At 42.1% G+C, this 116628-nt stretch overlaps 4 protein-coding genes across 7 annotated transcripts; all 4 read right to left on the reverse strand.

Annotated features, from left to right (window-relative positions):
* Positions 1 to 19259: 19259 nt before the first annotated feature.
* Positions 19260 to 28680, reverse strand: LOC142034042 (OX-2 membrane glycoprotein-like). 2 transcript variants are annotated; one of them, XM_075034743.1, is made up of 5 exons: positions 28590 to 28680; positions 26610 to 26945; positions 21183 to 21494; positions 20504 to 20649; positions 19260 to 19602 (listed from the first exon to the last, which is right to left on the reverse strand). In XM_075034743.1, exons 1-5 carry the CDS (start codon positions 28678 to 28680, stop codon positions 19498 to 19500), a joined length of 990 nt encoding a protein of 329 aa, XP_074890844.1. In that variant the 3' UTR covers positions 19260 to 19497. The 2 variants fall into 2 exon arrangements, with proteins under 2 accessions (XP_074890844.1, XP_074890845.1); XM_075034744.1 differs by lacking the exon at positions 20504 to 20649 and having other exon boundaries at positions 28590 to 28662.
* An 18226-nt stretch (positions 28681 to 46906) lies between these two features.
* On the reverse strand, positions 46907 to 57845 carry C8H3orf52 (chromosome 8 C3orf52 homolog). 3 transcript variants are annotated; one of them, XM_075034088.1, is made up of 7 exons: positions 57497 to 57845; positions 56009 to 56227; positions 52978 to 53101; positions 52266 to 52399; positions 51321 to 51391; positions 49214 to 49413; positions 46907 to 48193 (listed from the first exon to the last, which is right to left on the reverse strand). In XM_075034088.1, coding segments are annotated over exons 2-7 (699 nt in total). In that variant the 5' UTR covers positions 56177 to 56227; positions 57497 to 57845; the 3' UTR covers positions 46907 to 48191. The 3 variants fall into 3 exon arrangements, with proteins under 3 accessions (XP_074890189.1, XP_074890188.1, XP_074890190.1); XM_075034087.1 differs by lacking the exon at positions 57497 to 57845 and adding an exon at positions 57078 to 57213; XM_075034089.1 differs by lacking the exon at positions 57497 to 57845 and adding an exon at positions 57026 to 57048.
* A 1815-nt stretch (positions 57846 to 59660) lies between these two features.
* On the reverse strand, positions 59661 to 82270 carry LOC142033765 (suppressor of tumorigenicity 14 protein-like). The gene is made up of 17 exons (XM_075034090.1): positions 82190 to 82270; positions 81679 to 81847; positions 80875 to 80999; positions 79902 to 79969; positions 78770 to 78951; positions 78637 to 78675; positions 77665 to 77881; positions 74699 to 74838; positions 73535 to 73632; positions 72404 to 72516; positions 71358 to 71491; positions 67409 to 67516; positions 66194 to 66313; positions 65389 to 65572; positions 64396 to 64667; positions 62668 to 62804; positions 59661 to 59998 (listed from the first exon to the last, which is right to left on the reverse strand). Exons 1-17 carry the CDS (start codon positions 82268 to 82270, stop codon positions 59840 to 59842), a joined length of 2346 nt encoding a protein of 781 aa, XP_074890191.1. The 3' UTR covers positions 59661 to 59839.
* Positions 82271 to 84053: 1783 nt separating this feature from the next.
* TMPRSS7 (transmembrane serine protease 7) lies at positions 84054 to 114897 on the reverse strand. The gene is made up of 18 exons (XM_075034091.1): positions 114802 to 114897; positions 110327 to 110525; positions 109432 to 109562; positions 106959 to 107026; positions 105946 to 106139; positions 104986 to 105024; positions 102474 to 102702; positions 100965 to 101095; positions 99035 to 99147; positions 97272 to 97378; positions 93066 to 93202; positions 91813 to 91920; positions 91062 to 91172; positions 89808 to 89924; positions 88138 to 88315; positions 87690 to 87958; positions 86533 to 86669; positions 84054 to 84255 (listed from the first exon to the last, which is right to left on the reverse strand). Exons 1-18 carry the CDS (start codon positions 114850 to 114852, stop codon positions 84085 to 84087), a joined length of 2490 nt encoding a protein of 829 aa, XP_074890192.1. The 5' UTR covers positions 114853 to 114897; the 3' UTR covers positions 84054 to 84084.
* Between the last annotated feature and the right edge of the window lie 1731 nt (positions 114898 to 116628).

Consider the following 116628-nt stretch of genomic DNA (forward strand, 5'->3'; position numbering starts at 1 on the left):
GCAGAGGCGCCCGGGGGGGAAGGCTGGGGCGGGACGGACGGTTACCGCGGCCGAGTACCTGAAGAGAGGGAGAAAAGGCGCCCGACGGCCTCGGTCGCGGAAGGAACATAATGTAATAATAATAATAATAATAAATCAATTTACAATAATGGCCAAGAGCTGTGACATTCACTGTCCAGATGCTGAAATGCAAATACTTAGTGTTCCAGAAATATTTTGGGTTTTTTTCAGACCAGGTCAATTTCTTGAACTTATTTATTGTAAGGTGTCACTGAGCGTTGCAGAACAAATGTACCAAGGTTTTGCTAAACTCAGTAATTGTTTTTTTCTTAATTGCCACTAACCACAATAATTAACTGCGGGTCACTAGCCTGGCAATAGTCAGCAATAAAATTTTGAGTATTAGACCAAGGCTTGGCCTCTTTTCTGGATCCTCAGCCCAGATAAACAAACACCACCTTTTTTTCTGATGTTAGGCTGTAGGAAATTAGCATTAAAAAATTCAGTGAAAGATCTTATGGAAAGGAAAGGTCATTTTATGGTACAAAATCTCCAGGCAGGTTGATTTTATGCCCAGTTTCATACTCACAAGCTGCAGGCATTCAAGCGGTCTAGCCAGGATCTTCTGGGTTCCTCTTCATTCTGAGAAGAAAAAGATTTTGAGATACCTCTCTTATATCACTAGGAGTGGTCTTTTGTTTTCACTGCTACCTTCCTGTTATGCTGAGAGGAAAAGGGGCACCACGAGTGATACAGGGCAATCTCGCTGCCATCTGCCAACTTCCACCGACAAGTTATCTTTATTGTATTTTTATCAGGCTTGTCCCAGGCTTGATAGAAACAACCTATTTCTCAATTTGCTTAATTAGAAACAGCATCCTTTGTAGTTAATACAGGACATTCGGTGTTTGCTCTTTCTTTAGCTGCTTTTGCACACGCACATGAATGTGTTCGTACATCGTTCACACCAGTTGTAATATTTCTCTTTCAAGGCTCTAGAAGGTCTCCTGTTTTAAAACTCCATTGCTCACAGGGAAAAATATCAGATTTGACATAATTTCAAGCCCCTGCCAAAATTAATTGACAAAGATGCTGACATAGTGGCCAAGAGCCCACATAAAACCGGAAACCCTTTCTTATTTAAGACACAGATGTGTGAGAATGTTTGGAGCACTGCTATTAAACTGTCTTAAGGAATGGGGTGGACCTTTCCTGAGTCATCCCAGGCTCACTCCTGTGTTAACTGTGCCTGTTCTACTGGTCTCAATATCCCAGTGCACAAAGCAGTGCCTTTTGATCTACGAAAAAAGAAAGCACACACCCACCCCCACCCCCCACCCCCTGCCGCCCCCGCCAGATCAGGTCTGACCTGTTTCTGGAGGCTGGGGGTCAGGGCAGTGGATCTTCCAGCTGGATACAGCTGTCCTTGGACACATCTTAGAATCATAGAATCATTTAGGTTGGAAAAGACCTTCAAGATCATCAAGTCCAACCATCATCGATACCCACTAAACCATGTTCTGGAGTACCTTGTCTACATGCTTTTTGAATACCTCCAGGGATGGTGACTCAACCACTTCCCTGGGCAGCCTATTCCAATGTATGGCAACCCTCTCAGAAAAGAATTTTTTTCCTAATATCCAACCTAAATCTCCCTTGCCGCAACTTGAGGCCATTTCCTCTCGTCCTGTCACTAGTTATTTGATAGAAGAGACCAGCACCCCCCTTGCTACAACCCCCCTTCAGGTAGTTGTAGAGAGCCATAAGGTCTCCCCTCAGCCTCCTCTTCTCCAGACTAAACAGCCCCAGCTCCCTCAGCCGCTCCTCACAAGACTTGTGCTCCAGGCCCCTCACCAACTTGGTTGCCCTTCTCTGAACACGCTCCAGCACCTCCATGTCTTTCCTGTAGTGAGGGGCCCAAAACTGAACACAGGACTCGAGGGGCGGCCTCACCAGTGCCCAGTACAGGGGAACAACCACCTCCCTGCTCCTGCTGGCCACACTATTTCTGATGCCGGCCAGGATGCCGTTGGCCTTCTTGGCCACCTGGGCACACCGCTGGCTCATATTCAGCCGGCTGTTGACCAGCACCCCCAGGTCTTTTTCTGCTGGGCAGCTTTCCAGCCACTCTTCCCCAAGCCTGTAGCGCTGCAGGGGGTTGCTGTGACTGAAGTGCAGGACCCGGCACTCAGCCTTGTTGAACTTCGTACGATTGGCCTCAGCCCATCGATCCAGCCTGTCCAGATCTCTCTGTAGAGCCTCCCTACCCTCAAGCAGATCGACCCTGCCTCCCAACTTGGTGTCGTCTGCAAACTTGCTGAGGGTGCACTCAATCCCCTCATCCAAATCATCCATAAAGATATTAAACAGAACGGGGCCCAACACCGAGCCCTGGGGAACACCACTTGTGACCCGCCGCCAACTGGATTTAACCCCATTCACCACAACCCTCTGGGCTCGTCCGTCCAGCCAGTTTTTCACCCAGTGAAGAGTACACTTGTCCAAGCCATGAGACACCAGCTTCTCAAGGAGTATGCCATGAGAGACAATGTCAAAGGCCTTGCTGAAGTCAAGGAAGATAACATCCACAGCCTTTCCCTCATCCAGTAAGCGGGTCACTTGGTCATAGGAGATCAGGTTGGTCAAGCAGGACCTGCCTTTCGTAAACCCATGCTGACTGGGCCTGATCCCCTGCTTGTCCTGGACTTGCCATGGGAGTGCTCTCAAGACAAACCGTTCCATAATCTTCCCTGGTACCGAGGTCAGGCTGACAGGCCCGTAGTTCCCTGGATCCTCCCTCCGACCCTTCTTGTAAATGGGAATCACATTGGCAAGCCTCCAGTTCTCTGGGACCTCCCCTGTTGACCAGGAACGCTGATAGATGATGGAGAGTGGCTTGGCAAGCACCTCCGCCAGTTCCCTCAGTACTCTTGGATGGATCCCATCAGGTCCCATAGATTTGTGAGTGTCCAGATGGCGTAGTAGGTCACTAACTACTTCCTCCTGGATTAAGGGGGGTATATTCTGCTCTTCACACTCGCCTTCCAGCTCAGGGCGTGGAGTACCCTGAGGATAGCTGGTCTCTCTATTAAAGACTGAGGCAAAGAAGGCATTAAGTACCTCAGCCTTTTCCTCATCTCTGGTGGCTACGTTCCTTTCTGTATCCATTAAAGGCTAGATATTCTCCTTCAGATTCTTTTTACTGTTAACATATTTGTAAAAACATTTTTTGTTGTCCCTTACAATAGTGGCCAGATTTAGTTCTAGCTGAGCTTTTGCCTTTCTAATTTTCTCTCTGTATGATCTAACAAGATCCCTGTACTCCTCCCAAGTTGCCTGCCCTTTCTTCCAGAGATGATAAACTCTCCTTTTTTTCTTGACTCCTAGCAAAAGCTCTCTGTTCAGCCAGGCCAGTCGTTTTCCTCAGCAGTTTGACTTGCAGCACATGGGAATAGCCTGGTCCTGAGCCATTAAGATCTCCTTCTCAAAGAATGTCCATCCCTCCTGGACCCCTTTGCCCTTCAGGACTGTTTCCCAGGGGACTCTCTCAACCAGTGCCTTGAAGAGGCCAAAAATCTTCTCCATCACCAAGCTCGATTTAGTGGAGCCCTTGCCAACTAAGAAACCAAAGCCCAAGCTCCACCACTACCTTTTTTTTCAACATTTTCTTCTGTCTCCTAGGACTGATAAGTAGATCTCAAGCCACTTACATTTCCCTCTGCCAGGCTTCCCCTTTTTATTCTGACTAGAGAATGGGTTCCCTCTAAAGAAGGTCAGGTCTCCAGCAACTAATCTACTACTTGTTGTTTGAGGCTGATGTACCCACACCCTTCACACATGTTTTTCTTTTTATGATAAAAAATGTGTTAGCGAGTCTCCTGTGCTCACCTGCCTTCACTATAGTTGAGGGGATTTCAGAGGGAACTCCAGAGAAATGCAGACTACACAGCTTAAAATAAATTTATCCAGAAGTGCCCTGTGCCATCAAAGTGACAAAAGCACGGAAGTCCCAGGGACATCTTCCTGCCCTTATTTCATGAAAATAAAGGGGACTTGAGTGATATTTTATATTAGCTCACCCCGTAACTCACATCTACTGAGGTGGAAAAGTTCTATATTTAGAACTTTTACTAAATTTCACTCCTCCTTCAATGGGTTGGGGAAACTTAGAGAAGAAAGAAGAAAATGATGAAAGGATCTGGAAAGTAAGAGGGCTGCTTCTTTGGAAGAGAGGGAGGAAATTAGAGCTGAGCAAGGAAAGGATAGTTCTGAAGTAGTAGATGAAGACCAGAGGTAAGCTCAGGGCAGACAGAGGCAAATGGAAAGTACTCCAGGCAGACCAGCAATGGCAGAAAATTCAAAATCTTTTTTACATTCATAGAAAAACAAGACACAAAAATCCCTTTCTGCCCTATTCTGTGTTCTCATATCAACCGTTTCTTTTTACAAGGACCTGGCTCAGCTCAGCAATCTCTGTCAAGTTTTGCAAGGTTCTTTGTACATCACCTTCTCTGGAACTGGTGGTGGCCAAACTGACTCCAACTCTCTAGTGTGACAAAGCCTTTGAAGTTAGTGAGAAAGAGAGTAATTGGAGACCTCTTGTCCTAAAATCCAGAGAGTTCTTTGTTCCTCTCCTTTTATTTCTTCATCTGCAATATGCCCTCCGTGCTGGTGGAAGAGGCAATCTGAAATCCCTTCTGTCACAAATGAGGTCTATTCTTTATTCTTCCCTCTGCCTTCTGGGTGGACACACTCTGCTGTTAACGTATTTCTTGGTTCTTCCCTTGGTTTCTGGACTAATGACCTCTTTTAAGCAGAAAAATTTGAGCCAATAACCAGTGAAACTTGTATGGGTTTAAGGAAAAGTATATGATACAGCTAATGCAAGTTGCCATTATTTAACAGGGAAAGAAAAAAGAAGCCTTAGAGGGTGACTGGAGTCAGTGACACAGATTCCAGTGAAACTAAACCCAGTAAGTTTTACAGAGCATATTACCTGCTGGAAGTTTACAACAGGACTGTTAGGCTCTGCTGATTCAACTCCCTTCTGGCTCTGGTCATATAAATTGGCATATCACCCTTAATCATCATATTCAAGCAATGCTTCCTCAAGTAATGAATGCTCAAATAGGTCTACTAAGAGGTCCAGCCTGGTCCAGAGGAACTGCCACCAGCTGTCATTTTGCTAGTGATTCAACCATGTGACCACGTCTTTTCTCTCTCTCAAAATTGTGTAAAACAAGCAAATGCTAAGTTTGAGATCCTGCTGATTTCTCCAGTACAAACTGCACCGTGATTCCCAGCAGATAAAGTTAACCATGTGGGTGGGAATAAAACCACAGAAAAGTTCTGGGGTCCCTTTTTATGTGGCAAGAAAATGCTGGATATGTTCTACATTTTGCTTTGCTTTCCAGCTCTAGAATAGCTGTGTAAAATGGAAGACACCTGAATTTAAACTTTGCTATACAAGGAAGTTTGTTATTAGATGGACTTAACAGGAGTGGGGGTTGTCAGGCATCACACAGCCATGCGTCTTTGGTACCTCGAAGATACCCATGCCTAAGCTCACATTGTCTTCCCTTCTCTCATTTTCCAGTGAAAACTGTTGGGGTTTTGTGTTGATGACTGTTCATGTCTCTCTCACTGATCTTCATTTATGTGCCTTTTCTCTGCATGACGCCTGAGCATCCTGGCAGCCAGGGGCTGTGGATATCACTGGTTGTGTGCTGACTTATAGTAACAGCTGCCTTTGGGACAGCTTTGGTCTCAGCTTTTTGTTTTGTTTTGCTTCTAAAACTGGTAATGTTTTTCTTCTGAAAGGGAAAACCCACAGTTACTAGGACCAAAAGAAACAATTAATTCCATTTCATCAGGAAGAATCAAAGAACATTTTGAAACACCTACCTGAAGAATAGTGAAAAACAGGTCATCTGCCCTGTAGAAATCCAGTACTGGACTATTTTTAAAAAGCCCTCAAGCGAGACATTCTGGAAAAATTGACACTTTTTCTGCCTATTTCCATTTCCTGGCAAAAAGTTATCTTTGAAAAGCAGTGGTTAAACTTACTTGCCTCTTCTTTTGTTGTTGTGTTTATACACATATATTGATGGCTTCCAGTCATAGTCACAACTGAAGATCATATATATGTCCACTACAGTCATGGAAAAAACCACAGATAATTTCTCTGCAAAACCAAAAAAAAATTTAATGAGCACTTAATCTCAGAAAACTCTCATTTGAGTATTGTGGTTTAACTCCAGCCAGCAACTAAGCACCACGCAGCCGCTCACTCACTCCCCCCCATCCAGTGGGATGGGGGAGAAAATCAGGAAAAAGAAGTAAAACTCGTGGGTTGAGATAAGAATGGTTTAATAGAACAGAAAAGGAGAAACTAATAATGATAATGATAATGATAATAAAATGACAACAGCAGTAATAAAAGGATTGGAATGTACAAATGATGTGCAGGGCAATTGCTCACCACCCGCCGACCAACACCCAGCTAGTCCGTGAGCGGTGATTCCCTGCCCCCACTTCCCAGTTCCTATACTAGATGGGACGTCCCATGGTATGGAATACACCGTTGGCCAGTTTGGGTCAGCTGCTCTGGCTGTGTCCTGTGCCAACTTCTTGTGCCCTTCCAGTTTTCTCGCTGGCTGGGCCTGAGAAGCTGAAAAATCCTTGACTTTAGTCTAAACACTACTTAGCAACAACTGAAAACATCAGTGTTATCAACATTCTTCACACACTGAACTCAAAACATAGCACCGTACCAGCTACTGGGAAGACAGTTAACTCTATCCCAGCTGAAACTAGGACATTGAGGAATGCCAAGTTGAAGCCCCCCCTGTTGTAACCTACATGCATGTGGCATGACAAACTTCAAAGCAAGCTGTATCAGCACATGATTTTCAGAATGCAGGGCACAGTTGCCCTTTAAATGCTGAGCAACTCTTGGTTAAAACATCGCTCGAGTGACTTCTAAAGGCCACTTGGCCAAGAAGCCTGAGATTGTTTTCCAATCCAACTTCTTTGGTCCACTGACCAAGAAGCCTAGCTGCAGAAAATCCAGCTCTCTCAGGGAGCAACCCTGGGCAGAACTTGCCAGAGGGATTTGGGCAGCCTAGATGTGTTCCCAGGTACTGCCAAATGCCTGCCATTCCCACTTGTCCTCTAGCACACCTTCTTTTATCTGTCACAAGCCAGCCTGGCAGCTTGGAGAGCAGACTTGGGAACATTTCCTCATTCCCTTCCCTGGTCCTTTGCAAGAGCACTTTCTCCAGGAGAGCAAGGCAGGCCTGAAGCCGACTGCCCAGTTCCTTCTGTCAGTCCCTTTCAATACCTTCTTTTCCAACAACCACAGTGTCTGCTGCTGGACAACCCTCATAAAGTCATTTTGTCGTGTTGTTCCTGAATGTCTTTTGATACAGGGGTTGTAATTTCTTGGTACCTGGGACAGGGTTGCTGGATACCAAAAGGCTATTTGAAAGTCTAAAGAGAAAAAAAATAGCACTTGTGAGTTACTAATTTAATGGAAGAGTCACTGGAGACGTTTTCACTTCCATTCATGATCTCGCCCACTAGAGGGTACTCTGCTATTATAAAAGAAAGTGCTCTGTGCCAAGGCTGCACAGTGACACAAGGTATTAGAAGAGCCTTTGCAAATACATTGGAAGGACATTTCTAAAACACACCTCGTGTAATGATACAGAGAGCTGGAGGGGAAGCATTCCAGCTCAAGCCCTTAAAAACATAACTTTTTTTGAAATACCGGTCTTGGTACAGTTCCGCGGGTCTTGCTGCCTCTGCAACAGAGATCCTGCCACCTGATTACTTGTGAAACATCAAAGGACGTCCCGGGACACGTCACCTACGCACCGGCTTGTCTGGCTTGATCCTTGCTGGTGCTCACATGCTCACCCGCACTTGCTCCAGGTGCTGCCCCAGGGACACCAGGCTGTGACTGGTCCGTGCTGGTGGCTGGCACTTGGTTTCCCTCACTCAGGGCTCCCCAGTCGCTGGCACCCTGGCACATGCACCCGCTGGCCCCTGGTCCTGGCCCAGCTGCTGGCACCAGGCCCCCATACACATGTGCACACTGGCTAGGCAGTCCCTCACCCAGGAAAAGCATTAGAAATGGAGTTTAGTGAGAAGATAGGACAGATCGTGGTGACCAGAGGCTGAACATGGCCAGACAGGCATACTGACCAGTCTCCTGCATACGTGCAACCAGGCCCTTTTATCCCTCCATTTCCCCAGGCTTTTTCATCCCCAAATCCCCTTGATTCCTCCCTTTCTCACCTTCGGTTCCTCCCCTAAGCATGCCATAATAAGTACTGTACGATCCCCAAATCCTCTTCCCTCGCATCTCACCGTGTGTCCACCCTCCTTTAGGCAGTGACCCCCCTCAGTCAAGAGGTTCTCCACTGATGACTCATTCGGATGGGTTCGCACCTAGATCCTGGGGCTGAGGATCTCCTGGCACAGCCCTGGGAGGGGCCTGGACAAGGTGCCCCTTCCTCTGAGTCCTTAGTTTGGGCTCCCCGCCTGCCCTTGTGCCCCTGAGCTCCTCCAGGCTTGTGGAGGTGGGACTTTGGTGGGCCTCTGGTGGCTCTCCTTCCTGCGCTGGGCTGGGGAGCAGCTGGGATGGGGTGTTATTGGGACTCCCCCGGCTGCCGTTGCCTCTCTGTCCTCCTTCACGGGTGTGCAGCCAAGCTCCTTGATGCATAACCCAACAGATCCCCTCACAAACATGCTGTAGACGTTGCTGTTCAGGTTCTCTGCTTCCTCGGAAAACAAGTGCCTGCAATTCCTTTTCTCTCTCAGGTTTCTCTTCAGACCCAGTAGCCTTTTGTGAAGAGAGGATCCTGGTGTCTGCTCCTGTAACAGACCCATCACAGTGGTGTGGTAACCACGACAAAGCTCTACATTATCTGGCGGGGAGAGGTGTGGCAGGACAAGAGGGCTCCCGTTCACAGCACGGGACTAGCAAGAGCTTACAGGGAAAACAGGGAACCTGTGGGAGGTCAGAGGAAAGTGGTTAGTGGGGGCGGCTCCCAGCTGTGGTCACTTACTGGTTTTGTCTGTGGATGTCACCAGCCCTCCAGAGCACTTTCAGGCCTGCGTGGCTGGCAGGGCAGGGCAGAATTTTCCAGGGAAACTTCTGCATGAGGCTGCTGGTTACAGCAGCTGAGCTCTGCGGTGCTCCCTCGCCTTTGTCCAGAAGGCACATCCCATCTGCCCTCTTGGGAATTTCCCATACCTCTTCCATGCCTTTCCACCTAACAGTTGTCTAACTTTTCTCCTTCATGCTCCAGGCCTTCCCCAGCATTGCTGGAGGTTAGGTGGGACACATACGGTGTCATCTACCCAGTGTGGCTGTCCCATGCGGCAAAGATGTGGCAGCAGGAGCAGGTCCCAACTCTCAGTGGAAGGGTTTTGTCACATTCCTGGTAAGTGTTGCCAAGTCTTTTGAAGAATGTGAATAATTACTGGAAGCCTTGGGCATTTGCATTACCTCCTTTTGATAACATGCTGGTCCTTCAGCATGTGCAGGCTCATGGCTTTCTTGCTGAGGTCTTGGTGTAAGCCTTTCTCCTTTGCAGGTGTCCTGGGTGCACTATGTCTCTTCAGTCTGAAAAAAAACCCCATTAACTAGTCACATAGTGCTTAGAAGCCTTGTGGCATTTAGAGTGAATCTTGCTATTTTAAAGATGCTGTTACCACTTGGATAAATTTCCAGGGCAGGTATATAAAAACACCAACAGGAAACAGAAAGGCAAATCACAAGGTGAACACAGGTAAGCCACATCATTTGCAAGAAAATGGAAATTATTCTTACTCTTTCCTTTTTCTGTTGATTAGTCTCATGATGCAATGCTTCAAGCCCATTAAGAACACCCCACAGCTATTAAGATAGCCATGATGATTATGCTTTTCTGAACACCTACAAAAAGCAAACCAGTAAGTTCACACAGAACACAGAGGGATGTCAATGTGTTTCTCACGTCCTCTTCCAGAGGTTGGGACTGAAGTGAAACATTCACCAGTTTGTGCTCATTTATTCTTTGAAGAAGAGAAAGGAACAGTGTAACAATGTAACACTGTGGTAGGTGAGGAATTGTTTTATTTTTTAAATAAATACCATTAATGTCTCATATTTCCCTAGTATAGAGGGAACCAAAACCCAGCATTTTTACTCCTGATCTATTTGTGTTTCTCCTTCCGTATGAAGAAGTTTTATCATGAGGAAAGTCTCCCATCCTCCCTGAGACATACCCTCCTGCAATGTCTTCCATGTAAAATGTTGTTCCCCAGCATTCAATAGCCAGGGGCTATGTCAGACCTGTGCCGAGTGCCAGAAAGTGAGAAGGTGTTGGTGGAAAACTTACTTTGGATGTTGAGGCACTGATCCTGGGCTCCTTGGGGAGGTCACTTTTCTGCCCCACACCTGGCACAGAGGAGTCACAAGTGAAAAGAGGAGATGGTTCTCCACCAAGAGTGCAGTGTGGAAACACCTGCAGATGCCAATGCTTTGCCCCAACTGGCAAGCAAACCAAAGCCACAAACTGGATTCTGAAAGGAGTCGCTGCAGAAGGCAGGTTTGGCTGAAGTGTCCCTGCCCCAAATATGTTTGCATCTGTTGTGGGTTTAACACCAGCCAGCACCTAGGCACCATGCAGCTGCTCACTCACTCCCTGCCCCACAGTGGGATAGGGGAGAAAATCGCAGAAAAAAACCTCATGGGTTGAGATAAGAACAGCTTAATAGAACAGAAAGGAAGAAACTAATAATGATAATAATAACAATAACTAAATGACAATAATAATAATCAAAGGATTGGAATATACAAGTGATGCACAATGCAATTGCTCACCACCCGCCAGCCGACACCCAGTTAATTCCCAAGTAGCGATCCCCCCAGCCCCACTCCCCCCAGTTTATATACTAGACGTGACATCACATGGTCTGGAATACCCCTTTGGCCAGTTTGGGTCAGCTGTCCTGGCTGTGTCCCCTCCCAACTTCTTGTGCCCCTCCAGCTTTCTTGCTGGCTGGGCTTGAGAAGCTGAAAAATTCTTGACTTTAGACTAAACATTACTTAGCAACAACTGAAAACATCAGTGTGTTATCAACATTCTTCTCATACTGAACTCAAAACATAGCACTGTACCAGCTACTAGGAAGACAATTAACTCTATCCCAGCTGAAACCAGGACAGCATCTCATGTGATTCCAGAAAGGAAAAGCCAGCGGTGCGACAGTGCTCCTGGGCTCAGCGGTGCGACAGTGCTCCTGGGCTCAGGGGTGAGGTCTTGTGCCCAAGGGTTTTGCTGTAACACCACACAGCACAGCTCCTGGCTACATGGTAATCCAGTGGTAAGATTAAGCACCATGTGAAGTTTCTAGTTGTATTTACAGAAGGATACCCACGATACCCTATATGATTTTTCTGGGGTTTTCTGTAAGAAGGGAGAAGGCTGTCTTACAGTAAAATATGAGAAGCAAATACAATACATGTTCTGCCTGCGTTCATCTCTGCTATTTATGAATTTGACTCTTCCCTCCATCAAAAGGGGCAGCATAATGTTTTAGATTTCTTTCAGGTTCCCATGGGTTTACAGTCCCCACCCCCACCCCCGCCAAACCTTGTAGATTAATTCATAAAAATGTGCGATGGACTCCATAACATCCCTCCTGGCACCTCTGTTAGGGGAAGGGTCTCTGTCCAGACTCTCATTGGGCCACACAGCACCAGCTTGCACTACAGGCAAAGAGCAGGGAAGTGAAACCAGCGCGCACCACCGTGTCAGAACCTTTCCACGGGGTCACTCGGGGATTTTCAGCTTCTCTTCCCTTCCCTGGCAATATCATCTCTCTTCTCTGATGCCAGCTCCCATCTCAGTCTCCTCTTTCCCAGACTTCTGCTCTGGGCAGAAGGGACTATCTTACCCCAGGGGAGCAGCCAGGCGAGAGCATTTGGGATGAGTGGTGCTCCACAGCAAACCCTATGGCACGTAGTAGAGAAAGCCATGGCAACTCACTTATGTCGCCTTTCCCAGGGTCAGAATTGCCAACTGAATTCAGGCGCTTTACTGACAAACTAAAAAAACTCAACAAAATCAAGCATCGGAGATTCTTGCAGAAGCAACTCGCGACAAGAAAGGGAGAGCAAGGACAAGAGAGGATGCAGCTAATGCTGCGGAGGTCACACGGGGACTTTCCTGGGTTAGGAGGGCCAAAGAGCAAGTGGAAGTGAATACGCTCGATGCACACGGGCGGTTGCATGGGGATGCGAGCTTGCTGCCCCAAGCAAACACCCAGCCCTACCTAATGCTAAGCAGCCAACACAGGTATCACTGCAACGTGGATCTTGCACCCGAGGTACAGTAGACAGAGCAGAGCAGATCTGCTCCTCTCTCATCGGTCCCCAGAGCCTGGTTGGAGATGGGAAAGCAGACCCACGTGCAGGCAACAGTAGAGGGTCACACACATAAAGAGCTTTGTGGAGGTATATCTTCAGTTTCTTTCCTATGTGAGAGGGGAGGTTCATGAAATCATCTTAAATTGTGCCCAATTCTCCCCTCCTAGAAACTCTTCATTATCCAGGCAGCAAAATGGGCTTTTGTATTTTTATTACAGCAACAACCTTTACCTTCTGAATCTCACTGCTTTTTTATCCAGGCAAGGGTCCTGCTGGCCAACGGCGTGCTGTGGGACAAAACATGCTCCCACCTGCTCACATACAAAAAAAGAGCAGAAAAAATAGCACTTGTACCTTTAAAAGGTCCTAGTAACAAGTCAGATTATCAAAACAGAATCTGTTCAACTTCTTACATTGTTTCCCACATCCCTCCTCCCTAACTTTTACTTTATTTTATGTGGTCTCTGAACTTTGCACACTGAAAGAAACTGGCTGGTTTTCTTTATTCAGGCATTTTATCAAAGGCCCTGGAAGATGCAGTTGTTTGTTTAAAAAGAACTATCCCAGAGGACTGCCTGTCCAAGACAGACCTCAATGCTTTCAACTTTTCAGATAAAGCACCATGTTTGGACTGTAAGTACTGGAGAGTCTGACTTTAATTAATTAATTCTTATTTTCTGAAGAAAAAACCCACCATAAAGTCTGCAGAATTGCCCTAGGATTAAATTGAAAAGGCAACTTTCTGGGAGCCACTCTCTTTTTCAGGCTTTAGTTTTGCTATTTCCACCGATGCCAAAGAGGAGAATTACTAATGAAAAGAAAGACAGTTTGTCAGCAGTTTTATAGCACTGTATTTTCTCCCCCTTTCTGTTGGTTCATGTTTCTTGTTCTCAGTTCTGCTGGAGACCAAGGGGCACCCTGCTCCTGTAGATGAAAGGGTGAGGAGGGAGGGAAATGTTGGCTCACTCCTGGCTGCAAGCCCAGACACACTGGCTGCTGAGCTGAGAGGGGCAGACATAAGCCCGGCAAATGCCGTGCAGACACTCTGAGAGCAGGTTATCACTGAAAGGGTTCACCCCCCTTGTCTCCTGTTGGTAGCATGTTCACTTGAGTTAGGAAGTTCTGGAGATTTTATACTTTTGATCAGAAACCAAGTGGGGACCGTGGAGTGTAATACCCAGTGCCACCTCCCTTCCACAGCATCAGCTCCCTGCTGTGCCCAGCCCTCTCCTTCCCTGGCTGCATTAGCCGTAGCCGGTCTCAAGTCATACACCAGCCAGCACCAATCCAGGGGCAAAAAGAGACCAGCCATCGCTAATTAACTGTGCCGACTTTGCAAAACAGGACACTTGCTCATGCACTTAAGTGGTACGCTTTCCAAGCGCTCCTCAAATTCCTTTTCCCAGGCTCTTGGCACATGTTCTCTGTGGCTTGGTTGTCAAACTGACCAAACTTCTCAGGCCAATTAGTCTGCTAATGCTCTGCAGAACTAAGAGGCCACAGAGCGGTATAAATCCCAGAAAACATTCTCATTGCAAAGATAATCTTGTGAGAAGTTTTTCTCCTGGAAGCAGCCAAGTCCTAAGGACTTGTTTTCTAACAAATTGCCAACCTGAAAGATTTCCTGGGGAAATCATTCCCCCATTTGGCTCCGCTTAGAGCCCCTTCCACTGCCCTCAGGCTCTGCGTATTCTCTTTTGCCCTGGTGCCTTCTCCTTCACTCCTTCCTCCCAAACTCCCACTTCCCAGCTCAGCCCCATGACAACCCTGGACGGGGAAGGGCAAGAGTGCCCAGCAGAGGAGGGGTGATCTGGGCAAAAGGACAGCATCTTCAAAGGTGTGATGAGATGGAATAACATCGGGGAGAGGAAACAACCTCAGATCAGGCGAGGCAAACTACATGGCTGGGTCAAGTAACAGCAAAGCAAAGGACAAACTTTCTGTTGTTTGCAGCAGAGGTGTTGCGCTGGTTGATAGTACAATATCGGGTCTGGATCCTACAGACAAGAAAAAGAGCCAAGGAAGAAGAAATGTGCTAAGGAAATGAAGGAAGCTGTAGAGAATCAAGTAGAGGGTCCACAGACCTTCTTGCTCACCTTTCAGGAAAAGCATCTGTCCCGCTAGTGATGACTGGTTCTGTTTCTTGGTGGCTTCTAGCTTCAGTTTTTCCAAGTTGGCCTCCAAATCCATGTCTGCCAGTTCCACAGCTGAATGATAGAGAGTCACATACCTGAGACTAGATGAGTTGAAATTGCATAGTGACCACAAGTTCCTTCTGCTGGGCCAGAGCCCACTGGAGAGTCTGGTGCATTACCCCGCTTCAGGCTGTGATGTTATTACCTGACCCAGGATTCAGCCCCCCTTCTTTTGCACCCTAGTCAGAAGGTTTCCACCCCAGAGGAGCCTGCAGGGAGCTCAGCACTTTGTTGGTGACACAGCGAGGTCTTGGTTTCCCTGTGCAGCCTGAGCTAGGCTCTGAGGAATGCTTTCTGATTGTCTTGACGTGGTCAGAAATCTTTACAGTAAAGATTTTCAGAAGGAAATATTGACCTTATATAAATAAATACAGAAGCATTGAGTAGAGAACTGACACCTTGCTTCTGTTAATAAATCCTTTCTAGAAAGGAGACAGCCTACATTTAATACCCTTAAAATTAAACTGTTCTGAAATAGATATGCAAAGATCTTCAGAAAACTATACTAGGACATTCCTCCTTTTCTCCTCTTCGTGTATAGGCTCTGGTATTTTGAGAAAAACCTGTAGCAAGGATATTTCTTTTTACTCAGCTGAAGGGCAGCTAAAAAACCACCACGATCTCACTTATGAAAATAGCTACATTCCTGTAGACAAGGCAAGCTCAAGACAAATTGGTTTCTTTAAGCCTAAAATATAACCCTCAGTGTTTATGATGAGATGCTGGATGTTCTGTAATTTATTTGAAGGATAGTATAAAATAAAATATTCTGACTTAAAAAAACCTCTAATTTTTAGTCTGAAAGTGTAGGGGGTTTTTTCTACAAGGTTTTCATTGCATCTTAGTCTTTTGTGTACAATTTCAAGTGCTCTTTTACTAGACAAGCTGCCTTTTCTTCGTTTTTCCTTAGGATGATTAAGGACTGCAGCTTCTGACAAGTTAGGGAAGTCAAAACTGTGTTTGTATTGTGTGTGGGTCTCAGAGCGAGGATTCCCTCAGGCTTCCCAGAAATTTCAGGTGGCCTTTTTCAAAGCTGAGCAGACTACAACAGAGTCCATCCACAAACAGCTTGGACAAGAATTCAGTGCTTCTTTCACACACAGCTTTATATGAGCAAAGATGAAAGCAGCAGATATATGAGAGGGCCCTTTGTATGGCTTCCAGAATATGAGTAATTTCTGGTATACTAAAAGTGAAAACAAGAATATGCTTGATTTTTATCTGCCTGGTTTGATAGTCTCATTTATGAAAGAGAAAAATGCACTCAATTAGTGCAATTCTCTTATTTCAGCTGATTTGCAGGGGCTCAGTGCTGAAAACTGAATGAAAAACAATAGTTTATATTTTCTTCCACGTCTGAGTTCATAACAAAATTTACTGGTGTGGTATTTAGTAGATGACTCATTCCCCCAGGGTCACACAAGGGAGAATGACAAGTGATGCTTTCAATCTTCTATCACCAAAACAAAGTTCCTTTTCACTGTGTGAATTTAGTCCTATGCCTCTGCCAACAGTGGTTTCAGAAAAAGAATATTCTTCCTATCTCAGTCAGTGACTTGTAAAACATCTAAGGGCAGCATTTCAGCTACATTTCAAAGTCACATCTTCAGCCAGAGCTGTCGGGTTGATTCCTTTACACCTTACTGCTCTCTTAGAACCGGGAACCCAGTACCCAGGCAGAGAAAAATACCAACACAGTACATCTCTGAAACAGCCTGGCGTGCCAAAACAGGACCCTGGACATTTTATATGGACTGAGGACCCTTTATTATATACCAATATATATAAATATAAAACACACCGTCTGAAAGGACACTGTCTTAAGGTCCTACATGAGTTAAACACTTAACCGTAGCTGGCTAATGTCAACATCAAAGGATTCCAGAGCCAAGAGGTGCAGGCTAAATAGTCCCATTTGCTTTGCAGAGGGAAACACATTATCCAGAGCCAGTTTTACCCAAGTAAGAGGCAAGCAGGAGGGTGGCATTCCTGGCTTGCCCTCTTTCTGTCTATTAGGAAAAAACGATGCCCTGCATTGACACCACTGTTGCCCTGGGCTGGACAAGTTGCAGGGACAGGAGGTGGCCAAAGGCAGGGTTGGGTCAGACCAACAACTGCCCAGCCACAAGACAGGCAAAAACCTAGGCTTTTTGTGGTTTTCTTTTTCTTTTTTTTTTGGTGGTAGCAATAGCAGCTCAGAACATTCCTGTAGAGTAAACTTTGAAAATGTGTTCTGCTTCCATTTACTTACAAAGTTAACCTGCTTCATAACACTCATATCAGAGCAGCAAAATAAAGAAGTCCATTCCACTTTAATTTCTTACCAGTTTTAATTTTTAGGTCTCAAGACCTATTCAAAATTTGCCACTTTTCATAGCCTAGATACTGTTTATTAAAATAAATACTAATTATCTGTTTAAACCCATCTGAAATATAACCTCCAAAGAATTACTGCCAAACTGTTAACAGAGATAACTGGACAGACAAGCACAAGATAATCACAAAGAAACCTCAGAACAGCAGTTAGGATGTTATTCACCCACAGTAAAAACTTCTGATCCCCTCAGTCATGCATTTCTTTGCTCCCTGAAAGGTGGTTTATATCTATTTCGTGCTCTTTTTTTTCCAGATAACAGCCAGTTAGTTGTAGATAGTCTGTCTGCTAACATTCATTTCATTGCTATATGAAGCCAAACTCCACAGCACTAGCATATAGCATTTTATGACATTGCAATTCAGTAGCTGGCTTTGTATAGCATGAAGGCAAATACATGTATGGGTTTTAAGCATTCTGCCTTTGGATGTCATTTGCTATTCTCATTCCAGTACTGCAAAAGACAAATAAATAGGTAACATCTTCCTTTCTTTTACAGCATTTTGCTTGTAAGCTACCACATCCTCCTCCTCTCACTCTGTCTCTAGTCCTAGCCCTATCGTGCTCATAAGCAGAAACCTACAAAAGCTTTTCACAATTCAACATTCAGCTAAATAGTAAAACAAATTACAGTCCCCCACATAAACAGATACTTTCATGACTCCAAACTCTGCTTTCCCCTACTCCAGGTGATCAGCTTGTAGAAAATACCAATAGGTAATTTCTGTATGCTTCCTGGGTTTATAAAGGTTTCTTGCCAGCTTTGTGCTTTTCTCTCTTCCCTCTGAAAATCCTTCTCATTACCTGTGTCCAGACTCCCTGTTTCTGCAAGAGACTCATTTCTCTTTTTTAAAAAAAAGACCCGTTACTTTAAACATTAGTGGAAACCTTCTTTTAAAACTCAAAAAAATCCTCTCCAAAACCCCCTGAAGCGCAAGTGTGGACCTTGCAGAGTGGCGAGGGTGACACTGCACAGCCTGTTCAGGAGGAGGGCCAGGGGCTGAGCCTTGCCCGCATCCTGCCCCCACCAACCACCGATCCCAGGGGAAAACCTGCTTCCCCCCCAGCCCCTTCCCTCACAGGGGAGGAGGAAATTATGCTGCAATGGCGGGAAAGCTTCCGCCTTTGACAATTATAGGGCACAGGAGAAAAATTCCTGATTGTCACAGTTGCAGCCAGTTGCCCTTTCTCCACTTTCACCAGCTGTGCTATTACTAAGCATTAAGGAGCCTAAAAAAAAGCATTTTATGGCAAAGACTGGGTTTATTAATTCTCAACTCATCCACTCACTTTCATTTTAGGTTACTTGGCTTTTTAACTACAGCTCAGCCTAATCCATCTGGGATGCACATTTGAAATAGATGGGCAAGGAAAAAAACCAGATGACATGCACTTGGTCTGGGAAGCCAGGAGGAGAGGAAACAGCCGGCACTGGCTGTCTTCATGCTGCCCACAAGACCACACTAGCCAGTAGGTTTACTTCTCCTTCCCTGCGTCTACAGTGAAAGATTTCATGGGCTTAGGTGGTTTTCAGAGAATTACAGGAGAACTGCTCCGATCTGACCTACAGATTATAAGCAATGAATTTTAGCAATAGGTAACCCTTGTTGCCCTGCACTGGCATATATCTGCCCACATGCAACACCCACCTCCTTGCTCCTACCAGCATCCCTCTTCTCACTGCACTGCACTGCCACTACACCATGACATACACAGAATTCACCAGACAGCCTACTGCCCCTCCAACTGCCCTTTTATTTCCCTACTGCCTCCAGCAGGCAGGTGGGAAACCTGGAAGCACAAGGCAGCTGTGGTGGATTAGGGAAATTAAGAAGGGACCGGTGGAAACCACAGAAGAAGAGAGGAGAAAGAAACGGCTATGTGCCTGTTGCTTTTTTTATTACTTTCTAGGAAAGGTTGGTGAAAGTTGGACTTGGTAACTTCCTCATGCCTGATGACTCCTGGCTTGAAGCATGTCGCTCTTGGCTCCTGGGTTACAAGTTCAGGCTGGCTGCACTCTTGGCCTGATCTCTCGTGCCCTTTGGGGAACAGGTTCGACACCCAAAGCTCACAGCAGCGTGCTAGGCTGCCCCATGGGTTGTCTGCACCCCAGCTCCTGGCCAGGGTCTCCTTTGGCCCATCAGCAACACCACACAGGCCAGCAACCCTACAAAATGCTGCCCTCTTTTAGACAATCCCCCACACAGTTTTAAGCTTGCAACATTAAAATATCAGAAAGAAATAAACATAACATTCAAACCCCCAGAAAATACAAAACATCAGTTTCATTATGCAGATCCACACAGTCAGCCTGAGTCTCAAATAAATACTTTACAGCTTTTTTTCTACAAAACGGAATATCATAGTGTAACAAATAGATAAGCATCTATTATAAATAGTCCTTTTTTGTATTTCTCTTGGAGTGAGTCACAGCAGGTTTGCTTGGAAGCCCAAGGTACCGTTGTAAGACATTTCTCTCTTGCATGTGTAGGGCAGGCAGCTGCTCAGGTGTTCAGCAGCAGGCCGGGGCTGGGGGGCATTGCGGGAGCCTGCCTGCCCACAGCACCATACTGCCCACACTTCTTGGTCTTCGTACAGGCAGGAAGGACCTAACAAAAGAGAGGTTGTTGGATTTTTTGTCTTCTTCAAAAAATATGGATGTTTTAAGTGTGGGGGTAAAGATACGGGCTATTTGTGTTACTAAATGGGTCCTTGCATCTCTCTGTGTGAGGGGAGACTAAAGTTTTCCCCTTGCAATCCCCCAGCAGGCTCCAGCTTGGACCTAGAGGCATGGCACCCACAGGAGACATGTATCGCATTTCCTTCCACTGCTTCTTTTTCTCCAAAACACTCAATCAGAAGTCAGGGTGCATGCTCTAGGCATATCCCGCAAGGAGGCTGCGGAGCCTTCAGCACAAAACTGGGCTGTGATTTTCTGAGACGATGGTACCTCGCTCGGTTTACCCCTGCCTCGAGCTTGACAGCCCCAGTGGACAACCAGCAGCGGCTCAGCCCCTGCTGCCGCGTGGCACCCCGGGCTTTCCTCCCAGAGGCACGCTCTTCCTCTAACACCCCATTTTGTGTGAGACACATCCTCAAAGCCGCTTCCTCCACAAGCTGCATTGGCTGTGCTGGAGCGAGGTTATTTTAGGAGATGCAGAAGAATGGCGCAAGGGTACGGCCACTGCTTGCACAACTATTTTGTGGATAAATATAGTAACAGAGCGACGCTTCCTCTGCAGCATGCCTTGTCATTGGGAATGTTTTCTGTCATCACTGCCGGGCAATTATAGGCCTGGCTAAGCGTGTTCAGGTTTCCCCTTCCCAGTGTGCTGCTACCCAGCCGTCTGGTTGGGGGTTAACGTCTTTGTCCCTCTCCAACCCGGGTGCAGCTGGGGCTGGGCAGCACGCAGCCAGCCCTGGGGTGGCCGGGCAGAGCCGGGTCCCAGCATTGAGCCCTGTGACCGGTGGGGGCGAGCCCTGCAGCACCCCGGGGAAAGGCAGACCTACCCAGCATGGCCGGGCTGGGTTTCTCTCTGGGTCACGTAGGTGCCTGAGGTAGCAACGGAGGAGGCAGGCGAGAAGGAGGAGGGAAGTGAGGGTGACCAGCACCCCCACTGCAATGGCAATGGCCGGTGCCACGCTGCTGTCTGGACCTGTGGGGAAAGCGGCGGGTACTCAGTTTGTGCATGAAGAGATAAAACAACCCCTAACCCGTTTCAGACATCCCTTGGCCAGTCCCCGAGGTGAGACGGGGTGAACAGGGACACTGGGAGCACAGGCCAGCACGCACACCAGCGGCACTGCCAGCAGACCTGTGCGTGGGGTCTGATGCCGCGGTTGGGTGTGCGACACCCAGTCCCTCCTAGCTACCCAAAGTCGACACGTCTTGTTGGCGTGCCAGGCTATGTGACAGAGAAACCCTGCGAGTCCTTGGCAGAGGCAGGGAAGCTGGGGCACGTCATGGCGTGAAGGGGACATGATGAGCTGTAAGACATTGTATGCCATTGCCTGGGGGGTCTGGATGCTCCCTGGCACCTCCTCCACACTTCCCAAGCCCAGCCCCGGCTGCTTTTCCAGGTGCCTTCCCCACCTGCCCCCAGCCCTCTGAGGATTTTCCTGATCTACCCCAGGAGGTGTTTCACCATCTCCTCCCCACTCCAGGACAGAAGCATGATTTCATACTGACCCTGCTCCAGGCTGTCCGTCGGCAGGACCAGGGTCACGTTTAGAGAGGGGTGTTGGATCACGCAGGCAATGGGGTGCTCCTGGAGGATTTTGGGGTTGGCATGGGTGAAATTACTGATGACAGTCACAGTCTCGTTGCTAAGCTTGATGTGGTACTCCCTTGGTTTCTGCTGCAGGATGCTGGGAAGGTGCCAGGTGATTTTTGGAGCTGGCTTCCCTGTTGCTGAGCAGCTCATCCCCACCACTTTCTCAGAGTCCTCAGCTTTGTCTGGACTGGGTATGAGCTTAGCCTCCACTTTGGGGTCTGAGATGGCTGTAAAACACAAAGTGACAAAACCTGTTACTTTCTGCTCACGTTTGAGCAAAAAGCATGTGTATTTAACCTTCTGTTGGAGAACAACCTTGATATCTAATCTTGCCTCCCCCTCCCCAAAGCCCCGGCAGTGACAAATAAACATGGAAGTGATCAGGCAGCAGTCTGGAAATGAAGAGCTTGGCAAAAACAAAGGACAAGAACGTAGAAGCATCCGTGTTTTAATTCTGTTATTAACAGCAGCGCTGCAGCATCCCAACTGAGAAGTGATTGTGAACGAGTAAAAAGCAACAGGGAGTCAAACCATGAAACCACATGTCCTCCTTCCTCTGAAAGGGCTGAACGGCTTCAGTGAGTCAAAATTCTTGTTCTTTTCCCTCACACATATCCACAGGATTAGCTTTACTGCTGTTTGAGATGTGTAGGCTTGTGGACCAAAGGACTAAATGCATCTATTTATGCAAGACAGTAAGAGTGAATTTGTATGTGGTTACACCGCAGGATTTCACCTGTGGAGGTTTTGGGCTTGTACAACTTTCTTCCCTCTACTGTTGGGTTTTGGGGGTTTCACAATATCCCTCAAAACCTTCATTAAAGATAATTTCTTCTGAACTCCTTCTCACCCTAGATTTGTGGATGCTATCACATTTAGCCTTAGTCAGCAAGAAGGATGAATTACGGGCTTCATTCATGCTTACTCACTCGCATGAAGCCTGCTTGTTGATTCCTAGTTATACAAACAGTATTTGCAAAGAATAAAGAAAGGGCAGGAGTGCAGGAAGCTGTTTTCAACCTGGGTAGAACTCCAGGGGAGATCTGAACACATAAGGACACGTTTATCCCCTGTGGAAAATCACTTATTTATTCCTCAGCCATAAAACCATACCATAATTCAGGTCAGAAAGGACCTCTGGAGGTCATCTAGTCCAAACCCCTGCTCAAAGCCAGTCTAATTAGTTCAGTTTGCTCAGGCCAAGAGTGCGATCCACAGGTTTCTGTATAGCAGCTCACCAGCTGCCTTCTACTTCAGTACATGTGCTGATGGTATAGGGGTCCAAACCACACTCTACTTCTAGGTCCCTGTTTCTGAGAATATTACTTTTTAAAAACCATTTAAGTGCAGTAGCAATTCTAGTTTCATGCAAGTCTGAGTTAATATGAATGCCCTCTGATTAAAAAAGTATCTATTACTATATTTAGCAGTACTCCATGTGTATATTACTATTTATATAGCAAAAATAACAATGGTCGGCACAATATTGATGCTGAAATTAATTATTGTCCCAACAATAGCAAACATATCACTATCATTTACTGATCCTACTTTTAAACAACAAAAAAAATCTGTTTATTCTTCTTAGGAAAAAATGATTCTTTTTCCTTTTGGGACGTAAACGAATATTTGGACGCAGATGTGGTATAGCAGACACCGAATGATCCTGTGAAAGGGGGAAGAGACTTGTGCCAGATGCATCATAATGCCTATAACCTCCTGGTACAATTCCAGATGCATTTCACGAGGTTGTCCGGATCTTCCAAGCCATAACTGCCAGAGGGTGGAAGCAAGAAATTGTATACCATCAGTTTTGCTTTTTCTTTTCTTTTTTTTTTCCTATGGTTGTGCCTGCCTACAAGAAAAAAAAAAAAAGTGGGTATTTCTCATTTTTTGTGTCACCCATGGACAGAAACTCAAACCCCACAGAGTTGACGAAACCTGCTAGTGTTGCTTTAAGAGCAACAAGAAAAGCATGTAGGGGGATTTCAGCTGGAACTTCTCAAAATCTCCCATATATGAAAAGACAAGTGTCACAAGCAGTTTATGTTTTGATTAATAAATTATCTCTGAACTTCTTCTTTCACTCACGGGATGCATAAAAATAACATATCCACCCCCAGCATTAACTTCAAATATTAGGTTGCAACATCCAAAAGCAGTAAAGGAAAGCTGTCACAGATGTTTCCAGAGGGGATGAGAAAAATTGCTTAGTATCTTGGCAGAAAAACACACACTCTCCACATCTGCTCTTCTTCTGACTAAGCAGTCCTCTCTTCTCACATTGGACCCCAAGGAATGAGTATCATGTGAAAAAAACCCTGTGGGGTTGAGCTTCCCCTCTGCAAGTGTCTGTAATAGATGCAGTCAAAACCTCTAAGTGCTTGCTTTTGCAGTAAAGTCCTGCTACACTGTTAGCATGTGCCCACTGTTGATGTTTGATGCATACATTTAAATTAACTGCTGCTTTTGCCTTTCATCAAAATATTTGTTTCCAGTGAAAAAGTCTCTACAAGGGATGTTGTGCGCGAGTACTTGCTTTAGTAGCTCTTGCAGAGCGGTAATGCAAATGTTCCCGAATTCAAGGTGTGGCAGTGTTCCCAGGTATTTGAAAATGGGACTTTCTAGTGAAGTACATCAGCTTTGATTATCTGTAATGACCTTCTGTAATTAAAGGGGGACTGTCAGGTCATGATGTGCTTTTTATATTTAAAGGCTTGACAGTGGTCTCAGAGAAACTGATAAAAAATGTTAGGAATTACAGTATGCCTTGTGGTGACGGAAAGCCTTTTCCAACCATAGGGGTGTTCACTAGCAACACTGTGCCTCGGTTTCCCTGTCTAAGAAATAGTGATGGCATTTTTCCTCTGTGCTCAAGACTTCCAGGTGAATGGTGCCATCCACAATGAAGGCAGAAAGTCTCTGAAGACGGCCCAGCAAATGCCCAGGGAATTTTGTGACCCAGCAAGTCTTGCCCATTCTCGTGTAGCACATCCCCTTTCTCCGTATCTGCTCAGTCAATCCCCTTCCCGGGTGTCATTCTCATCATCTTTGGTGCTGAAGGTCGGCAAAACATTTCCAAAGCAAAATGGAGGGGGAAGGGGAGCAAGCTGTTCAAAAGAGACCTGCCGAGCACACTTGAAACTCTTCTGTTCCAAAATGGGGTTTGCTACAGGGTAGGAAATTTCTGCTGCTTCTTGGGTTTGGTGTTTTCAGCCAGGCAGGTCTGAGTTTCCTCCAGTCATACCTGTTTCTTTTTTCACAGTGTTGTATCCAGTTCTTACGCCGTTTCACTTCCCCTCATTACGCAGCAAGGGTGCCTGTCCTGGAACAGCCCCTCTTGCGAATGCTGTTGTCATCGGGCAATTACCAGCCTGTAAACTCCCTGGCAGTCCCCTCTTGAGGGCAAAGACATGGCAGCATTTCATTTTCAGCTGGTGACTCTGACTTGCTCACCTTGCCCTGAATCCCTGAGCCTTGGGAGATTCCTGCTGGCTTCACACTCCATCCCAGGAGTCCTCTGGGCTTGTTCAGACAAGTTGTTCCCATCATTATGAGTTGGGGAATAAGGGAGTAAGACTGTGGCTTTTAAGTAGCATTGCATAAATTAGCTTCGATGAAGTACACCACATGTTAACTGAGATCTTCTGTCACAGTGCCGAACACTTAGTTTATTCACGGTGACTCTCCAGGACATGTTTGATAAAGCATATTTCAGGGAAGCCACCACGACCACGATGAGCCAGCCCCAGGCAGTGGCCTACAAGCCCACGCTGGGGCAGCAGGCTCGTGCCTACCTGAGAGAAGTGAAACCCTTCTCGGCTGATGCATTTTTCATCTGAGGTGCAGGAAGAGATGCTAATGGGAATGTGTGTAACAGCAGAAAAACATTTGTTTTTTAAAGTACTGCTCTGCTAAAGGATGAATCATAGCCACAAGGTTGGTGATTTTGGGAAATATTTCCCCCACTTGAATAAAAAACAAACCAAACCAAACAATAAAACAAATCTAACGCCGTGTTCAGATTTTCATGATAAACAAGAATGGGATCCCTCTACAAGGCACTTCCATATTTTTCTGTAATGTATAATCAGTATTTACCCTCTGAATGGCTGGCTGGCTGAAGGATTACCTTCCTCTTCATATCTGAAATACTGAGTGAATTTATCCTAATTTCTCTTTTCTGCTCTGGGAGCTTTCCCAAGAAAGAGGAGAAAGAGCTTTTGTTCCAGGCTTGGTTTTCCCTTGTATTTCCTGCCCTCCGTCTCCCCTCCTTCCCCTATTGCTTAAGTCGTCTTTCCCCTATAAGCCAGGGACATTTTGTTTTCCATGCAGAGGACTCTTGGCATGTGGGTATGTGTGTGGGCATATGCGTCTGTGTCTTTGTCAGCAGAAGGTACTAAGGATAAACAAAATACTCTGCAGGGATCATATCACCAGCAGCAGGTCCCAGACACTGATATTTTCCACGTGGGACATGATCTTTGGCCAACATCCCCACAGCAGTCACTGATGAGAAGGTCAGGAGCCAACAGGGTGTCCTTAGGGCATGTTTAATGTCTCAGCTTTCTCACTGGCAGAAAACCAAGAACCGCTCTCAGAAGATAAACAGCTTTTCACTCTTGCTCCTTTTGAGTTCATCTATTTGTCTATATTTCAGCTTCTACTTGCTAGCTGATGATTTTGTATGGAGGTGTCAAATATTGCTACCTCAACTCACGATTTGTTTTAACTCTCTTCTTGAAGCTAATTGATGCTGGCCTGCACAAAATATTCATGCGGCAAAGCCCACGAGCTGCGCTATATTTCAGCCTTTTTTTTTTTTTTTTTTTGCAACCCTTTCCTGAGCCCAGGCTAGCTATTGTCATTTTTACTATAGCTTCAAAATCACCTTCCAGATACTCTGGTCATGCATATGCCTCTCTGCCTTTTGAATACCTTGAATTTTCCTAAGACCAAAGGCAGAGTAAGAAAAAAGTGCCTGATTTCTAGGCTTGGGAGGCAAAAGCAGCAGCGAAAGGAAGCAGAGGAGCATGGCGTTCATGGTTGCGGCAGGCCAGCTGTCAGCTCAGCACATGGCCAGGGAAACTTGGAGGAAGTCATGGGTTACACATCAGCTTTTGGATCTTGCTGTTGTTGATTTAAAGAGGAAGAAAATTAAAGAACTGTTGAAAGCTGGTTTCCCATCAGAGATAAAACCAGAGAGGGAGGGAGAGCTAGAGAGGAAGCTGAGCTACCTTTCCTGCAGCGATTTAGCAATGACCAGTGGTCAGGGAAGGTTTTTCCCAGGGAAAATGACTTGGTCCTCAGATGACAGCCCGTACGCAATTACGATGCCTTACCGTAAACCTTGAGACACATCCTGCCGGAGACAGCCCCCAAGGGGAATGTGTTGAAGATGCACTTGTAGCATCCTTCGTCTTGGAGGGTGACAGCATGAAGGGAGATGGCTGAGACTTGTAACTCAGTGTGGGCAAAGCTCACATGGCCGACATAGCCCTTTGCTATCTTTTGGCCGTTCATCGTACTATAAGTCGCTATGTTGTCTTCAGCCCCGTCTGTCTCCTTCTGCCAGGTCACCTGTAGCACATCTTCTTTTGTGACCAACCGGCATGAAAAAGTAACGTTTCCTCCTGCCTGGACCGACTGGACTGTTGTGTGCATCACCTGCACAGAGCCTGGGGGAGAAGCAGGTGCCACACTCAGCATTTCTCACCACCCTCCTGCAACCCACCCCCCTCAGAAGCCCCCCAGCCCTTTGCCCTCACTCCTGAGCAAAGCAGCTCTGGAGGGTCTCTCTGCCCCTCCATCCAGGGAAAAAGTGAAAACACAGCTCCAAAGAACTGCCCTGACATTTTTGCTGGACCTGACACCTCTCACACAGAGCACCTTGCATGCCTCGTATCTGTGCTGCAGAGAGCAGCACCAAGAAAGGCAGCAGTGATGCCAAGAGAAATTGATTTCTGTCTGCTAAGACTGTTATCCCATAGGCACCCGCGGAGAAGTTCCCTAAATGTTCAGCCATGCTAATAACCAGACAGCTCTCTGAGTCCTCCTGCAGTGCAGAGAGAAGCAAATCAGTAAAGCTGCTAAAAATTATTATGTGTATCACTACACATCATGCACCCACACTTGTCAGAGACTGACAAGAGAAGAGAAAACCAGAAGGAAAAAGCAAGGTAGGGAGGAGCAGAGGCAAACTGCATCCATCCTCCTATCTCAGGCTTGAGGCTGTGCAGCTGGGAAGCAGCTGAGACTCTGCTGAAGGTCCACAGATGGAAAACTTTCATAGCATAAATGCCCTGGTATTAAAGATCTCCCAGGAAAAGAAAAAAAAAAAAAAATCAGTCTCCTCTTCCAATTCACAGACACATGTGGAAAAACTATTAAGGGGACAGGCAAGCAAAATGGATACTCCCAGATTTGACAGCTCAGCTCCACAGTCCTCTTAGGATAACAGTTTTTAAAGTTTATTTGTGTACATCAGCATAGGAAGGGAGATGTCAGCAGGAACAGTTATAGCACTGTAAACATACAATTCAATTTACAAGAAAGGGAAGTATCTTTGCAGGCTTTAAAGAGGAGTGAGGCTGTCTGCAGTTCCCCAAGGTACACCTGGCTAACCCACCCGACAAAGCTCTCCCAGGTTCTGCCGCCTCCACGGCTGTGGCCATGGCCAGACCGATCTCCGCCGGAGACCAAGAAGCCAGCTGTGAAGCTGTGCCAGTCATTTTGCTTTTCAGAGCTCAGTAGTGCCATAGTCAGAATACAAACTATGACCATGGAAGCTAGTTTGAAACAAATTCAGGCTTTTCTACATGATTTTTAATTACAAAACCAAATGTAACACACCCGTGCTTTTAGTGGCCTGAGCAAAGACCTGAAAGCACCATGTCCATCACTGCAGATAATTCTGCCCTGGCTAAAGCAAATCAGTGCCATACTCTGACCCAAATCCCAGCCACAACAGGAGATGAAATCAAACTTCAGTCATACAGGTCATTGGAAGCGTTTGGACATTCGCCTGGGTTATGATCTGCAAATTGCAATAAATTCATACACCTGGCGGCAGCTTATAAATACACTAGTGGTAAATTAAGGAGAGGATGCTGTCAACGCAACCAGCAGCGACACGTCTGAAGCCCAGGGGAGCGGTGCTGTCGCGTGCAGTGCCACAAGTGTCCTGACACCGCTGGGCTTGCCCTGGGAGCGATGCCAGCGGGGGACGGCAGCACCCAGCGGCACAGCACCAGGCTGGCAGGGCCACCGAGGTCCCTCATGCCATTACGATAACGATACAGACAGACGGACAAGGGAGTTACCTGAGGCGACGGTCCAGACGCTGAAGAGGAGCAGACAAGCGACCATCATCTTAGCTGTGCGCTCAGTGAGACGAGCGAGCGACTGATCCATTGAGTGCGACTTCCCCTTTTTTATACACTTCGCTCTTACTGTAGGGACATTCCCACCATAAGAGACATACGGTAAGAGGCACCTCGTAAAAACCTCCTGCCTCTCTCACACTTAACTGCATAACAAAAATTTCAGGGGACATGACAACAAATGTCAGAGCCAGAAACTGAAGATTTCCCAGCTGGGCTGCTAGATGGACAGGTGTAACGGGTTATGAGGCTGGGTTTTTCACAAGCGCCTTTTCCATAAGGTTAGGTTTTTGCGAGTGCCTAAATACAAGCCCAGATTTCTAAGCTGGCTGAACACCCAATGTCTGCGGGGCGCAGGAGGAAAGGCCACCCTGGCCCTGACCTGAGCTCAGGGAAAGAAGCCCAGGTCAATAGTCACGCTGTAACGAGTAGTACAAATGTCCCCAGTATGGAACTCAGAGGACCCAGCTGGGGATCTGCACCCCATGTGTAAACCAGCAGCTGCTGACGCTGCTGTAACACAAGTTTTTTTCCGGGTAAGGAGACCAGAGGAAACCAAGCACCCAACCCAGGACCTAGGTCATATGCCGCCTCAGGGAAAAAGCAGAACCTTGGTCTCCCCTCTCCTCCACTGAGGTTGCCCCCATCTCCACAGGCCCATGCTCCTTCCTCAGCCCTGCTCCTTGGAAAGACAGGGCTGCCGTCCCGCAAGCGCACCCTTTCCCCTCTGCCCTCACCTGAGGTGACATAAAAATAGCTCACGCGGCCATTTTGAGTCATTGTTTTTGTGCCTTCTTGCTTTGTCATTTTTAGGTCTGTGTTTCTCTTTTTCTGCCAGCTGTGATCACGTTGCTGAAACCAACACAGCCCTCAGCCCACAGGTCCCTCACACACCATGCAGTGGGGTAACCAGGCACCGAGACATCATTTGCTAATCAAACTCGTAGTGGTAAACCGTGTTTCTTGTTTCAGCTTTCTGATTAGGTGGCTTACATTTTTGCAAAGTCTTACCACTCCAGATGACTATGATTGCACTAAGAATGTTTTCTTTTAGTTGAATTGCTGCACAGATTAACCTTGAATCATGCAAATAGGTTGGGGGAAGCCAACAGGCTGAAATCATAACATGACAAAAAAAAAATTCTCAGACATGCTTACGCATACGCAGTTCCTTCTCTTCTACCAAGTGGTAATTAATTTTCTGAAAATAGAAACAGCTCAAGTGTCAGTATTCCTCTAAAGAAACATTTTAGATGTGCTTTTGAGTAGGTTCAATCATTCATTCCCGTCACTCTGCAAACTACGATTGCTTCATATTATTGTCTTTTTCCTTTGAGGTATCACATCTCATTTTCCTTTCCTTATTTTCCTAGTTGCATTTTCCTGCAAGGTTTCTCAAAGGGCATTCTGGCCTGACCAAAAAGTGAACTCAATGAAAAACAGTTCTTGTGGGATTTGTCAGACCATTTTACAGCTATTAAGCCATGCAAATAGCTCCAACAGGCTCTGGACCAAGTCAGAGAGAAAACTGCCAATCTCAAAATGGAGATTCACCAGCAAACATTTAATTTCTGATTGTCAGCATCTCAGAACTTCCAAAACTGAAAAAAGCATTGAAGATTTGCTGAAACTACGTCCTTTTGCACCAAAGCCTCCTAGCAGGGCGCAAGACCTACGCAGAGATTCATTCCAAGCTTTGCTGGTGTCCTCACCTTAGCCCTGCTACAATTTTGAAACAGAAGATAAATAGAACTTCCCACAAGCTTGCGGACACTGTTGATGAAGTCCTTATAGCTGAACTTCACCACTTAGCGACCACAAACGGAACTGCACTTGGTTTAAAAAAGAACTGCAAACCCAGTTGATGTATTTTTCTGCTCATAGGAAATGTTCTTGTCGGCTTTAACCATTTCATTTTCTGCCAGAAACACTCTAATCTTCCAAAAGTCCTTCCAAACAGCCCTGAAAACCTGGGTGCTGCTACAGCAAACACCTTTCAATAAAGACCAAACCTTTAGCCTTAGCAACATCCAAGCAAAGGATAGAGATGGCTGTTGCGGTTGGAAAAATGCGTTGACTTTAAATTGTTTACAGCATCCCCTCCCTGGTGATAAAAAGAGCCACGTACGTTGGCTGCTCCTTCCAGGCTCTGCCTCTCTCCTGACAGCTCCTGACACCACAGGGAACCTGGACATGCAGGGATCTCCCTCCCAGCCCACGTGCGTGGGTGTCCGCATGCGCATCCGACTGCTGCAGCATCTTTTTCTGACCTCCCCCCCCTTCCTCCAGGGACCAGCCAACATCAGCAGCTGATTCATTACTTTAAAACATAAGGCAGGTGGGAATGTGAGGTCCGCTCATTAACCCCACCACTTATTTCTATTCTGTGAGTTCATCTTTAAGTGCATTTATTCAGGCAGTTCCTGAACTGTTTGTCTTTGCACAGACTTTTGGTGGATTACAGAGCTCCTCCTTGCTTGTCAGTCAGTTCCCATGCTCTCCTGCTTCAGCTGCACAGCAGCTTCATTTCCGAGATCTGCACACCATGCCTGAGCTTCAGGCACTTTCCAAAGCCAGTATAAGCTGGGGAATAAATTAGGCAGAAGATAGTTCTGCAGTCACTGCTTGAAAAGCCCAGTGATTCACATTCTTCCCTTCCTTTCTGCTGCACTAGCATGGTCTCTCTAGTTCCTGGTAAAACAAAAAAGGACATACAAGAATTAACTGCACAGTCACTAAATGAGAACATTTCCACACAGCCCAAGTGACTAATAATATTGATAAATCACATACTTGAACTTCTGGAAAATGTTGCCGATGGGAGCCACTCAGGCATAATTGTAGTCTAAAACATTATTTTGTCAACCATCAAGCTAAAACATTGGGTTTTCAGCCATCCAAACCCAGGGTAACAACCGGGTAGCTGCCTACCTTGGCAGCAGGATTCAGCACCACCTCTCAAGGCAATGCCTGTAAAGAGAACAAAACAGAGGGAGATGGTTTCATCCGCTGCTGAATTGCAGTGACTTTTGGAGGTTGGTCCATCAGTACTAGTAGTAGGTATCACTATAGGGAAGCAGCTTGTCAAATGCAATTGAACAAGCCTGGCACTTTATAACACGTTTGTAAATAATGCCGGCATACAGCAAATCCCTCTATATCTCGGCTAGATTTGGAGAGCTGTACTACACTGGGGTAAAGGCAGTAGCTGCATCTACTGAAGTACACTCCAGCCTGTGTCGCTGCACCGGGGCCGGCTGTGGCAGGACCTGCAGTCAGTAGCCAAAGGCTGCTGCAGGACCAGGTGATGCTCATTTGGGCAGGGTTACAGACTAAGTGTCATGTTTGTGAACAAGTTTTAGATCAGATGGCACACGGGTAGCTTGTACACAGCCACAGCTGTTTATCCTTGATCGTGTTTGCCTTGGAGGTATTTGATCTGTGATCTCTTCCCAAACTGGGGTCCCTCCCTCCGCTACCACACTGCTGTTGGCTGCAGTAAAGGACTGCAAATTACAGCTGCCAGTGCTGAAATCTGGTGTGGGACTACCTAGCAAAGTGCAAAAGAGAAATGAAGGAGGCAAGCTGGGCTGCTTAGCTGAGATCAAGCTTGCGGTGATGTACATCTATCTGCAAAACCACATGTTACTGGTGGACAGCACACGTGGCACTGTCCAGTTAACCACCTGTCACTTTTCACCTCTGTCTTTTGATGAAATTTCTGCAGACACCTGAAGTCTTACAGAGATTTTTTTTTCTTTTCCAGCAAGGCACCACAACTTCAATGCGTGAATTAAAATATACTTACTCCCCTGAACCATCAGCCCTGCAAATTGTATTTCTGGTTCTTCTATTTTTCCTCTTCCTTGTTGCTCAGGAGGAAGAAAAAGGGATAAAAAAAAAAGACAAAAAGGAGAGGAGGAAGCAAAACCAGATTGCATTGGAAAGCTTCAGTTACAAAGGCTGTGCTTTGTTGGGGTTTGAAAGGTTTGGGTTTTACTATTCCGTTCGTCGCACCATTTCTCAGAAGAGCAAGATGACCAGGCATGTGGTTTCCTCTTGCTGAGAGCACTCCAAGTTGCTATTTCAGTTGAAGGATCCTAGAAGGAGGCCATGCTGCAACCCATTAGCCTCTTCATGGAAGCCACCAGCACCAGCACACCATTGGCAGCCCCAGCACACCAGGAAGCCACGTCATTTATCCATTCCTCCCCCCTTCCTCTCCCACCCCCACTCGTCAGTGCTTGTCTGCGGTGGAGGTTTGGGGTTTGGGCTTTTTTTAGGTGCACATTATCTGGGTGCTGCATACACTTACTGTGTGGGAGACAATGAGCCTCTTTGGTCACTGAGCTTCATTCTGTAACACAGCCAGTACAGAAAACAGTTCAGCCAGCAGAGAAACCACACCAATATTGGCTACCCAAGGGCGCAGAGATCCAGTGGAAGGATGGGAAACTGCCTACCAAAAATGAGGTAGGTTTGATACTATTTTATACTTAATTACTAAACAAGAGGGCCAAGGGAGTGATTTTATGAAAAATAGGAGCAATGATACGTGTAATGAATCAGCCTTAAGGGACCATGAGGAGCCTCTTGATTAAACAAAGGTAATTTAGCAAGCAAATTAAGATGAACAATATGGTTCTTAGTAAGTCAAAGAGTATCGCCTCAGGATGATTTTTAGAGACATGACTTCATCTGTAGGGTCCCAGCACTGGGAGCCTGCTAAAGGGAGCAAGGGTGTTACAGGTGAGAAACACAAGAAGCAGAGCGTACTTGTCATCTGCTCTGAGTTTTGAGGCAGGAGAACTACACTTAGAGGTTCACCTTGTCATCTCTTACCTGTTGACAATGGGTCTCATAAAGACAAGCTTTTTATACACTATATAGAAATAGATTAAATTATACAATATATTTAAATGCTGTACATGGGATATATAAGTATACTAGGTATGTACAACAGTGGGTAGGAATAGATTGTCTCCTAAGGAGCTGCAAAGACAGAAGGGGATGCTCGGCATGAGCCACCTAGGACGGGCGGGTTGCCTTCGGCGCCGTCTGTGCTGGAGATGCTCAGCGCAGGGACACCGAGCAGCGCCGGGCACCGGCCAGGCTGCCCCTCTGCTATGGCCAACAGGCTGCCCTCGCTCTTCTCCCTGGGGCAGGATTCACCACTGTTCTGTGCAGCACTCTTTGCCATCGCTCATAGACAGGGGGCAAATTATATTAGAAATTTCCCTTTTACCTGGAATTATATTAGGAATTTCCTTGTTAGCTGGATATGGTAAAGCATGTAGCTGGAAATTTTTAAGTAATAGTAATGAACCCCCCAACCCAAAACTGGCTGTCTCAAGCAATGACCTCTTTCACAAACACGAACAGAAGGGGGTTTGCTCTGGGAAAACGGCGACTCACGTACTATCTTACAGCAGAGTGGGATTTTCAAGGAGGGTGCCTAACCCTGTGTGCCTAAATACTATGAAAGTGGGGAAGGTGAGAGGCAGATCCCCAGCCAGATGCAAGCGGGTGAGAGCCGGCACCGCGGCGGCAGTGCTGCGCGGGGTGTGCGGGGCTGGCCCAGCCGGGCTGGGGGACCCCATCGCCGTACCGCAACTGCTCCGGGCTCTCTCGCCCTCCAGCCTTGCTGTGTTGTGGTATGCAGCGGTGTTTTGCCTGGCCTCGGTAGCCACAGGCATAGGAAAAGACACCTGGAAAAGGCAACACCACTTCAGAGTAACATCCAGCCTCTCTGGCCGTTGCTTTGCTGGGTATTCGTGTCACAGCTTTGCTTTTGCTAAATACTGTCCTAGCTCTTGGTCTGTGCCTTTGTACTTCCAAGGGATGGTCACCAGGGCTCCCCGGTAACACGTCTCCTAGTAGGAACAACCAAAAAACCACTGTGCGGACAGATGATTTCCTTGAAGGCTCACAGAGGGGAAAATTCCCTCTCTTTCCCATTTTCTTCTTGGTAGATCAAAGAAAAAGTCATGCAGCCTCTGAGTACTGTACCCTGACTGCTTACTGGGTCTTAAGGAGCTCAGATGAGGCACTTTCTTGCCAAAATTAAATGTTGTGCTTGTTTCCAAAGCCAGTCCATCCCTCGCCTCCCTGCAGGTCTGCGGGCAGACGTCTAAGGCGTGACCACTTTACCCAGCCTTAAGGCAAAAGTCCCCAAAGCGTGAAGCCTTGCTCTTAGAAGCAGTTTGAGTCAAGGCCAACAAAATCCATGTGAAGCTGGCGGGTCCTCACCCGTGGCAGCAAGGAGCAGCGATGAGCTCACATGCCTGTAGGGTCTCAGCCCCAGGCTCTTAGCTCCCAAGCTTGCTGAATCCCCATCGCTTTAATTGCCTGTGTCACACTTATAGGTGGGACTTCTGCTGCTTTTGAAAACATTCCCGACTGCTTTTTAGGAGGCGGAATCAGAGCACTGTGAACAAGTTTTTCATAAAGCAGATTTTTCCTGCTAGCTGTTGACGGGGATGTGAAGCCCGTGTCCCCCATCAGAGGGGAGGGGAAGGAGGTCCACTGCCATCAAAGTCGTCACCGGCATAGTGCCGTGTCACAGCCTGTGCTCATGCAGCTCCGCATCCTGTCTTCCTCCACTTTCAAAAATTCTTCTCTAGCAAACCACTGCCAGGAGAGGTAACACGGGGAGAGCACTAACTACCTGCCCTTGCAGGACAGAGAGCAAGTGCAACCCATCTCACTCCAGCTCCTGTCGATAAGCAGCGTCAGCTCGCCATGAGTTTTGTGTAGCACGTCACTCCTCAGTCAGAGCCGCCTGATTGCTGATAAAGCAGTGACTTTCTGAAAAATCATAGACGTTGCAGAAGTTCTGAGGAACGGAGAAATGATGAGGTTTGGTTTTTTTTGTTTTGGTTTGGGTTTTTTTTTTTCTGAAAAAAACTGTCATTCCTATGCAGTGATTCAGCATCCTTGCAAAGCCCCAGTGCTGCGGAGCTCCAGCCCCAGCCACTGCTGATCACCAGGCAGCGTGACAGGCAGAGACTGAGGGTCAGCTAGGAAGGGCTCCTCTGCTCCACAGGACAGGGCAGGCTGACAGTCAGGCTAAAGGAAAAGCTCATGTTATGACATAAAACTTTATAAGTATCTCATAGCAGTCAGCCCATCCACACCAACCTGATCCTGCATTCCTGAAGGTGCTTAGTACTGCTGCGGGATCAAGTCCATAGCAATCACACTAAGGTTCTCCAAAGCACCCGTTTCTTGTCTTAGACCCTAGGCACATACCCACCTTCAAAAATCCTCCACGAAGCATTTTGTTCTGCATCCATAGCTTATATTGTCATAAACCCAAATTCCTAGGGAATGAGGCTCATGCAGTCACACCATCCAGCTGTCAGCATCTCTCCTGAGTAGCTTTACCCAGATCTGGAAAAAATCAAAGTAGATGGGCACCTGCAGGTGGAGAAGTGACTACAAAGCTTGGGAAAATTGGCAGTCAGGTGGAGGAAATAACCCCAAAGGATCACTCAAGTGAGACTGGCAGGAAAAGTTCATCAACTTGAGGTGAATCAGCCCACGTGTAGGTGAGGACCTGCAGGTTGGCAGGGTCCTAGGGACGAGGGCCCAGGGGTAGTTACAGGGGTAGCAGGAATTACAACGTATTGAAGTGATGGGGCGTTGGGCTTGCTTTGTCAAGCAGCCAGCCACAGAGCAAGGATGGTATTTCTTTTGCTTGGTCCGATGGGGGTATTTTTTGGCAGTTTTTTGTCAGAGGTGGTGGGTTTAAGAAACCAGGTAGGAACTGACTATTTCTGGAGGTCCAGCTATTTCTGGAGGAAAGTCCAGGTATTTCTGGACTGGTAATCTCTTGTGGAGAGTTAGATGGAGACAAGAGCTGCAGCGGGTCCCCACTAAGGTCCTCCCTCCTGAAGGATAGTGCTGTCGTGTCCCACACTGGATCAGAGGAGCGTCGTGTTTCTGAAAGCAGGTGAGGTTGGCATCACCCCTCATAAAGGTGGCTCGGTGGACGCGTGCCTCACCTTAACAGCAGTGTCCCGCTACCTCCGCCTAGGAAGTCCCCCTCTGGGGACAGAAAGGGCATCCACCGCCTTGTCTTTTGGCCCTTTGGCAGCTGGGTTGGAAGTAAAATCAGACTGAAGGCAACCTCAGTTTCAGATGTGCAAAGCAGACCCAACGTAAACTCGAGAGCTTAATAGCAGGCGGCTTAATACTGCAGGTGCTGGGAGAAAATATTTCAACCGGGAGCTGAACGATTTCAGACCCCACCATTTAGCCACAGGCCCCGCTGCCTCCTCTGAATTTAATTTCTTGCCCCTCTTTCCTTCTTGCTGTACATCCACAAGTCTGCCACTTCATCCCTTCTATTTGGAGAGCTTATTTTTTAGTGGCACTTCTGTATTTTGCTTGACTGCTTCCCGAGCGTGACAGCCTCTGGAGTCTGTACAACAGCTCATACAGCTGCTCTGCAAACAGCAAAGTGAAACTATAGAAACAAAGAAAATGAATTCTGCCTTTGTTTTTATTTTAATAGTTGAGTCACATTTCCCCGCTTTTGAGACTGCTGGCCAGAACAATTTCCCAGCATTTTCACTGATAAAGCTGGACTTAGAATTGCCTCCAAAAAACCCCAACAAGAGCCAACCCCCACCCAAGAACCCTCCAACCGCAGGCAAGTGGGGGTCCCTAACTGCTGGGCATCTGCCTCAAAGGAGCCAGCATGGCTGTAGTGTGAATGCAGATGCTGGGAAATGCTTTCCATTCTCAGACCACGTGACATATTTTCCCACAGGATTACACATTATCAACTAAGTAAGAAGAATTTGTCTAAGGGTTGTGCAGCAGCTTACAGCTCTAATTTGCTACAGGAACATATGCTATTTGTCTTCTGACAGTCCAGGGGAAGAGCTATCCAAGCCCAACAGCCTTTCCATCCAAGCGAGGGACTAAAATATAAGAAGCCAACTGAATATAAACAAGAAATGTGGAATAAATAGATGATCAGAAAACAAAAATACATATATCAAACTCATGATATCTGACAGTTACTATAAACTCCTAATGTGAATTATGAGTATTATAAATATACATAAGAAATACATACATATTTCATTTTAAATGTATCTCGTAGGACTTCTAGCACCAAATCGCATGAAACATTCACACTGGCATCTCCAATTGAGCTAGAGGAGTTTATGCTCAGTATAGGCAAAATGCTATATACAATTCAAAGAAAACCAGGTGGGCCACCTGGAATGAGGTAGAATTAGCTTTATCTTTATACCCAGCTGTAGTAAAAGCGCTCTAAATTCTCCCACTAAACAGGAAGCCAGGAGGTTCACTAATATTTGCAAGACTTTCTGCTACTCTCATAGGAACACCAGGGACATGTGCAGAAAGAAATTATTTCACACGAGTTGCCGAACTTAGGTAGTACATAAAAGAAATAACACCTAAGAGCACATGTTTGGCAAGGAAAGTATCAACAGCAACAAAGAATGGTGACACTATCTATTTACCCTCAGTCCTGGGAAAGAAAAAGCATATGCAATTAGACTGACTCATACTGCACCTCCACCAGCAAGCTGGGCTCATTTCCCAACTTCATACGATGTCGCAGCTTTACACTCCCTTAGTACATTTTTATTGTATATGTAGATCTAACATATAAATATTAATACCACATTGTAAAATGTTTGTAAATTACTCTACAGGTGCACAAAATTGTAAACTATAAACAAGAGTGCACGTTCCAGCAAGCCTAGCTCTTATTACCAAAAAGCTTGATAACAGCAACCCGGACGTAATTTAAAGGATCTTAAATTTGCCAGATAATTTCAGGATTTAAACCTGGAAGTATAGTCTTCTGCCTGAAATAGCAAATATTATTTCAACTGCTAGAGATTAGGTATGTCAGGAACTGGCCTGTCTGCTAGCCTTGCACTCACCCGCGGGTTCGCAGTTTGTTACACAACTGCTGTGTTCCTCTTCCTTTTGCTTTTCACCGAGACACACCAGAGGACAGACTGATGTGAATAATTGGGGGTGGGGTGGGGCAGTCGTTCTCTCCTATCTCTTCCCCATATTTACTGCTCACCCATCTGGAAATATTGACTCTGGACAAGCCCAGAAAGGTTGATTGCTCCTCAAAACCACAAACATTGCAGAGCTACTGCCGGGCTCCCCGGGGGGACAGAGGCTGTGCTTTGCAGGAATAGCTAAATGCCGTAACACCTGCTACCAGGTGCCGGCTTGACCCTGCCATCCCTCCATCCGCAGACCTGCGATTTGTGCCTCTCCTCGCCTGGGGCAGCCCCTGCTCCCGCAGCTCCCGGGGCAGGGCTCGGTGCCTGGGGCTGCCCCCGGGGAGGAGGGGGGAAAGGCTGAGAGGGCAGAGGCAGAGAAGCTGCAGAAAGCGACTTGTCTGAAAAGCTGGTGGAGGGGATCTCCCTCCGTGACCGCAGGTGCGCAGGGGTCGGCAGTGGGGAGCGAGGGCTAACTAGCGCCGGACCTGACCTGCCCACCCTTATTTCCATGCCCTAGGTGGAAAGTGCGCGTCCCTATCAGGAGAAAAAGATACTCCCACAAGGAAAGTAAGTAAAGAGGCTCCCTGAACACCCCGGGGGTGGTGTGGCATGGCGTGGGTGGGGATGTGGGGGAGCCCTCCACCAGCACCCAGCATCACTGCCAAGGCAGCCAGCAGGCATGGGAAAAGCTGTGGGCAGCAGGCAGAGCAAGGGATTTTGCATCCCAGCCAGGGGAAACCTCCTTGCATCCAGTGGGGAGTACCTGCCCTCCTGCTGCCCCACCACGCTGGATTGTTTGGGGCCTCTTTGGGTTTTTTGTTTCTGGAGAAGGCAGCGCGAGGGGACGGCCGTCCCTTCCAGCCTCCTAAACCCCGTGTGCCTCGGCCACCGCCTGGCAGCTTCCTCCCGCGATGGTGAACTCGGCCTTTGTACATCGCCGCTGGGCCTGCGGGCTTTGCGAACACCTCAACCGCAGCAGGGGAGCACCCGCTCAGTGGGGCACCTCTGCTGCACCCTTGCTTCCTCCCCTGCAAACGGGGGGGGGCTGCAGGAGGAAGGGGGTGACAGCACAGCACGGCCTGACTTTGGTCACATGCCAGCCCCCATTCCCCATAGACAGACATGGTTTAGGACTTTTTCTAAACAGACGTCGGCATGAGGTATTCTCCTAATAACATAGTTTCTGCGTATTAGATACACAGAAAGGGAAGACTCACACAGCAGCCAGGATCACATGTGGTCACGTGAATCACGAGGTCTTCGTTTCGAATCAGACTGCTACCTTTTCCAGCAGTGGGTAAAGCCATTCATGTAGGGATGCTATAATACTTTTACCACTTTCACAAGCTGCAGTATTTGCTTAGAGAGGAACAGTGCGTTAGTTGTGTACATCGGCAATTTCATGGCAGTGTCAAGGCAGCGCAGTAATATTTGAAAGCACTGCAAGGTCTCTAAGATGGCAGCTTTAATGCAATATTGAAAGACTGATGTCTTTCCTTCAGTCAAATTGCGAAACAAGTATGTTTAAAAAAAAAACGTTATCTTAAGCAAAACTGAAAGCTCAGCTCTGAAATTTTACAGGAGCAATCAGTAGTTCAATCAACCTCATAACAAGAACCAGCTAGGCAGATAAAAATAAAGCCGTGGGAAAGGGTGATACAACCAACCACCCTCTGCCATTTAGATGCTTATGGGACAGAGAGACACATTTCCAGAAAAGCTCAAGCCCACCAAACCCATGTGCACAGGCACCCAGTGCACACTCAGGCATGCGGCACATCACGTAGTGCTTCTGCACCCCAGCACCCAGCCAGCGATCCCAGGCAGAATTAAGGCTGCATTGACCATAAAGCTGAAATACAATATGACAACAAGCAAGCAAGAACAGCAATTTCCAAGAGAAACATGTAAAACTGATTTTGGTTAAGTTAAAAAAAGCAAACAAAACAACCCACTAAAAAAAAACCAAACCCTAAAAGGTTGCACATCTAGGTTTTATTAAGGTCAATGAGCAGTGCTGCATGATGTAAGTGTGTGATAAACTAGAGAAAAGATGAATCTTAAAAAGCCATCAGATTTATTTAACCCTCAGAGATTCAACACTTTCCCCAACTAATGTCACACTACCTCACACTTTTGCACAGCCTGTGCTCACTGTGTAGCTAAGTCTGAGCAAATCCTGTGCTGCAGAATGTCCTTGTGTCCTGTTGCTGCACCAAAGAATGACAACCCCATGCGTTTTCTTCCTCTTTCCACAGCGCAGACCTACAGCTATCCACCAAGTACTGTCAAGGTAATGGCTAAAAGTGAATGTTTTTTACTGCTCTCTGGGGCAACTGAGTCCAAAGCATTCATGTGTCAGAAAGACAAGGTGTCCATCGCATTCTCACAAGAGAGACAAAAGCCCGCAATCAGGGTATTTGCTTGGGGTACAGAAAACCAGTAGTTTAAGCCTATAAATGAAATAAATGTGTGTACCTAAAGTATAACCGTGATACACAGCCCCACTCTTGGGCAGCCGGTGGCCAAACGGACCGCAGCATTCACTCATGATTTCAGAGGCTGAGTGTAATGGTGCCTGGCCCAAATCAGACAATTCTGGAGGTTGAACCTCGTGATTGTGATCCTAGATGAGTGTCCCCAGCCACTGAGCAACTTACGGCTGCATGATACTTTTCTGTCTTCCTCCTCCTTCCCTTGTCCCCTCAGTTTTCTGGTAGCCAGCATAACCTCTCTTGCGTATAGTTTCATCAAAACTGACGTGTTCCCACAAAACGTTTCAGTTTCAGCATGATGTCTTCTAATAAAAAGCCATTTAATTGAACTATTGCCAACCAGCTCTAGTAATAAAAGAAGTCTTCAGCTGAAAGACAAAAGGAGATTTAGTACTTGGAGGCTTAAAAGGTTTTGGTTAATCTTTCCATTGTAAACAAATATCTGATGTCTCAATGAATGGCTAAGGCTCTGTTGGAACAGAACAAGGTTTCCCTTTGCAATGTCCCACTGCCTTTAGAAGGAAAAAAAGGGAAAACAACCCCAAAAACATGTACTGTCAGGTTGAACATTTAGTTTCTTATAAACCAGAATAGACCAAAGAGTTGCACTGCAGGGGAGGACACCCAGGAAAACCTGGCATGATAAACACATTGACCAGTTCATCTTCCTTCCCTGTTTGGGGTTAGATTCAGGAGCCCTGGCAATGCACCCCAAGGTAATTTAAGAGATAACTATATAATTTGGTGTGTGCCCTGCTCCCCTGCCCAAACTCACTGTACTAGAGGCAGGGGTGGGGGAGCAGCCACTTCTCAACTGATGCACTCCACATTCTTGTGTACTTCTTTGGCTGTGTTAATACACTGAGCTCCCAGACACAGCAGCTGAGTCCCTGTGTTTTGCTACCTCTGCTGTGTAAATAGTTCCTTTCAACAGAGAGTAAGTGAAGTTGCCTCTCAAGTCACCTGTGATGAACAATCACCAGAAACGCTGTGTACCACAGAACAAAGCGCTGCCAGTTAGCAGCCCAGCATGGTTGTTTTCAGTTTTTTTATATATAAAGATGACATCAGTAAACCAAAAGTTGATGCCCGGCAGATATGTGGGTGTTTAGCAGAAAATTTTGAAGAAAGTGGGCAAGGTGACAGAAAAGGGTGTGATTAAATGAGCTCATCATTTGTACATGTGAGCGTGGGGTGGACTGTGGGGGAAGAGAAGGGAAGGGGGTGGAACTGTAATGGGGAACTTGCCAAGTAGCTGTCTAGTTTTGAGAGTTTTTGGAGTCCCAAGTAAAAAACCCAGAGTGTGGTTTGAAGACAGTCCTGGGAGAGTTGTTAGTGCAATAGGAGAGACGCCACTTCGGACTGTTAAACTTGGCCTGTGAATAAGGAAGGACTCAAATGAAAGCTCAAGGGTCTTCATGCTCACTTGTCCTGCACCATCAGGGTGTGGGACAAATTATTCCACCACTGCACTTCAGTCTCCCCACTGGTAAGAGAATGTTGATGGTAACAGCCTTTCAAAACCTGTAGACTGGAAGGATTCTGGAAAATGGGGCTGTGAGCAAGTCTTGGGTAGACCTGCCATGTTGGAAGGGACAAGAGGCGCTCCAGACTTCACTCAGTGGATTTGGAGCCAGTCACTCATGAAAATTAAGAGCGTACCTGTTCTCATTTAGCAGGCACATTAGGAGAAATACTGTGGCCCTCCCACTTCTTTGCAATAGTGACTATGGGAGGACAGTGTCATGCCCCCGCAGATAGATAGGGAATTCCTTTTCTTAAGGAAGTCCACCCTGACTGCTCTGCTCCTTAAATCTTCTGATATTTCTAAATCTCAAAATTTTATAAACCTTCAAATGAAAACTCAAGAATTATTTTCAGTGAAATGTCCTCAAGCTCAGGAAATCTTTCACACCAAGCAGAATCTGAACAGACAAAATGATTTATATAAGCTGGGAAAATCTGAGACAGATTCTGCAGGAATTCTGTTCTAACAACTCTTTCTCACTTCTAGGCTTGAAAAATAAAAGTGAACCCTTTAGGTTTATTAAGCCATGGAGCAGAGACCTCTGTTTCTCTTACAGAGTATGAAAGGTAGCTACAAGTGTCAGCATGAACTCAGTAACACCCAATTAAAATACTGCTTCTGCTGCAGACAATAGCAAATACCGCTATAAAGCCCGTACTTACTGGCTTTATTACTCAGTGGGTTCAAATCAAGAGCACCAGGGCAAACAAGTTTTTAACTCCTGGCTCCAAGTACTTAATCAGTTCAGATTGCGCCTTTAGATTTAATGAGTCATCCCGCTAACTATTTAGATGCACGATCACCCTCAACCCATTAGCAAACACCTTCAGAGGCAAAAGGAGAGACAAGTCTAAACAGAGTTGGGAAGGCATTTACCTACACAGTCTTACCTCCTCCTTCATTAATGGCTCTTACTTCTCCTCCCTCTGTTTTCAAGGAGAGCATTAGATGAGGGCCACCAGGGTGGGCGTTAGCCATCGTTGCATCTCCCCCGAGGCCAGGGCCCCTTCCAGGACAGTGTGTCTGATGCACAGACACACATGCACGCACACACCTCGGGGTTTTAGTTGATTCACAGACTCTACGGTCTTTCTGGCAGCTGGCCGCGACTGTCCTGGCCCTCCCTTTATTCCTTTTTTTTCCCCTTTGCTTTGTACTCTGCAAATCACCCTGACCCATCCCTTTAGTTCCCATGTGAAGTCTTGTGCAAACTTCAAATTCTCCTCCCTCACATATATCGATAATATGTCCCACACCTTTAGCAACTCCCCCTCCATCCCCAGCTTATCCCATTCACTCGTTGGGTGGACATCACCCTGAGCTCAGTGGGATGCTGTCTCTCCTGGGACAGCCCTGGGGGGAGCCAGGGCAGGGGATGATTTGGGCTTCCCACTTGCAATTGTGCTGCTGTGCTCCCTCGTGTGCGTGGTGACGAGCTTTTTTATCACGTAACCTACCACTAAGCAGTGCCACCCTCGGGACAAGAGTCAGGCCTCCACCCTCCACACGTACCAGGTGTGTTGTTGGGTGCTCCTGGTGTCCACCCACCGCCCATACAGCAGGGAAATGACTGCGGATTTACAAACCGTTCTCGGTACTGTGTGTATTGGTCAACACGACCACATGAGCGCACAGGCTATACCAGATTTCTTCACTTTGCAAACTTCTTCAGGGTATAATCATGTTGAAGCTTCTCTCTCTCCCTCCCCCACCTCAGGAACGTTTTGCCAGAAAAAAATTTATGAATTCCAGCGAACTGTGGTACTCTACTGTCAGCCAGGATGTAAAACATGAAGCCACTGTGATTAACAGCGTTAATCAGACAGAATATGCAGCTGTCAAAGTGCCCAAGAAGAAGGAAAATATCGCCAGCACTGAAGAGCACCATGATTACGATTATGTCCTGATAACTTAGAAAGGGAGACTTTCTGCTCCCAAGGCACCCTTTTACTTGAATGTGTGCAGCTTTGCTAACCATCCTACCCCTGCTGCCAGGTCTTCAAACAAACATCTCTCTCTCATTACCAAGCTTACTCGTTAGGACACATCTGCCAGTCATTTCCAATGAGACAAATCTGTGCATGAAAAGGTGATCGGAGAGACACGGACAGGGTACAGGACTTGACAATTAAACCAGGCAGAATCAGTAGCAGCTGCCATTGTAAGACAATGTTTTACTCTAGAAATTCAGGTGCTTCCTTCCTAGAAGAAACTGAGGGTGCGCATTTTTCTGGACTTTTACAGTTTTTTTCTTTAAAAAGGGGTCTTACAGAACTACTGATACAAATCCCCAAAATGCAATAATAACACCTCTTGTTGTTGGGGCTTTTGTTTGCTGGGGGTGTGCGTGTCTTTGTTTTTTAAATGAAAGCATAGAGCCTGCATTAGGTGCACTTACTCTTTTCCAAAGTTTCTCTGGCCTATATATACCACTATACAACATATAATTTTGATAAATAACTCATTTCTCAAATTGCTCACCCTCTCCCCCCAGCTTTAATGTAATACTACTTATCTTAGAGTGAAGTCTTAACAAAGTTGGAATTGAATAAAAAAAAGCAACAAACTGCAGGCAAACCAAAAATTCCAGCCCCTTAGAAGACTATGATAACCAATGTTGCACAGGCAGTAACTACACACCTCTCAGCAGAAGATTCCCAGGTGTTGCCTGTGACACAACGCTTCCAGCTCACTCCTGCTGGAGTCTCAGGTTCGCCTCTCTTCTATACCAGAACATAACCTCCTCATCAACCACCATCCCTCTGCAAGCAGCATTTCTGGACATGCATGTAGGACTGAAACCAGTTATTCAACTGTTGACCAGTGCTCATAAAGTGATTATGTGCCTGTGTTCTTGCTTAAATATGTTTTTTTGCTCCCTCCATTTTTGTAATAAAACAATTAGGAAGAAACAGTTGAACACTTTTCCTGATTTTAAATCTTCCTTTGTATGTGATCGCTGGACGCAGCCCTGGCTTTACGGTGTAGTGCCTCTGCGATTCCCACCTGCAGTTTCAGCGCCGGGGGCAGTCCCACGGGGGAATGGTTGCACACAGCGGTGGACGGACACACTGCCTGCATGGTGCAGGCAGCGCTCTGCAGGCACCGCTGCAGTGACAGGCAGTTGAATCTGCCCAAAATTTGTGCAGATGACTACCTGCCATGGGATTTTAAAGGGCTGGTTGTATACTCCGCAAGCTGAGTTGTCAGAACTATCTTTTCTCTTCCTTTTTAACTGTGTCTCAGTTGCCTCAGTCATCAAAGTATTACCCACACTCCACCTATAAAAAGTAACATTAAGCATTCACACAAAATATCTAACTTGATGAAATAATGTGTTTCACACTGTTCTGTCCCTAATGGATGAAGTCATAATTAATTCACTTGGTTGGTTTCTTTTACGTGATCTATTTAGCTCAAAGATATAAAACGAGAAACCACTTTTTGGTCACTTTTTGACATTTCCTTCAATAGAGTTCAAAGCGTGACTGGAGGTAAACTGTGAAGTCAGACATTTTCTGTTGAATATTACAACATCTTGCTACAGCTCCACCTCCTCCTTTCCTGTGAATTGCTGGGATAAAGGTACTGGGGCAGAGGAGAGTGGCTGGAAAAAAAAGAATGCTTGGCTCCTTTTTTCTGTCAACTCTTAATGCACATGGGTTATCACTATAAAAAAGCATAATTGTGGTATTATTTGTCAGTTCTTAGAAACAGAATCAAGGTAAAGAAGTGTCTAAGGGCAGGTTCAACCATCTTAGTAAGAGCAGTAAGATCAAGCAGCATCTCAAAGGCAAATTATTTCTTTGCTGCTGGTATTTTCATAGCCTGCTTCTTTTGGGACAAACAATACAAACCATGAATTTTATCCTTCCCCAATGTAAAAACCAGAAGGAACATCTCGTCGAGTTCTATGCTGCATAGAGTATTGCATCAAGAGAAATTATGGTTCTTACGGCCAACGCTACATCTTACAAATCAAGATGGGGTGTGAATTAACCACAAATATGAGCTCCATGTGAACTACTAATTTGGTCCCGGCTGGTTCCCAAGCTCAGTTAAAACTCAGGCAACAACAAATACGGGTTTGAGTGCACGGCTGTGTCAGATAGATGCTTCATATAGCTTTCAGCATTCAGAACTCCAACTGTTATTTTCCAACTCAAACAGCTGAAAGACTGGAGCTGCTGAAGAATGAAAACAATCACTTTAAGAGTAAAAATAAATAATTTAATGCACAGTAAAATTGTCAGATTACTCCTTAAATAAACTAGTAATATTAGAAAAAGGAAAACACAATTTCCCATAACATATTTCTCACAATACAAAAGTTTTCTTAAAATAAATTTGTCTATCCAACAGTACTAACATTTACACTGGCTATAAACAAATGACAAGAAGCTACACTTTACTAACATGGTAGTGAACCCATTCCATTCTGCGTAAAGTTAATGCTTGATTTTTAATTTTCATATTATAGCCAGTTATAGCTATAACTCATGCCATGGTGACCTACATGGCCTGCTTCAGCACCTTGCTCTTGGCATTGGTCTGTCTCATCTGATCTCTTGTCAATGAGAACAACTATTTGCTGCCTTATTAAGGCAAACATCTTGCACCTGTTCATTTTTATCCCCACTGCTGTGACAGGGAGTATAATTAAGGGTATAGACTAGATTCTCTTTGAATTTACAAATGCGGGTCAAATAGCTGTCTATTCACTAGTACCAGTATCTAATTTTTTAAAGCAAACAGCTAATTTGACCCTTGAAAGATTCCTGTGGCATTCAGATGCGTTAGTGAACAAAACATGTTTCTTCCTGATGTTTCTTCCTTCATATCCATTTCACATTACAGAAGAGAAAAATAGAAGAGATACCACCTTATCCAGGAAGACTGTAGGATGAACAAAGGAATGATGAGAGTTGAAGCTCACTTAAGAAGCTAGCGTAAAGGTCTTCATGTAATTAAAGAAAATAGAGAGGATAGTTAATTTTTCAGGCAGTTTTATGAGAAAAGAACAATGGGGAAACATGGCATATGAAGTTAGCAGGGAAAAAAGTAACAGACATGAGCATGGGTGAAAGTGAGCATTAAGGATGAAGCTGTGCAGATAATCTTGGATAAGACAAGATAAGAAGAAAGGACCCATGTGTAAGACTGCTTTTAAAGCTCATGCAGAGAATCCAGATTTAATCGTAAGGCAAGACAAAGCAGAGGTTTCAAAGTCAACAAAGCATGTATCAGACCAGATACGTGATTTTCACAAGAGTGAAATGGGTTATTGAGATATCAAGACAATAAAGAAGGAGGTAGCGGTGTTATAGGAGCATAACACTGTTATACCACATTTTCCATTTACAATATTGCATCACAGACAGTATTTACAGGACAACATCTTTAGAAGTGTTTCTACCGAACAAATAGCTCCCTGACTTAGTATTACTAATAGGTAGGAGAAGCCATCTCTTCTAGGTGGTAAGGAAGATGAGGAGTATTTCCGTCACTTTTCTGAAAGTTAAAACAGTACTTTGTTAGCATTAAAATGAAACTTTAGTTAGATCTTTCAGCATATTTTTTCTTATCCCTTTTACGATGCATTTTCTATGAATCCTGTCAATATATAAGGAACAAAATGATGCTGAGAATTGGAACTCATGACTTGTTGCTCTCTTGTCCCTTGATAAGAGTACCAAGAAAAGTCAATATAAGTTAATCACAAATCTTACTTATATACACTGTATGGTGATTTGTTAGCCTAGAATTATTCTGAAAGCATGTAGGTGTGCTTCAGTAAGTTGGGGGTGGGGGGAAGCAGCTCCATGCATTGTTTTCAGTAAAACTGCGAAGCGCATAGGACTTTTATACTGACATTTCAATCAAGGAAAATCTAAATGCATTAGAATCACTACCTAGTCACTGGTAGTCATTGGAATCACTACCTAGAAAACCTGGAAGAATGAACATTTGGTTCCTTTAAAAGGTCTCTCTGTGCATAATAAATTTTCCCAAAAAACTCTGAAAAGACAAAAATCTGGAGGCTTTTTCATCCTTGACCATGAGAAAAAAAACCAAAACAAACTAACCAGAACCCATATAAATTCACTACCAAATTACTTATCCTGTTTTACTTGGATTAAAATTTGTTTTATAAGCATTCAGACATGAATATTGAATGAGGAGAAACATTCTTAATTATTTGGCTCCCCATTATAGTACACACACATATGAGAAGATTTTCTTTGTATGCACAAAATGCAAGAGGAGATCTGAAAAGTTTGGTTGGAGTCTGTAGCTAACCAGTCTTGCCACTACTCCCTTTCTCAACAGAGGACCAAACAGTGAATCCTAGATTATAAACTAAGCATAGCAAGATTTTCTTGAAGACTGAATATTTTACAATTTTCATAATACTGTTGTGCAAAATATATTTACTAACAAATCTCAACACCTTTCCAGAAAGGTTTCCCTCCTTTCAAGTAAATAATTCTGCTTTGTAAAGAAACAATCTCTCTAGTATACAGCACTTACATGTTAATGTGAGAGAAGTTGGGTCAAGCATTAACCTGTTACATTCAGATGTCCCAGGATTAAAAGTATCATCTTCATCATAAATATTTTGACGTAAAACGTTCCTTATAAAATCTGGGTTCATTATGTTTTCCATAAACCCCTCTGTTGATGGTGGTACAGAAAATTCTAGCTGATAAAATACAGTGGAGCTTTCGTTACTGAAAAACAAACAAAGTCAAGTTTGAATGCCTTCATGTCCCCACTGGATCTTTTCTTTTTTTGAGAAGACTGAATTTTCATATCAATGTTGGCCTGGATTTTTTTTAAGCTTGTTCTAGAGAAAAGCATTATAAAAGACGACTGCCATCAAATATTCTGGTTTCCTTCTCCCCCTCCCTTCTCAGAACAGCTCTTGACATTAACAGAAACTGGGCACATACCTGAAGCCAACCTGAGACGTTTTCAAACGCACAAAGGGCAATTGGACACGTGTCCTAATGGGGTGAGGCTTTCAGCCCTCGTGCTTCACAAGTACGTAAGGATAAGAGGTCCTACAATACCTCATGCATAGGTTAGCTGAGAACCTGCAGAAAGATTTGCTTTCCTGCTAGCGGTACGTGGGGCCACCCAGCTGTGCTCCTAACTCAGCGCTGGAGTGGGTTACGCAAACCACCAAACTGGAGTCTATCTCTGGACTTGCCATTGTTTGTGGTCTGCCAAATCCACTGACTACAATTTGACAGTTACATTTGGTACTCACAGAATTCAAAACATCAAAAAAGTAGTTGGATGGGTTAAAAGACAAGGAGACACAGAGAGAGAAAAAGGCATAGAGACAGACACACATACAAAGCTGGGGTGCAGGGGGGAATCAGCTAGTCAATACGTATGCAGAACTACACCTTTGTACTCGATGGTCTAAATCATAATTTTTACCCGTCAGGCTAAGGAGCTACAGCTCACGCACTGAGCAGAGCCTGCATGTCCAAGGCTGGCGGTGCAGGGGAGCACGTTCCCCGAAGTGCCCTCAGGACTGCCCCTTGCCGCAGCCCAAGGGGGCTCTCCCTCTGTCCTTGCTCGCTCAAGGGCCTTGGGACTTTGCAAATCTACTTCCTTTGATTTCCTCCCGCCTTTCTAATCCCTTTTGTAACAGTGCTTTTTCAGAAGTCCTTGGGGAAGCTCTCTGACCTCCTTCCCTTGCCTCTCTGCTATCTCTCCATGGCAGGACCACGCTGCAGCTGATTGCTCCAGCCACACTTCTCCCTCCGCTGCTCAGCCTCCCTCCTGTCATAAATGTGTGGTATCTCCATAAATTAAAACTTTACAGTCTCAAACACAGTAAACTCCTTAGCCTTCCCCTAGTGCCAGTTTCTGCCGAGAGTGAGATCCTCCCTCTGTTCCAGCTTGAGGCTTTCTCTTGCCTCTGCAAGGCAGGCCTGGATGCTTTTCCCCTTCTTCCCACCACTGCTACTCCTCTGGCTCCACCAGCCTTCAGTGACTGAGTTTCTCCTTCACGTGTAAGCATCTCCCACCCAGGCTAGCCTAGCCTCCACTCTGCCACCTGCTGTGCCTCTTACTCCTCTTCCACCAGTCTCTCCAACATGCTGCTGCTGCTTTGAGATTTGCTCCTGTTGTCCAAAATAAAGGAAGGGGGAAAAGCGGTCCAAACAAACCAGCAATGCAATATTACTGTTTTGGGTCTCATGACTTCTACGTCCCTGTTGCCTTTAGCTCTTTTGGGAACAAAACAGTTCTCCCCTTCCAGTGAACCCTGTTTTATTTCTTTAAGGCTCTTTAAGCTGTGTCAATCTCAAGTGGTTCCAGCAGCTCGTTCTCCTTTTAACAAATATCCTTGAATTTGTTTATTAAGGGCTGCACTTGGGACCAAAGATAACAGAGACAATAACAACAGCAACAAAATGTTACTATCATTATATATTATTAACGGCACTTGCCATTTACACCAGAAGATCCTTTGGCAGGTTTTCGCTACCTATACGTGTAACTTTCCTCCAAAAAAACTATTTTTCACAGATTTAAATGTTATGCATGTTTACATAGGCACATGTATGTCTCATCAAAAGCCCAAAATTTTCAGATAGTTTTGGTGACAGAAATTGCTCACCTGAAGTAAACCACCTGAGCTGACCTAAAGTAGCGTCCTAGAGCTGGAGATGAACTGTAGACATCTGTTAACTTGGAGAGAAAAAAGAAAAGAAAAAGAAAAAAAAAAATTCTTCCATTCAGTCTCTTTTCCCCATAAAAGAAAGTACAACAAATCATTCTTACAAGGTGTTTTAAGGGGCATAAACACAGGTGCTGAAGGCCTAATATCAGCAAATATCTGCCCTGGAAAAGGTACACAATCCCTTTTAGCTTGACAGACAAGTTAATCTGTGTGTTTGAGTAGTTACTATATTACCTTAACACAATGGAGGCATTCAGGGTGAATTAAAAGTATGTGCTTGTGTTGTCATGTCCAATTTACATTGTTTGGCTTGGGTTTTTATTAGTACCAAAAAGCCTTTCTACTCTTACTTGGTAGAGTGAAGGGTCTCTCTGCTGAGACTCCCTTTCCACAATAAACTTAAATCAGCACTGCCATGCTGGCTGAGCTTATTTCAGCCATAACTCAGAGCTGTGATGGCTCAATAGAAATGGCAGTTACAAACCCAGGCTGCCTTCTTGTACTTACAGGAGAATGCAACACACAGGATTTTTAGCCAGCATTGGGTTTAGATCACCTTCACAGGCCCCTCCTAACCTAAGTTATTCAATGATTCCATGAAAAAGGCGAAGACTATGTCCCAACCATTACTCAAACTTGGGGAAAAAAAATCAGGCGGTTTTTTTTTTTTAATCAATTTAAACTGTGTGCTTAAAAGCAGACAATTCTTTTTTTCTAGATCAGAACTTAAAATTATACTAGAAAAAGTACAACTCAGAATTTTTTGTGGACTTGCAAATGACTGAGTTGCTACACAAAGAAACAGAAACTTCTTGTAAGGGAAAACACTGTATGTCTGTTACAAGCAGAATCAGCTTTGCCAAGAACCACATCAACACATACCCTCTTAGTAATGTCTTCAGAGAAAAGGTGTGGGAGACCACACATTAACTCCAATGTTCCCGAAAAATTGCAACGATTTCCACTACCTAGTAGCGCATCAGCATCCCAATAGTCATCTTCATCTGTGTAAACATCTAATATTCAAAAGGAGATAGAAAGGTGAGGGAAAAGTTCCAGTTAGTAGAAGTATTGAAAAAAAACCCAACAAAACCCTCTTGGCTTTCTCCAGGGTGGCTTTCTCACAAGTTTCGTAGGTAGTGACTGATTCAAAGTGACAGAAAGAAAGTGCAAGTCAGCTGAAGAAAAGTGACAGCACATGGAGGTCAATCACCTGCCCCATTAGTGAAAGTCAGCTGCTTTGGGAGCCTGACAGGCACTGACACCACACGAGGGGATGGAAGTGATCCACTGCACTTGTTGTAATGTCATGAGCATCATTTCCATCCTCATCCCCAACTCTGTTCTCAAAACATTTTCTCACTTAGCTACAAACTGGAATTGCCATCTGATTAGGATACAAATTGCTTGCTGCCTGCTAAAATAAAAGCTTTCACTTCCACTGCTCAACATACCACCCTCTGCAGTCAGCATCCCAGTCCCTTCAGCAGTTTACAGAAGGCGTTTGAAGGATGCTACTGTTCAATTTGTGCTATATTAGATTGTACATATTGTACATTTGTATTAGAGGATGAATCAAGAGTGAAATACTTACTAGAATAAAGAAATAGGCTGATGACAATGACCAGGAAGAATACTAGAAAAATTGTAGTTATAACCATCCATAGTTCACACTTCCAGAAAACTACATTCCTGCATGATTTCCAGTGATCTCTCTCCTGGTTATAAAAGGAAAGGGTATATTGGTTAGAGAAATAAGGCAGGAAAAGATATTGAAGCATGTGTCTCCTGTCACACTTAGAAACAAAAACCCCACACAGGTGGGAGAGTCTCACTGGTAAGCAATGCCCTACACCAGGGGTTCCCACCCTTAACTACTGCTGCAGGTGGGAACATAGACCTGCAGAAGGCAAAGGACATTCACAGACAAGCTATTACTTGAAAGACACATGTATCATTTCCCATTTGTGCAGAATTTCCAACTCCTGAATTGCCCATAAAGTTAAGGTGCTACAAAGGTGCTTTCATAGCTTCCAAATTTTTTGAAACTACACCAATTTGATTTGCATGTTCCACAAACTGTCCTTTTAATGTTTGCCATCTCTCCCGACCAAAAAGGCGTCTGTGGAGGAATTTCCAGAATCATTCAACTCCACATTGATGATATCAATCTGCATAGCTCCTGGGTGCCAGCACCCAAAGGAATTGGACCACTACTAATTAGATACTATTGCATTAAAAACCACCTTAAAATAATTGGGACTTTTACAGCTGGCTCCCTGTTTCTTCAGAAGATTGGAAACTTGAAGGCTGTTGAGTACATTTAACAGAAAGTTTATTACAAGTCTCACCTGTTCTAGGAGATCACAAGGAAACTCTTCAAAGCAATTGTGCATGCGTGTACATTCATATAGGAGAGAAAGGACAATAGTTGCCTTTCATTGAATTTTTTAATAAGATTTAAGACTATGGCAGAAGTTAGTCTCTTAATTAGTTACCCCAGCAGTACTAATATTAAAAAAAACACCTCCAACTGTTTTGTTCCACAGCCAGAAGACTGAAGGAAGGGCATGAATTCATAAGTAGACCATGCTGTCTTTTTAATTCCTCCTCCTCCCCATCTACCACAAACCCAGCAGTAAGCTCCATCCCCTTTTTCACATCAGTACCAGGCAAGGAAAAGCACACGCTGTAGGTTGTCTGGGCCGCACACGTGCAGGTTGGCAGGAATCAGCTGCTGGCTGGAGGCACTAACCCAGGTTACCTTCCTTTACTTTTTGAACTTTCTAAGAACCCAGCATAATAGAAAGCCTTTCACTGAATTTAACTGACATCCACCAGCTCGTTTAAAGCTTCTTTGGGGGTGGCAGATGAACGGGGAGAGAAAACAGACACCCACAGAAAGATCTTGCAAGAGTCATTTCTCCAGGAGTGGGGGCAGAGAAAGGGGAAGCCCTCTCTGCAGACACCCCTGCATGAAGAGCTTTGCTTTGGTGGGGAATGAAGGGCAAAGGCTGAATATGGATTCACTTACAGCATGCTTTCAGGTGTGATCATGTTTACGTATGTATATTTTTTATTTAATTTTTAAAATGTATTAGAAGAATGAAGCTTCAGTTTAATACTTGACACTAGCATATCATTTTGTATCTGAAAAAGTAAAAAAGCCACTAACTACTGCCTAGAGTGCAACTATGACATCAGCCATAGTGACATCAGTTGAGACAGACATCTCTCAAGCCCAAGTTTTGATTGAGCCACATTATTTAGACCATCACAAAAGTGTAATGCTTAATCACTCCTAGCAAACTGGCTTGATCTCAAGTAAACATTCAGCTCCCCAACTACCCCAACACCCTCTGGCCGTTACCCATAAACATCGTAAGACTGCTAGAGGGAGTAACAGCAGAAAAAATTCCTCCCCAGTGGGCAGGGCAGTTTTTCTGGTTAACCTGCCACCTGAGCAGTAAGCAGAGCATGATAATTTTCCAGCAGTCCCTATAGGACAAGAAGCCAATTACCAGAATCAGCAGAAATACAGTCCAGATGAAAACTCAGTTCTGGGAAGGGGAAGGCTAAACAGAAACTTAAGGGTGAAGTTTCTCAAGAGAGCCAAGTGGATCTAGCTCACCCCTGCCTCTCCTCCACCCTCTCCTGTTCCTCTTCGCACCTCCCTAGAACTTGTCTGACCCTGCAGCAAGCTGATTCAGCTTACCAGGCCAGAGGAGAAGTAACTGGCCCCCAATATAGCAGAGTCAATGGGGTTTTTGCCCAGCCAGTGGAATGAATCGGCCCACGGAGGTATCAGCGGGGCTCACGCAAGGAAGCAGTAGCTGGTGCTGTGCCAGGAGTGGGAAGGGAGGGCTGGTGTGACTAATACGGACGAGCTCTCAGGAGGGCTCGGCCATCCGTACGGAAAAGTGGGAAACTTTTTAGCTCTGCCACAGATAGCCCCTCTACTCTGGAGTAAGTAATGAAAATCATTGTACCACAGTCGCCTGTAAGTATATATTACTCCTCTGCCAGCATTAGTCTGTTCCATAGCTTTAAGCTAGACGCTGGGAGCTATCTGTCCGGACTCACATGCTGGTCTTAACTGAGGCTTTGGGGTACCCTATTCATACAAATTCAAATTGTTAGCAACTGCAAATTACTTAAAGATAAAGAGAGAGCGAATCCAGCATGGTCTGTTGCAGGACAACCTATTTTTGTTTTGGCAGCGCTGTTTTCTGATTAATTTGTTCTGAAAGGAAGTCTGTTTTTAATATGGGTTTCAAATTTTCTCCTTTCTGGTTTTGAGCTCAATCCCACTGACAGCACATGAGAAGAGAAAGCAAAACTGGGAGTACCAATTACAACTTTATTTCCTAAGTTAAAGTTCATAAACAGCCAAGTACACAAAATAAAAGCTTAAAATCCCACTCCAGTATTAGAATACTTCATTGAGAAGAAAAGAAATACATTTAACAGGTTTTCAGCTGTTACTTTCAAGTCAATAACCTTTCTCTCTCCCTCAAACAACAAATTAAACCTCCTTTACAAGATGTTCCTGCAAAGTGTCATTTCTCTTGCTGTGTGGTATTTTCCCCAACAGCAAACATCAAGAGAGCAAGTGAGATTCCTACCTTTCTCGGTTGAGAATTTAGAGGCTTGTCTTGCTCAGCCTCACTTTCCTCCACGTTACTTTGCTGTAATTCAATAATCTCATGCTCCTGACCAGAGCTTTGCCTTTTCGCAGCTTCTGTCTCTGCGCGAGGACCTCTGTGTCTGAAACAAGCACGGAGGCAATTCATTTCCTTCTGGTTTCAGCTGCAGTTATGGTGAGTAACAGTTCTGGTATAAGGCTGGAGATAGTAACAGGGAGAGCCAGGATAAGTTTTCACAGGGGTGATCTCAAAACACTGATAAATAAGGGGAATTACTTGTAAGGACAAATAACGTCATCTGCACTAGCTGCAGTGAAAGGGGAGGCAGAGGAAGTATCGATTTGCTTAGTTGTCAGAACTACAGCGCTCAGCTATGCAATACTAGGTTTTCCAGTTTGACTACCTGACTGTACCAGCCCTTGACAAGCAGGTGACTAAACCTTCAGCAATGTTGTCATTTGCTGTGGCAATTTTGAGAGAAACTGGATTGCTTTCCCTGCTGCTGTCAGCAGAACCTGTAAAATACTATTGCTGTTATCTGCACAGCTAAACAAACAGATGTGGTTCTGAGCAGCACAAATTGAGTAAAGGATCACATAGATTGTGGTTTGGTTAGGCTGTGAAGGGAACTTATAACATCCATCAGCACTTCTAATTTTAGTTTCCCTGTATAGCCAATAAAGAAATGAACACTACTGACCTCTATGCCGTGAATTGTCCTCGTTCTAGCTTTTATGCAGCCTAAAATCACATCTGGTGTTAAAGAACCATTTATGTCTATTCACACACTATCCAACCTAAACCTGAAAAGCTCCTTCCATGCAAAAAAACAGAAGGACAGATCTGAAAAGAAGAGGAAGTTGGCCTTCAATTTCAGCCTGTGCTCTACAGGGCATGTTTTTATGAAGCAAATCATGGTGTGAGTTGAGGTCTGGTCTGCACTAGCTTCCCGCATGAACTCTCCCACACTACTTAGAGTCAATCATAAAAACTTACCACAGCTGGGGGCTGATTCCTCCCCCCACCTCCCCAGTATCCTTCATCCTACCTCCTCTCATTTCGCCTGTTCTGATTCCATCCTCGTGTTTCTCCTTCCTCCCCACAGAACGTCTCTCCCTCTCTGGACCAAAAGGGTCGGGCAGGCAGCCAGTAACTGCACTCTTGCTCACTCTCTTGTCCCAGCACAGAGAAGATTATGCATTAAGAGGAAAACAAAGCCTCTCTCTCCAGCTCCCTCCTCTGCTGGCTGAGTATCCACTCACAGCACTGCTCCGTTTTCCTGCCAAATACTGAGGATGCTCCCCCCACCCCCCCATTTTCTCTTTGTGCAACTCATTTGGAGCACCCCCGGGGGTTTCAATTCCCCATGTCACGTCACAGCTATCCAGGCAAAGGCACTCCATGAAGCTGAGCACACGGCTTGGTTTCATTCAGCAAATAAAAAGAAATACAAATTGCATACCCCACCTTTTGGTTCTGGAGAATCCTTAAAACTCCGGAGGACTGAGGATGAAGCTGAACAGTCATCAAGATCAAAAAGTGCGTCTGGATCCACAAAATTTTACCTGGGACATCTTCATGAGAAAAGCCTTTACCTGCTGTTTCTCAGTACTCCTGCTGAGATGAGCTTCATTTATTTCATTTCCACTCACAGTAAAAGACCTTACCTTCCTACTGAATTTTCTGAAACCAAAACAGGTTTGTTGTTTTTTTTTAAGTCAACTGAGTTAATGATTATGGATCTCGCCCTGCAAAAGCCAAAGTCCTTTTATTTACATGTGTGAAGGAGCTCCTTACAAAGTCTTGAGTTTCTTTCGTCTGGTGATCTGACTTCCACACTTGGTGCCTTTCTTGCACGTGAAGTAACTGACCCTTCTGACGCATGGACCTCAGAAACTTAAAAAAAAGGGAAGTTGAGAACTGATCTGAACTTTCTGGCCTAGGTTTTTATCTAAAACAGAACAGCAGGAAAACTGTTTTCTTCCATAGCGAAGGCATCTCTGGTTTCAATATAAGGAAAAGAAGCTTGTGCCCTTAAATGTTCACTTTAGTAAAATGGACAAGTTAGGCTCAGCTTTACAAAAAGAGGAAACTCCAAGGTACAAATGCAGTTCTGATTGCACCTGGGAATTAGAGCTTCAGAGGCACAATCAAAGAAATAAAACATAGCCACTTGCATTTTTAGCATGTGTTTATTGAAAAGGAAGATGTGAATGACTGACTAGACATTAAAGATACTACCATCCCACCCCCCCAAATATAAGCTTGGAGTATAGCTTATGTAGTAAGTTTGACACGAGCATTGTGGGGAGGAAAATGCCCAACACTAATGCAAGAAAGGAAGGAAAAGCAGTATCGGTGTTAGACACAGGAATCTCACTGTATGCAGATTACAGTGCTAGCTCATTCCAACATTTTCCCCACATGCTACCAATGTGGGTCTAAAACTAAACGAGGATCGCATATTTATGTACTGTTGAATAAAAGTATGCTGTGTGGACAGCAATGACTGGTATTCAAATTGCCACCTTCATTATTTTATTTTTATACATTAAAGGTGAAAGCTAAACACTTCCAAACACTGAGCACAATTTTAAGACCATCTAGACATATCTTCTATTAAACTGAATACCAGCATTCTTAAGTACCATAAACAGCTTTGGAAATCTTAAATCAGCTAGATTTGGGCTGATTGACTCATAAGGAGATTATAATTATTAAAGCTAGATTTACTGCTAGAGTTAAAGGAATGTGGCTGTCATCTCCTCTTCTATTGTCTTTGACCCCAAGGATGCATCCAACCACATAAACCCCTTTTCCTTTTGTGTCCCTTTCAATGTAGTGTGGCCATGTGAACGCAGCCCGGGAAAAGATACAAAACAAAAATCCTGACCCTGAAACCCTGCTTGCTGCAGACCAAGGACATCAGGAAAAGCAGTGCAAACCCACCAGGAGCATGCTAAAAATTCACAAAGCGTGCCGGACCCAGAGCTGGGGAAATACACTTGTAACATATTGCAAACATCAGACCCTACAGCTATGTTCAAATTGTAAAGAGAATGTAAGCAAGCACTAAAGTTTCCTTTTGTTTCATTAAAGCTGAGTATTTCTTTCCTCTTATTTAAACATCATCCCAAAGAACCTAAATGATGCTCTTCCAGTTCTTTAATGAAAATTTCTTGCATCCTAACATTTGTGATCTGTATATCTGATGTTTTTAGGAAAACACAGGAGACAAACCAAAAGTTACAGCCCAGAAAGGAACAGTCGTGCAGTGGCAGCATAACTAGAGAATGAATTAATCTCAGCTTTGTACATTATACTGATTATAGTATTTGTATTTTCAAGAAACTTGAAATAATTGTGTTCAGAATCCTGTAACATCACTAAGATAACATATAGGTGTATATATGGGATGTGGCCATGAATATTCAGATATGTGTATGTGGAAACATATACGGATATACAGATAGCAAGGGAGATGAAAGGAGGGGAGAAGATTTGCAAAAGAGAGATCTGACTGGATTTCTGTTACAGGTTCTAACCCATTTTATTTTGGTTTTAAGGCAGTGCTGTTTCTGCTGCTGGGGATAAGGAAGATGAATCCATAAGGAAACTGAAGTTGCTCTGAATCTGAACAGTTACTACTAGGTGAACAACAAATAATAGTTTCTTCATTAAGAAAGTGCATTCTTTCACAAGGAAACAGTCAATGGCACTTTCATGTTACATCATCAGAGATGGACGTGGTAGACTACTGTAGGACACAGCTTTCATAAGGGAGATGATCTGCATTTTCTCCTTGACACATCAGTTTGTATTCTGACGAATCCAGTCATAAAGTGCCGTCACCTTAGTGTATACGCCAGGACGATTGCGCCGAGCACAGCCTTCACCCCAGCTCACAATGCCAGCAAGGTACCACCTATTTCCCTTTCCTGTGCAGGCCAAGGGACCTCCAGAATCTCCCTAAAATGAAGGGAGTTCAGCCATTAGTGTGAACGCACACACACACAGAGCACTGTAACAAAAGCTCGGTTGTTTAAGGACAGTAAATACCTGCCCCTCTCTTTCTCAAATTACAATTTAATACTAGAATATTACTTCTGGATAGAATGTACCCAGCTAGATGTCATATTTTTTCAATTTATTTTAACTTATAGAAGTAGCACACTAGTCAATATAAAGCAATAGCAAGAAGCTTAAAAAATTACTCATTGCTAATGTCCCATTAGAGGATTCATGAAGCAACTGATCACAAGCTGAATGGGGAGAAGAGAAGACAGGGATGGGGAGTAGGAATTCTACTACCATTTGACTGTAAGTTGTTCACAGGTTGAAGGCAGAACTCTTACACCGTGTATTAAAAAAGAACAGAAAGATACCAGACACCCCCAATCAAAAAAAAAACAAAAAAAACCAAACAAACCAAACCCAAACCAAACCCAAACCAAACAACAAACACCAAACCCAAAAAACCAGAACAACCCAAAACCAAACCAGGCATGGTTAAGTATTATCAGCAGTTTCATAATCAAGACTGTGTTTACACACACAGAGGGAGAGGAAGGAACAGAGAGTAATGAATGTGCAAGTAAGAACTGGCTTCTCAAAGGGAGCATGCAGCTCTGTACAGCAATGCGGAAAAGTAAAAATTCTCATTTAGTTCAGTTCACAGGATCAAAATGCATTCGGGCTCACAAATGCTTTGTGCCCTTCATGTTTTAACGTCGTATGCCTTCTGTGAACAGAACTCCTAGCAGTTATGAATGCAGCTCATCTCTGCAGCTGTTCCTTAAGCATACAAGGCAATCAGCAGCCTCCAGGTTGACCCTGGGGTTTGTTTGCTGCTCCTAGTTGGAGCTAAAACATCGAAGAGGTCAGAAGGAAGCCATGTACTGAGAAAAGAGTAACAATAGAAAGCCTTCATCACACAACAAAACAAAATTATCTAGAGAGAAGTAAAGGAGCCAGAACGGTTCTTCCTCTCTTGCTGGCTGCTGTCACACTGGCAGTTTTGATAATGCAAGAGGCTGATCTCAAAGTGGCTTGAGAAAGGAGGCTACACAGTCCAGCCAATTACACAGCCGCTTCTGAAAGACCGAAGGGGCTGTATGCTGCTGGAGAGGGGAAGGATTCTAAAAAGAGGAACCGAGATCAAAGTACATCCTAGAGTGATAAGAAAACAGAGTCTGAAAGAGTAAAAGTTGTATTTCTCATTGTAAGTATCACATCCTCTAAAGATGAAAGGTGTTTGGAAGCTTCACAGAACCTGTGCAGTACATGCACACCTTACGTGTCTGTGAAGAAATGAAACAAATCAGGATGCCCACAGGTCTGGAACTGTAGTAAAAGGGTTTCAAGGGTGCTGTGGGGAATTTCCTGAACTGCCGACACCATCTCTCTCTAGCACTGCACAGGAAATATACTAGTGACAGAAGAGAAAGCAATAGTGAAGATGCTACCCAGACTAAGAACTTAAGAGCTCAGAGGGCCAGCATGCTAGGACTCAAACACTGCGTATTATGTTGGAAATTGGAACGACCAGTATGGTGTATAGCCAAATTCGTTAAAATGTCCATCTAATAATTCAAGGGCATTGCTTAAGCAACACACTTTCTGGAAGAACATCAAACCTCTAAACCAACATGTTTCAGCAAAACAGTTCCACAGTCTAAGGTGGAATGGTGCAGACAAACTGCACAAATTTAAGAAAAATAGTAATTCATCGAATTAGAACTTAGAGACTGCAGGAAGATCCAGCGAATAGTCTATTGTGTATAAATAAGTTTGACCCATTACGAGCTATGATCTGGCAAAAATTATTCTATTACCTTAAAATAGTAGAATTTATATATTACATAAAATTTCTATCAAATTACCACAGTCTAAAATTAGTAACAAGTTTCTCTCCCTTTACACAGTAACTGGTGTAATAACCATGTTTGTAATTTTGAAAGTGGTTATTCATCATAATAAGTTTAAATACTGATAAAGTACACAACTAGTCTAATAACCGAGAAGGAGAACGAAGGCAAAGTCAAGACACTTGAAGTACATCCAAAGAGCAGTTTCTGACCGTGTGTGAAAATAAACTAGGTAATATAACTTATGATACCACGATGTAATCTAAACTGGTAATTATACACATAAATGAACATTTGAAACTAAAAGGCAGCATTGCAACTGCATTTACCAAACCTATCTTACCTTTGCCTTTAACATTACTCATCACACTGTTACAATATTTTATTAATCCCACACCCAGACATCAAAAAAGAAAAAAAAAAAATCAATATGAATAGCAAAAGTCACAGGTGACCCTAACTTTATTCCTTTATCATTACATCTCTGCTCTGTTCTTTTATAGGAAAAGTAATTGTTGAAGAGGAAAAAGAATTCTTTTCAACACATTTTACCCCTTGACTTTGCAAAGCAACATTTCTCAAGAGATTCAGAGATTATCTATGCCAAATTTCCTTCCTCATTTTGGAAAGCCTTTAGTTGCCATGTTAAATTAACCATCTCACTCTATTACTAAGAAAAAAAGAAAAAACCCACAAACAACAGACAACTCTGAACCATTTTCCAATGAAAGTAAATATTACTTTGTAGTTTTTCTACAAGTTCCAGATTACCTGGCACGCATCAACACCACCATTAAGATTCCCAGCACACAGCATACGTGATGTGATAAGATCGTCATACAGCTTGTTGCAAACACTTTGGTTAATTATTCTCACGCGAGCTTCCTGCAGTGTTTTGGCAAGGTGACCTAGAAAAAATACAAGTGGTATTACAGAGGTTATGGTGGTACAAATTTCTAATAGAGATACCACTTGTCAAAACAAAAGAGAATTGCTCCAAACTCAAAATCTACCCAGCTGATGACAGGAGAGTAATTCCCCTCCCTTCAATTGTTGCCTGCCCTCAGCTTTTGAAAGCTGTTGTCTACAACCCTCTAGACATAGAGGTCCCTATGCACCACCTTTCTATTTCCTTGGTCTTTATCCTTATGAACTTGTTCTGCCAGAAAATAGTAAAAAAGCCATGCAAATTATGACTATAATACAAGATTCCACACAGTGTGACTAATTTTGAATGCCATTTCAAAGTACGCCCAAAGCTCTTTGTTCTTATTTACACTATAGCTGTAATCTAAACATTGTCCAAGTCCTACTAAATGAAATTTCTACATTCTTTTCCATCCTCTCACGTCTGGGAAGGAGCTGAGGAATGAAGCTGAGAGGGGAAAAATAAATAATTAAAAAAAAAAAAAAAAAAGTCAGGCATGTAAGTGACAAGTGATGCTAAGAGCTTAATTCTGTACTATAGTATTGGCATAAGGTGTCATTGCGAACTAAATATCCTCAGTCATGTTTTGGCCCAACAGTGAACGTAACTTTTTCAATACCTGGATGATAGGAGGAAGTACTGGTTTTTGGTTTGTTTGCTCATTCAACTCTGAGGGTGGGTTGGGAACGAAACAAGTAAGATAGAAAAATATGGGGTTTTCATATGTCATTATATTAACTTTTAAATATTACCTACATCATTTTGTTAAAAAGCAAGACATTGTAAGAAGGCATCAATTGTAAAGCCATTTGCACTTCATTAGGCTATTACGTTATCATTTAGATCTAAATCTTTTTTTTTAAAAGGCATATTAAGAAAGCGAGAGTTACCATAGCATATGACTTCTGATCAAGCACTAGGAACTAGGTCTCAGCACAGTTGTGGGGACCATGGCAATGCTGAGGAGCTGTCTAAGCCCAGGTTTCAAAGCTGGCTCCCATTTAATGCAGACACAGAGCCAAGATCCCTTGGGCTGCCCCACCACCCCTCTCCACCTGTTTGCTTTTTCCCTGCCTCCCCCTGCAGCATGCTCCTCCAAGCTGCACAGGGGCAGAACTCTTCATGTGCCATACATTAAATTGCCTTTGGTTAAGACAGACAAAAAAAATCCTTCACAATATTTTTTGCAATTTCACAGCCCCCTTTTGTCAAACAGTCTTAAAGACAAATTCTTTCTGTGCAATAGTTGTAAGTTGCTGTTTTCTTTACCTGTAAGACCTATTCACCAAATAAAATGAGCCATGAGCATGAAAATGGGCACAGTTTTGTAAATCTACAGTCATTTACTTTTCAGTGGTCTGTGACACCTGTGTACTCATTTTGTCACTTATCACGTGCCACCCAGGCAAAAGTTCAGAGTTCACAGACTGTAGCTAGGGGAACATTTTCTAGCTTTTTATAGACTTACTAAGCAAACCGTAGGTACTTTTTCTTACAACTATAAATATTCCAGTGTTAAAGTTTAAAACTAATCCAAACTTGCAAGAAGTATATCCAGGAAATTAACATACTATTTTCTTTTATGGCTCCCCAGCCAGTTACATAGCAGACAGCTCCATAAACAAATATTCTAGAGGTGCTGGGTAAACAAATGGGCTGTACCAGCTCACTGAAGAATACAGATGTCTCCATTTCCAACAGGGCAATATCATAGTCTGAGATTGATTGGTCATACTGTGGGTGGACAATAATCCTTTTGATTGATCTCATAGCTACACGATTGTTCTTTTCATTAATTGTATGTAAGCCCATATATGCTCTCCATCCCGAAGGAACGGAGTATCTGTAAAGAGAATGTTTTTAGAATGTCCCATTGGAAAGTAATGCAGTGTCAGTTCACTTATTTTACCTACTTTTCAGTATTTAATGAGATTCATCAAAACCAAAGTGAATGGAGTAGAATACCACTTAGGAAGATAGATGCACTATAGTCTCTGTCTCCCAGAACATTGCATAATGTTTTTACTTACTATTTTGAAAACAATAATTTCCTGGTGTTATAAAACTAATCCCTTGCAATGAACCATGCTTTGAAAGTCAGAAAAGTGTATTATTAAATTCTATTTCCTCCTTGCCACACGTAGAAGGTATGTCTTTTCAATTTACACTACCTAAACTGAACATTGGTGAGTTTTACACTCCACTCATCAATAAATAGTCCTTTTCTTGGGAGAAGAGGTCATAGCTTCTACTCTCAAAATCCCTGCCTTCTAAAAAAAAAAAAAAAAAAAAAAAAAAAAAGGTGTTTACCCTAAATCTAACAAAACAGTGTGTTTTACCATGCAGGAATCACTGACAATGGAGGCAAAATAATTACTTCAGATACTTAGCACTTTTGAAGCCAGCAGAATATAATATTGAGGGTTTGTGTAGTGATATCATGTCACAGAGTTATACCCTGTGTCAGCCTACCTAGACAAGGAATAGCTACTGCAGACTTTTGAAAGCAACACTGCAAGGTTATTAAACTGCAAATACTCTATGACAGTATAACTTCTTCATACCTCACAGAATCAGAATCCAGGAAGCAATGGGCAGCAGATACGAGCCACCTATTGGAAATAACAGATGCGCCACATATGTGGCCATGTGCCCCCATCTGTAAACTTGCTTGCCAAGGCCACTTCCCGGATCTTGCATCTTCACCTCCAACAATTCTGTTTTTCTTAAGCTGCTGTCTTCCACAAGCTAATAGAAATAATTAAATAAAATAGTAACAAAAACCACAAGGTCATTGCACTTTGCTATGCTTAATACATAAACTTTCATCCATGAACCTCAAAGCTGTTGGAAGAAAAGTATTTTCTCATTGTGCAGTTGGTAAAATAGTAAGGGTACTTGCCCATTTTCCCTCAATGGGCAGGTCAGGAATGAACCAATCATTGCCTATCCTCCCTCACAGCTTTCTAAAGAGGTTAGTAACTCAAAAAGACATTTAAGCACAATTCTAAGCTGGGTTGTTTCCAAAAGTTCACTTGTCTAAAATCTCATATCTTTTCTCTCCTTACATACACAGCTCCTTGGCTGCATTTCATTCAGCTTAAACAAGCACTAAGACCTACCAGTTTATCCTGGAAGTGTGCATTTCTTGACATAAGTCATCATAGACAGAATGGATCAGCGGATATAAAATGAAACTGTGCAAAATTCAAGACAGATATTTTCATACAGATGTTACCAGGAGATTAATTTTTTTTTAATTTACATCTGATTTAATGAATTCTTAATCCAATAATGCTTTACCATAGCACAAACTCCTGACTCAGTTTCCCAAGTCATTAACTAATTTTAAAATAAGTGTTACCACACCACAGTTCATTTCATCAGATCCATCTGCACAGTCTCTTTTCCCATCACACTCAGGATTTGGTTTCAGCAAGCATTTTCCATTGAGGCATTTGTATGCATAAGGGGAGCAATTTTTGTAGGCTGAAATAAGAGAGAAGATAGCATCATGTGTCTGGAGCCATGGTTTCAAATGATTAAAAAAACTTGCACGTTCAATTTACTTGGTCAAAATTGTTCAAAGTTACACATTCCAGTCTGCTTGAAGTCATAGTCTGTACTGTGTAAACTGGTCCCTCTGTGGAAAGGGGACAGGAGGAAGGTTCCACTCTGGTTAACGATCACACTAATTTCAGTTTCCACTGTCCATAAGGAAAAAGACAAAAGAGCCTCCAGCTGTCCTCACTCCCATTTTACTTAACTCTAAACTGAGCAAGCTAGGCTTGTCAAATCTGTTGTTCTACCTTCACCAGCATTACTGGCATTACAAGTTATAATCTTCACAGTAGATACCAACTGGAAGTCAACCTTTTTGTTTTTAAGTGGAAGTTGAGAAAATTGTGGAAGAGCTTTACACCTCCCTCCAATAAATTTTTGGCTAAGGGCTATCACAGTTTACTGTATGAGAATCTCGACAGATTTCAGCAATAGGCTTCCATTACTATTATTCTTATTATGAGTTGTTTACAGTGACTTCTAAACAGTGGGAGGGATTTTTTTTTTTTTCTTTTTTTCAACAAACAAGGACATACCCCTGGCTACCTCAAGGACCTAAGATTTAGGCAAGGCAAAAATCATAAAGGCAAAATGCAGCAAGTCACTAGGGAGACATTAGTAGCACTAGCAATGCCTATAACCATGGTGGATCTACAGTAAAGAGACCATGCATGGGGCAAAAGGCAAAAGTCCCGAAGCTATTACATCTCTCTCCCTTATGTTATTTGATACTGATCTGGCAGCAGTTGGGAAAAGAAGTGCTCTTCTAATAGGATCACCAGCAAGGTGTGGTTAGGTCATCTAACTAAAATCACTGTTATCTTGGATTTTGCTTCATTAATTTCTTGTCTACACTCTCCCAAGAACTAGTTATACTCTGCATGTTTTGTTTTCACTATTATGAAACTTGTGCTTTGTGCTAGAAAAAATATATAGAAGTACTACATTTATCCATTAAAATAAGCATATTCTTGCTTCTGTCTTCCACCATCTTTTGGAAAATAGCTGAAAATATATACTTACAGCAGTTGTTTTCATCACTGTCCTCCCCACAGCTGTCATCGTCTTTACAAGTCTTATACTGATGCCTACACTTCCCATCACCACAGTTCAACTGTTCTGGATTACAACCTGAAGAAAAAAGGTCTGTAAATGCTTTATAAACCAAATAGCTGGCTAGCAGCCATGTGCTACGCTCCCTACCAGATGTCACCTTGATGTTACTGTATCATGTCTGCCAGACATTCATCTACCTTGCTTTTGGTAGCCTCGACAGAGAGACTTGTTGCATTACCTAACTTCTGCTGCACTCTCTGACCTTGGATTACCTTCTGGTCACTCTTTCTGACATCTTTTCATTGTTCCCCATCTTCTTTGATGTGTAGTGCCCAACTTGGATACAGTACTCTAGCTGAAACCTTCCTACTGGTGACTGCGAAGATCTTTTCAAACTTCTGTCTTACATTCTAGCGTGACACTTAAAAAAAAAACAACACCCCCCCCCCCCCAAAAAAAAAAAAAAAACCACCCCCAAACAAACAAACAAAAACCCCAAACAACAAAACACCAAACAAACACAAAACACACAGAGGAAATTGTATGACTTTGTGTCTTTCAGGTCAGCTTTTGAGCCGCTATCACCCCCAGCCATTTTTCAGCAGAAAAACAACTTAGGCAATCCACATGTGTATTTGATTACCTAAGTTCAGTTCTTGTCTTTATTGAAAGGAATATCATTTTCTCCATATACATTCTCCAGCTTGTGAGCATCATTTATAAATACATCCCTCTTAAATATGTCCCTTTTTCTATTGTGTGGCACTTTTCCTATTTCATAAGCATCTTCTCTAATCCACCATTTAGATCACTAACAAAAATTATAATATGTCCAAAGCAGACACTGGCAGAATGACAGTAAAAATAACCTTCTATTTTGGTAATGAGTCATTGGTAATCATTCTCTGGAAACAGTTTTCTGTATTTTTTTCTCACCGTGTTTCATTTACTTACTACTGATAAGTTTGTCACACAAGACTATGTCAAAGTATGACTACTTCTCTCTTTATCCTCTCACAGAGGAGAGCTAAAACAAAATAAAAAACTTTTTTTAATACCTTTTTCAGTGTTTACAAATAGTTCACTTCGACTACTTGTTGCTTTCTTTTTTTTTTTTTGGTAGCTTAGCTTGTAAAGATTAGTGTAAAATTCCCTTCTCATTTTTTCTGTTCTCCCACTCTTTAAAGAGATTAATTACACAGCCTCTTCTCCAGACTTTTAGATTTTCACCCACATCCTTCATGTGATCTTAAAGATAGCCACCAATATTTTCGAGATAATTTCAGCCAGTCTCTAAACTTCCTGGAACAAACTGTTTACAGGAGAACACAAACAAGAAATAATTGCCCTACCACAATCTATTTTATCACTACCCTCTGAGCAGCCTTTCCAGCCTTCAGACTGATTGCTTGAAGGAATGTATGTTCTATCTGCACATCTAAGGACAAGCTAGAAAAAATAAGAAATTAATGGCACTAGAAATGCTGTTACAGTCTAAATGCATTAATGCAGGAGTGTACCATGAAGAAATATTAAAACGGTTATTAAAAACCAAAGCTAGTGTCATTTATAAACTAAATTGCATGTTAAAAAAGGAATTGCTATCTTACTTGGCATAATCTGCCAAAGATTTTTATAAAGCAGCCTGTATTAAATGAATCAATATTCACCTAAATGGACTTAGATAATTAAACTCACATTCACTGCCTCACTCTAAGGGTTGAAAGTGATTCAGCACAGATACATAATTACTACTGATAGCTAACACCTCTTCAAATTGTTAAAGTAATGTATTTTACACAGAAGCATCTAAGGAGAAGAAAAAAAAAGGTCAAAACTAGGCATTCTCTGTAGTATTAGAAATACAAATTTCCTGACATTAAAATGTTGTAGAAATTAATCTCTGCGCTACTACACTCCAATTTCATGTCTGATGTGAATAAGTGCTTTATCAAACACTTTTCAAATCTAGTAATTTCATTATGAAACAGCCTTTCACCAAGAATTTATTTCACTTTCACTTAAACTAACAACTAGTATTGATGCTAAGGTGTTTCTTTGCAATATATCAATGATGTTTATTCTCTTCTACTTTTTCAGACAGAAGGAGGGGAAAAAAAAAAATAAGTATCTGTGGAAGAATAAGTAGCCAAAAACTCTTTCTGCCCAGGCCAAGATGACTCAACTTTCTTTTTTCCTCACTAGCACCACAGGCAAATCAGCAGCTAAATCAGATTGAAGGACCAAACACGTTTGTCCCACATTTATTTAATCAGTTCCAATCTGGAGTCTTTTAGTCCTCTTTGCTGCCTTGCACATGACTCTGGTGGGAGGAAAGCACCCACTGCGCAGCCAGCACTACGTCAAAGCAGGAGTCCCTCTGTTCTCTTCACCGCTCCCTGAAGTTATTCAGCTGATGGCTAGCATTTGCTTTCGAGGTCAACTCATAGCAGTGCCTGTGATCTTTAATAACTGTGCTTTGGTAGGCTCCCAACAGTGGGAAGAAGTTAATCTGAGGTGGGTGACTACAGGTACTGAAGACATGGGAGAAAATAATTATTCCCCACTCCCTTACTATTGCTACAGGCAAGGCTGTCATAAATAAATGACACTCAATAAATTCTGCTCTCTGATAGCCCTCCACAAATACCTTTACTGGATTGACTTGATACTGACACATCACAGCTAATCTACCCCTCCTGGTGAGTCTTAATACAGATCCTGAAGATTGTGACCGAGGATTGATTACATGACTGAGCCATCTGCTCATAGCTGGCTCAGCGCTAGAAAGAGAGCAGAGCACAGCACACAGAAATTAAAGACTTGTACACACAATAAAGACTGGGGATTTTCTCTGTTATAGAAGGTATTCTTACGCTTTGACTCGTCTCTGAACTGTTTTTGAAGCAGTAACCAGAGTCACCGTAGGACACGGTATAGTTTGTAACTTTTTCTGGTAGAAAGAGACATACATTTGTGGAAAAAGAAATCCCTGAAAATATCCGAGTCCTATAGAATGACTGACCACAAAATCTGCCACTTATTTCTAAAGAAATGCATGAAGCAAGATTCTGTACCAGAGATCTTAATACGTAAATACTTCTAAGTCAGCAATGACCAGAACCACAGTCAGTCAAGCAAGCTGAGGATCTGAAGAGGTTTCATAAACTGAACTGATCTCTTGAAATCACATGGAACTTTAGCTACCTAGATGTTAATTGGGTAAAGGAAAGAGAAGGTATTTACAAAGAATACATTGCAGATCTATCTTCTCTAAGAAATAACACAAGTAAATAAGTGTACCTCCTGAAAATCTCTGTTTCACCCTCTGGAAGCACCCCCCAAAATCTAACACTGATCCAGAAGTACATAGACTGGGGAGTCAGGAAAGGGCTATAAGAAACCCATATTTGTGCAACAGCTGCTAGCAGGGAGTCCTCATGGACTCTTAGTGAAAACTTAGTTTGTATAAACCTGGAAGCTGATCCATAGCATGTTGATTTGTGACTTTAAAGAGAAGACTAACTATTGACGGTTAACTTCTGTTGGCAGACGAGCCGTGCTTAGAAGCTCTCTGCCATACTGTTTTCATGTTGCAGTTTGGCTATTTTAAGATGTTAGCAAAATGCCAAATAATTAGATTTAAAGAAATTGAGAAATTTTACTTTTACTTCCCATTTTACAGAAGTGTTGTTAAAAGTTAGAAAATAAGTACTAAAAGATGCTTCTAAAGGCATCTTTTATCTAATTTTGTACATCTATTTGTTGAATTAAATACATAACAACATTTTAAACATTCGCCTCTTACAATTAGATTAAGAAAAAAAGGCAGGTTGATTTGTATATGGTTGGTCTGTCAAGCATGGTTTCTTGAAGGTTTCTCCTTAAAAATTTAAGTACGTGCTTATTCACTTACGGTCTGTGTGACTGAAGGCTTTGTATTCAATATAAAACCCTCTATGGGTGACCAGTTCATCAGAATGGAAGCTGATTGTGACAGAATAGCCATATTCTCTGTGTCTGTTGTTTTCTGAAAGAGCTTTACAGTATCTAACAAGGCAAAAGTGAGAATAATTAGTTTCTAACCAAACCAACCATTATCATCCAGCTACCTCTCCTTTTACTAAAGGGTACCAATGCCAAAAAACTTTAAAACAATACAATAAAGATCAGCTGTTTTTTAGTGTTAAAACAGCCCAACAGAAGCATTAGAAAGACTATTTACAAATGCCTTCCACTCCACAACTTTTCTGGGCCTAGCAGACTTTGAAACAAAATTCAGCAAGGTGATCAATGTCAGAATCTACCGTATAAATACAAACCGCTTTTCAGCATGCTTGAGTTCAGATTTCCCATTTAGATTTGCAAACCCAAAGGCTACAAATCCAGTAACGGAAACATACAGCCAAATCCAACAGCTGTTGCCGGTTTCAATGCACTCCTTCCAAGAGACAAATTACTCTGAATACTGGTTTTGGGGGTTGATGGGGGGTTTTCTGGGGGGAGGTGGTGGTGGTGTTTGTTTTAAGCACACACATTACAATTTGTCTTAATTACAGAAAACAATTACAATCACTGAAGAGTAAGTGGTATAGAAAAATGAGACTTCAGATGATGCAAGTTCTTCACCCATGTTCACACCATTGCCAGGAATTTACAGTTCAACTGCAGCTGCATAAAATCCTGTGGTTTTCTATGTCATTGCTCTTAAGGGGAACAACAAATTAAGTAAATGCCTATCACCGTAGAAAAGGCAGGATGCTTAAGTTAACATAATGACAAATATTTGGTACTAGGGCAGAATTAAGAATATTGTTCTGCTGAAATTCAGTGGAAGTATGCTGATTTTTGCTGAAATGTATCCTTCTACAGTGGAAGTGGTGAGACGTTTCTTAAGTACGGTATGTTGCGCAGAACATTGAAGTGCAAATTAATATGTCAGAGAACGGTGTATTTACTCACCTAACCCCATCAATTTCTAACCAGTCTTTATCACATTTACTGGACCCTGGAGACTTCTCTTGAATTTGTATTATGAGGATTTTTAATGAGAGCTTGTAGTCAGGCAATGGTGCCTAAAAATCAAAGGATAAATATCCTGACACACACATCCACAAGATGAAAAAGCCTATGCTTCTAAGATGGTAAATCTTGCTTTACTTATTATCAGATTGAAAATGCTGCATTTTATTATGCAAATTGGCACCTCTGAAGTACCAAAAAACTTTGATATTTTAAACATATACGGAACTCTTTTTAGACCCAACTTTGGCCAGACTGTGTCAGATAAAGGAGTGTAAGCCTTCCTGCAGCCAGCACAAAGCACTGTATCTGAGGTTCATGCTACGTCTGTACTGCCACGTGTTCCAGTAGGTCAAACAAGAGATTTAAGATATCTATGGACATTGGTCACTCGATTGCATTAGCTATGACCTCTCTGGTTTAGAAAGCTTTTTTCTTCCCTTTCTTGCATATAGATGAGTGTTTTGTGCTACAAGCTGCTAATAATTTTCATTGAGCAGGTGAAAGGTAGAGACTTACTAACTCATAGACATGAATAACATACTTTTCCAGGGAAAGGCAAAAGAAGTAGTTAAATGCTTAATGGAGCAACAGATAAACACACCAGGGAGTTGGTGTAAATCATGAGCAGATTCTAAAAGTCCTGCCAAACAGCTTGCTGGAAATCCAGAGCTGAATTTCTGAGCCAGAGAAGGTCCTGTTTCTGCAGAGTTCAGGGAAACACAGTGTGGTATCTGTCATATGAGGCATGTCTACATGACCATTTTTTCTTTCTAACACAGAAGCAAAGCTCTGACTACTAGCAATTTTCTCTGGCTGCTAGGAGTTGTCATCTTACCCATCACTGTGTTTGTGCCGTGAATAATACTCAAACTTTTGGAAGCTGGCAATGTTTCCCTCCCATAGTTAGCACTTCTACATAGGACAGGACTTCTCTGCCTGAGAAGTCAGGTGCAGTGGTATTAGTAGGTTTTCCCTCCATTTCATCCACATTGAAAGTAATTTCTCCCAATTTTATGTCTATATCATAAAGCAAAGTCATCATGACTCAGAAGAGTTCCCAGCACTTACTCTGATGATCCAGCTGCAGTCAATGTTTGGTGGGTAGTAACTTGGGTAATAGGGGGAACTCAGTGTTCCATTCCAGGAAATATAATGACCACCACACACTGGGAGAGAAATATATCAGCAAGGAACACAGTTATCTCAGCTGGGGTAAAGTACAGAGCCTACTTCACTTGCTAGGTCCCTTCTCTACGTACAGAGTTAGAAGAATGGGTTGTGACAGTACTAAACTCAGGTTTTGCCTGCATTGACAGAAAATTATGTAACTTCCACTTCCCCAGCATGCTGAATTTCTCTTATTTTTGGATCCAATTACAATTAAGGGTAAGTACAAAACACCTCTGACCAAAGTTTTTTTAAAAAACTTTCTTTCATGGTAAGTGGAAGAAGCAATTAAATGTGGACACAACAGACTTTCCTCCTCCAATTTACTTCTGACCTTCCTGTAGACATTTTAAAAAGTTAAAAAAGCAATCAGCCCAATGAAGTGAAACCTCTGATTAATTTCATGTTAACCAGGAAGTTTGTGTGTCAGTTCTCAGTCTGAAAATTCATGCCACATTTGAACAATCTCTTTGAGGTTTTATTTTCCACCAAGAATTCTTCTAGATATCCAGTCCTTAGTGCTTTTGGTTCCCTTTAGATAACATAGTAAATGCAGACATGAATATAACAGAAATTAAAACAATTTTGAAAACAGCAATATTTTGTAGCAAAACCTGGGCTATACGTCATTTGGAATGCCCATCTTCAGAACAATGAAGCAATTCTAATTTGTAACATGCATGGGATGAGTATTTGCCTAAGAAGCATCCTCAGAGACATAAGGCGAAATGTATAAGCTTTGGAGAAGTTTATGCTGACTGCTCTGCTACCATTGCTCAGCGTTACCCAGGTAGTAAGAGTAATGGCTGGGAAGTATGGCTTGGGTAGTAACCAGGAAGACAAATCTCCCAGACCAAAGAATATTCCCCTATTCTTTGTTCAGTTCTCAGACTTTCTTTTTTTTTTTTTTTTTTTTTTTTTTAAGGTGGATCAGAATGACAATTCCCTGACTTATATGCCAACATTCCTTCCCCTCAGATACGTTCAGGCAATATCAACTTTTTTAGAGGCAACAGCAGGAGTAAGTGTGCTTACATTGGATGCTTGTTTCTGTTAATTACTTACTGATTTTAGGAACAGCTTGAAAGTGAGCTTTTAATATGTTGTTTTCTTCTCTTCGGTCCAGTGAGAAGGTGAGCAACATGACATTACTTGATGAAGTTAAACGTACAACAGGAGGAGTCCAGGCCCCAGATCCACACCATCTGAAATATTACAAAAATTGCATTAAAAAAAACCCCAAACATTTCCCACATTCCAGTCATCTTTGCTGAGAAACTTCGCGGAAGTAACACTGCTCTTGTCATCTGCATTTCAGAAGTATTTCCCTGGCTACCACTTCCCTTTTTTTCTTCCACCCAGTCGATACGACACAAGATGCTAGAGTTTCCCCAGCACTGAGGCATAGTCACTCAGGGTGAACATCACGGATATTCTTGCCTAACAGGTATCATGGAGTTCTCAGACCTGTAGAAGGATCAGAAAGGCAGTGCCAGATTATGGTACCTAAGTAGTGATGGTGACACTGAGAAGTTGTGGGTAGCATTAAAAAGGCAACAAGTGCCAGCGCAGCAGTGTTGAGCAGCATCTACGCAACAAGCCTAAAGCATTTGCAATCTATTAACCTTCAGCTTGGTTTCACGTCACAAAAGCTGTCACACAAAATGTGAAGACCCATGCATGGCAACTATTTATTCTTATTGTGCTTTTTTTGTTTAAATAATGAGTTAATTTATATCCTGAAGCTTGAAAACTCACTACCACTTGTAATGTGAGATGCTGTTTCTTGCATCTGTAAATTCACTCTTATATTTATACCATTTTGAAATCCACAGCATGTTTTGGATTTCTTTTCATTGACTGACAGGTCTGCGTGTGAAAAATTTCTAACAGTTTTCTCTGTTTCTATGCACAGCAAACAAAAGCAATTAAGAACAGATCTCATAGTAACAGAGTATTTCCATCACAGCCCTGCATTAAGTTCTTTGATGTCACTGAGATCCAGACTGGCAGTATTAAAATCAAATTTTTGAACCTTAAACTGAAAGTAGTTGTCTTCTGCTTTAGTAGGCTATTCCCTGCTCCCATTCCATATGAGACACTAGACAATAAATCTGTGATTTACCTCTCTTTTGCAGACATTATTAAATTCTTTTTATCATAATTCCAGTCAAATTTTTTATAAAATGAACAGTTTGAGTCCCCTCTGCAGTGCTATGTGGAAATCTTTCAGCACCTTGATCTTCTACCCAGCTAACACCCTGGCTTATCTTCTAGGTGGAACTTTTGTCACAGTATCATCAGAATAGCAAGGCAAACACATATGAGAAGAGTTGTCCACATGAGACACCTACTTCTACAGTACGTCTCAAAATCTCGGCTCAATCACTCTTTAGTATTTGTCACTGAATAACTGTATTACTGCAGTTGACAGAAACCGGTGAGAATTGTTTTAGTCACCACTTGTGATCCTAGACCTGAATGTCAAGGAATAACAGCTGTAATACAGTAATTCCTGGCTGTCATGAATATTGGAGATATTATTATTAGTTCTACTGCATCTGTCCTAAGCTAAAAGCTGCTAGTGACATGCTTAAGTAGAAAACTAATATGCATATGCAAACACACAGATTTGCTAGGGTGGCAATAAAAGTAACCAAAAAAAGCCAATTTTTTTGTGAGGTACCATCAGGCTTTTGACATAATTTCAGTCACCATATTCTGTTCTGGTTCTTTGACAGACAGACATCAATGCACATTCTTGAACTTTCTGTCTTACAGCTGACTGCATCAATGTTCTCTGGACACGTTACATGATACATCTGTGTCAGTTTTGTTAGGTGCTTTCATGCATGTGGCCCACTCTACGTTTCTAGTTCCTAAAGAGCCGAGCCATTGCTAATAATATGCAATCAAGTAACAGTCCCAGCAATAACCCATAACCAGCAGCAGAGCAGATGCAGCCCAGCATGAGGAATAGAATTCTCCATACCATGCTATAATCTGAGACTAAATCCGTACAAAACCCCCGTGTTCACTTCATGTCTGGCCTTCTGACAGTCTGCCAACAATGGCAAGCTCTTATGTCTTGTTGCATAAGGAGAGAAATAAGTCTTTTAATAGAGCTGAAGAGGACCACCTACTCAAGTAAGTTAAAGCACCACTAAATAAGTGCGTTTCAGACTCTGCTAACTGAATCTGCATGCTCAGCTAGCCTCTTCCTGAAAGTTCTTTTTAAAACAAAAAAACCAAACCAAAACAACAACAAAAAAATTCCCTCCTTGAAACCATCCATCCTCAGATTCTAAAACTTGTTTATTTATTTTGTTAATGAAGAGATGTTCATGGTGGATAACGTGTCCATATGTGAAATTTGACTCTGGAAAGAGGAAGCAGTGTGGCCACTGAAAGTTAAATATCATCTGATCTCACTTATGCAAATGGACTACACAGGGACTCTGAGGATGGAGCCTTCCATAGACACACCATCACTGTTATGAACAGGAATTTGCCTGCTATAAAACATGTATTTTCTAAATGTAATAGAATACAGTAGCTTAAAAATATTAAAGTCTGTAACTTTTTGAGCTGTGACAGTAATTGTATGAAATCAAAACCATTAAAAATTAGTCATAATGTAGACTAAAACCAACAAGAATTTACAACAGGCTCCCCAGGGAAGTGGTCACGGCACCAAGCCTGTCAGAGTTCAAGGAGTGTACGGATGACACTCTTAAGTCATATGATTTAGTTTTAGGCAGTCCTGCGTGAGGAGCAGGGAATTGGACTTGATGATCCTTACAGGTCCCTTCCAGTTCAAGATACTCTATGATTCTAATTCATTGGGGGGGAAGGGGTGTGTAAGGGGGGATAATATGCAAGGTATTTTGTTGCCTTATACAAGATTTTTAATTAAATTGTATTTGGAGTCTTACATTTTGGAAGCCTGTTTAATATCAATTTGATATCGCTACAGTTTCAGAGAGTTTCTGTACAGTTCAATAAAACATCTTTGTTCTGTACTATCATACCTTGTAATGATCTTGTTCTGCAGAGGAAGAAGGAAATCATATGCTGATAAGTGGTGTGATGCACAGCTCTCTGGAGTGACACCATGCAAAGTGATAACTACCAGTCTCACCACACAGTTAAAAGGAACTCGCAGCCTCCATTGATAAAAAGACTTTTTGGGATTCATCAGAGTTAGAGTCCTGTTGTTACCTGGCTTGGCATACAGGTCAAAGGATACTGCTATACAAAAGAAGCTAGATCAGTGGCTGAAAAACTGTTAAGTTGAAAGATAAATTATTGGGTACAATTTCAGAAGAGGTGGCAACAATTGCCTACCCACACTTCTTGACTGCTCTAATCTCTTTTTTCCCTTACCTTCCAGCTCCATCCCCTTTTCCCTACCAGGATGCATCACCTCCTGCTCTGGCCAAGGAAGCACATTCCCTCATCACCACCACCAGCTCATCGCACACTCGGCGAGCAGGAGGGGACTTGGCTGCAACTGCTACCACCTCTGTCTGAAACCTACTGCTTCCTTTGCCGTTTTCTTTTCACCCCCTCTGTGCAACCAGAACACCAAGTATATGAAGTCAGTTTTGAGGTGTGCTTGATACAGAGAAACCAGGCAAAGGGAATTAAAGCTCTACAGTATATGACTGATCACTAATTATGAATAACCCAAATTATCTAGTCCCAAGGCAAATAAATTACATATAATTTTGTATAGTAGCTTTTTAAAAGATACCAAGAAAAGGAGCCACAGCTCAATTCAGCAGGAACTATTAAATTTCAACCATTCTAGTCAGATCATCAAAATAAAAGCTGTAAGGTATTTTTGTCCCAGACTTTATTTGGAACACAGGCCAGGGAGATCCCTAGTCTGGTTTGGTTTGTAGGCCCTACAGGTATAAGAATAACTGGGAAACTGCCATTTTTCTGTTACAGGATTTTTTCCCCAATAGTGATAACAGTTGAGATTGAAGCATAATTACCTGATTTTAGCATCACATCATATTCTGTGGAATCTGAAACTGAAATTTAATAACTGTCAGCCACGCAAGACAGACACAAACCAGAGAAAGACAAACAGAGAGAATAGGTATTAAATGACAGGTACATTGTTACCAAAAAGCTCCATTGCAACAAGATCAAAATCTTCCTCCCCAGAAGAGCTGAACATGTGAGATGTTTGTTTACTACTGATTTCTTTTTGTTCCACTGGGGTTAACTTTTTAAGAGAAGCAACCATATCTTGTGGTGCCCAGAATGTATTCCAGTAGTAAGCTCGAAGTCCAGACTCTCCTTCGCTGTGGAGGGAAAAAACCATATAGTTTTATTTAGTATTTTGGACATGCTTTCCACTGGTCTGCATTTTTGGCTTGTACAGTTTCATAGCCAGTTGAACTGCTGTGCAAAGTGTTGCAGCTGAACATGGTGGCAAAAAGCTCTCTTGTTTAACAATTGTTTTTTCTATACAGTAGAAATACTTTGAAAATATGCTGCTTAAACAGGTACTCACTGAGACTGAAAAATACACCTCTCAGAAAATTCTTGCAATAATCACATTACAGCTCCAGACACATTTTCCTTAATATTTTTTTAACTGAGGCTAGCACCATATGACAATTTAATTTTATGCCTTTACTTTGATACAACATTTCACACAATTCTTGTTGAAGTAAACAATCTGTATGTGTACATACACAAAGTATTACTTAAGTAATTCAAAGAGACAGTCCATCACACTCCTCCTTTCAAAATGTACTACGGACTGACCTTTCAGAAATTTTCAGAGCCTATGAGGAATGTAGTAGCTATCTGCTCAATGTATTTACATTTCTCATGAGGAACTTAAGTAGAGTGTCCTACCCAAAATTATAACTCTATTTTTTGTTCTGAGAGGTTAAAAAGGAACCTCATTTAAACAGGCAAAAACAAAATAAGATTCTGCAAAATAGTAGAGGGAAAACCTGCTGAACTGTGATTTCAAAAATCAAAAGTAGATGAATAGATTACAAAGCAATCCATAAACCAAGGAACAATTAATCAGACTTCATTTTTCTCACGGATTCTACAGGGCAAGACATTAGTCACACTATTAGCTAGCTCACATACTTACGTACATTTCTGCACTTTTCATTCTCTATTAGAGTTTTGCATCTTTTTCCAGATAACTAATTTAAAATGCAGGAAAAAAAGATAAGACAAACACAACTGAATATCTCAAATTTATACCATATGCTGGAACAGTACGCACCTGAAAGCGGCCACTACAGACTTCAAGTAGTACTTTCCCAAGAAGGAAGACTCATATATTTCTGCAAACTTACAGTTAAATAATGGTAAAAGAAAATGTAAAGCATTAGATATTAGTATCAATATAAACTCTTATGCTATAAAGTATTTGAATTTTTCTTCCTTTCCTCTTCTTCACCCCTCCCATATTACATATCCATCATTTTCACAAAATGTATCAAATAAGAATCATAAATGTGCATTCATTTCCACTAAAAAAAAAAATATTATTTTTAAGTCACATCACATTTCAAGACTATTGAGATAGCTCTTGATAATTAGCTATGAAAAAGAAGCCTTTATGAATACCTTTATATTTTTATTTCAGTCTTTAAATTTCCAGCATATAATCTGGACATGAGCAACTTGTATTGGCTGTGCACAAAGCAGCTTTGAGACACTAGATTAGCTCTTTGGGGAAATACAGGGTAACAGAGAAGTGCTTTGTGTTTAAGACTGCTGTTCACATGTATCCAGGAAACAGTATTGATCTCACAAATAGGAACTCACATAAGAAGTGCAAGAAAGCAAGCATTGTTGTGGGGAATAAGGGAAAACAAAACAAAAAGTTAAGCATTGAATTGGAGCTATAATTTAAAAAAAAAAAAATCAAACAGAAAAATGTAGCAAGGAAGAGTATTTGAGTAAAGTAAAACAAAAAACATACTCCTAATCCCTTTAAGAAGAACAATTTGTCCATAACCCTGAAGCCCCCAGGTTTATTACCTAGAAAATGTTGTCCTTACTGTGAGACACACAGCCGCAGCTGTTCAGCTACATTGCTAAAGCTGTACACCACTGAGGCATTTACTAGTTTTAAATTTATTATTTTGAAGGAAAAAAAATTGTGACTAACTGAAGTCTTCTCGTCATTCCCAGTCTCATTCTGTAATAAATATTTTTTAAATTATTGCTACACTTTTGTGGGAACTTACATAATTTTGGATTGCTTCTGCTTGCAGGAGGAATTTCTGTGACTTTGGATCATTGAGGTCATTTGTATAAGTCAAATTAGGAATTTCTACACTTCCACCGATATAAATATAGGAGAAAGCTGGAGCTGAGGGAAAAAAAAAAAAAAAAAAAAGGATAAAAAAAATTAGCACACCTAATAACATCATGGAAAACTTTCCAGAACAAGAGGCTTGCAGAAGCATGTATTTGTCCTTGGCATCTGTATGTATTAGTTCTTAAGAGAAACATGCAGTAATAGCCAGAGTGCTGAGTCAGTCCCATTGACAGAATAATGCCCAGAAGGAAAAGAGAGGAATGAGGTACAGGTTCAGAAAGGCATTTTTACCAGGAAGCTTTAATTGCTAAACTTCCATTTTTTGCAGCACTATCCTCCTGAAGAGATACAGTTTTAATGGCTGTGTTGAGATCTGGGATGGAACATACAAAAGTTAGGTACACATTCCATTTTGGGGAACTGAATAGAAGACAGACAGTTAGTTCCTATAGGTTCTTGGGAAAGATGACGGTTATAATAATGATGGTATTCACAAGCAGAGACAAAAAAATTAGAGATAAAATACATACCTTCATTATCCTCGTGCAACTACCAACTGCTAATTATTGTGCATTTTGTTGCTTTAGCAAACACGTTAAGGAGAAGAGGAAGTCAGTAGTTTATACAAGCATTACGTGCTTATCTGCTTAGTGCAGAGCTTTTCATACTAATCATTCACTCAGTGCAAAATACTCATCCCATCCAGACGGTGCTGGGGAGTAACACTTACAGAATGAATAGTGCAGGACTAGCACGATTACTGTAACTATTAAAGAAACTATAGGTAATGTTCCTAGAAGCCATCTTCTCCAGAAAAACAACCTCATCCATTTGAAGAAACAGTACTTCTGACACAAGTCTTCTCGGCAGGATGGGCAGTAGCGAATATGCGGACTTTCCTAGAGAAAGACATGGGAAGGCATCAATTAGTAAGACAACAAAAGAAGAGCTATTGTACCGTATTTTAGTATATTTACCCTTTTAGTTTTTAAAGAGGTTTAAATTGAGAAAATATCTTCCATGTTATCAGCTATGTGGCACGTGAAACATATTTCTCGGCTGCTTGTTTGCACCATGCATTTCAAACTATGTAACTGGGGGTGGGGGGGGTGGGGGGTGGAATTGTTATCACTTTTGTTAGGAACAATTTGCACATGAAGAACAGAGGTCAATACATACCAGAGTGGGCAGAGAGATCATTTACTGTGTTCCTACTGTAAAGCTTAGCTGGTATCTCTTACCTGCCCTGCAGTCTGCTCAGAGTCGTATGGAGCTGGTATGCTGTACACAGAAACCCGGCTGGAGGGGAAAGCCCGTATCATGATGCCTTGACAAATGCCTTTTGACAAACCTAATAACAAAATCCTAAGTGAACCTCATTTCTTAAACACAACCCAGAACAGCATGGTGCTCTCCCTGCCACGCATACCAGGCTTCTCTCCTTTCACCTTTGCCATACTGCTTGAAGCTGGAGCCAGCTGATCTGTGATCAAAGAAGGTGGGGAGGAAAAGTTTCCATCACTGTAACTCTTTGTTTTCCTAACTCTCCAAGTAGGATATGGATCCCATCATTTGAAAACAGATCACTCGCTTCTTTCAGAAATACAAGAGTAGGAAATAATTTATGACACAATGCAAAGGACATGCAAGCCATTCACAGATAGAAAGTCCCAGAGCAAGGTAAATGAGGCAGCTTCTAACAAACACCTGGTGGAATCCACAGAAATATTTATGAGCTAGAAGAAATGCACAATTCTACAGACCACAGGAATTTTCCAGCCTCAGACCGGTACCACAGAATATACGTAGTTTGCTTTTGCAATTGCAAAGCAATTCATGTTCACATTTCCTGTTTGAAATTAAAGAGAGTTTTAGGTCAGCAAACCAAGTTTGGGGTATTCTGCTTGTAAAATAAGAAAAATCAAGGATGTATGTTGGGAAATACCATATTTTATACAATGTTGAGAGAGAGAGAGAGAGCACAAAGAACAAAACCTAGGGAAAAAAACAAAACAAGCCCAAGAAACCTCAGCCCCAGAAAACAAAAGGGAACAAACCAACCCCAACACAGATCACACAGAGACTACAAAAGGGATTAACTGGAAGTCAATCCTCACAGCTCAGGAACACAAACTACAACTGTAGACAGACTGCTTTGTTCAAGTCCTCTTCTTTTCAACAGCCTATTGCTGCTACACACACAACCTGCTGACTGATGCTTTGCCCCTTCCTTCATAGAAAAGAAACCCACAGAAAAAGCCTAGAGGAAATAAAACATCTTTTGTGTCATCTCTAAAAATTGTATCAGGATTTTTTAAAATTATATATATTCGAGAGAACCCAATTCCATAGCAGTACCTCTCATAGTGTAGAAGCATCAGTTTTACTTAGGCAAGGACAAGATCATTGCAGTAACACTCATCGCCGTGTTTACTCATCTTGTTACGTTTGCCTGAAGATAAAGAATTCAAATTCTCAAGTGGATGAACTTAAATACGAGGAAATAAAAGAGGTAGTAGCTCCAAATCATGCAGTTAATTAAAATGAAAGTTGGAGAAGGAATAAGACTAATGCTTTGTTCCATGCATAACTGCAGAACTGATCTCCAAAAATGAGGGCCCTATGGATTTGAGAGGATTGAGCTCACTTTTTGCAATCCCTCCTCTTCCTCTCTCTCTGTCAGCTGTTCTTGGTGGAGGAGGTAGGGAGTAGTATTTGCAAGAGTACTAACAGTTAATTGCTACTTCACAGTTACTACTGTATTGGGCCATACATGTCTCGGAGGAGATGACTGAGTAAGACTTAAGCTCTGTCTGTAGGTGGTCAACTCTATCTTCAGCTTCCTGACAGCTGATTGCACTTAGCTGGTCCCTGGAAAATGAACACAAAGTGCCAGAAGTTTATTATTGCACCTCCTCCTGTGTTTCCAGTCGTCTGCACAGAACAACCACCACAAAGAACAGTCTCTTCCTCTTTCACCAAGGTCTGAAAGAAGAGTATTTGTTACTTCCATAAGTGTACTCCAGAATCAGCAGGAAGACGTGCAAAGAAATTCCACCACAGAACAGTTTTACCAAATATGATTTTTAATTGAGGTATCCAGGACATGCTTCATTTCAGGAAAACAGTTTTCAAGTTACAAGACTGAAGGCACATATTTGTGAATCCATGGTGCAAAATTTGACACTCTTGTGTAGACACCTGGGAAATTTGGTCTTCCACATCCATAACCCCAGCTAACAATGCCAGTCAAAAACCATTTTCCACCTCCATTGCTCTGACATGACAATGGTCCACCGGAATCACCCTAAAAAGAATATACGAGTTGTGTGTGTTTACAATACAGATTATGAAAACTAGGACAAAATTCCACAGGAGATATTTTGCCTGAGTAATTCCAACAGTGATTATATTTTCCCATTCACATAGTTCAAACCATCAGATAGTCAACAGGCGTTTTTTTCTTGAAGTAGATGGGATTACACAGTTGTACCAAAGTTTGCTCTTTCACAGGAAAGAGGGCTAGCTCTCAATCTTTAAAGACACTAATAAAGATATTACTTTTAATGGACTAGATTTGAAATTCACATTTTGTTTCCTAGCCTCAAACTTACAGCTAAACCCCAAATCTGCTACTTAATATGTATGTTCATTTATAGGTTACAAACCTAAGGACTCCAAAAAATAGTAAGCTTTTTAAAAAAAATAAATCAAAAATAAAATAAATGTAATAAATTAAATACAATATTTAATAGTGATATAACTTCTTTCAAATTAAAGATAAATGGAAACAGATTGAATCCCTCAACTGATTTGCTGATTTGTTTTGGGTTTTTTGTTTAGTGGTGTTTTGGTTTTTTGTGGGGTTTTTTGTTTGGTTGGTTTTGTTAGTTTTTTTAAAAGAAGAAAAAAACCCTGATGTTGTCATCTAGTAGATGTAATGTTTAGGAGCACATAATGTCTTTGTAATTAGAGCAGTTAAAATGAAGTCTGTTTAAGACTTCAAAGTTTTATACAGGATGGCATAATTCCATAATACAGGACAAAGCAAATAGTACTCTTCCTTTATAGGGTATTCTTCTAGAAATACATTGGCAGAGGTTCAGGAAAAAAAAAAAGTGCCACCATTTGGGGAAAGCTTCTTGGACAAAGCTTACACTTTCCTGTAAGACTCTGCTGTACACACAACATCTCTGAAAAAGACAGCTAGTAGCAAGTCAATCTTTACCAAAACATTGGATGCAATAAAGAACTTCCAAAAGCAAAAGGTGAGTTTGTAAAATTTAAATATTTTGCAAGAGAAGTGTCTTCCTTTTAGACATTTATTTTGTTAGATATAGCAAAGCATTTTGCTTTAACTTTATAGGATGTTAGGATATGCAGGTTGGAAGGGATGTCAGAAGATGATCTAGCAAAGCCACCTGCTGCTCAGAGTAGAATTATCCTGAATTGCCTCACAAACCCGTTAAAGATTTATCTTGGAAGGTAATTTTTTCCTTCCTTGACAATTAAGATTTTGCATTTAAAGAGTCAAATTTTCAAGTTTTTTCTTTAATTATTGGGACAAAAGAAAAGTGGAACACCAAAATTTTTCAAAAAACAGAATTCCCACATTTTGGTCAGCTCCAGCAACTGCCAGACATAGTCACAAATCATTTGCCCTTACAGAAATGCAGCCAAAAGACCTGTAGATTATGTCTTTCCTTGGCCATATCTTGAATGGCCATGCAGATAACTGCAGAAACAAATTCTCCAGTTAGTGAAAATGGTCGTTAATGTCAATGATCTCGCTAATCTCTAAAAAGCAGCTGGTACATTATACTCCCTCAGAAAGCCCTCAGACATTCCTTGCCCTGAGAGCCATTGTGGTGTCTCCCACTTTTCTGTAGACCAGTGAATGCCAGAACATCTTGGATATTCCAGATCATCTCCATCATAAAAAAATTAGTAATTTTACTATTATTTTAGCAGTAAATTTACTACTATTTTAGTAGTAAATATATATGTTTTATATAAGTTCTATATAATTTAATATAGTATATCCTATATATCATATATAATATAAACTATGATATATTAAATATATATAGTGTGTATATACATAGCTTTACTACTATATACTAGAAGTAAATTCAGAACTTCATGTTTATCTTTTAGCATTTCCAAATCAGAAATATTATACATTTGAAAAATTGTGCCTAGTTGTCTGCATCTCATCAGATAGCCCTGTAGTTCCAAGTTGGCAGGGAGGGATCCTGAAAAGAGACAAGCTAGTTTCTCAGTTTTTTCTTTGAACTGAGACGCTCTTGTGCCAAAAATTGCCTGACTTCAACTTGTTATTGGGACTTGCAAACTGACTGACCCTTGGCCTGCAACTGAAACTTAGTGATGTTACTCATGCACATAAAGCAGCAAAACTGCGAAAACACCCAGGTGGCTGACCCAGATAGAGAACTCTTACACTGCTGTTTTTCAGAACTGAAATGTATGGACCGCAAAGCGGTCTGCCGGTCAATTCTTACATCTCATCGTGCAACAATGAAAGACAAGATAAACTCTACGCAAAGTGTGCCAAGATACATACTTTGCACCCATCTCTTTTCCCAGACATTAGTCCAGCACAAAACATCCTAGCTGTGATAATCCCATATGTGGAATGACATAATGTTTGGTCAATAATTTCTACCTCTGCTTTCTGAAGAATTGCTGAACCTTCATCATCTGGAAAACAAATTGAAAGAAGGATAATTCAACAGATCTTGGCATTTTACTCATCTATTGAAATATAAAACAAGAAGTTTTCAGAAAATATCCACAGATACTTTTAATCTCCAAGGTATTCCAGGTTCCAGACAACTAACTGCAATAATGCAGAAAGCCTCTTCTAAGTATCAGGCATTCGTGTAATGTGGTCTTGGTCCTTTGGCCACACCAAATAAAATGGCATAATCACTAGGGCTAGCCAAAAAGCTTTTTCTAATGCCTTTTGCAAAATGTCTCAAGACTTCTTAATCTGTTCTCTTTTTATTTTTAAAAGGAAACAAGATTTTACAAAGGTATTTGTAAAATAGACAAGACAGATTTGCAATTAGGGCAGTACCTCTGAAGGCGTGTGATCCAAAATTAAGATTACGAGTCAGTTACGGAATGCAAATTGCTCTTTTGGCAGCAAAAAGAACTTGGACCTATCTCAAAATTTGGTCCTCTCCGTCTGAAAGGGGCAGCCCACTGTTGCGGGGCGACCATTTTGTCAGTGGGGCAGCCATTTTGTGAAGCCGCACTCCGAGGACGGAGCTGGCACCTCACAGCCGGGGTGGGCCCTGCAGGGCTGTTCAGCCTGCAGAGGCTGACGGCGGGAGGAAGGAGACATAGCAGTTTCACCTCCCTGCGGCAAGCAGCAGAGGGTCCATTTGGGCATGCTAACATACCTCCAAGAGTAACAAAGGGGAAAAACAATACCGTGTGATTTCGGAGTGAGCGTAGCTCCCCTGGAAATCTTAGCTAACAACACAAGCACACAGGACTTCGAGACCCACAGGACCAGCAGCCAATTTTCCTGAGCCTATGAAGGTATGTGCGTACAGGAACCTACTTCCATAGGAGAGTAAATTCAAAACATTATCATTTTCTGCACACCTCAGCCATGCAAGAAGAGCAGGTGTCCTGCACACCCACCCACAGCTGTGAAGGCTGCTGTTTGCCTGGGAACAAAATTAGCTCAACCGAAGCTATAAAACTCACCTGCTTCCTGCTTTTGGCCCCAACCTGTTATCCAGCACTTGTCACCGCTGCGGACTTTGTGCGAGAAGGGAGGCATGCAGATCGGCTGGATGACATGGCTCATTGTGTCCGGCCACGGCTTGCTCAGCTGCAGCAGCGCGATGTCGTAGTCGTAGTTCCTGCTGTTGTAGTATTCGTGGACTATGATCCGTCTCACCGCAGACACAAACTTTGCACGGCCTTGCGTTTGCATCCCCAGGTGAGCGCGCCACGCTCTGGGGTCAGCCAGCCTGGTTGGGAGCAAACAAACAAGACGTGTCTTAAAAAAGTACCCCAAAACGCCTGCCAACAGCGGGGCAGGCGAACGAGGAGGACACGTCCCACCTCAGTGCCGTTCAAACTCTGGAAGCTAAAGGCGTCTGGGGACGCTGGCTATGTTTGGGATGGAGTTAGGGGGAAGACTGCTTACTTGCTCCCTTGAAAGCAGTGAGCTGCAGACACAAGCCATTCTTTTGATATCACTGAAGCCCCACAGTAAGCAGCTCCCACAAAATGGAGGCTGACCTGCCAGGGCCATTCACCTTCCTCAGTGTTCGTACCGCCTACGATCCGAGAGATGGGATTGCTGCTCTTGCTGCTGCCACAACCTGCAAGGGATATTTCAGGTTATAATCCCCATCCCCAGTGCTTTCCTTTAATGGGAGTGCTTCCCACACAGGGCATGAAAGAATCTTGCACTTTGAAATGTTTTGAAATCTATTTCCTTGCCCTGCTCTAATCAGAAAATTTCTCTATTTGGCTACTGTATTCCTGAAACAAGAGGTGATTCCATAAGAAAAGGCACTGGCCTGGGAAATACATTAAGTTTCTTTTCTAGCTCTGCTGCAGAAATTGGCCTCTAAATATTTCTTGTGTCAGAAGTGTCAGAGGAGCCATTGATTTAATAAGCATCAAAATGAATATATAAAACCAGACAATTCCTCATCTCTTTTTAATACTGTCAGCCCTGAACTGAAAGGAATCCATCAGGAAGTAAGGAAGATCAGCATCATGAGGACACTTATTTCTTGCCAAAAGAGTGGGAATGATACCAGAAAAGTGTTTATAGTAGCAGCCACCTATGTGGACTTTGGTCAGTTATTATTTCAGAAACCTGGTGGTCCAATTATTAATTTGCATGGAAACAACTGAAAGTCTGAAAATGTTGTATATTACCAACTCACAGGTGAAGAATTCATGTCTCAGCACAAAAAGCTGCACGCTGTAATTTGAAGAGCAAGGAAGAAAGACCCTTCTGTAGGGCCTTGTGCCCATCATGCACATAAAGCCTCTGCTCAGGAGTTTTAGTCCCACACTCCTACACACAGGTGTTATGCTTCTGGGCACTTTCCAGCACTTAGCCAAAGAGTCAAAAGCAGCATTAATGTTTCTAAACACAAGTAGGCATATGGCTAGTCATTTAAGATGTCCTACTGGATCCGAGGCAGGTGCTGGCAGATTTGACATACAGGTAACATACCAGAAACAGCTGAGGGCTAGACAAAAATACCTGAGAATATTCAGTTTAAGCAACTAATCCTAACCCTACTGCAGTAACCATCACCTGTTCACTACAGCAAAACAACCTGAAAAGCTTGTACAGAGATTACTTTAGGAAGATTAGAGACGAGAACCTAGCTTGGTACTATGAAATACTGGGGTCTTCACCATCCAGAAGAGAAGTCAAAAGTTTGTGTCTTTTATCTCATTGCAGCTGTGTCACTCCTGAAGTCCAAATACAGTCTGACTCCAACAGAAGTACCTGACACTGCCGCAGGCAACAAAAATGCTGCCTTACCTGCAAGCCAAGTTCACTCTGCAATTAACCCTGCTTCTCTGCTCTTTAACATAGCTGCAATAAGCATTACAGCTGACTAAGACTCCCCATAACAGTAAACTTGCCATCCCACAAGAAATTAGGAAATTCTGCAACCAGACCTGAAGTGATAGTGGATCATTACCCCACTATCACTGAAAGTATGCAATAAAAACTCAATACCTGCTGCCTGAGTTGTACCCACTCCAAAAAGGAAGAAATAAAGGGCTTTATTGTGTAAAAGGTTCAAAGTTCAAAAAGATGAACATTTGAGAGGGACTTACTGCAGCTGCTTTCATCACTTCCATCAATACAGTCCACAGTCCCATCACACTTTGCGTTTTGTTTCCTAATGCAAATGTTATTCCTGCACTTAAATGTGTGGTTGGTGCAAGGAATACCTGAAATAGTTGTGGAGGGGAGAGAAAAAAAAAAGAGACTATTGGCTCAGCTTAACACATGAAGACATGCCTGCACAGATGAAAGATTCATACATGTATTAATAGATAGGAGCGAACATAGCAAAAGAACATGTTGGCTGGAATGGCTTAAACCAATCTCCAAGTAGAGTAAACTATTCAAGTAGGACTGCATCTGTACTAAGGCTTGCATCAAGCTGGCTGAGTCTGAACAAAGATTTCCTCCCATCCTTTCCCATAGCACTAATGAACCTGGATATAGTAGCAAAAACTTCGCTGTAAAGCAAGTGCTAGGCTAGAAAGAGAAAACATCCAGTACTCTGGAAAAAAGCCCTCCTTTATATTTCAGTATTAAATATGAACTGAAAGATCATACTGAAAGCAGTCTTACTAATTGTATTCAGTTAAACTGCAACCCCCAACCTTGGCATTTTCCTATTTCCCTGTAGCTCACAACAAATGAGGCCACTCAAACCCAATCTTTTTTTTTTTGTCAACACACAGAAGTATCCTGTAACCATTTACACAGACTATTTAGTCAAGCAGGTCAAAACCCATAACTTTTCTTTTTAAAAGTTACTTGTAACACTTCCTAGTTGTGCTCCCTTTCATATGTCATGATGTCCATTTATTCTAAAAAGTTAAAGAAATGGCTGACTCAAAACTTTCATGTGCCTAACGTTAAATTTATAGCTTCATTAGCATTTTAAACACATTAACCTTATAATCCTGAAAACTGCTCCAGAGAAATTATCATTTTTATAGTTATTTTACAGATGGTAAAAGAGATCCAGGAAATAATTTGCACAGATTATGCTTTAAAGAGAGAAAATCTGGGATTCAGGCTTTAAATCCCTAGATCCCCAATCCTGCACCCAGAGTACTTAATTCTTCTGCCAGTATTTTGCTAAAACAGATGTTCATGAGCTCATTAAAAAGAAACAGTTTAAAATCAGTAATGACTGCTTTATAAGCATATCAGAAAACTGAACAGAATTGTAGAGCCTGAGTTAGATTTGATAGTGCCTCTTAACTCTTTGAATACAGCATCCAGTATTCAAGTCAGGATTGGATAGATGATAGAAGAGCGAAAAAAATTAATCAAGAGAGTAGCCTTACTGTGGGTGCAGTTCTGCTCATCTTTTCCATTCTCACAATCACTTACTCCATTGCAGGCAAGCAGGTTATCCTGTATTGTGAAGCTGGAGTTACAGTTCCACTCAGGGACATCTTTAAAAACATAAGTCAAATCAGCTACCAAAGTGTGCTTGTAATGCTAACACTACCCTTCTGACTATGCCCAGGTAGCACTTTTATACCTTCACTGCACAATACAAGGATGAGTAAGAGTGCCACATTATGCATGGGGAAAATAAAGCACAAAGGAGTTCAGTGACCTATCCCAGTTCACAAATTGCCCCAAGTGAAGTGGCCCAAGTTCTAATCCTTTTTCACCATGGACATTTATTATCACTCTCACCTACTCTATTCACCCCAATTTGTCATTCCCCCATGAAAATAAAATAACTCATCTCAAAATAGAACAAAACTTTATAATTACCAGCATTTATCACACGAGGAAAAACTAAACTATAGCCTATTATGGCTATTTTTGCACATCTAACTTTCTTCCTCCTGCTTTCCAGTGCCATACCTTCTTCATCCTCAGTTTTTCCCCTTGCTAATTAAATTAAATTGAATTGAGCACTCAAGAGACTGACTGATGGTCTCTACCTTGACATATAAAGGAAGCTGGAAACTTCTCTCCTCCTCCCCAAAAAATATTTCATGTTGTTTCAGCTGCCTTCTAAGACTAGAGAATACATTCATTGGGTTTTTAAGTCAAGATCTCTAATAAGTGAATACAAACCACAAAAGAGCTCATCGCTTTCATCAAAGCAGTTGTTTATCCCATCACAACGCTGCATCTGCTGGATGCATAAGCCAGTAGAACACTTGAAGTGTCCAGGTGGACATGCTGGAGGAAAAAAAAAAAAAAAACAAAACCAAAACAACAAAAAACAACCCACACAACTTAAAAGTTTCTTTTTCACAAATATTACCAGCTCATTTCAATTTACAGTCACTAAGCTGTTCCAAGGAATGATAAAGTTGATCTAAATTTAATAGTCTGTATGCATTACCAGCACTTAAATTGAGTTCAGATGTTGAAAACTGAGATTTAAAAAAAGAAGAAAAAACATCTCCAATGTTCCAATTCAGCTGTTACTGCAATTTGTACTGCAGACTCTACACTAGGACTGGACCAAATCAGCCAGTGTTTTACAGTGCCACACAAGACAGCCATCTTCTTTTAAAAGGACACTGTCACTTTCAATAACCAAAATCTGCAGCACTTTGCAACTTTGGTTAGTCACCTGTATTGAGGTGACTTACGAATTACATAAATGTTTGCCTTTTTAAATAAAATCATGAAGTTACCATCTTTTTATATACTCCACATATATGTAATGCATAAAATTGCTCTAATGTGATGAGTAACTATGACTAGAAACCATTGCCTCTCTACTACTTTAACAACATGAACGTATGAGATTAAAACAGGGGAAAAAGTATCGGTAAACTATTTCAGGACTTGAAAAGACTTGCAGTCAGTAGACTGCTTTATCATTTTTTTAAGAAGTTTTTCAGCTCAGATTTCTACTTGCACACCAAGTATTTAAATTGATAGAAATATTGGAATAAGCAGTTGTATATTTGGTACCCTCTGTTCGTTACCTGGAAGCCTTTGTAGTAATAGAAACCTTGCAAACAAAACCTTGGAGTGAAAACAACCAGGAACAGCAGACTTCAATTGACTGCACCGTGGCCATAGCCACGCAGGAAGCTTTAGGGACTGTGCAGAAGAGAGCAGGCTGTGTGCGTACAGGAAACCAGAGCATGCTGCACATGCCCACAAACTTTAGCTGCATAGCCTTGACGAACTAGAAAAGGCTCTTTGTTTGCTAGTTACCTGACTTGGTAAGATTAGAAAAGAAAAGAAACAAAAACCCAACAGAGAATTTCCTCCGTGAACCCAATTAAGTCCTACCAGGCCTGAAAAATGCTGCTTCGCAGGTCTGAAATACAAAGACGGGTTGAAAAAGATAAAATCCATCTTACGCTGGCTGATGTTATAGCTGCCATAGTCCACCAGAAGTGGCTTCTCTGAGACCTTCGAACTGCACTGAAGCTCGATGTTGACAGCAGAACTTGCGATGTGGAAGACTGTTTGGTGATCAACATAGTAACCGCAGTACCTAAAAGTGTTCATTGGAGTTCTAGAGCATCCTTCAAATCAAAATTACCTTACATACAATTTAAATGTCAACATCACTGAAATTCAGCAATACAGTCAGCTGCCATACTTTAAGAACCAAAATCTGAAATGGTACACAAATTCCCCAAAATGCTGGTCATAATCCTTCATGACCACACACATGCAAGCAGAATGTTTTGGCAGAAAGTCTAGAGGAATGGAGATATAATGAAGAAATTTATCAAAACAAACATGGGTACTTTTGTCACCACTTCTGATATCTGTTTTCAAAAGATTTGGATTTTTGGGAAGACTTAAGTAAGTTTGGTGGGAGGGAAACCGTCAGCACGGTGGAGAGCAAATTTAGCTGCTCTGATTTTGACGATTGGCCCTAAAGAAGAGTGCACAAAGGCATTGAGATAAAATTGGTCCAACTACTTTGGAGGCAGAGGGGAATAGATTTAGAGAAACTGAAAATATTTTTAAGTAGTCACCCAGCCTTCATCCACCTTTAGCATTCTGGAATTTTACCTTTGAAAGTCATGTCTTCAAATAGCTAGTCTAGATTAAAAAAAATAAATAAATAATTCCCTTGGGCGTGCTTCTACTTTAAGCTGTCATTTTGGCAAAGAGCTTGGACTTCTGCCTAGGTGCCACTTAACTCAGAGAAACCTAAATGCTCCCTGATGCCAGCAAACATTTAATCCATCCATTGCTAATGCATTTCCATTGCCTCTTTCATCAAAGATGTTGCAAATGGCATTTAGATGTTACTCTAGCTGGGGCGCCGGGGGGGGGGGGGGGGGGGGGGGGGGCAAAAAAGCAAAATAGAACCCCACAACCAAAACAAACCCCCAAAACCCCACCAAAACAACACCACCACCCCAAAACCACCCCAAATCTTTAACAGGGAAAGGTTGCTGGATCGTGCTTTGAAAATTGGATTTGGTTTTAAATGTAGCAAACCACTGAACATTGACAGTACAAGTTGGTCTAGAAGTAGAAATAAGGACCCTCTTCTCAGTTCCACTAAAATGCCCCAAAAATGTGGCACTTATGAGAAAAACATCTGGCTTTAAGACTCCTGTCAAGAAAAGTTCTTATCAGTCTAAGTAGATTTAAAAGCAGAAGCAGCTGTATTGATTCTTAGCACACTTGGCACACACCCTTGCTTGACCAGCAGTGTAAGGTCATATGCTGCAGTTAGAATGAAGAACATGAAAAGAGATTACTGTGTTGTTAAATGGACTATTATCAAGAGGTAAATATTTCCCTTATTTATTTTGGCAACAGCAGACATTGCACCAGGACTACTCTTCATGTCAATGAATGCAGGGAAATTGGTCAGTGATTTCCCTGTGGATAGATGTGTCTGGACATCCTGTGCACCCCATTGAAGCACGCCATAGGGAATGGCCGTGCTCATTCATACGTTTCCATATGTGCTTTGTTTCATCCTATGAAAATGAAACATCCTTTTAACAGACCTGGGAGATTCTGTTCCAGCAATGTGAAAAATAAATGAAGAAAACAATTAAAGAAATAAACTCCTCTTATACATCCTGGAAACAGCTAAAAAAAAAAAAAAAAGAGTTAATTTACAGCTTTTTACTATAGTAAAGTTAACCGTCAAAAAAAAAAAAAAAAAAAAAAAAATCTATCGGGGCTAAGAGTGAAGACTTCCTGCTGCAGGAAGTCATCTTCTCACTCATTTTAGTGTCTCTGTCGATGTTCCCAACCTAAAACAGCCTGCCAAAGTGAATAACAAAATGCCACCTAACCATCTGATTGCCTTCAGCTAGCCCACATACATTTTCTACATTTCTCCTTCTGTCAGTGACTTAGACAACCTCCCTCCAACAAACCTTAGCACCATTTCAAAAAAAATTGCAGGCTGCATTAACCACTTCTCAGCCACATAAAACAACCTCACCTCTCCAGAAGTAGAGGAAGCTCCTGCCCATCTGTGGAAGAGCTGAGACAGCTACACCAAGGAAGCTATCTCCTGTACAGAGTGAGAAACACCATATGCTTGTGGGATTTGTAAGACAGAGCTACAGATCCTTGGGAGCCTTCTACTGATGTTTTGCTAGCTATTTCTCCACCACAAATGGAGGTTGCAAGGCACCATCTGTAATTCTGTGCCATTGCTACGGAAAGAAAATAATTAAGGGGATCCTGTCCCATATGTTGAAGCAGGGAGTAGGATACCTTTTCAGGGGATGACTAGATACATGGCATCCTGTAGCAGAGACAATGGGATGTTGCACCAATGGCTTTAAGGAAAATAAAACACTGGCGGCCTCTTTGCTCACATAAACCTCTAACAGTCTGCTCACAGAGACCCATTGATATTTCTGCCTATGAGAATTTCAGCAAAAGCAGTTCATCAGCTGTGACTCCTATAACTAGGCAGAGGAGCATTTGCACGTCCACTGGAAGAAAGACGAGGGAGAACTGCATGGTTTCATTCAGTGTCTCTGGTTAGATAAAGTTTTCCCTAGAGGTTTGAAGGAACGTTATCTGCACCATCTTCACGGTAGCGGTCTTTATTTATCGAGATCAGTCTCCTGAAGCTTCTTAACTTTTTTTACCTAAGACAGCAGAATATGCACGCTATAAGCTACAGTTGCAGGAATCTGAAAAGGTGGGTTTCCCCTCTGCCCCCATTTCATTAACCATTTAAATTTGGGGGAGGGGGAATCAAATATAAAAATGCTTCATGCTTTAAATCATACTTCTTCCATGGAAAGTACACATAGAACAGAAAGTCAGAGAGGATCAAAAGCCTTATTTTGGGTGAAAAAGACACTTTAAAAAGAGAACTTGTCTTGGTCTACTTATATCATCAGCAACTTGCAACAGAAACCAGGACCATGTGTTCTTGTGCAGTACTTCAAAAGTAACCCAGAGTGCGTTTCTAAGGGACATTTGATCCTGTGGAATGTATAATCGGTAAGCTTGTTTAAAAGCTGCTCTTTCATATAGAGAGTCCTTACCATATGAACCCATCAACATTTTTTTCTCCAGATTTTACCTTTATTTGATTCATACCTCAGCCATTCCTAATATCTCAGATCTTTCCAACTGTGTCATAAAAAGAACACAAAAAATCCCCACAAACACACCAAATGCTGTCTGTTTTGACTGGTATTTTTATGTGCCCATCTAGTCCAGCAATGAATTCCCACCAAGGCACAATTTTAGGAGCTTCAGACAAACTGAATTTTATCCAAGTACAACATGGTATCAAAGAATACAAAAAGTTTTTTCTCCAGTCTGTAATTATTTCAGTTACACTCTTAAAGGCCTGACTGACTTTCCTCAGTTTCACTAGCAAGTTCAGAAATTCAGTTTCAAGTGTGATCTTACTGAGGTTTCCATCTGAACAGCTTTAAAAAAAAAATAAAAAATTCCAACATCCTAAATCTAACCTTGCCTCATCATCCCGTGATCAAAAGATTACTTAAAAAACTGAGGAAAAAGTGGGTGGACTATGTGCATGGGAAAGCAGCAGTATTTTAATAAAAAAAAAAAAGCAGCAATATTTTAATAAAAAACACTTAAGAAATACAGTGGTACCTTTGCAGCCAATCTGTGTGGTTTCTCTTTCAAGACCCAGTGACCGGAATGCGGAAGCAGTTACTCTTCTGTTCCCAATAATCTCATTGTAATAGCTTTCACTGAGAAGTTAATTAGGTCCGGTGTCCTCATGAGCAATCATAGAATTAAGTTACACTTAAAAGGGTCTTAACAGACCTTGTTTAATGATCCCAGAAAACCCAGAATTATTTTAGCGTTCACAGGACACCTGCCTTCACCCAACTCTTCCCATTTCTTTCTCTCCAGAGAGTACCAAAGGCTCTTGTTTTCATCTTTCTGGTACTTCTCAATAGCAATTATATATATATAACAAAGATTCAGTTACATCATCAACCAAAGTGAAAGAATAGTAAGAGACACCCATGAAGTATCTCCGCCTTTATGGAAACTCTCTGAGTGAGCTGCAGTAGTGATGGGAAGGTTTATTTTGGTAATGTTAGTTTAATAACCCATACAGAAGTACTTACATGTGTTCATTAATTTTCCACCATCCTCGCTCACAGCCTTTAATATTCTTCTCACTGATGGTATAGTTATGAAACTTCAGAGCTATACCAAGGCTCTTCTGTGGAGTCTGTTGTGAGCAAGAAAGACAGTGCAAACAGTTGACTTTTTCCTTTTGTGGACATAGTACACCAAAGTCTTTAAACTTATCTCGGCAATTACGGTGCTTGGCAATGCCATGCTCTGGGAGCTGTGCTGACTTCACCAACTCGACAGCCAGCACTTGAGGCACCTGCCAGCTATTCAGTCTTGAGTAAAAGCAAAGGTTGGCAAAGCCCCGCCACAGCTGCAGGCTTTCTCCCCCTCTAGCCAACAGTCCTTTCGCCTTCAAAAAGCCACTGGCCATAGAAAGCAGCTTTTGTATCAAGATCAAAAGCACTCAAAAGCATCCAAATTTACTTGTGCAGGGACACACGGCCCCAGCGGATTGTTAGCTAAGACACTGCACTGAATACCTGTGTCACCTTTGTAATGTTAGCAGTTACTTCTACCACAATATTGTAGTCTTCTGCTAGTACCTGCTCAGCCAAGCTTTCTTTAGCATTTTGCAAAAGATTTTTAAACCCAGCAGCACCATGAGGGTTCATAATTAATTAGAGTTTCCTTTGTCAAAAGGAACAGAACCTTTTTGCAAGACAAGGCAATATTCCTTTAAAAACAAAGGCTGGTTCAGGACAAGAATCCAGAAATGGACATTTTTCTCCTCCTCTCTTACAGAAAACATGATATGGGAAATAAGGGAAGTTTCAGCATTCAACTACTGGGAAATTAAACTGTTTTGAGAAATAAGTCTTGGGGGTTGCCCATATTAAGTGTCCAGAAACTTTTCCCTCAAAAGTCCAGGGTGAATTGAAGACCTAAAGTTTAGCAAAAAAGTAATTGCCTTCGCTTTTTGGAAGAGGAAGAGGCTGTAGGTCATGACTAGCTGGACTCCATTCAGATTGGTGTGATTCAATGTGGGCAACCACTAGCTTCACCAGACATAAGCAGCTTAAGCAGAGAGATGGGTAAACAGTGGACTGCATTGTATCCGTTACCATATTCTTTGGAGAGGAAAACACTGAAGGGCAAACCATAAGTCAAAGATCATATTTTAGCAGCATCAATAAGAAAACACTAATGTCATCAGACAAGGCATGACAAAACTATTTTAAACCGATGTAAATTTTCAGTCATTTGCTTTCAGGAAAGTACCTGAGCAGACACAGAAAAAGCATACCAAGAAAAAAAACTGTCTGTGGGATTGTGCTGATAGGACAGACCATCTTAGAAGAAAAATTCAATTTATTAAGCATAACAAAATAGACTGAAAAGAGATATCAGAGAAGTGACTGTAATAACTAGGTTAGAGGAATCTTTTGTACATAATTTTTTTCCAAATTTTTGGGGGTGGGAAGAGGGGAATGAAAACGAGAAAAGTCTTACATTCTTTGCTGTGAAGTAATTCTGCAGGCTAAACATCTAAAATTACCTCAGCTCTTCACCTTTATAGTAGGCCAGCTTAGGAACTATGTTCTCTTTGTTAAAAATAAATGCACAGAAAAAAAATAAAAAACCCAATACAAAAAACCTGAGCACAGCCAGCTATTCAGCTATATCATTTCTATAAACTGCCACATGTGTAAGGGTGCAGGTTACTCCCTACACAGTTGTGTCTGCTATACTTACAGGCTCTGTGTGCCCAAAACATGCAACAGTGCCTAAGAGAGAAAGAGATTCATGTTACCTGGAAGTTCCATACACAAAGACATTTCGGAGGATAATAGCTTGGGTAATAGGGACTTGTGATTCTCCCTTCAAAGCCAATCTTCTCTTTTGTCACTATTGCTTTTCCACACCCTAGGGGGAAAAAAGGAGGCAAAAGTTAGTAAACCTTAGTATGCTTCCAGCAAAGCTATTCAGTGGGCTACGCATCCAAATTATCAAAAGTCTTCCACTGCAAAACAGGGCAGCTTAGGAATTATATTTATCTGGGTTCATGTTGTAAAAAGATACCCTTCCCAATGGTGCACACAGACAGACAAGGGATGTAAAAAAACTAGGAATGCTTGCTGGGCTCTGCAGGACCAAGAGAAAACATTGTGAAGTTTTATATTGGTTATTTCACTGAAGGCAGTTCTGCAAACAAGTCTCAGTGAACAGTGTTGCACATCAACACATCCACACTGCAGTAGTACATGAGGATCTCGTCTCAAAATGCAGCCAGTTAGAAGAGAAATGGACAATGTGCTAATCTAATCAGCCTCCTGGAAGCCAAAACTTTCTTTTATGACTGTTCAATGGATTTAGAGAATTCATTAAAAACAACACACGCACACAAAAGCCAACAAAGAAAACTGTCCTGGTTTCAGCTGGGATAGACTTAATTGTCTTTCTAGTAGCTGGTACGTTTTTGAGTTTGCGTTGAGAAGAACGTTGATAACACACTGATGTTTTCAGTTGTTGCTAAGTAATGTTTAGTCTAAAGTCAAGAATTTTTCAGCTTCTGATGCCCAGCCAACAAGAAGGCTGGAGGGGCACGAGGAGTTAGAACAGGGCAGCTGACCCAAACTGGCCAATAGGGTATTCCATACCATGTGACATCACATCTAGTATAGAAACTGGGGGGAGTGGGGGCAGGGGGATCGCCGCTTAGGGACTAACTGGGTGTCAGTCAGTTGGTGGTGAACAATTGCACTGTGCATCACTTGCATATTCCAATCCTTTTGTTATTACTATTGTCATTTTATTAGTGTTTCAATTATCATTATTAGTTTCTAGTTTTCTGTTCTATTAAATTGTTCTTATCTCAAGCCACGAGTTTTACTTTTTTTTTTTTTTTCTCTCCCCATCCCCGGGGGGGGGGGGGGATGGAACACGTGAGTGAGTGGTTGCGTGGTGCTTAGTTGTTGGCTGGGGTTAAACCACGACAAAACTCCAGCCCTGAATTTAAACCAGCAACCAAAAATAACAGCCCTGAATTTAAAGCTACTTATGATGGGGAATATCACATGCTTTTATGATGGTATTTTAATGTATAATTACTCTCAACATGGAAAGTATACAGCATCTTTCTGAGCAGCTTGAATTTCCTTGCATTGGATTGTGTTAGATTTTTCTCCTTGTGCTACTAGCGTGATGTCCCTTGTACTATTTGTGATTATAATCTAACCCCTTCTTAAAGCTTAAAGCAATAAACAACAGATAACGGATTGACAGACAAACGTAACTGACTCCTTTGTCTTAATGAGGAGGCAGGGACCGATAGAAAATGCAGACAAAGCTACTGAAGTTTTATTTTCTGAAAGAAGTTTTTAGTGCTGAACTCCTTCCACCTTTAACATCAGCAGTGAGTCCCAAACCAGGAGAGAGGCCAGAGCAGTGCTACACCTGGAATAACAACTCCATCTACTGGCACATTGTAGTCCTGACCAGCTGGTTTCAGCCTTCTACCTTCATATTTCACTTAAAAACAGCTAATTTGCACAGATTAAATTACTCAGGAGGAAGACAGACATCAGTAATGCAGAGGAGATGAAGGAAAGAGACAGGCACGTAGAAAAAAAAAGAAACTAAGATACAGGAGTCATTTGTCCGTACTCAGAAATATGACAGCCACTTTGGGGTCTTAGACAGAAACAATACAATAAACATTTCCAAACACAGAACAAACCTACTTTCTTGTGTAATGACCTCAAAATAGCCATGGAATTCCTTCCATTCCTTTATTTGTGCTGCCTTAAACATTACCAGCATGAGATTATTCGTGGACACAAGTGACACCAATGAATTGGCTGGTTCACAAGCCCTGAGGGGGAAGAAAGGAGAGTATGTACGTAAGCAATCAGTAAAAAATGAAAAAACAAAAACCCAACACATTGCTCTCATTCTGTGCATAAGTTTTCCAGTGGTGCAGAGCTTACCTATTTCAAAGCCTAGTAAAAGCTCTATGCTCTTAAACACAGGAGTACCTGTTACAAGGCCAGTTAGAAACAGTATTGGAAAGTCACTTCTTACAAAAAAGAAAGAAATTGCAAACATGAAAAGGAAGATGGTCAGCTCTAGGAGATAATACTGACTTTCAGCCTTCACTCCAAGGAAAAATAAATGAAGCCAGTAGTAAAGAAAGGCTTGTAGAAAGAGAAAAATTATTTTATTAGACCAACAGGTTTAGGTTGGAGACTGGGAAAGACAAGCAAGTTATTCTTCAAGTCAGAAATTAAGAACCTCAACCAATCAACTAGTCTCATAAAAAAATGTTACTATCCATACGCATTACCTACAAGATATCCTCAGTCCTCTACAAATACTAACAAGTAAGTCAACACCATCTGCTGTTTTATAGACAAGTCAGTGAGTGATTCAGATTACTAGAGGACAGCTCTCAAAGAGGACTGAAAAACCAATGCTCTTTTTTGAGGCTTATACACACACTGACAGGCCAGAGGAAAGGGTTTCAGGAGTCAAAACACTGAGCTCCTCGTCTACTTGAGGGACATGCTGCCTTCACCTTTTGGTATGACAGAGACCTATGGAACTAGCTACCAGGAATTTCAAACAAAAAATCCCCAAACAAGCCTACTAGATCATTAAAAAGAGAGGGAAAAAAGAAAGAAAATCATTTTCTTAAAAAAAAAAAAAAGTCCACATCCCTCAACCCATCAGAGCTTCAACTCTAGATTTTAACAACCCCCTAAGCTACTCAAATAGAGCAGCTAAAAAAAGTGCTGAACTGGTGAGCAGTGGTAAGTATCCAAAGAATCATGAGACTTAGTTTTAGAACTTCAGTCTTTGTACGAAGAGCACTAATCTTCATATGGAAGAAGAGTTTGCTTAGGGGAGGAAATTTTGACATTTTCTTTTAGTTAGCATCTGTTTCCTGATAAGAAACAGAAAATTCCACCCAGTAATGTGTGAACTTCTTATAGTTCTGCAGCTAGGTGAAGATGAACTGCAGTTGAAGAAGAAAGGAGAATTTAAAGAATATTTGTTTCTTTTATTAGCAAGATCAACTTTTCCATTTAAAAGAAAAAAAAAGTGTTTTGCCAGGTGGTGTGTGCATAACTCATGAAAAGCAGAGTATTTTTAACAAAACAAACCAAAACCCACCAAAAACACAGTCGACAAATCTACAGGAAAAAACCTAAATGATTGTCAATGAATTGTCAATGAAAATTTATACTCACCGGTACAGTATCTTATGTTTGATTGGCATCAGAGAGTCATAAATGGTTAGCGAGTCAGTGATGCAGTTGTCTGCTTCAATCTGAAGGGTTACTATTGAAAGGCGAATAAGATGGCCCACTGATGCAATCAGCTTAAAATAGCAGATCGTTCCCCCTGAGGTAGTGTGGATATCCAGAGGAAAGTGTTCATGTAGGTGATCAGCATACAGATCATACATACAATTTGTTCCTGTGGAAATGTCACATTTTCAACACTGGACATTCACTACAAAACTGTTAAATCCTCATTGAGTAGGGGAAAAAAAAAAAAACCAACAACCCAAACAAAAAAAAAAAAAACAAAAAACCACAACACAACAACCAAACTCCACCTAGAAATAATTTTAAACTAAAGCAACATATGAAAAGCATAGCTAAACATGAAACCAAAGTAGTGTATGCCACTCTGTTTGCATCTTAGTTACAAGTCTGTGGTCAAGGAAAAGTCTATTCATATAACTACAGAACATTGCAAATAGTGCTGTAAATAAGTCTTTATAGGGTATCTGCACAAAAGCACCACCATTTTGTACAAGTATTCTCAGTTAAAGATCTGTGGAGCCCCCAGAGGATAAAGTACTTAAATAATTGATCACTGGGAAACATGCGTCAAGGCAGAAATCAACTGCTCACCCCTACAGAGATTAGGAAATTTATACCAAATAAAAGAAAAACAAAATAAAAATCAAGCTACATTTTTTTATTACTCTCGGTGTTTTAGATCATTTTTCAAACATCAGGCTTCTCAATGTTTTATTGTGAAATGAGCTGTAAGTGCTACCACTAAATTCAGATTCACCAATTCAGTCAGGTTGGAAGGGATGCTAGGACCTTTCTTGTTCAATGCCCTGCTCAAAGCAGGGTCAAAATTAATTCAGGCCGGGAGTTTGTCCTGTCAAGTCTTGAAAACTTTTGCAGCACTAGAAGTCACTGTTAGAAATGGAAGTACCATGAAATGTAAGCAATATAGCCTAACCTACAAGCCACTTTTTTTTTTTCCAATTAAGCTGAAACAACTGTTGCTTTCAAGTCAAACATATTGAAGTCTTTATTTCAATTCAATGTTGCAGCTCCCATTCAGCAAATAGCTTAGGGATTTTTTTGTTTGGTCATATCTAAAACTCTTAACATAACTCTTTGAAAGGTGAGGAGGAGGAAAATGCAAACTAGGGTAATAAGATCCAAAGTAAATATTTGCATTAATTTCTGCCTATTAAAAAGGCAAGTCTCTGAAATAGTTACTATCATGGAACACCAATTAGAGCACTGTGAAAGTTCACTGTCGATTGTTGACTCAAAGTAAATGTTGGCCTTTTAACCAGCAGTTAATCAAGGCAGGAAGTGGCAGGCTTTGTCTGACTTCCACTTCTAATTTGCAGTCTTGAAACTAACGCTATGAATGTTCATGAACAATCTGCAAGGGTCACGTACCATTCAACTGAATTACAGTTATAACTATTTAAAGCTTTGGTTGAGCCATTGTTCTTCCTTCTTGTTCTTATCTCTTCCCAATAACATTCTTCTTTATAATAGTTATTTGTGCTTATTTACTTGCTTCTAACAAAGCCGGCTTTGATCATAATCTTTAGAATTATGTGACTGCAATCATTTCTACTAAGTAGTTAATAACGTGACAAGCTCACTGCTGGTGAGGAGCATGGTGCAGAGATTTTAGAGCTGGCTCTGGAACTAGAAGTAATGCAAGCACATCAGTTTGAAACCAAAGCTGGATACAGTCTTTACCCAAGCAGACCCTGCACAGCCACATACCATAGCAATGCCAGTCACTCGCAGCAGCTGAAACTCTACAAATCCCTTCTCCAACCCAATCTTCAATAAATCTGCACTCCAGTGCTGTACCTGAAATAATAACTAGGTGCGTCTTCATGCCAAAGTAACTCCATTGCTCTCAAAATACAACCAGGCGATGCACCTTCCTTCTACACTGCTGCATTAACATTTTCACTTCTGCCCCATATTCTATGGTCCTGCACAGATACACTCAAGATACCGCAACAAATATAAGACTTTCTCAACTCCTGTGGCAATCCATGTTGTTGTTCCCCTGCAACATTATTGCATACCAGCACTGTGCTTCTCAGATACTAGTTGCTACCTGAGGTTGACTACACTAAGTCTCTGAAAGATGTCTAGAATATGACAGGTCATCCTTCTCCCTTTGTGTCAAAGATACCATAAAAGTCCTAAAAAAGCCTTAATGTCAATATTTATTTCCTACCGCGCCACTAGGTACACCTAAAAAATTTACCAGTCAGACTAAAGGCAGAGAGTTTCTGTATTTGTCGCACTCAAGACTCTTGGTCACTCTAATAGCAACTCAGGACATAAATGCCAAGGCTGAATTCAACCTTCTTAAATGAACACCGAACAGTATCTTTGAGTCTAAGACATGAACTAAAAGCTTTCTTCTCCACATCTCCTCTGCCAGGAAGCTGCCAAAATGGTGAATTACCTGTTCCTGTTGTCGACCAATAATCTGACCGAAGACCTGCTACACAGAAAGACAGTTGTGTGAGTCTTCTCATTTACCCAAAATCCAGAATTCAGAGTTTAAATCAATCACACTTCTTTAATCATAACACTAAACATGCAGGACAAAACAGCTATCTCAACGAGGGAGGCTGCCCAAGCCCCCTTAATTTCTGCAGACTCTGCAAGCAGCTTTGGAAGTATCATGTTCCCAGACATCTTAGCACCTGAGGCAAGAAGAGACTGCATGTCAATTAAGCAGTCAAGTTTAATTGAAGGACTGAGACAGAGGTACCCAGGAGATCGTTTTCTCACCCTTTACCACAGTCTTTTTCAGCTTTCAATTGGACAGAGTTGTTCAAATGAAGCTTGTTCTGTCCTTTGTTCACACAGCTGAAAAATCATACTACATTTTGTAGCTAATTACATTAAACAAATACTTGAATCCTACATCGCTAATTTCTTCCCCAGACAGGAATGGCACGGGAATTGCTTAATGAATGGGCAGCTTTATAATCTGTTTCTTAAGCTTTAATAAAGGGGTGACAAGAATCTCACTTTCAATGGAGGGGCTAAAAAGTTTGGTCCATCTGGAAACCTTAACCCTTCATCTTTTTTATAAAGCAACAGACTAACCCAAATCTGAGCTGGCTACAAGGTATCAGGCTTAGCTCCCGAGTTGGAACAGAAGCACTCCAAGTAAAGGAAGTTTTGCAATTGGTGTTCACAGGGATACATTGTACCTTGATTTGACCTCAAATATGGTTTTCATTGTCTTTTTTTTTTTTTTTTTACCCCCCCCCCCCCCCCCAATGATTTTAGTATTAGAAGCTAAAGATGCTGGATAAAGATTTTGGTTTATTTCTAGAATTTGCTACTCCGAGAAAAAATGTTTGCTTAATGAAGTGTTTCCTCAAGGATATGGGTGTGTGCTAATACTAACCACTAAGTACAATGGAGTCCATGTCAACCGCAAGGCCCTGAAGACTTCCCACCGAGGTCCGGTTAATGACACTTGTCTGAATGGAATCCTTTAAAATGGCAGCCACACAATCCTCACACAACGCTTGGCCTTTCGCCTGTGGTACCACAAATACGATCCAGAAATGAATAAGGAGGCCTCCATTGTTGTTGTTACTGAAATAAAAAGGTCCTACAGATTACCATCTTGTTGAAAGTTTTCTTAAGGCTGGACTCTCAACACAAGCTTCTAAAGTACAAATTTAGAAGAGTATGGCTTATTTCCATCTTGCCTTGTTGCTTTGACACCCTAAATGTATTTTCTTTCCTAAAAAAAATAAGAAAAAAACCCAGCCAACCAACCAAAACCAAACCCAAACAAAACAAGCCCAAAAATGCACTCCTCACAACCAGCCGGGCATCTTTACTAGGCTGACTTCCTGAGGGCTCCTGACTTTTGAGATTTATGGAAATCATCATATCTACTTGAATTAGAGCTGGATTATCTTCTAAAGATTACTGGATTGGAATAACTAATCCTCTAGCATTAATTGCATACATAATATTAGAGTAAGTGTACTTTATTGCAGTATAGGGATTTTCCCCTTCTTCTGTCAGTAGAAAACAGTTTTCTACCAATAACATTACTTATAAAATACATGCAACTTGGTCAATGATACAGAGTTGTGCTCTAACAGCATGTTTAAGTGGTTAAACTTCTGTGTGACCTATCAGCCAAAGCATCACAAAACCTCTTTAGGGACATTATTTCTGTTTACCTTAGATTATGCTCCTGGCAGACAAGGAACTGCTTATATGACTTCAGTTTGCCCTTGCTTTTGTGAAATGAATTGGTACAGGTTATAAGTGTATTTTGCTATTAGTAGAAGTGCATAGCAAAGAGATTAAATAACCACCAAAAATAGGTTTCTCTTGTGGGCTCATTACATTATATACTACCCAACAGAAATACAATTACATTAACTACAGTTTTACCTGACTTCTGAAACTGTAGACTGCTTATAAAATTTGGAGAAAGAGGAAGTTGTGTAGACCAAGTTCATCTGAAAGAGAAAGTATTAAGCCGATGAAGATTTAGCATTTCTGAAAATCAGCCATACCTAGAGGTATTATATGCCTAGGCTTCCTAGGAACATCAACTTTTCCACCAAGAATATGCAATCTGCACACATTTCCAGACATACAGCAGCCTAGATAGGCAGAGCAGCAGACAAGAACAGACCAGCTCTGCAATGGACACATAACAAGTCCAATATTCCCAGGAAACATCAAATCTTCTGCCCATGGCCCACTGACGTGTACAGCAATGCTTTCTCCAAATAAATGAGTTTTTAAAAGAGTGCACATTCTTTGCCCAGCAAATCCTAAACACAGAGGGCTTCTCTATCCTGATGTTGAAACTTAGGACCAGTCTTCAGTAAATAAGCACATACTCATAACATTCTGTGTGTTGGTACTAAGGTGCAGCTAACAGCACATATCAGAGCTTTTTCCACAGAATCACAGAAAGACTGAGGTTGGAAGGGACTGCTGGAGAGCATCTAGTCCAACCCCTCTGCTCAAAGCAGGATCAACTATACCAGGTTGCTCAGGGCCACGTCCAGTTGAGTATCTGCTCCAGCGTTTGATCACCTTTACAGTCAAAATGGCTTTTGTAATGTTTACGTGGAATTTTCTTGCATTTCAATTCAGTTTGTGTCTATTTTCTTCACTAACAGCTTCATATTAACATATTTCTTTTCAATACACAGTGGAATATATGTGGAGAAGGAAAAACTCTGTTCATTTCATGCTGTGGGACTGCCTTTGGGGAAAGCAAGTTCTCAATTCCACCAGGTTTTTGTATGTGTGTGATGGTGACAATAACCTTCACTCCTCTTGTTCAAAGAGGCACACTTCTAAAGCCACAAGGTGGCATGTACCTCAAACTGTTCAGACCTCCTCCTGCTCCTTAATGGTTAAAATTAGTGCCCAAGGGACTGTAACATGGATTATTTTGAAGCAAAGGCTGTAAAAATCACATTAATATTATTCCCTAACTTTTAGTATTTGACAAAGTTTGAACAATTATTTTAAGGGCTTAAATAAAATGGGTGGAGCTCAATCTTTCTCCAGATTAGGCTACAAGGGATTTTATATATTACTGTTACTATCAAAGGGGAAAGGAGCCTATCTTGAGAGGTTCTTCTACTACCACTCAGGGGGTGTCTGGGCCAGGAGCCATGAACAAAAGGGTTTCAAGGAGAAAACCAAACAAAACCCCCAGTCCCCCACATCCCTGCTAGCAATTTTAGCCAACAGTCATGTCACCAAGAAGTGCAGTTTCAGTTTCAATGTAAAATCCATTGGTGACTTCAGGCAAAGTTTACAGACAAAAAAAAGCAATTTCCAAGTTACATTCGAGTAGGAGGTGGTGACACCGGCAGTTCACATCTGCTGTCTGTCACCTCTCTTCACTATGTGTGACAATGGCAGGATGCTCTGGGACAAAAGCAAGGCACAAGGCTCAGTGCAGGTTAGAGGTGCTCCATGAAGAGTGGGAAAAGGGCACTTCTGCTTGTTGTCTGTCACCCCTGCCTGAAAGCACTTCAGTTGTTAAAGTGCAGGACTAGGAAAACCAGACTGTCTGCTTTCAGGTCTTTTGTGAGGGCTTCAGCTTTTAGAGGGGGGAGAGAAGAAGATACAACTGGAAAACAGGAATATGAGTTCATATTATAAGAGGACAAAAACTTTGCAGCTATTCGAAAATCTCTTGGTTGCATCTGATGTTGTTATTTTTTTGTTTGTTTAGCAGTTTTTGTACTATTGTTTCAATCCTTATGCGGACAGTGCTGCATTTCCTGGCGTTAATGTCTTTTCCTCCTTACACCAAATGTCTTTAAAGTCAAATTCCCTTTTAACCAAGATCCCCACCCCTCTTCCCACTGTAGAGCAGCCTTAACTGCTTTGACTGATGCAAGGCATTTGGGAATAATAATAGTCTTTAGAATACCTAGCATCAGAAGGAAATGTAAATGTAAATATGTTTGAGAGCTCTAGGGTAATTATAGATGCTTTAAGGCAGAAGACTGGCAGCAGATACCAATTTAAATGCAAAAGTCTTCATTGGTATAATGTCTCAAAAGTGGCAATTAAGTTTTGAAGGGCTTTTGTAGAGTTCTATTCATAGACACCAATTTGTGGGGGGAAATATGTACAATTTTCAGTAAATATAAAAGTCAAACAGACCTTTTCAAAACACAGTTTGTGATTAACAAACTGTAAGCAGTCAGGTCCTTCCTACCTCCAGATAGCCACCCTTTGTACATAGTCTTCCAGAGGGGCAAAAAAAGAAAGGGGGGGGGGGGGGGGGAGCAGAAAACCACAGCAGACTCAATGACACCTGAAAGTCACACCCTTTGTTCACAGCCCCGATTTTTTTGCTAGCCAAGCAGCCCACTCATCTTACCACGTGCTGCACATTCTGTGCCATGGAGAGGAATTCTTTCGACTCCTTCTGCCTATATTCTGGGAGAAACTCTATGTTGGCAACACGAAACAGCCCAACAAAATACAGTGCATCTTTGTTTTCTGCCTGAACTGCAAAAAACAGAGATGACAGTTAGCCTTTTTTAAAAAAATCTTTTTATTAAAATAACAATGAGGTTTTTTTGTGATTAAATTCTGAACCAAATTAACCTGTTCGGCCTTACAGTGGAAACAACTACCAAAAGAACACTACGTTTTCACAGCCAAACCATTCTAGATGAGTACCACAATATGAAGGTTAATTGAGCACCTGTTCCCCACATACAAGGTAAGATATCACCATACAAATGAACCAGCATAATGAAGGCAATATCAACATCCAGGTGCTGGAGTATCCCTAAGGAATCTTAGGCAGTATCGGCATCATGGTTCTAAAGAGGAGAACATAGCTTTTACTGCCCAATTAGACACAACTGTATTTCACTCCCCTTTAATGACTTTAAATCTATTCTGCATGAGAGACAAAGGACTTACCTGACCTTCAGCAAGCCAAGAAACACAGTGGAAGTCAAAATTTCTGAGCAATCAAGCTCATAGGAACTGTCAGGTCTGTGCAATTAGCTAGCACATAAAAAAATGTTTTGCATAACACTTAAAAAAAAAAGTCACACTTCCTAAAGCCAGCAGCTCTGCCTGCTTTTATAATTGCTTCTTAAGTCTTAACAAAGGCATGCAAAAGTCTTTCAGGCCCCATTTAAATAAGTTTCATGTTTATTTTAGAAACAGCCTTCAGGACAAGTGGGATCCTAAATCCAACTGAAAGTGCTATTGGGGACAGTGATGTATGAAATTGGCATGAGCTTTCAGCAACTCACCAATGAAGAGCCACAGTAATGTCCAGGTTACAACTCCTAAAATGAATAGAATGAGGGTAAAGAGAATTATTTTGTTTTGAAAATTCCACAGCAACTTATCTTTTTTCTTCATTTTCAATTTGCCATGTTTTTTCCTTGCCAGAATCCTCTTTGCCAACTTATCTTCTGCAGCTACCATTTGGACTGAGATGTTGACTACCTAAAATAAGGTGAAAGACAACAAAAAATGTGGAACATTTCTAAGAGCAATTGACTGAGCAACAGCTAGAAGAGATTCCCACATAAATCTGTCTGTTACTGCATATACACAACTATAATTAACTTAGTAGCTGTTTAAAACTTCAGTCAGAAAGTAAGGTCCTTTCCTTCCAAACACTTGCAAATGTAACACAGAGTCAGTCCCTATTGCATAAGGATGTAAAAACACAACATACCCTAGGATAACAGCTCAACGTGCAACAGCTACCCAGCATTAACCATATGAATGAACGCCGATATCCTTGTGCATACCTCATTAGTGTAAAGTAAATTCTCCCTCTTTAGACCAGAGGGTAGACAATGTTGAATTACTTGCACTGCCTGCAGCCAAGATGTATACACAGACAAGTACTGCAGAACAGCAGCTCTTCAACAGCAGCTGGGTAACATCACCTAACAAGGTGTCTCACAACCCAAACCTTTGCTATGCTTATGCAAGTTTGGTGCAGAAGCAGACACACATTCAGCCGTTCATTCCTCCTTTTGTGTGAAGTGGGAGGGAGGGATTAGCACGATATTCAAATAGTCAGTCCTTGTTCCAATAGCATGGCTTGTCCCTTCCCTGCCAAGGAACCAGGAGACAGGTACATGCACACCTTCCAGCTCATGGTCAACATAACGCTGCTGTTCCCCCCCAAAAAAAATTTTTAAAAAGCTGCTTTCTTCTCAGACCAGAACTGTCCCACTACGAGTGGGTTCAATCCATTCATTTCTCAGAAAAAAAAGTTCCACTTCCTTGCAGGACGAGGAGCAGTGGGTATGGACAGTCTCCTCCTGCACGTCCAGCTCCCTCTGGGAAGTTCCCTCCATTGAACAGGAGGACACAGCACAAGTCTTTCTGGGATGGGACAAGGACAAGGTCTTCACCTGGTTATCCAGCCCTTTGAGAGTTTATTTTGAACTACAGTGCCAGATTTTCTAAAGCTAGATTCAAAGTATCTCTTGACCGTCTTAACTAGGTACAAAAGATTACTATGTAGCCATTTCTGTATTTGCAGCAGCAGTTTCTCCTTCCTGTAAGTATCATATCTATCTACACCTTGGTCTGTTCTGGAAAGTCTGTACCAGACACTCCCCCATGCATTTTCCTCTGCAGGAGATAATCCATGCATTTAAGCATACAAATAACATCTGTCAGTCGCTGCAGGCACAGCAAGAGGTGCCTGGGGAAATCTCTGGGACTTCATAAAATTCCCTCTTGGAGATCTTCTGTGACAGTCAAATACTTTGTTGTGAGATCAGCTAAAGGTTCAATCACCTTTCCTCAAGTCAATTCATTGTCTCATCTCTGCAGAGGTTAACTGGCAAATTCCTGGACCACTTAGGGCATTAATGACCAAGTGCACTGGGTATGAACACAGGCATAGCTGTGATACCCAGCTGCACCAGAATTAGAACTATAAAAAAACCCCTTGACTCTCCTCCTTCCAGCACAACTATAACATAAGTTACATAATATTGCCACATCAATATGGAACACTCAGGAACAATATTCCAAAACCATGTTGATGCTAGTGAGAGGGAAGTTCTCGAGAGGCTGCCTTAGGATGTTGTGGGTTCTCCATGACTGGAGGTGTTGACAAACACCAGTCAGCAAGCTGCAGCAAGAGTTTTAGCGCAAAGTCTTCCATGAAGCACAAAACGGACTTTGAGAGAAAAAGACCTGGCTCAGGACCTCATATATAGAAGGATAAATCTGAACTTCACCCTCTTAAATATAAGGAAAAAGCTTTTTTGCTTGTTTTGGTCTTAGTCTTTGGAATAGCTTAACTCCTTTCAAGGGCATTTTCAAAGCGGGTCTGCCCCCAGCCAGCTGATTTTATGCCACTTGTGGGCTAGGACCTACTCAGAGGTACATCATCTCTCAGCAGTGCAAGTCAGGAATCTCTGACAAAGACCAACGATAACTGACGTATGATTTTCTCAAGGTGCACATAGCCTCGCTCTGCTGAGGGACACAGCCCTGTCCCTTCACCTATCCCTTTCAGCGCCCACACAGAAACACACCAAAGAGTTCACAACCACACCAGAACAGACGCACGTACAACAGCGCAGACCTTGACTTGGGCAGGTCTGGCTGTTCCCTATACCAAATAGACCCTTCTTAGCCTCTGCAGAGCTACAAGGGGTTGGCAGCGAGGAGAAAGGCTGCAACCAGCTGCCAGGCTATTTACCACCATTTCATTCTTTGAAGCCTCTCAGAAGGTACACTGCAAGAGCCTGTGGCCTGACGTAGACTAAAAGGTGTGGACACAAGACTCAGTTTTCATCCCTATTAACTATATTTCACTTGGAGGGAGAAGACTATGAAAGTCAGGAAGTACCCATCTAAGAACTGCTCTCCAAGTTATCAACATGGGATGCTAAGTTTAACACAGAGGCTACAAAACCTGTGCACTGATAGAGTTTGATGCCCAGGAAATGCCAAACTCAATTACTAGCCATTAGCAAAAGCAGTGCTGTGAAATAATCTACAATAAGTTGTTGTTTCCTTCTGCCCAACACCAGTAGAGCCGTATCTGGAGTACTGTATCCAGTTTGGGGCCTATCAGTGTAACAGAGATGTTGATAAACTGGAGTGACTCCAGGAGAGGGCCACCAGGAGGCAAGGGGCTGGAAGATATGATGTACAGCAAAAAGTTGAGAGCCCTGTGGCTGTTTAGCTGCTGACAAGAAGGCATAGTCAGTGAGTAAATCTAATTATAGATTTCCCTACCTAAAGTGGGTTATGGAGGAGACAGAGCCCCACTTGTCTCACTGATGCACAGTGAAGAGACAGCCACAGCAGTTACACATAGCAGCAGGGGAAACTCCAGCTAGAGGAGGGGAGGGGTGGAGAAAAGAAAAAAAAAGAAATTTGGATTTTAACCATGAGGGCCATACACCTGAGCCATGTCCAGAGAGGTCAGGAAACCTCCGTCCCTGGAGATATTCAAAACTCAGTGGGACAATGCCTTCAATAAAAGAGCTCTGTGTACCCAGTAGTGCACTTCACAATTTCCTCAAAGAAAATATGAAAACACTGAACCGGAAGATCTCAAACTCATATGTTCTACCTAGGTAATTAACTGCACTTGTTTTGCACGTTCTCCAGAAGGACTCAATTTGTCCGTCTTCTGTATTTTTTAAAAACCATATTGAGTACAATTCTATGTAAGAATGTAAACAAAATCGCCTATTTGTTTAAAGCTCTGATCTGTCATGTAAAGTTCCCCTATATACTTAGGTGTTCAATAGGACAGCTTAAGAGAGCTCAATGAATGCTCAGTTCTGACATCTGAGATTTGGGCCACAATGGATCAATGGGAACAGTTGCTGCTTTCATCAATATTCCCCCAAGAATATTTTATATTTAAGTTTTTCCATGTCATTCGTTTTTGTAGCTGTAGATCTAACCAGACAGATTTATTCTTAAAAATTAGATACCAAGTTCCTATCAAGGATTGTTAAAGACTGCTCAAGATTGACATCACTGGACTATAAGGATGCACTTGAAACAAATAATCTCTTCATTGCATCTACTGCAATTCTAAACTTATTTTTAAAAAACTCACTTCATGAATCAAGGCTTGCATGGCAAAGTTGTCTGTTACACAGGATTCATAGGAATATTGAATGCTATGCTCTACATTTTAAATATCTCCCAAGTTTACATTAGTTTACCATAAACACTTTATAGTATGAAAAACAAGGGCAAAGTTGTTTCCTTCCCTCAGTAAGGATCACAGCTCTTAATTCAGCTTTCCTTTCTACTGCAACTTAGTTCTTGTATTCTAGAATTGGTTTCCAGCTAAAGCTGCAATTTGACTATCACCATGCACTAAATTATTTAATTACTTCTTTGTCAAGAGTTAACACTCATGCAGTAATCCACTTCTGTATCTTCTCAGGGAAAAGCAAAACACTACCTGCTTTAACATTGCCTTTCTTGCCTAGAAATTGATTTCTTTTTGGAAAAATGTGCTGCCATGACACCAATAAAAGCTTTTCGTATTGTCACACTGACATTCCCATCATTTCAGTTGTCTGAAAATACTTGTTACTAGCAAATCTGAAGATATGCAAACATATGTTGACAATTTCAGATTGAGTTATAAACCAGAAAGTTATAACAAATCAACTAGGATGTTAAGTTTAATACTTGAGAATTAGATCAGAAGAGATCTAATAGTGTCAAGAAGTGTATGAAATCAAGAACACTTAAGTCACCTACTTACACTTAGTTCATCTTCAGGTTTAGCTGCTGGGTGATCATTTTTTTCATCCATTCCAGCAGAATTAATTTTATTGCTTGTCCCAGCTGAAAAAGAGCCTTGCACCTTTTCCCAGGCACTACTCCTGCTTCTGAAGCTGAAGACAACTAACAGCAATGTCCAGGACCAAGAGAGGCATCAATTTACTTTGATGAGTTTCCAATTGTAATCTCATCTGCCCTGTTGCTCTTTGGTGAATATTAGAAGGATGCTATCAAGTAACTTTAGACATCAAAGTGGGACTGAATAAATAGACTTTTCATAGTCTTTTTAAGCTGAAATAGACTCCAACTTGTTAAAACAAAATCACAGTGCTTAAATCTATATATCATTAAAACTTCACAAAATTAGCTGCCATAAACAAGAAAAGTAGCAAATAAAATGTAAATATGAGAGCAAAATCATGCAACTAAAGAAGGAAAATAAATTTAAGCACATTGAGTAAGAGTGCTACAAATAGCAGATAACCATTGCAAACCAAGAATAGTATTTTGACTCTTTCCCAGAATTTCATAACATACCTTTTGAATACTCAAATTTGATTATTTTATTGTAACGGAAAAATAAGCTGCTCTAGGCAACATATTTCATATTGTTAAAACAGATCAGGCTTCAAACTGAGAATCCTTTTTGTAATCAGATGCAGGAAGTCACTTGTACCATAACAGTTCCATCCTATTTTCTTTGGTAATTAAATATTTATAGAGGATGTAAACCAGTACTTTCCTCAATGGATGCTAAGTATAGACCTGTCTTCACTTTTAAGTGGTAAGCAACCTCAGTGCCTTTCTTGGGTTGACCTCAGAACTGGCACTGGAGAAATGCCAACTTTTTATTAAAAAATAAACCCCTTCTATTAATTTATCTTTGAAGATATAAAACTTAGACTAACATTCATAAAAACTTTAGCAACATAGTGGTGTAGAGGTATAGAAGAGAAAAGAGGTAGTCAGACCTCATAAAAGGTGAGCTCCAGGTATGATCCTCCATCTGAGTAACCAGCAATAGATGACTTCAGCTACAAGGCCAAAAATCCTACAGTTAAATAACTTACTTATAAACTAAAATATTTCTTATCTGTGTGTTAGTCTTTGGCTTATGCCCTGAAGCACAATATTTATGTCCTCAGTCATTGTTATTTGTTCTAAAACTGCAACATATTTTAATCACATGAAGTGATACTTTAAGCTCTGAGTTTTATTAATGCTTTAGTAGCATAGGAAAATCTATTCATTTATTGCATATTATTATATATAATTGCTTCCAACTCCCACTTTTTTTTTTTTTTAATTATACTTAAATTTTTGGGGACTACTGTAGTTCTCTTAAAGTGTCCATGTAATTCCCCAAAGCCTTCCACTATCCTGTAGACAGGGAGTTACTAGGATACAAATGGCATTTCAGAAGCTGGCCTACAGATTAAAAGAGCACTGTACATAAAAATACTTTCCCTTTGTCTGTATCAAAGCCTTTTGCATGTTTATTCAATAAGTCGTTTATGCTCTGAGGCAGCACAGTTATCACCTCCAGATTTCACTTACCTTCAGCTGTTTAACTTCACATATTTTTCTCCTGAGAAGGTAAAAATAACCATGGTGTTTGTTATTGAAGTAGCAACAAAAGTCAATCAAAAAGTATAGCATTAAATGTGTGCTTTAAACCTGGTAGGAAAATTATATGCTATTTTCTCTAGATTACACAGAAAGGCTGACGTGGAAGTTATTTCCATTCCTTCAACGAAGTAAATAATGTTATTATACACCTTTCACATACTGATGGTGTATATGGGCC

Source organism: Buteo buteo, chromosome 8, assembly GCF_964188355.1.
Source record: "Buteo buteo chromosome 8, bButBut1.hap1.1, whole genome shotgun sequence".
Classification (NCBI taxonomy): domain Eukaryota; kingdom Metazoa; phylum Chordata; class Aves; order Accipitriformes; family Accipitridae; genus Buteo; species Buteo buteo.

Excerpts from the sequence above, each read along its gene's own strand:
- C8H3orf52 (XM_075034088.1), bottom strand. The coding sequence starts at position 56,176 with ATGAATTGCCTCCGTGCTTGTTTCAGACACAGAGGTCCTCGCGCAGAG. Across the intron at positions 52,400-52,977 it reads CAGCCTATTTCTTTATTCTA|ATGTTTACACAGATGAAGAT; the intron begins GTAAGTATTTCA and ends TTTGAATATTAG. Across the intron at positions 51,392-52,265 it reads CTGAAGACATTACTAAGAGG|TTAACAGATGTCTACAGTTC; the intron begins GTATGTGTTGAT and ends TTTCTCTCCAAG.
- LOC142034042 (XM_075034743.1), bottom strand. The coding sequence starts at position 28,680 with ATGGATCAGTCGCTCGCTCGTCTCACTGAGCGCACAGCTAAGATGATG. Across the intron at positions 26,946-28,589 it reads CGTCTGGACCGTCGCCTCAG|GCTCTGTGCAGGTGATGCAC; the intron begins GTAACTCCCTTG and ends CTTCTCCCCCAG. Across the intron at positions 19,603-20,503 it reads ACCCAGCCCGGCCATGCTGG|GTCCTTCCTGCCTGTACGAA; the intron begins GTAGGTCTGCCT and ends CTCTTTTGTTAG.
- LOC142033765 (XM_075034090.1), bottom strand. The coding sequence starts at position 82,270 with ATGATACGGGCTTTCCCCTCCAGCCGGGTTTCTGTGTACAGCATACCA. Across the intron at positions 81,848-82,189 it reads CTGAGCAGACTGCAGGGCAG|GAAAGTCCGCATATTCGCTA; the intron begins GTAAGAGATACC and ends GTCTTTCTCTAG. Across the intron at positions 67,517-71,357 it reads AGCCTTCAGTCACACAGACC|GTTGTAATCCAGAACAGTTG; the intron begins GTAAGTGAATAA and ends TTTTTTCTTCAG.
- TMPRSS7 (XM_075034091.1), bottom strand. The coding sequence starts at position 114,852 with ATGGATGAAAAAAATGATCACCCAGCAGCTAAACCTGAAGATGAACTA. Across the intron at positions 87,959-88,137 it reads CACTGCTTTCAAGGGAGCAA|GCTGGCTGACCCCAGAGCGT; the intron begins GTAAGCAGTCTT and ends GCTCCCAACCAG. Across the intron at positions 86,670-87,689 it reads GGGCCAAAAGCAGGAAGCAG|ATGATGAAGGTTCAGCAATT; the intron begins GTGAGTTTTATA and ends TTTGTTTTCCAG.